Raw genomic sequence first — 144179 nt, forward strand, 5'->3', positions numbered from 1 at the left:
ATTCCTAGCACCGCATTAAAAAAAAAAATCTGTCCCTGGGGTGGACTCAGCAACACATTGAAAGCAATAAATGAAGAAAAAAATTTTTTAAAAAATATATGATACATGATAATAGTGTGGGAGAGTATAATTTTTTCAAAAAGTATATTTGAACAGAAATAGTAGCAATTCCTCTTGTAAGTCACCATTATATTGACCTATATTTAGGAACAGGAAACTGAAATCTAAAAGGAGAAACAGAAGTGATACAGTAGAAATATACTATAAACTGATAGAATAGTGCTAGATCATTTTCAGGGTGTATATTACCCACATTTACTCTTGTTCCATTAGTAGTTTCTCCATTTCCTGCCTTTCTGGCTGGATTGTCATATTAGTAGCCCAGTTTGTGCCTTTCAATTTCTTTCTTCATACTTATGTAATTTTACAAATAACATGTGTATAATATATACATATACAGAGATACATATATCCATCCAGGCTTTTAAATTTTGTTTATTTTACGGTAGAGATAATGCATACTTTTCTGCATCTAGCTTTCTTCACTCAGTACCACCTTTTGGAAATCCCTCCAAATATTCTGAAATAGTTCTCACCAGTTACTCTTTATTTTGTTTTATTTTTGTGGTACTATGGATTCAACCCAAGGCCCCTCACATTCTAGGCAAACATTTTACCACTGAGCTACATCCCCAACCATTCCAATTACTTCTTATAGAATGTAATTTTTCACATTTCCAACAGTATTTTTCCTACATGTTTAGGTTCTAGATTTTAAAATTTTTGCTTTGATAAGTATAAATAATAGCTCATTCTTGCATTTTACATTTTTCTGATTTCTAGTGAATTTGAGCATTTTTTCATAAGCTTATTGGCCATCTCAATTTGCTGTACTGAGTTTCATGTTTCTCTCTTTTTTCTCAGTGATTTATTAAAAGAGTTTCTTATATTTAGATAATTACAGTGTCATTTGTTATTACAAATAATTTTCCCCCAGTGGTTTTCTTATCTACTTAATTTTGTAGGTTTTTTGGTTTTTTTTGTTTTATTTATTTATTTTTTTTTTTGCTACTGGGGATTGAACTCAGGGGCACTCGACCACTGAGCTACATCCCCAGTCCTATTTTGTATTTTATTTAGAGACAGGGTCTCACTGAGTTACTTTGCACCTTGCTTTTGCTGAGGCTGGCTTTGAACTTGCAATCCTCCTGTCTCAGCCTCCTGAGCCACTGTGATTTTTTTTTTTTTTACCCAAATACAATTTAAAAACTTTTGTATGGTCAGATATTTCTTTTTAAAGAGCTACTAGTCTTCCAGCATTAGTTAAGATCTCTTTCTTCACTAGATTCATGTGTTGTCTTGTAGACTTTTGTTTTTTCTTTCTGGTTTCAGAGATTGAACCCAGGGACACATTCGCAGCCCTTTATTTTTTACTTTGAGACAGAGTCTTAGTAAGATGTTAAGGCTGGCCTTGAACTAGAGATCCTTCTGCCTTAGCCTCCCAAATTGCTGGGATTACTGGTATGTGCCTCTGTACCTAGTGTCTTATAGATTTTCTAACCAGATTTTTATTCTTTTATTTTTTCATTCATCTTAAAATAAGCAAATTGATTTTATTAATTAAGTAAATAAAATTGATTAACTTTAAATAAATTCACCAGGAATAAGATGGTGTTTGATGGGGTCCACTTTTTTCTCCATTTGTATTGCCAGTAGTGCCAGAATTAATGATTCGTCCTTTTCTCACTGATTTTTAAAACACTATCTTTGTCGTATTTTCACATACACTGTGATCTAATCCCAGGTTCACTATTCCTCTGACCTATTTCTTGTTGATTTACTTAAATTGGTGTTAAAGTATGTTCTGATTTTTGTTAACATAAAATTCTATTAACTTTGTTTTTCACACTTTCCTTGGCTATTCTGAGACATCTGTCTTTCATTTTAGTTAAAGCTTATAGTTTTTTTTTCTTTTTAAAAGATCTGACAATGTGTGTCTTCCCTGATACCTCACACATTAAAGAAGTCATTTCTTTTCTGAGTAAGTATCTTCAAATAACAGCCAATGTGATGCTTAATTTTAAAAAATCCAAGCCTTCCAATTAAAGAACACTGACTTCACCATTATTACAGTTTTAGGAAGTTAGTCACTGCAACTAGACAGAAGGTTTCATACATTTCTTTATTGTACAAATATTGAGCCTCTACTATGTCTAGGTACATTCTAGTGAAGAGAGACAGATAATAAATGAACAAGCAAATACATGGTATGCCAGGCTATGTCCATGAATACAATGGAAAGAAGAAAGCTCGGAGGGTGTGTCATTTTTTTTCCTACTTATCGATTCTTGGTTTTATTTATTTATTTATTTTTTTATTATTAGTTGTTCAAAACATTACAAAGCTCTTGACATATCATATTTCATACATTTGATTCAAGCAGATTATGAACTCCCATTTTTACCCTGTATACATATTGCAGATTTACATCAGTTTCACATCCATGTTTTTACATACTGCCATACTAGTGTCTGTTGTATTCTGCTGCCCTTCCTATCCTCTACTATCCCCCCTCCCCTCCCCTCCCCTCTCCTCCCATCTTCTCTCTCTACCCCATCTACTGTAATTCATTTCTCTCTCTTTTTTCCCCTTTCCCCTCACTTCCTCTTATATGTAATTTTGTGTAACAATGAGGGTCTCCTTCCTTTACCATGCAATTTCCTTTCTCTCTCTCTTTCCCTCCCCCCTCTCGACCCTGTTTAATGGTGATCTTCTTCTCATGCTCTTACTCCCTATTCTGTTCTTAGTTGCTCTCCTTATATCAAAGATGACATTTGGCATTTGTTTTTTAGGGATTGGCTAGCTTCACTTAGCATAATCTGCTCTAGTGCCATCCATTTCCCTGTAAATTCCATGATTTTGTCATTTTTTAGTGCTGAGTAATACTCCATTGTATATAAATGCCACATTTTTTTTATCCATTCATCTATTGAAGGGCATCTAGGTTGGTTCCACCGTCTAGCTATTGTGAATTGTGCTGCTCTAAACATCGATGCAGCAAGCAGTATCGCTATAGTACGCTCTTTTAAGGTCTTCAGGGAATAGTCTGAGAAGGGCAATAGCTGGGTCAAATGGTGGTTCCATTCCCAGCTTTCCCAGGAATCTCCATACTGCTTTCCAAATTGGCCGCAGTCCCACCAGCAATGTACAAGTGTACCTTTTTCCCCACATCCTCGCCAGCACTTGTTGTTTGACTTCATAATGGCTGCCAATCTTACTGGAGTGAGATAGTATCTTAGGGTGGTTTTGATTTGCATTTCTCTGACTGCTAGAGATGGTGAGCATTTTTTCATTACTTGTTGATTGATTATATGTCCTCCTCTGAGAAGTGTCTGTTCAGGTCCTTGGCCCATTTGTTGATTGGGTTATTTGTTATCTTATTGTTTAATTTTTTGAGTTCTTTGTATACTCTGGATATTAGGGCTCTATCTGAAGTGTGAGGAGTAAAAATTTGTTCCCATGATGTAGACTCCCTATTTACCTTTCTTATTGTTTCTCTTGCTGAGAAAAAAACTTTTTAGTTTGAGTAAGTCCCATTTGTTGATTCTTGTTATTAACTCTTGTGCTATGGGTGTCCTATTAAGGAATTTAGAGCCCGACCCCACAGTATGTAGATCGGAGCCAACTTTTTCTTCTATCAGATGCAGAGTCTCTGTTTTGATATCAAGCTCCTTGATCTATTTTGAGTTAACTTTTTTGCATGGCAAGAGAAAGGGGATTCAGATTCATGTTGTTGCATATGAATTTCCAGTTTTCCCCCGCACCATTTGTTGAAGATGCTTTCCTTCCTCCATTGCATGCTTTTAGCCCCTTAGTCAAAAACAAGAAAGTTGTAGTTTTGTGGATTGGTCTCTGTGTCCTCTATTCTGTACCATTGGTCCACCCTCCTATTTTGGTACCAGTACCATTCTGTTTTTGTTACTATTGGGGTGTGTCATTTTATACAGGGTGGTTGAGAAGCCTTCACTGATGAAGTAAAATTTGGGGGGAATCTTGAAAGAAGTGCAAGAATGAGCCATTTGGCCATTTAAAGGAACAAAAGAAGCAAAGTCCTGGGAAGAGAGCAGGCTTTACTTATGTGAGGGATAGCAGAGAGGACAGAGTGCTGCAGTGGAGCAAGTGAGGGAGACAGTAGTTAAGATGAGGCCAGAGATAGATGTCGGGCAGCAGTTTTATCTATATGTAATTGAGGGAAAGCACTTGTGATGCACGTCACTGACAGAGAATTAGTATCAAAAACATATTTTATAAATAAACAAACGGAATGCAAATAATTTGACATAAACAGGTGAAAATATATGAACACATTCACTGAAGATGAAGCACATAAAGTCATATTCCATTGCTTTATTGATCAGAGAAATGCAGAAGGCCACAAAGAAAAAGTTTATGTCCATTCTATTGGCAATGCTGGGTATCTGAGAGCATGCAAACTCACAGGCTCTCTTGTTTATTGCTGGTGGATGAATTTAAGTTGGTACACCCACTTTGGAAAATAATATTGGCACTCACTCGTAGGTTCAACATTCACATTCAGAGATTACACTTCAACTCAAGAAGAAATGTATATAAACATAGCAACACTGATCTTAATATTAAAAACCTAGAAATTATTCAAGTGCCCATTAATAGGACAGCAAATAAATAAATTGATAAATTGATAGTTGCACAGTAAATTATTATACAGCCATCAACATGAATGTTAGTGATAATTTCCAGATGAATAAAGGGGAAAAAAATAAGTCCCTGGAAACTACACGAAGCATGAGAACCTCTTAATAGTTATAAACAACCAAAATTTTAAAATGGACTTTTCTCCCAGAACACATATAAAGGATATAAATATATATTTTTAAAAAGAAGCTGGGCATGGTGATACTGCCTCTAACTCTAACAACTCTGGAGGCTGAGACAGGAGGATCAGAAGTTCAAGGCCAGCCTGGGCAACTTAATGAGACCCTCTCTTAAAATAAAATTAAAAAATAAAGGGCTGGGATGTAGCTCAGTGGTAGAGTGCTTGCCTAGCATGTGAGAACTCTGGGTTCCATACAAACAGATACACATGAATGATGAACCAATTTCAAGAAAGTAGCTATTTTAGAGGGTCAAGTGAGGAAGATAGGAAAAGGCACAAAGGCAGGTGTTGAAGTTACTAAGGGCTGTAATTTTTTTTTCATTAAAAATAAATAAGCAAGCCGTCCATGGTAGCACACAACTATAATTCCAGCAGCTTGGGAGGCTAAGGCAGGAGGATCACGAGTTCAAAGCCTGCCCCAGCAAAAGTGAGGCACTAAGCAACTCAGTGAGACTCTGTCTCTAAATAAAATACAAAATAGGGCTGGAGACATGGCTCAGTGTTTAAGTGCCCCTGAGTTCAATCCCTGGTATCCCCCTGCCAAAAATATTAAATAAATAAGCAAGATAGGACTAGGGATATGGGTCAGTGGTAGAGCAGTTGCCTAGCATGCAGGAAGTTCTGGGTTCAATCCCCAGCACTGCCTAAATAATAAATAAATAAATAAACAAACAAATAAATAAGTAAGCGTGACAGCAAACAAATAAATGGTATATGGGTTTCTTTTGAACCAATGACAATAAATGCCATGAACCAAGGATTGTTGTTTATCTAATTTTGTGTACCTGCAGTCTGTTAAAAATGTAAGTTTGAAAAAAATTCACAGAAGAGGTGATACAAATAAATTATAAAAGATGCTCAAACTTAGTTTGAGAAATGAGAATAAAATTGAAATATCTTTTAACTGTTTTGCTAATAATAAAATATTTGATATTACTAGTCTAGTACCAAGAATAAATATAACAAAATAAATAAAATATTAATAAAATTTATCCACTGCTGATTAGAAAATGAATGGTACAATTATTAAAGAGTAGTTGAGCAACCTGAATCAACTTTACAATCTATATCCTTTTGACTGATGACTCACCCTAGGAATTTATCCTACAGATAAATTTACACAATGATATAATAAATATACAAGGATATTTGTTGGAATATTACTTATAATAGCCCCCAAATTGCAAACAGTACAAAGTTAACAGGGAATTGGGGAAATAAATTGATATATGACCATAAAATGGAATATTAAATAACCATTAAAAAGAATAAGGTTCTTCCTTGAGTGTTAATACCAAAATCAAGAGTAGCCACTAATGGCATTTTCATGCTAGTTTAAAAGATATTTCTTTACTCTAATAATATCAGGAATGTTAAACAAGGTAGAGTATGACAACTTTCTCATTACTACTCTCAACTGCTTGATTCTTGGTAAATGGACCCTATATTTATATGTAAAAAGCTTTAAAAGCAGAAAATCCTAATGGTACCTCCATTATGTACAATTTGTTGATAGAAAAAAATCCCCTTCTTCAAATTGAGTTACAATTTTGTTAGCAGAATTTTTTGTTCTTACTTAGAATTAAACCATTTTGAGAGCTGAGGTTCTTCTATTTGATCATTCCTAGGTACAAAGAGAAAAGTCAAATTGAGTAATCCTTTCAATAAATATTTGTTGAGTTTCTATAATATGATAGGCACACTCTGGTGCTGGTCCCACAACTATGCACAGGAAGCATACAGAAGAGCAGGAAAGAGTACTGATAGATACTTATGGGCCAGAGGAGAAAGTGCTAATAGAGAAAAAGCAGAGTTTGGTTGATGCATCAGAGTCTGGTGGATGAGTGGGGCATCCAACATGAAAAGCAGAGTCTGGTGGGTGAGTAGGGCATCCAACATGAATTTGAGATTAAGGAAAACCCTTTAGAGAAGGTGTAGGTAAAGTGGGCCTGGAAGGATAAGGGCTAGTCCAAGAAAGAGGAATGTGTTAGAAGTCATGACCAAACTTAGAAAGGTGAGGAGGAGCATGGTTCTTGGGGGTGGGGATGAGTGGGTGGAGACATATTTTTTAAATGAACAGAGTAGATAGAAAGATATAATAGAAAGATAGAAATATAGATTTAATTAATTCATTTTAATCTTTAGTAGCTTACTATGTGGTAGGTACTCTGTTATATGTTGAAATAATTGGGTTGGAATAAAAAACCAGGAAAAGGGCAACTAGCAGGACAGAAAACTTTTAGAGACTGATTATTCTGCTCCAGCCAGATACTGTGGCCTCCATCTCTACAATGCCCTTGTGGGTGGATGTTTCACCAGAAACCATGGAGGCCAAAAGGAAGTGTCATAGTGCTCCAAGAAAGTAACTGTCAACCAAAATGTCCCTGGTGAAACAAACTTTGAAGCATTTATTTGTAGAATCTCACCCAACAATGAAAAAGAGGGAAACGTTAAACACAACAACCTGCTTCGAATTTCAGCCTTATGCTGAGTGAAAAAAGCTCATCTCAATAAGTCATACACTATATGACCTCATTTATAAAATGCTCTCCAAGTGCCCAAATTTCATCATTTGAAAATAAATTAGTTGTAATACCAGAGGGTAAGGAGGGTCTGGAGGAGAGAGTTACACATGAATTCAAATGGGACATTTTGTGGTAATGGGATGCTTTTGTATCTTGATCAACATGGTAGTTACATGAATCTACACATATGATAAGATTATATAGCTATATGTGCACCTGCTTCAATGTTAATTTCCTGATTTTGATGATTTGAGATGTAACATTGGGGGAAACTGGATGAAAGGTATACATGGTCTCTGAAACTGCTTATGAATCTGTCATTATTTTTAAATAAATTTAGGAAAAAACCTTAAAGAATGCTTTTCTTTATATTTTCATAGGTGTCTTCAGCTAAAAATATTTTGTTATGGGATTCCTCAGGAAGCTGATCTTTCAAATTGCAAACATTAAAAATATACAGTGTCAAATATAGGACTTTTTAAAAGTTTATTCTTTTGAAGGTTGGTTTCACTATAAAACACAGTTGATTAAAGGGAGACTATCATAATCTAAAGAAAAATGTTGTACTTACTGGATAGAGACATCTGAACTACAGCAAATGTCAAAACCTTGTCTAGTGTAAGTGGAGTGTGTTAAGTGAGCAAAATTTGGAGGTGTTTACATACACAAGTTTATATAAACTCGTAGATACAGGTATGCTCATGAGCATAGACTATTTCTGAACTGCTATCCAAGAAATTTATCAGTGGTTGCTTCTATGGAATTCAATCTAGTTTTCTGTTTTCTCCACCGTCACTATTAGAACCCATCTAATTGCAACCAATTTGCCCTCAATAGTTGGTAGAGTATTTATAGGACAGATTCTTACCAGCAGATATACATCTTCTGTAAGTGATTCTTTATTCTTTAGATAAACGAAAAAAATTAGTTTTAAATTTAAACAAATGCCTATTATTATTGGAATAACATTACAATATATAGATTTCAATTTCATCCACCCACTCTTTTGTTAGCCATAACAAGCTAAACACTTTTTATATGTTAAGCATAATGCTACAGTTATGGAGTACATGACAAATCCAGGCCTGCAATAAGCTGATGATCTGTTATTTCTATTTTACTAAGCCCTTTATTATCTTCAAAAAGGCGACATTAATATTATATAACTGGCCAGCAGCCTGTTTTCATTAAGGTACAATATCCTTGAAGGATAAATAATGTGTAGAATATAATATCAAAGAAATAGGGTTTATTTAAAAAGTCATTAGCTCTTATATAGCTCTTACAATATAGCTATGATTCAAAACAGCATTCAGTAATATTGCATTACTTATGAAAAAGATCATAAAAGGACAACATGGAGGAGGTCAGAATTTGAATTTTAATTTTTCTATGAGAGAATTTTAGTAGGTTAACAAATTTTTTCTCTGGTATAGCCAGGTTTCTATAGCAAGTTGCTTTTAGTTCTATTCACATTGGATGGAACTTTTAAGTTTAAATTTTCCCCAAACAGCAGTCTGAAACTATCCTATTTCCTTGCCTTATTTCTTTCTGCCTAGAATTATTATATAAAATATAATATCCATGACATTATATTATATACTTCTTTGCTTATTTTCCTTCTCCACATAGAGTGTAAAGCTCCGTAAGAAAAGTTACTTTGAGTCATTGCTGTTTTCCACCACCTAGAACAGGTCCTAGCACCAAGAAGGGGGTCAATAAATATGTATTCAGAGTTAAAAATATGAAAATAATTAATGCATTATTTCCTCAAATAAGAGATAATTCTGATTAATTTAGTTTTTGACTAAAGCTCATTATTTTAGATCAGTTCTATCAATCATTAAAGATAAAGATTCATCAATATTTTATATTTACCTGAAATGATGCTCAATCCATGTCAACAATAAAGCAAATAAAATCAATAGCAGTATTTTTTTTTTAGAATTAATTCTTTTCTAGAAAAGGAAGAGAAAATTTTTTTGGGGAAAGTAAAACTGCTTCTTCACCCTCTTCTAACATATTAATGTATGGAAATTTGGTCACCAATCTTAGTGTCTGATTCTAGATAACTCAGCCTCAGGAAGAAAGCATACTTAAGTAAGGGAAACCACCTCTTCTCCTTGAAGTGCCTGAAAAATTTTTTAGGATGTCAACTGTTGATTTTTGGATTAGGGATGAAGTGTCTATGGAGCTTCCTTTGCATTCCTTTATCAAAGTTCACCCTGACTGCATAAAGGACGTTCAATAAAACCCTCCTATTTCACTTATGCTTTTTTGAGAATAAAAAGGTAATTTTGAAGACACATGTCAGAAGTCGTCCAGGATTGCATGTGGGTCACTGTGCATGAAAGCCTAGTGGTGTCTGGGAATGACCAGTGGACATTTCCTCTGGCCAATTACCCAGGACAATGAGAATCTCTATCCCACTCTACTGAGGTCCACACTGCACCTGAGATCTTCCAAGACGTCAATCAATCTGCTGACTGCAAGACATCAGGAGCAAGACTCCTCCCTTGAAACCTTATCCCTGCCTTTGATGTACCCCTTAAATAAACCACTTTAGCCATTTTCCCTTTGCCTAGTTCCAGAATCCATATGGACTAGATCTGTCAGGGGCTTTGCTTTCTGTAAATATATTTCTGAGTATTTGTGCTTTGTTATTTACAAATTATTTGAGATTGTAAATTTTATGGTTGCTTGGATTATCCTGGGCAGGAAGAAGAACCCCTTAATGAGATCTGGCCATTGTCGCCTGATAGACATGCCCTGGGATCTATACTGTCCCCATGTTGATTTTACATGTTTTCTTAATAAAGATAAAAAGACCAATAATTTATTCAAAGACTATAAGAGTAGTAACCTAAAAATATTTGAGCTCTCACCCAGGTATATCCTTGTAAACAGTAATTAAAAATCTAAATTAAAGGTATTAAACTCTAAAGTGGAATCTTTGGCTCCAGCCATTGCATTGAGCTTGTTTATACTGGAGGTATTAGATGTCCACAAGCATAAGATGGTTTTTGGTAGGCGTCTGCCAACAGTAGGTTTTGCCTTCATATTTTGTATTGGAGTAAAATAGAGGCTTCTGCTATTTAATTTTTGAACACATTTAATGAGCAGATGTTTTAAATCTGTACTTTATAATACAATGGCCATTAGTCAGATATGGCTGGTATATCCTTATAAGAAGATTTACTAGGAGAAAAAGAATTTAAGATGTCTCATAAGTTTTTATATTGACTACTTGCTGAAATAAAATTTCGGATATAGTGAGTAAAATATTAAAAGCAATTTAATCTGTTTCTTCTTACCATTTTTCAGTATAGCTCCAGAATACTTAAAGTAACAAATGTGCTTTATATTTCTATAGCTAATATCACATTGGGCAGGCTTCATTTGGGTATAACTTTAGTGTCTCAGCAATGACGCTAAAGATCATTTGAAACACTATATCAAGACTGTGGCCCATCTAGCCAGACTATTTTCTGTAATTATGACCTCAGTGACTTTTTTTTAAGTCCAGTGATGTTGATGAGTTACATATTATTCTATACAGTGTGCTTTTAAGGCCAAAATTTGGGGATGAGCACTACCTATGATTTTGCCATAATTACCCCAAATTTTACAGTTACTTCCTAAGAGTTACTTTACCTTCAGTCTTGATGATCTAAAGAGAAGTACTAGGATAGATTGTTTTCCAGGCATTATATTTTTAAGTGTATAGAAGAACAGAAAATTGAATTCAATGCCACTCTCGTACTGTTTGAGCCTTCTATTACTGATGATGTCACCAGATTCTTTTGATGATGAAAGTGTTAGAAAGGCACTGTCATAATGAGTCATCTGGTGGCAAGTCGCTATCATTGCTACAAAACAATAGAACTTTGTCTCATTTGAAAACTTAAAGGATTTTAAAATGTTCTACCTTTAGTTACCTTTGTTGTACTTCCTTAGCTTTGTGACTGATCTTTATTCAAATGGTATGTTATGTGTATATGTGTGTGTTTGACAGGGATAAAGTGCAGCAGTCTTTCTTTTTTAGCCTCATTTAGATGTTGTCTAGTTATTCTAGGCAGACCAAATCTTTTCTTTGAGTGTTTTAAAAGTATTTGTTTTATGATTATAGAAATAATACATTTTCCTGTTATAAAATACAAGTACATAAAAACACAAAGGAAAAATGATCACTTTTAATCACACTATTCTGACGTAGTCATGCTTAACCTAATATGCACCATTGTTCTCCCTTGCCATTTAAAACTAAATTTGTTGGGCTGGGCTGTAGTTCAGTGGTTAAGTGCTTGCCTCGCATGTGTGAAGCACTGGGTTTGATCCTCAGCACCACATAAAAATAAATAAAGATATTGTGTGTTCATCTACAACTAAATAAATATTTGGTGGGACTGCAAATTGGTGCAGCCAATTTGGAAAGCAGTATGGAGATTCCTAGGAAAGCTAGGAATGGAACCACCATTTGACCCAGCTATTGCCCTTCTCAGACTATTCCCTGAAGACCTTAAAAGAGCGTACTATAGCGATACTGCTTGCTACATCGATGTTTATAGCAGCACAATTCACAATAGCTAGACTGTGGAACCAACCCAGATGCCCTTCAATAGATGAACGGATAAAAAAATGTGGCATTTGTACACAATGGAGTATTACTCAGCACTAAAAAAATGACAAAATCATGGAATTTGCAGGGAAATGGATGGCATTAGAGCAGATTATGCTAAGTGAAGCTAGCCAATCCCTAAAAAACAAATGCCAAATGTCTTCTTTGATATAATGAGAGCAACTAAGAACAGAGCAGGGAGGAAGAGCAGGAAGAAAAGATTAACATTAAACAGAGACATGAGGTGGGAGGGAAAGGGAGAGAAAAGGGAAATTGCATGGAAATGGAAGGAGACCCTCATTGTTATACAAAATTACATATAAGAGGAAGTGAGGGGAAAGGGGAAAAAACAAGAGAGAGAAATGAATTACAGCAGATGGGGGGTAGAGAGAGAAGATGGGAGGGGAGGGGAGGGGGGATAGTAGAGGATAGGAAAGGTAGCAGAATACAACAGTTACTAATATGGCATTATGTAAAAATGTGGATGTGTAACCAATGTAATTCTGCAATCTGTATTTGGGGTAAAAATGGGAGTTCATAATCCACTTGAATCTAATGTATGAAATATGATATGTCAAGAGCTTTGTAATGTTTTGAACAACCAATAATAAATAAATAAATAAATAAATTTGTTTTTCTTATTTAAAAAGAAGTGCATGTGTGCACATCACAATAAAAGATTCTAAAAGAAAAAAAAAAGAGTGTTATAGTGTACATTGAGACATCTTCTACCCCATCACCTGACTCCTCTTGTCGCTCCATCCCCAATATCGACCACTCTTTTCACAATTTCTTGGGATTTATTCTATAATTATTCTGTGCCAATAGAGACATGTATATTTTTATATAGTTCCCTTTTAATGCAAATGACAGCATACTAAATATATTCTTAGTACTTTCAATTTCTCACTCAACAAAATATTTTGAAGATCATTCCATTACACTTCATACAAATGTGGCTCATTCTTTTTCTGTGGGTGAACTGTTTTTAGTTACATGAATGTATCATTTAAGATGTTTTCCATATTGCTAGACATTTAGATTGTTTACTATTTTTGCTCTTATAAGAAATTCCACAGTGAAGTGCTTGAACATTCTTTATAAGCACTCGTTGAACAAATAGTGAAGGACAAGTTCCTCGTATTTATGTTGCAAGATAAATTCCAAATGAAATTTCTGGGCCATAACTTAAACTCATTTAGGGCTGGGGTTGTGGCTCAGTGGTAGAGTGTTTGCCTGGCATACATGAGGCACTGGGTTTGATCCTCAGCACCACATAAAAATAAAATAAAGGTATTGTGTCCACCTACAATTAAAAATATATATTTAAAGGAAAACTTAAACTCATTTAAAATTTAAGTAAATATCATTACACTGCTTTCTATAGAGGTTGTATAATGAGCTTTCGACATCAGTGTATTGATTTATCCTATTATTACTATTATTGGGCATCTTCTCACTTGTTTAAAGCCATTATTTTCTCTAAACTGCTCATAACCTGTTTCTATTCAATCTTTGTTTACATTTTAAAAGTTATTTTAATTTTGACATAATTTTAGATTTGAAGACATAGTAATCAAGACCACATGGGATAACTGTGTTTATATGGGTATGTCTCTGTGACTTCTATTCTGTTCCATTGGTCTTCATATCTATTTTTGTGCCAATACCATGCCGTTTTTGTTACTATGGCTCTGTAGTATAATTTAAGGTCTTGTGTTGTGATGCCTCCTGCTTCACTTTCCTTGCTAAGGATTGCTTTGGCTATTCTGGGCCTCTTATTTTTCCAAATGAATTTTATGACTGCTTTTTCTATTTCTATGAAGAACATCATTGGAATTTTAATAAGAATTGCATTAAATCTATGATGCAGCCACATCAGTTTAATTCACAATAGCCAAGCTATGGAACCAACCTAGGTGTTCCTCAACAGATGAATGTATAAAGAAAATGTGGTATATATACACACAATGGAATATTTCTCAGCCATAAATAAGAATAAAATTAAGACATATGCCAATAAGTAGATGCAACTGGAGAATATCATGCTAAATGAAATAAGACAGTTTCAAACAACTAAAAGCCAAATGTCCTCTCTAATACATGGATGCTATACCATAACAAGGGAGGGTAGGAAAGGGTGGAATAGAAGTCCATTAGATTAGACAAAGGGGAATGAAGGGAATGGAGGGGGGAGGCAGTAGGAAGGACAGTAGAATTAATTGGACATAACTTTCCTATCCTTGTATTTGAATACACTATTAGGGTAACTCTGCATCAGTCCAACCAAAAGAATAGAATCCTAATTAGAATAAGTTATATTCCATGTATGTATAATATGCTAAAATACACTCTAATATCATGTATATCTAAAAAGAACAACAACAACAACAAAAGACCATATGGTTTTTAATTTAGACAAAGAGGTTATTGGAAAAGAATAGAGTCCATATATAAACCCACATATATATAAACAACTTACTTTTGAAACATAAAAAAGACAATTTATTGGAGAAAGAATAGTTTTTTAAAGTGGCTCTGGAATAATTGAATATCCATAAGCAAAAATAAAACCAAAAAGTCAGTTTGTCATCATACACAAAAATTAATTCTAAATGTATCATTGACCTAAATGTAAAATCTAAAGTCATTAAATATTAAGAAAACATAGTTCTTCCATTTTCCCCACCCACCCCACAGTTATGGATCAGCATTCACTTATCAGAGAGAACATTTGGCCTTTGGTTTAGGAGGAATGGTCTGTTGAGCATGATATTCTCTAACTTCATTCATTTACCTGCAAATGCCATAATTTTATTCTCTTTTTTAATGCTGAGTAATATTCCATTGTGTATATATACTACAGTTTCTTTATATATTCATCTATTGAAGGGCATCTAGGTTGATTCCACAGTTTAGCTGTTGTGAATTGAGCTGCTATAAACATTGATGTGGCTACATTACAATAGTATGCTGACTTTAAGTCCTTTGGGTATACAATAAGGAATGGGATAGCTGGGTCAAATTGTGGTTCTATTCCAAATTTTCCAAGGAATCTCCAAAATAGAGGAACTTTGATTGGACTGAGGGGAGGGGAGGAGACATGGGGCAGGAAAGATGGTGGAATGAGGTGGACATCATTACCTTAGGTACATGCATGACTGCACATATGTTGCAACACTGCATTGTGTACAACCAGAGAAATGAAAATTTGTGCTGCAATTGTGTATAGTGAACCAAAATGCATTCTGCTGTCATATATACCTAATTAGAATAAATAAATATTTTAAAAAATAAAACAGAAAAAAACAATAAAGAAAGCTTCAGATTAGGAGAAATAGTTTTTTAAAAAATAGACAAAAGATTTGAATAACCACATCACCAGAAACACACACACACACATAAATAAGTGTAGTCACTCCTTAGTATTTATGAGGGGTTGGTCCCAGGACCTACAAATGCCAAAGTCTGTGATGTTCAAATTGCTTATATAAAATGGTGTAGTATTGGGGTATAAGTTAACATACACTCTCCAGTATACTTTCAGTCATCTCTGGATTACTTATAATGCCCAATGCAATGTGTAAGTAATTGTTATACTATATTATTTAGGGAATATTGACAAGAAAAATTCTGTGCATGTACAGTACAGGTACAATTTTTTAAAAAATATTTTTGATCCACAGTTGGTTGAATCTAAGGATGTAGAAGGCCAATGTATACATGAGAAGATGGTCAGTGTTGCTAGTCTTCAGGCAAATGCAAATTAAAACCAGAATATCAAATTACTGCACTCCTAAGGGAATGGCTAAAATTAAGAAAACTAAGTGCTGGTGAGAATATAGAGAACTGGATCTCTCATATGCTGTTGGTGGAAATATAATATGATACAGGTGCTTTGGAGAAGAGTTTGCAGTTTCTTAACAAGCTAAGAACACACTTATCATACAATCTGGCAGTTTTACTCTTAAGTATTTATTCGGATAAATGGAAGTATATGTCTATAAAAAGAGCCATATGTGATTGTTCATAGTAGTTTTATTAGTAATGAAAGGTTAATAAAAAAAGTACTTGTCACTCCGTTTCTCTATATGCTTAACAAAACACTGTTGAAATCTTAAGAACTGTTTGCTAATCTTGTTCCCAGAATGTGCTGTCCCCAACTATGGACTGTCTGCTAATCTTGTTCCCAGAAAGAGCTGTCCCCAACTGCCAAACTACAAAATGTAACTTCTCTCCCTGCCCTCTCCAGGGAAAGTATATAAGCTCTGCTCAAGCTGTTCTCAGGGCTCTATCTCTCTTTGCTATAGAGGGAGCCCCAGCATGCTGGTCTCCAAATAAACCCACCCTTCTGCTTTTGCATAAGACAGTCTCTTGTGGTCTCTTACTCCGACGTTTCGCCCGACCCTTACAGTAATAGCCAAAAACTGTAAATAGCTTTCAATAGATGAATGATAAATAGATGAATGATTATCCTACTCCTGGCACGAAGACAAAAAATGATGAATGATTAAATAAACTGTGGCATATCCATTCATTAGAATAGTATTGAATAATAAAGAAGAGTGAAGTATTGATATACACCACAACATATATGAATCTTAAATAATTATACAGTGAAAGAAGTCACGCACACAAAAGAGCTCATACTGTATAAAATTCTTAAACATAAAACATTCATACTACATAATGTACATTTTTATGTTTTAGTTGCCCAGAATCTGAGCATCTTTCTTTTAGAGATAACTCTGAATCTGAGAAGCAGCAGTATTCTTCTTTTCAGTGTGGAAGCTGAAATGAGCAGAAATCTTCTCTTTCTCTTCCCACCCCTTGCAGTTACTGATGATCCTGGTTTTTGGCTTTCCTGTGTCCTTCTGGCTCTAGAGACCGTCATACCTTCTCAGTTTCTTTGTTGTTCCATTTAATTACTTAGCAATTTCATCATCTGTATAACCAATTCTGACATTAAAATATCTCATTTGAAATACCCAGATTTTCTGATTCATCCTTCTTGATATAATTTCTAGTATCAGAAGTGGTCTAGTAATCAGCTTTTATTGTAAAATGAACAACCCAAAACTTTAATGGGTTGAAGCAACAATGCTTTATTTTTTTTCACGAGTCTGACCATTTGTATGCTTCTGTTGATCTGAACCAGGCTCATTTAATCTTATCTAGGGAGCACTCATGGAACTACAATCATCTATTGGTTTCTTGGGGCTTTCTGGCCTGTATTCACATGTCTGACGGTTAACTGGGGGCAGTGCAGAATGTTGTAATGAATTTATTATGTTCAATCCATTCCCCTTTCTCCTATGGCTATGGATACAGAGAGGGAATAATGGTATTTTTGCAACTATTTACCAAAGACTCTTAGAATCAGATTTTCAGAATGAGATTTTAGGATTGGGTTGCTCACCCATTTGAGTTGGACTAACATAAAACCTTTTTACAAGTAGAACAGGGTTGCTACAAACCTTGGGCATACAGTGGCATCACAGTTATTTAGATTACCTTATCATGTATAGAAACTTGGGAAGAAAAATCAGTTGAAGGGAAGACTGAGAACTAAATTGCTGCTGTATTGTATCACCACGTTGTGGTTATACTGAGAACGAGATGTGTGGGAAGGAATGCCGCATCTGATTGTGCAAAAGGAGTTGTGGAAATAAATTTAAGAAATCCATAGAGATTTAAACTCTCAGATCGAGTCATAGACACAGAGCCAGATAAATTTTGGGGGCCATTGTGTGTGTGCGTGTGTGTGTGTGTGTGTAAAGCATATACAACTGAGAATAAGGCCAAAAATATAATTGTGTGATGTTGTGATGTGGTTAATCAGAACTTCTCAAAGTATCTTGTGTTAAAATTAGAGAACTTGGAAAGACTTGGACTACAAGTGGGATGAGAACACTTGGGTGGAGTCAGATGAATTTGGAGTGTCCCTTGTCAGTGGAAACATATTTCTGAGGAGACAAGACTTTTCCTGCTTAAAAATGCTTTGATATTCCTATCCAAAATAATTGGATCTCCAAGGGGCTTTTGTTCTCATTACCTGTAGACCAAATATCTGGAGTCAAATACATGTTAAGGTTTGATCTCTAGGAGACAGCTACTACCATAAAAGAATTTCAAGCTCTTGCTAATGTGTATTAGTATGTAAACCCATAAAAGGATGGATTATAAGGATATTATACCAACATGAACGGAATATAAAATTGGACTGAGTTACAATTATTGAAACAAGTATACTTACTTGAGATTCTGGATTTAATGTTATCTTAGTTAACTGTGACAAGGTCTAAGAATTTTCTTGATTATTAAACTAAGATTTGAATTCAGTGGTAGCCTACAATTAATGAGGTTTAGATGTCATAATTTCACTGGCATAACGTAGAAGAAATCCAAAAGTTTAGGGAGGCAGGAATGTTGGAATGAATTTATTATGTTCAATCCATTTCCCTTCACTGCTCCCCAGTGAGGGTGAGGCTTTGAGGACATTTTCCTTCACTAAGTCATTGAGAAATGAATCAGTGTGGGGAAATTCTGAAATGAGCCTTCAATTTCAATAAGAACAATGGGTACTATATTGCTGAACAAAATCTAGGCCTGGAGATGGAAATCTAACTTGAGTTGTCATGACAAATAGTTATGGGGGAGGCTGAGGCAGGAGGATTGCAAGTTTGACATTAGCCTTGGCAACTCAGAGACACCCTGCCTCAAAATTAAAAATAAAAAGGGCTGAGAATGTAGCTCAGTGGTAGAGCACACCCCTGGGTTCAATCCCCAGAACTGAGTAATGATGATGATAATGATGATAATGATAATAATAATAATAATAATAATAGTAGTAGTAATAAATGGTCTTTTGATATGTTCCTGTAACTAAGTCAGTTTACAGACCATGAGTCCTTTGAATAAAGGGGAGTTGAGATGCTGCATTTAATGTTATCTTAGTTAACTGTGACAGGGTCTAAGAATTTTCCTGCTTATTAAACTTGAGGGAGGACATCAAGTCACTTACTAGAATGACTGTGTACTTGGAGGAAAATAAAGAATGGATGCTAGTTCTGAGTTGAAGCATTATTTCTAGAGTCTGAAAATGCCACTGTGGTCTACTGAACAGAATTGAGACTTAGGGAGATTGGAGGATAAATTAAAATTTGCCCTGAATTATTTTAGAGAAGTCCCAGAATTTATAAAAGTAAAATCTACTGCTGAATTTATGATTGGAATATTATACCTAGCAACTTGTAGAATATTTGCAATAGTGTCTGTCCCAAGGAGTAAGGGCTAAAGTGCTAAGAGTCAAATGAAAACCAGTGGAAAATCTCTCCTACTAAGATAGTAAATAAAAAGTATTGGGCTGGGGATGTGGCTTGCCTGGCATGTGTGGGGCGCTGGATTCAATCCTCAGCACCACATAAAAAATAAAATAAAATAAAGATGTTGTGTCCACCGAAAACTAAAAAATAAATATTAAAAAAACCTCTCTTAAAAAAAAAGTATTAACACTTGTAAAGATTAGTGTTGCCATTTAAAGACTTGAAAATTAACAGGCTGTTAATTCCTACCACATCCTTGTTTAACTTACTTGTGTGGCCATATAGAAGCCAGATGGATTTGGAAAATTCCTGTGAATCCCTGTAAAGTTAATTAAGTGGTGACTCCAATGACAGCTACTTTTCCAGGAGCATCTTTGTTAGAGCAAATCAACTAGCAGTTGGTATTCAGATAAATGTGGTTTCCCCATATCATAGTAAAGACAATCAAAATCAGTTTGCTTTCACCTTAAACCTCAGAACTGAACTCATCTAGACATTTCACAGGATATGATTGTTGACATCAAGCTATTTGGATCATTTGAGTAGAAAATAGCAAGAATTGCAGATGTCATGCTAATACAAATATAGCCCATAAAAACGTAGGAGCCTGACACATCAGTGACATTTCTGAGTAGCAGGTACACATATCTGCTTTAGACAAGATCCTGTACCTTGTGCCACTTTTGACTAAATTCAGAGGCATAGTGCTCTGGGTATTGGAGGCAACATCTACTGCATTTGGGTATGCCACTCTGACCTATATATTGAGCACCTGGTAACCCTGCACATTTTGAATAGAATGAAAGGTTCAGTATACACAGCAAGGTCTGTGAAAGGTTCAGTATACACAGCAAGGTCTGTACCTCTTTGCATGGGCCAGGTATGCTTGATCCATGGGTACTTGCACTATTTCTTCCCCTACCCATTAATAATTCAATGCTCTCTGATCGAACAAACTAAAAGTGTGAATGTATGCATCTGCAATCCATTGAAATATAAGTTTATATGAGATTGAACTTGGACAGATTGGAAAATTGGTGAAAAAATATGAAGTCCTTTAAGGACTTAGGAAATAGGCACACACAGCAATGATTTATGTGTCCCATGAAAATGTTCTCCAAAGAGCAATATCAGTAGAGGAAATTCTCAGTAATCCAGTAAATGAGATAATCAATTCTGCAAGATCAGCCAGCCTCTTTCTGTAGATACCACAGTGCTTCCTCAATGGATCTATGTACAAAGTGGCCTTGGTGGCAGGGATGGAACCTGTTCCTGGGCTCAGTAAGGTAGCTTTCTTTTCATGAACAATGGCCTTGCTATCTCCTCTGCTAAATATCCAACCTGCCAACAGCTGGAATCCTCCATCATCTGGGAATCCTAGACATCTGATATGGTGTGGGACCTTTTGGGGAAGAAAGTGCTTGTTCATTTGTGCAAAAGATGGCAGGATAGGTTTTCAAAAAGAAAGTAAATAGCATATTTTAGTTTTTCTCTATATAAATTTTATTTTCATTTGTTTGTAAAACAATATATATGTATTTTTTTGACTGACTCAAATTTTCTTAAGTAACTATCTGTCCATCTAATAGCTGCTTTAATGTCTTCAAGGTTTTACCTACTGGTCGTATTAGCAAGAATCTTCCTTTCCCCATACCACTAAACAACCCCTTTTCTTAAGCAATATGAGAAATTTACATCTTCTTGGATCAATTAAAATGTTTCAGGTTTTATTTTATATTCTGTTCTTGTGTGATCTAACAAATAATATTTCTTCAACATTCACACAAGGTTTGAAACTACTACATCTCCATCTCATTTTATAATGACTATGTTCCACGTTATGTGACTCAAAATGAATGTGAGGAAAAGAATGTTTGTTGTGTTGGTGGGCCTGCCTTTTTGGTAATTGAACTTTTAATGCTAAAATTCATCCAGTGCTAATTTTCTAAGCAATAAGACAAAATGATGCCCAGAAACATGAAGGAAGGGCTATAAAATTAATCATTCACTCTAAGAAGTTCATAATTCTTAATATCCCAAGAGAGTTTAATGTTTTTAATATCAGAAGTCCTTTTTTGATATAAATCCCAGCAGTATTCTGGTGATAAGATTTTAGTGGGTTTATGGAGAAAGAAATATTTGTTTAAGTGGCTTTCATCATGCCACAATGCTTCAATGTTATTTTTCTTGTCATTCATGATTCCTTTGGAGCATTCCCTGGCAATATTGAGAACCTGGATGGGAGTACCACCAAAAACAGCAGCATGGTAATAAAAATCTCCCTCACCCATAGGTATATAAGCTTCTGATAACTGACTTCTCTCATAAGGCAACACTGTAGAATTTGCCTTATACCAGTAAGTATGTAACTGAGCTACAGACTCTCCCAGAGTCTCCAAACCATATTTTCCTCTGAAGATTTGATCCACATCCATGCAGAAAAGGAAGTCAACTTCATTCTGGATGTGATCCACAATATGTTCACTGATGATCTTCATGCGCATCATACTGATATCTTGCCATCTCTCTTCTCGTTTAATTTTAAAGACTTTGAATGTGTGGAGGCGGCTCAGAGGCATCCAATGAATAGTGGAAAAGTTATCTACCATGACATAAAAGATGACTTTCTGGTCGACCATGAAAAACTTATCAGCAGATGACAAAAAACTGTGCAAATAGAACTGAAGGTATCTGTGAAGTAAATAAGAAGTGAAGTTTGTCTTCTTATATTTTAGTGGAACACATATAATCAAAATACATGAACTGTAACTTATCCAGCCATGCTACTTAGATATGCTTTTTGAATACCATAGAAGATATGGAAATTATCCACGTGTTCTTTTGCTGTTGGAGTTCTACAGATCATACAATAGACATTCCTCATAAGAGAAATGAAACTTAGATCAGACCCTTGCAAAATAACAAAAAAAAAAAAAAAAAAAAAAACAAGAGCCAGAATTTTCAGGGTTATAAGAGCAATGAAACTTGTTTTGGGAGTTGCAGGCAGGAAAGGTCTTGGGTCTCTGCAAGAGGAGTTGTTGCTGTCCACAGCTTGTGTTATGAATAGTTATGCATACAAGATCTGAGATGGTATAGTCAGCAGTGCAGAGAAAAACACTCCACATTGTTTTTTCTTAGTTTGTATTATGACTCTTTCTATGGTGCTAAAATAGCAGGGATGGAAAACAAAATTTCTCATTTTCAGTCTTGCAAGTCAATAAAAGATTTCAGAGTAAATAAAATTTCTTAGTTTAATTCAAAAGAGGAAAGGTGGCTCAACGTCAAATAAAGGTTATATAATCCTTAGAAATAAGTTCTGGATATTGATCTAGATTTTTAAAAATATAGCAGACTACAGGTTGGGAGGAAAGTTTCCAGTTCAACACATCTAAAATTATTAGGGAAACTATGAAAAATATCACTTAAAATATTTGACTGGGCCGGATGCTAGCACATGAATCCAACCAAAAAAGTCCAGCTTATCTGTGTGTGTGTGTGTGTGTGTGTGTGTGTGTGTGTGTGTGTTTTGGTTAGATTTTTTGTGTTTTATTTTAGAAAGCTTTGCCTCCTACTTAAGGTAATGAGAATGTTCTACATTTTCTTATAGTAGCTTTATTGTTTTACCTTTCGCATTTGTCTATTATCCATCTGAATTGATTTTTGTATATAAGAGGATGTAGAGAAAATTTAAATTTTTTCTAGTAAACAAAACTTTCAACTTTGGAATGATATTAAATGTACATAAAAGTTGCAAATATATGATTGATAGCTCCCATATATACTATCTAGCTTCTCCTAACATTAATATCATTATTGATTGTACATTGATCAAAACTAGGAAATTTTGAGTGGTAATATATTATTAACTACAGATTTTATTTTGATTTTTACCATTTTTATCCCTAATAGCCTTTTTCATTTCCATGTTTCAATCTAGAACACACATTGCATTTACTCATTATATCTCCTAGTCTCTTACAATCTGTGACGTTTTCTCTCCTTATTCATGACCCTTGCAGTTTTGAAGAGTCCTGACTGATCAAGTATTTAGTAGACTATCTCTTAATTTGGTTATTCCAAAGGTTTGTCAATTTTGATGACTTTTTTCAAAGAACCAATTATTGGTTTTATTTATTCTATTTTTAGTTTTCTATTTCATTTATCTCTAACATTTCATTTTTAAAATTTTGATCAAGGATAGTGGAGTTTTTAGTAATGTCATGGTTTAGCAATAGAGACACTTAGTGCTGTAACAAATGTATATAAAACAGTGATTTTGACATCCTATTTGATAAGGAATTAAGCAGAAATTGCTTTTTGTTTTTAAATTATTGGATGTGTTTTAGGGCCTTATTTATTTATTTTTTTGCATTGTAACTGGTGAATGGAAAATGTAACATGTAAAATTTCTGGCTTAGTTTGCCCTTTTCTTTTTTATCTAGTTCCTCAAAGTAGAAGGTTATCTTATTAATATGAGATCTTTATTCTTTTCTAATGTAGGCACTTATGGCCTCTTGTACTGTTTTTATTTTATCTCATAAATTTTAATATCTTGTACTTTTGTTCATTCAGTTTTTTGTGATTTCCTTTTTGATCCATTGGCTATTTAAGAGTGTGTTGTTTCCATATATTTGTGAATTTTATAGATTTTCTTCCGTAATTGATTTTTAATTTTATTCCAGTGTGGTCATGGAAGAAACTTGGGTTAATTTTAGTTTTAAAAATGTCTTACAACTTTTGTGTCTAAATATAATCTAACTGGACAATGTTCCATGTGCACTTGAGAAGAATATGTATTCGTTGAGTAGATTGTACTACATGTTTGTTATAATACAAAATGCATACATTCCTCTTTAAAGGAAAAGAGAGTGGTACTACTAAATCATGACATTATTGAAAAATAAACTGACCTTGGTCAAAAATAAATGCTATGAATAGGGTTGTCTCTTCTAAGCAGCACCATCAATGTGGTTTGGGGACACCTAAGTGAATATAATTGTGGTCTATTTAATGCCCCCAGATCTTATTATTGTAGATAAGGAATCATCAATTGTATTTTTTCAGGACTCTATGCTATTTTAAGTAGCCAGTGCACACAATGAGGTTTGTAGATGTGTACATTTAATTTGATGTTTTCCCTATATTTGGTCCCAGATTTTACATTTAGCAAATAATCTTTAAAGTTACATGTTTGATTTGGAATAATTTGCCTACTTTTGTTGATCCTAAAGGCTTCTCTTTTTTTAATTCATATTTGTTGTTCTCCTAGGGGTTCAAAAGATAGGAAATCAGTGCAATGGCTGCATTTTTCCATCTTTAAATGGAAATATTCAATTGTAATTGTAATTTTTTAGTGGTTTTGATTTTCTGTTTGCTTAGAAATTAAGCAAAAATTGAGCTGGGTGTGGTGGCATGTGCTTGTAATCCCAGAGGCTCAGGAGGGGGAAGCAGGAGGATTGCAAGTTAAAATCCATCCTCAACAACTGAGTAGGACCTAAGCAAATCAGTAAGACCCTGTCTCTAATATATATATATATATATATATATATATATATATATATATATATATATATATATATATATATAGAGAGAGAGAGAGAGAGAGAGAGAGAGAGAGATTGATGTGGCTCAGTGGTTAAGTACTCCCAGGTTCAATTCCCAGTACCCCCCCACCAAAAAAAAAAAAAAAATAAGATTGGCAACAGTCTCAGAAAATTAAGTTACTATTGGGAGAAGATTGCAAAATCAATAATGGAAAAGAAACCTAAGGTTGGGATGTCTTTTTTATGTGTGTATGTGTGTGCTGGGGATTGAACCTGGGGCCTTGTGCAAGGCAAGCACTCTACCAACTAAGCTATATCCCCACCCCTGGGATGTCTTTTGAGTGAACCTACTGGGTAATGATATTTAGACTTATAGTAGGAACTGACCTAGAAAGAATAATTATTAAGTGAAGTTATAAAATGCTCAGTAGATTACCTCCCATTGTCTGCAACAAAAACCCTGAATGTAAAGGATATTTGAATCATTACCTACCTTCCCACAGCAAATACAGTCAATCCCACAGTAATTTTACGATTTGCATAATAATTTTTCAAGACTGACTCATTGTAAGTACCATGCCACACAACTGGAGCTGACCATTCAGTAACACTCAAGTTCTTATCTGTGAAGTTCAGTCTATGTCTGTAAGAAAGAGAATTTTTGAATAAGATACATATAATAAAAAAACAGAAGATAAAGCCTTGATAAGCATTGATTATCCTTGATTAAGGAAGTTCTGAGATCAGAATTTCTTTACATCTAACCCAAAGCCTTGACAGTTTTTCTTTTGTCGGGGGTGTACTGGGGATTGAACTCAGGGGCACTCTGCAATTAAGCCACATCCCCAGTCTTATTTTTGTATTTTATTTAGAGATAGAGTCTCTCACTGAGTTGATTAGCACTTCCCTTTTGCTGAGGCTGGCTTTGAACTTGCAATCCTCCTTTCTCTGTATCCTGAGTTCTGGAATTACAGGCTTGTGCCACCACGCCTGGCAACAGTTTTGATAAACTAAAGAAATAGCATATCAGAAATGGCAAGACCATTCCCAAAACACATGTATATTAGTTATATTGTGATTCCAAGGTCTTTGGAGACATAGTTAAAGTGACCACCCAAAATCTAAAGTATTGATTTATTTTATGTCTAGCTAAGATATCCTGGTCATAGTAGTGTTTTGTTTTGCTTTCTGACATTATATTCAAAAGCCATGTTTTTTAAAAAATGCATGTCCTAGTTTTTGCACCCTGAAGTGCTACCAATGCTAATATTGCTGTAATACTGTTGTTATCAACTTTATCAGAACTGTGGAGAATAGTCAAAAGTTTAGAGCAACCAAGTGAAAGGTAGGAATAAGAAGCCTTTATGGTCTTCTAATTTAGCCTATCCCCAACTGCCTCCCCGGTGTGGCAGTGGTATTAAAGACGGGAGATGGTGTCTGCAATGTGGGTATCTGCTTCTGAAGAGAGCAGAGTGGACCTCTTCCCAAGGAGATGCATCTCTTCTGACTTGTCCGAGGGCTCTCTGAAGAACTGACACCAAACTCAGACTTCTCTCAGAGTGGAAAGGTAGCTAAAGGAAGGGTGTTTCTTGAAAACTAAGTCGAAATGCATCCTGCTGTCATGTATAACTAATTAGAACAACAACAACAAAAAATCCTGCCACTCTGCAAAAAAGTTATAGTGTGGCAAACTAGAAACCCTGGAACACCTGGGGAGAGTCACTTTGGACCGTAAGGGTTCTGAGAGTCTCCAGTGTATAACAGGGAATTCAGAAATCCATGCACATGCCAAGGGCAGGATAAATGCTCAGAAAAGACCTGAAAATGCTTTAAGTTTTCACCTCTGGTTGATATTGAGGCCCCGTGAAGCAGGAAGTTAGGACTAAGGCAGAATTGAGAACAGCTGGGCTAAGCATTGAAGGAGTACCCAAACAGGACAGTCTGCAGACTGAGCCATATTTTCCTCTCCTTCCCTCACCTTTCACTCCCTTCTCTCCTTTCCCCTCCCCTCTGCTTACTTCCCCTCCTCTTTTTCTCCTTCCTGCTCCCTTCCTCTCTCAATTTCCTTTCTTCCCCTCTCTTCCTCCTCCCTCCATCTCCCTCCCTTAATCTTTCTTCCTTCTCTCTTTATCTCCACTATCCCCCACTCCCAAATATTTAGTGAAATCTCTATTAGATATTGGCTGACCATAAGCTAAAGGAACAGAGATTTCAGAGACCAAAAATGACAAAGAATATAGGCTTTAAACTGGTTTAGAGCTGGCCATGGAGGCCCACGCACACCAGCAGTTCTGGAGGCTGAGACAGGAGGATCCCGGGTTCAAAGCTAGCCTTAGAAATGGCACTGTGCTGAGCAACTCAGTGAGACCCTGTCTATAAATAAAATACAAAATAGGTCTTGGGATGAGGTTCAGAGTGGTAGAATGCCCCTGGTATCCAAAACAAAACTGGCTTAGAAAACAACCAAACACAACTATAACCCAAAGAACTCTGAGGAGCATAAAGAATAATTTCTAGAGAGACCATAATACAATAATCAAAATGTTCACTTATTATCAAAAATTATGAAGCATTAAAAGAAACAAGAAAATATGGCCCATTCACAAGGAAAAAAATAACAGAAATTGTCTCCAAGGACCTTGTTGCACAATGGTAGCGTGTCTGACTCCAGAAATTGTCTCCAAGGAATCCAGACATTATATATACTAGAGAAAGATGCTAAATCAACTATTTGATATATGTTTCAAGAACTAAAGGGAACTATAGACCAAAAAATTGGGGAAATGATGGCTTAGCAAATAGAAAACATCAATAATGAGAGATTATTAAAAGTAAGCAGTAGAAATTATGGAGCTGAGAAGTCAAATAACTGAAATGAAAAACTCATGATAGGGCTTTAGCAGAAGATTTAGGCAGGCAGAAAAAAATCAAAATATGCACAGAACACTTTACCTAGCAAGAGAGTATACATTCTTCTCAAGTACACAAAGAACTAGGCTCAATTATATGCTGGATTATCACAAATCTCAATAAACTTTAAAAAAAACTAGAAACACACAAAATATCTTCTTCATCAGCAATGGAATGAAATGAGAAATAAATGACAGAAAATCTGGAAAATTTACAGTATGTAGAAATTAAACATTATAGTCTTAAACAACCAATGGGTCAAAGAAGAAAAGACAAGGGAAATTAGAAAATACATCTTATATCTGGCAATGGATTTTTATATGTGAAAACCAAAACACAGGCAACAGCAACACAACAAATAAATTTGGACTTTATTAAAAAAAGCAAAACTTGCTGGGTGTGGTGGTGCATGCCAGCCTGTAATCCCAGGGGCTTTGGAGGCTGAGGCAAGAGGATCGTGAGTTCAAAGCCAGCCTCAGCAAAAGTGAGGCACTAAGCAACTCAGTGAGACCCTGTCTCTAAATAAAAAAAAAAAAAGAAAGCAAAACTCTTTTCATTAAAGAATACAATAAAGAAAGGAAAAGACAGCTCATAGTATGGAAGAGAGTACTTACAAATCGTACATCTGATGAAATCTGATGAATCTAATAACCAAAATATATAAAGTCTTACAACTCTATTGTCTTTTTTACAGTAAAAAGACAAACAATCCAATTTAAAAATAGGCAGAGACATTTTTGTATACAAGAGGCCAATAAGCACATAAAAAGATGTTCAGCATCATTAGTCATTAGTCATCTGGTAGGAACAGAGAGAAAGAGAGATAAAACTGGAGCTTTAGAAAAGTGAATATTTAAGGGGTCAATACTCATATGAGAAGGTGTTCAGTATTAATGTAATCAAGAAAAAATGCAGTGGGAATTTAATTTTATCAGATACTAGCCTATTTGGCATCTATTTAAATGCTTACATAGTTTCTCCTTTATCCATTGCTGTGATGAATCTTCACCTTGAATTAATAGGATTTATCTTGCTGATCTTGTTGATGGGATGCTGTAGCATTTATTAAGCTGTTGTCTTTCGTAACTAAACCCACCATACACTACTCTGCTTTCTTTTTCTGGGGCTAGGACTCTGCAAATCCTTTTTCTCCTCTGCCAGCTGGTACCATTAGGTTCTGCTAATAGAGGCCCACACAAAACAACAAGGCTGAAGGAAGAGGAAACTTGCTCTTTCCTATTTTTTGCAGGTTTCTTGTCTGCTTCCTGTTCCTGCAAGACCTATCCCAGCAAGCCTTTTTGCCACCGTAGCGATTTCTTCCTAGAGCAGCCCTTGAATCCAGTTTAGTGAGCCCCGCACACTTGGGCTCTGCTTCTCTCATTGGTGAAACCAGGAGAATCAATCATGTGGTTTCAAACATATGCTTACACTTTTGGTGTGCCTCTGTTCTCGCACCTTTAAGTTTATGTAATTTAAACTGTCACTCAAGGAGAATATGGGTCCAAATACCCAGCCCCAGTGAGTTGGCCACTGCCTATTTTTTAGAATATTGTAATCAGAGATCTATCCACTCTCCAAAATCTGGAATTCCAGTAGTGGTATTTGTTATCATCTATTACTTTTATGGATTAACCTCACATGTGTAAGATTTGAATTCTTACCTGGGATTAAACCAATCAGATAGTTGCAATTCTGTTTTATTTTTATGAGACCTAAAAGGAAAAATAATGTAAAGAGTCATACTCTATCCTCTAGCTTGAGATAATTGAGTGTCTATGAAATCATGGTCTGTATTATAATAAAATGCAAAATAAGAGTGAAGTAGGAAAAAAACAAAAACACTGATGAACTTTGATGGTGGTAGCATGGGAAAATCATGGATTCCAACCTCAATTTAACTTTGTTCTTTGCTGCCCAGAAGTCTTTGTGCTTTCATAGTTCTCATCCTTATTCATCTCATTCACAGAGAAAACACCATCAGATTAAAGCTTCCTCAACTTTCTGACATGTTATCTTCAAATTTACCCATAGCACTGAACTGTTTTCCTTCTTTAACAATGGATATATCCCCACTTTCCATCTAAGGTTAGCCTTAAATATCTTATTTGTCAGGAGCCTTGATTTGGGATTTTGCAATTATTCTCAGAGGGTTTCTCCTAATCCCTCTATCCAATCATCTGGCACTCTCTTCTGGCACTTTGCTGTGGTTTCAGATTTTTACCTACAGCTAAAACCTCACCCATGAACTAAAGACTTGTGTATCTTGCCGTGTTCTAAAGCTCTGTACTCAGATTCTTCAAACAAATACACAATGAAGATGTTTAATTTTAAAGTCATCATTTCTCCAAAGTACCTCCTTTTTAGTTTTGGCTTCTGTGTCTTACGGTTCATGGCCACAATGTGTGGCATGACCCAGTCTTTACACTATTTCAGCCATATCTCCTTCCAGACCCTTATAATTTGCTTAAACATACTACAACTTTAATTAGCTAATTTCCACATAGCCTTCAGATCCCATTTTAAATAGCCCTTTCTAAGGAAAGTGTTTCTTAATCTGCTAAATGAGATTAGAACCCCTTGATTAATAACACCCATTGAATACTTTCCTAAGTATTATCTAATTTATCCCTACATAGCAGCCCATATGAGATGGGTATTATTACTATTATTATCCCATTTTACCCGATTAGGAATTGAGGTAGAGAGAGCTTTTATTATCTTGCCCAGAGTTACACACGAAGGGAAAGACAGGCAGTTTCACCCGACTCCTTCTATTTCCTCTTTACCATACATTCTAATGGCACCCTGGCTACAGAGCTGGGGCCCCTCTGGAGAGCCGATCCTGGGATGAGTTAAGGAAGTGATCAGGCAGCTATGGAGCTGAGTCATATATCAAGAGACTCTATCCCTAGGTGCGCAGAGAGGAGTAACTTCAATGTCAAGGGAGTGACTAAGACCTGGAGTTCTACTCAAACACCCACTACCATTGCCTTTGGATGATGCATATTAGTATGTTAAGGCCATAGAATTTTGAACTAACATTAATAACAGAGAGACTTGTTGGTAGGTGGTATTGTATTAAATACATTTGCCAGAAAACATTTTAGATCTATTCCTTCTCCCAGGTTCTATGATGCAGACTTCCCTTTAATGTTTCCATCTTTGCCTAGGGGTTTGCCTGTTTTCAGGTCATTAGTCACTGAGTCACTGTTCCCTGTTTGTTTGGGAGATATATATATATATATATATATATATATATATATATATATATATATATATGTCATATTAAGAAGGTATGCTATATATATGTATATATATATAACATATATCTTAATATCTTATTTTCATGCATGGCACAGATTACCTAGTTATCTAGTCATGCTCTTAATAGGGCCCTTGTAAGTCACAGAACCATCAGAGAGACAAGGCCTTGGACACAATAAATATCAAAAAGGAAAGTTAATCTTCATTTTACTGTGGGGTTCCATGACTGCATGAATAATTTGAAGAATCTATACTAGTATTGGATCTTGCACAATCTTTGGGAAAGTTTTCCTCTCTGCATATATTTTTGATGGTATGATTGCAGAGGTGGTGTGTGGTTAATGACACCCCCCCCCCATCTCTCTCTCTCTTTGGTATCAGGGATTGAACTCAGGGGCCATGACCACTGAGCCACATTCCCTGCCCTATTTTGTATTTTATTTAGAGACAGGGTCTCACTGAGTTGCTTGGCATCTCCCTTTTGCTGAGGCTGGCTTAGAACTTGCGATCTTCCTGCCTCAGCCTCCCGAGCTGCTGAGATTAAAGGTGTGGGCCACTGCACCTAACTAGTGACATCTCTTGAGAGTCATTTAGCAAGCTTTTACTCCTGTGTGTTTGCCTAGAGCTTTCAAAACTCAAGGTTACTGGGGGCCAAGTTCTGGCTCCTGGAAATGTGATTCCCGTATCCAGTTCCCACTCCCCATCAGACAACACTTTGCTAGTGTATGCTTTCTTTGGCTTCTGGTATTCTTAGTTTATCTCCAAGATGTGTTTGTAAAATTGCATGGTTTACCATGCCTGCAGGAAGCAAGGACTCACAGATCCTCATGCCCTTCAACAGAGTTTATCTTTGAAGAAGAGGTTGTAGCATGTTTGTAAATAATGACTTACCAGCACTGATACATCATCCATAGTTTCTTTGAGCTTAAGACAAAAGAAAAACATGTTATTTTTAAATGTATAAACAGTGTTTCTGAATATAAGGTGACTGGAGGACTACATCAATCCATTTATTTTATTGCCTAATATTACCAAATCTATTATGTGCCAAGTACATGGTGGTTATAGAGATACAGTATGAACATGATGAAAATCATTACAGGTAGGACCTCACATGCTGTACCTTTAAAAAGAACACATCTACAACCTAATTCTTTGAGACACAAATGAATGAGAAGCCTACTTAATATCATTAGAGCAGTTAATCACTGATAGGTCTATTTGTCTCTAATTATGTAAGGTAAATATAATATATATACCTGAAGTCACCAATATTAGGATTTTTTCTTAAAGATCTTAATAATTTCCTAATTTTTCTCTGACATTACAGACATTAAACTGCCACATAACTTTAGCTTCTTACTGCTTTTCCTCACACAGGAGGGCTTACACATGTAGTGCACCTTTGGGCCCACTAGAAACAAAGGATTTGGATGCTGAAGGCTAGGTTTATGTTTATGTATTTAGGTATATTGTATATGTTCAGGTACTATTGGACTGATCTATCTGGATGCTGATTTGTTTATGGGCTTTTTACCTTTTGACATAACAGATCCTTTCCAAGTATCAGAATAAAACATTCATTAAATTTTTATAGTTACCTGAAATAATACTTTGTGTGCAAGGCCCATAGATACAGTAAAATCAATGATATCATTATTTTCCTTTTGTATTTCATTCTTTCCCTGGGAGGAAAAAAAAACAGATGAAAGTAGATTAAACAGCACAGTATTAAGAGAGTAAGCTCTTGGTGATTTAAACTAGATAACTAGACAATGGACCACAATTAAGGCACTGTTGCTCCTCAGGTGTTATCTACATGAAAATTGAGTTGAGTCAGTGGATGCATTTGGTTTTATTTTGAGCCAGCTGTAGGAAGTCTTAGAACATTATTGGGTTTTAGATGTTCTTGGTTTAAGAGATTTTATAACCTTCGTATTTCCTAGATTTAAAGGCTTTTTCTCTGGCAAATAAATGTGAAAATCCCTTTCCTAGCCTAACTCCAGGGTAGAGTGTCAGTGAAAAGATAATTATGAAAGGACTTACCTGGATCTAAAGATTTGTATGAAGGAAGATAATTACTTTAGTTACGTGGCATTGTGGTGTTGAACACTACAAAAAGGTGATGAGACTGATGGCAACATAAAACATATGCCCCTTTGTAAAAGTTCTTGAAAATAAAATTGATTCAGAGCACTAGCTGGAGACTCAACTGTAATTTTTAGGTTATCTTTGCATTGACCTTGAATTTTTAGTCATGAACGTTATAAAACTCCTTTAGGGTATCTAAACCACCAATATGAAATTGTCTAGGCACAGAAGAGGAATTAGGTGTGGCTAAATTTGGTTTAAATTAAAATCTCTTACCTGTTGTTTTCCTCAGATCCTGGAGGAATTTAGACAGATTCTTTACTGAAGATAACATTTATGGTATAAGATGTGTTTGAAGAGATGTGGAAATTGTATGAGAGCAGACAGTTTTCAAGCAGGACATTTTGAACCCCTTGAAAAATCATGAATCAGATGCCCAGTACTGGTTCTATGTTACTCTCAAGCAGGTGTGTTTAGTATTTTAGTCTTCTGTGAATGATGACATCATCAGGTTCTTTTTTTGATGATGAAAGAATGTGTGATCAAGACAATCCATATTCCAGTAACCTCTTTTTTATTCTAGGGGACTATATTTTTGTCCTGTTCCTAAAAATAACAGATCCTTCAAGCTCCTTTTGTTTTTAGGGGATTTTTAACAGCTTTATAATAAAATTTTAATTGAGTTATAATTTACATAAAGTAGAACATGTAATTTAAGTGTGCATTTCATTGTGTTTATTATATATATACACATGTGACTAACAACCACCTTAGTTAAGATATGGACCATCTCCAGGACCCCAGTTACTTTCCTTGTGCCTCTTTCAGTCAGTACTCTCTCCTTCCTGGCAAGCTGGTGTAATGAAGATATTGAAAGAGATCATCAAGAATTTAAAGGCAGCTATGATGAAAAAATTTAAGGATTTAATAGAAAAATTTGTCAAAATGAATGAACACATAGGTATTCTCAGCCAAGAGATGGAAGCTACAAAAACAATGGGCTTCTAGAACTTTTAAAAATATGTATTTATATTTTATATACTGCTGGTGAGGCTTACTGACAGATTGAACCCTGAAGAGTAAACGGTCAATGAAAGAAAAGATAATTCAATATTAATCATCTTATTAAAAAAGAAAGGAAATGCTTTGTTAAAATAAATAAATAAAACCTCAGTACCTATAACAGAGTTATCAAGTAGTCTAATATGCAAGTATTTGGATTCCCAGAAATGCAGAAAAGAGAAAATGGAGAAGTAAAACTTAAAGAAATTATAGCCCCAAATTTCCAAACTTTGATTTTACAGAAATTATAAACTTACAGATTCAAGAAGTTTAACGAGTCCCAAACAATAAAAATGCAATTTTTCCTCAAGAAAAATTGCAAAAATGTAAAGCAAATGTAGGAATTCAGGGCAAATTGCTGTATTTTGTGCCAGTCATTCTCTAATTTAACTGCATATTTGAATCATATGGGAAACTAAAAAATCCAGCATCCAGGCTTTACCCCATGCCTATTGAACAGGAATCTTTGGGATGAGACCCAGGCATGAATATTAGTGCTCCAGGAAATTCCAGGCCTCAGCCAAGTTTGAAAAACAACACTTTATGTCTCCTACCACTAAGAAAGAAGCACAGCTGGGTTTTGGAGGCATTACCCCACACGTGTGGGTGACCAGGTGTTTCCCATTCACCTGATAGAATAAAAACAGTGAGTTTCTATGTAGAGCTCTGGACAGGCCTTTCAACTGATTCAGATTGCAAGCAAGTTACTCTGCCACTTAAGACCACAGTGAGCCTTGATGGTAAACTTGCTGCAGAGGCCCGCTGAATTCCAGAGCACAGGAATGCTCTTTGTCTTGGCGTGTGCTGTGTTGCTACAGCAAAATATTACTGTCTAGGGGTTCTGGGTTTGTTCAGCAAAGGATTGAAGAACAGGATACAAAGATAGCAAGCAAGAAGTAGGTTTAGTGCAAAAGTGACGGAGATAGACTTCTCCAAAGAGAAGGGGCCTCAGAGCAGGGAATCCAGTGTGGGGGGCTCTTGGCCTATTCTTTTTATGGTCTCTGGAATTTCCTCCTTTCCTTATCTCCTCCCCTGTCCATGCTCTCCTCACTGTTATTGATTGATGCCCTCTCTGTCCACATGTCGATACTGCCGGCTATTGGTGACGAGTCCTGCTTCCCCACATGTTGAAGTTTGAACATTAGAGAAGCACGCCGAGGCAAGCATATAAAGCAGGGTTTATTTTAAAGGGGTAACAGAGTTCTTCAGCGAGGGAGAAGGGGACCAAAGCTGGTATCCTGGTATCCCAAGAAGCGAGGTGTTCTGCCCTTTTTATATGTCCTAGGCTTCCTTTGTTCTCCTGCCTTTCCCCCCTGATCTTTCTCCTCCTGCTTGGCAGGATGGAGTAGACAAGGACACATTAAACCTTATAGCTCCCTGTAGGGAGGGAAAATTCCTGGGACAGGTTACCTGAGTTGGAGCAGGGGCAGGTTCTTGATAAGATCCTTCAGGGGACCATCTCGAACTTCCCAGACTCACTCAAAATTGGCTTCCTAGATCTGACCTGACTCGATTTACCTATCTACACTGACTGACTAATTCTGGCTTCAATGTCTGTTTTAGTTTTTCTCTTGGATCCTCTGTTTAAGAGCATGAGTACGGAAGCATCTGTCTGATTGGGTTCCCTGCTTGTGTCCACAAGCACTTTTGTCAAGCAGTAAGTTGATGTCATTAGAAGACCCTCTCCATGCTCCTTTCTTTTGGTCCTGCCCACAACCTCCTCACTTGCCATCTTGCCCTGGCTGCCTAAGCCCTTTTACCTGTCCCTTAAAAATACCAGACTCTGGGCACTTTATATAGGAAAGAGGTTCAGTTCTGGAAGTTCAAGAGCATGGCATCAGTATTTGCTCAGCTTCCAGTGAGAGCATCAGGACAGTTCAATCCATGATGGAAAATTGCAAAGAGGAAATGGGCTCATGGAGAAGAGTATGTATGTGAGAGAATCAAGGGAAGGTGCCAGGATCACTTGAGGAGAACCCGCTCTCACAGTAACCAGTCTGGTCCCATGAGAACAAGAACTCCTCCTGAGAGAAAAACATTACCCCCTCTTAAAGGCCCCAAGCCTCATCATGTAGTGACAAATTGTATTCAAACCATAGTACACCTTAATCATCATTTCCCTCTTTTAAATAGAAGTTATTGTAATTTACTCTCTTTCTTCCTTCCTTCTGTCATTATTGACTATAGTATGTTTGAGTGTAAGCTAATTTCCCACATATTTTACAAATCTGATAATCTGTCTAAGAAACTGAAAGAAATGAAAGACTCTGAGAAGCTTGGCCCTAAGACACTAACTGGATTCAGTAGTCTGCCATTAGGAAGGGGGTGGGCTGGAGTAGAGCAGAACATTCTAAACCATAGTGGGAGGGAGGGAGTACTTTAGTTGTGTAGGAAGAAATAACTTATGCCCAGAAGTGGTAGATAGATAAATGGAATGCATAGATATTTTAAGAGGGTAAATACCTAGCTTTCAACAATAGATCCTTTGAGAACCCCCACAGTGTGATCACCCTCCAGTGAACATACTCCAGGAGAGAGCTGCTGGGAACAGAAGCAGATGCTGTGCCCTATGTGGATTTTCTTTCCAATGATTTTAGTTTTGAAGGAAGAAACCCTGAGATTGGAGATAGTTGGAGCTGGGTCACATTTATGGCAGACCTCTCGGGAAGTTCATGATTTCCAGCTGATGAGGCCCCTGAGATTCCCTGTCTTTTGCTCATGGCCTGGTTTTAGTGATGTGCTTTTAAATATTAACAACTGACTTTAAAAATAAAGAAGGAAAGTGAAGAAGAAAGAACCCCAGTTCCTAGTGTTTGCTGATTTCTGTTGTGTAAATAATTTCACCATATGTGTTAGTTAGCTTTTCATCATTGTGACCAAAATACCTGACAAGAACAACTTAGAGGAGGAAGTTTGAGATCACAGTTTCAGAGGATCAATTCATGGTCAGCCAAGCACATTGCATAGGCTCAGGATAAGACAAAACACTATGGCAGAAAGACATGGTGGAGAAATGCTGCTTTGCTCATGGTGGACAGGAAGCAGAGAAAGGGAAAGGGAAGGAGGCTACAGGGAATGCCCCCAGTGACCCACCTCCTCCAGCCATGCCCCACCTACTTATACTTCCCACCCAAGCAGTCCATTCAAACTAGGATGGACTGATTAAGTTATAGCTCTCATAATTCAATCATTTTACCTCTGAATATTTCTGCATTAACACAGAAGCATATCCAAACTGTAACACCATGCCTATTTTAAGCCATCACAATGACATCACCAAACAGGCAGTCGGGAAATAATGTATAGAATTGGCTCTCACAAGCCAGTGTGAACTGGTTTCAGGACATCACTATCAACTCAACTCTTGCTTGTCTTTGGTAAGAAACTCTTCAGAGCCTTCAAATATGCTCCTTTAGGAGTTTAGACAGAATACTGGTGCCTCAGTTCCTCGTAACCAAAATATCTTAACCTCTAACCACCTCTTATTCTAAACAGTCAATTCACTGAGAGTGTTATAACTTTGACTGTTTTCACAGCCACATCCTTTAAACATTTTAGCTACTTTCATTTATATGCAGAATTAATATCTATTTCGTCAAATGTGCAGTCTTCACCAGCTGCAAAAAAGAATGTTTTAATCACTGAAGTTGCTTAGGTTAATAGGGTCCTCTTTGGAAATTTCTGCCCTCTGAGGTCTTAGATAGGGAACTACTTTATTTTAGCTGTGAGTTCTATTTTATTTTATTTTTGGAGCATTATAACTATACATAGTAGTGGGATTCTTCCTGCCATATGTGAACATGCACATGACATAATTTGATCAGATTAATTCTCCTGTACCTTCCTTTTCCTTCTTCTTCTCCTTCCCCCGGTCTGCTAGCTCTGCTCTACTAATCTCCCTTCTACTGTTACTATTATTTTAATTAGTGCATTATATTTACATATAAAAGCTGTATTCATTGTGGCTTATTTATATGTAGACATAGCATAATTTTGTAGGTTTAGTTCTCCAGTAGTTCCCTTTATCCTCTCTTTCTCCCTTCCCCTTGATTTCACAAAATCTTTTTATTTTTTTAAATTATTTATTCTTTTCTTTTTCTGCCTTACCTTGTGAGAGGAAACATTTGGTTCTTGACTTTCTGAGTCTAACTGATGTCACTTAGTGTGTTTTTCTCCAGTTCCATCCATTTATCAGTAAATGACTTAATTTCATTCTTATTTATGATCAGGTAGAACTCATTGTATATATATACCACATTTTATTTATTCATTTGTGCCGCAGTCTGGCTGGGCACAATTCACGAGCCACTTATCAAGCAGAAATGAACTTTATTTTTAGAACACACACGCTGCTGCACCACATGAGCTCTTCAGGAATTCCCTCAGAGCCCAACTGCCACCTCAGGCATTCCCTTCGAGCACCTTCCCCAATCCCTTCCCACTCTTGAGGCTGATTGGCTGGGTTGCATGGGCGAAGCCAAAAGAGTCCCCCAGTGAGCAGCTCTGTGTTCTGAAAGGGCGGGGAAACAGCCTAATGAGCATCAACGCAGAGGAGCCAATCAGCTGGTTGCTGGGGCCAAGGTGAGCCAATCAGCTGGAAGTTTGCTGGGGCCACTTTGGCTGTGGATCTCAACATCTCCCCCTCTCTGTTTAATTAAACAACAAGCATATGGCTTAGGGACCGTGCCTGTCTTAGGTTGACCAATACTACATATGGTTCTTACCCGTCTTTGGATGAGCTGACCTCAAGGCGTCAGCCTTCTGTCTTAGGTTGGTACCATTGCAATTGGATCTTACCCGTCATTGACTACAGGTCCATCATACAGCACACCTGTAGATAGGCCTTTGTACCAGTGGGGGGGGGGTGAGATTCTTTGCCTCACCTCTGTTGACCCCCAAATTTTAGCTGAACGACCATCATAAGCAGAAGGGAGGAGGATACACCAAGCCAATTGACGGCTCCTTTTGGAAAAATTGTACCACCGATGACACCATCAGCAAAAATACCCCGGCACTACCACAAGTCGCTGCACCAACAGATAGTTCATAATGCATACAAGTGATACATAGTCGATGCAAGTTCTGCAAACAGTTCAGTGATAACTATTGCAGAAGCTGTAGTTTGGTTTTATCTTTGTCTTCACCGGCACTGAGATGAAGATAGGAATTCTGGCAATAATGGTTAAAGAAAAAAATTATGTAACATTCCAGCAGGCACTAAAAGAAAACAATTTTCTGAACAATTTACATTATCCTGAACAGAATTATTAAATATAATGAAAAAGAAAGGTGAAAGTAAACAAATAGATCTGTTAACCTCCTTTTTTGTTCACATATTGAAACAATCCTCAACAGCTGTTTACCCAATTTAAATTAAACCATTTAAATCACGTGAATAAGAAAAAAATATTTGGATCCATTTTTTCATGAGCACTCATCATATATGATATATGGACATATGCACATATAAACATACAACACAAAACACAAGTGTGCACACATAATATAATACATGCCACACATAACATAATAGTAAAGGCCTTATAACTTTTTACAGGTGAAATCTCCATTGCAATGTTTAAAAACTTTATAGTCAAAAAATAGAACCGATCAGCAAAACATTAACCTAGGTCTGTATGAGCTCAAAAAACAAAATAGAACTTCATGATGTGGGAAAGGGCAATAATAAAATAGATATTGAAAAAATCATTCTGGTTCTGTCGCAGATGTAAGCGTAGCCAAACTGGAGCTCTGGATATCAGCTGTTATGGATTTGAACCAAATCATCTTCTTTTTGGTCTGTAGAAATAGCTTTAGTTAATCTCTCTGGAATCCAATTTGGCTGCTATTCTCCCTGTGGAAAACACACAAACAGACCCCTGACTCCAGACAATCACTGGGTCAGGACCTTTCCATTGTCCTGTTAGAATATCCTTCCAAAGTACCTTGGGCTTATGTACATTTTTTGGACACATATGCCTTTCCACAGCACTAAGCCCTGATGAATCCAAATTTTAAAAGTTTAGAGTAAAAAGGGTTATTTAAAGTTTATCTTTGGGGGATATATACCCCTTCCCAATTTCTTCTTTTTGCTTTCATAAGTACATTTTAATAGTTTGATGAGCTCTTTCAACTATGCCTTGTCCCTGTGAATTGTATGGGATTCCTGTTATATGAGTAATGCCATATGATGAGCAAAATTGTTTAAAAGAGATAGAAGTATAGTCAGGACCATTATCTGTTTTTAACTGTTTTGGAACACCCACAGTGGCAAAATTTTGTAAGCAATGAGCCATAATATCTTTAATTTTTTTCTCCGGTATGAAGAGAGCCCATCAAAAATCTGGAAGAAGTATCAACTGTAACATGCAAATATTTTAATTTTCCAAATTCTGGCAAGTGTGTGACATCCATCTGCCAAATATGGTTAGGTATCAGTCCTCTAGGACTGACTCCAAGATTAACTTGTGGTAAAAAGGTCACACAATTTTGACATTGTTTTATTATTTGTCTAGCTTGTTCCTTAGTTATTTTAGAATGCTTTTATAAAGTATTAGCATTGACATGGAACTTTTAATGGAAATGTGTAGCTTCTTCTAGTGTAGAGAAAATATGTATGTCATGTGTAGTTTTATCTGCTAAATCATTGCCCAAACTAAGGGCTCCAGGCAATCCTGTATGTGCCCTGTTATGTCCTATAAAGAATGGATCTTTTCTGTCCCAGATTAGACTTTTTATAGTGGAAAACAAAGAAAAAACAGTAGAGGAAGGGGATATCCTACCAGCATCTTCAAGGGATACTATAGCATTAACTATATACTGACTATCAGAAAATAAATTAAATACAGAATCTTTAAACATCACAAAAGCTTGTAATACTGCATTAAACTCTACCTTTTGAGCTGATTGTTTGGGTACTAAAATGTAAAAGTTTGATCAGGTGTAACTACTGCTGCTGTACCATTATTTGACCCATCAGTGAATATATTTGGAGCATTCATGATGGATGTTTTTCTTATCATTTTTGGAAAAATTACAGGATGCGATGACCAAAAAGATAACAAAGGATTAGATGGTAAGTGGTTATCAAATGAAACATTAGATTTGCACATGATTATTGCCCAAGTATTTAACTCATTAGCTAACTCATCAATTTGATCCATTGTATAAGAAGTAATAATTTTATTGGGAAAAATTCCAAACACTCCCTTTGCTGCTTTTATTCCTTTGAATATTAATTGTCCTACAGCCTCAGGATACCTAGCAAGAATAGTGTTAGGAGAATAAGATAAATGTATCCATAATAATGGACCTTCTTTCCAAAATACTCCTGTAGGAATATTTTTTATTGGTAGTACAATAAATAATAAAGGCAAACTTATATCAATTCTATCCAAATGCATATTTTCCATATACGTTTCAATGATTTTTAATGTCTTTCTTGCTTCAGGCATTAACATGCGGGGTGAATTTGGATCTGATGGACCTTTTAGGATATCAAATAAAAGTCCCAACTCTCCTGTTGGTATGCCTAGATAAGGCCTTGTCCAATTTATGTCTCCTAATAACTTTTGAAAGTCGTTAAGTGATTTGAGTTGATTTACTCGTATTTGAATTTTTGGTGGACGGACCATGGCTGAGGATAATAGAACTCCTAAATAATTAATTGGAAAATTTAATTGTACTTTAAATTGCTATCTCTAGATTATAATTTTTCAATAAATTTGTAAGTGTGGCATAACATTCTAGCAATGTGTTTTTATCTTTGTGTGCTAATAATACATCATCCATATAGTGAAATATTTGTAGTTCAGGATTTTGATTTCTAAGTGTCTGGATTGCTTTGTTAACATAGATTTGACACATGGTTGGACTGTTAGCCATCCCTTGAGGGAGTACTTTCCATTCATACCTCTGATCAGGACCTTCATGATTCAGTGCAGGGATAGTAAATGTAAAACGTGGACTATCCTTGGGATGAATTGGAATTGAAAAGAAACAATCTTTAATATCTATAACTAAAACATACCAGGTTTTTGGCAAAGCAGACAATTGGGGAATCCCAGACTGAGCAGGTCCCATAATAACCATTTCATTATTAATGGCTCTTAAATCTTGCAATAATCTCCATTCACCAGATTTCTTTTTGATGACAAAAATGCGAGTATTATGGGGAGATATGGAAGGTTGTATATGTCCCTCCGCTAATTGTTGTTTGACCAGGTCATGGGCTGCTTATATCTTTTCTTTAGTCAGGGGCCACTGAGGAACCCATACTGGTCTTTCTGATTTCCAAGTAATTTTTATTATCTCAGTGACCCCTCCTGAAAACCCAATCCATATCTGTCTGTTCCTTGATCTATTTGTATTGGTGCTGCTATACCTTGTTCTTGTTCTCTTCATCTTTTTCCTTTCCTAAAACCTTGTCTACCCATAATAGTGGGCACATTTGAATTGATGTTATTTGTTAATGTTAGTCCTAATTGATCTAGGACATCTCATCCCCATAAATTTATAGGAAGATGATCCAATACATATGGCTGTATAGTTCCCTTACATCTTTCAGGATCCTTCCAATCTAATACCATCACACTTCTATGGGGATTAGTCACCACTCCTAGGCCTCAAAGCGTTTGAGTGGCTTGTTGTAATGGCCAATGTTTTGGCCATTCTTGACGAGAGATGATGCTAAGGTCTGCACCTGTATCCATTAGCCCATTAAATTCATGTCCTTGAATATTTAGTTTTAGCATGGGGCGAGAATCTAAATTTAAAGAAAGCATAGCCCAATCTACACCTGTGGAACCTAATCCCCTGGAACCTCTTTCCACAGTACAACTGGAAAATTTATCATGTAGGCTGGGTATTATTAATAACTGTGCTGTTCTATCTCCTGGTGAAATTACTGATATACCCTTTGTAGAACTGGCTATAATTTTTACTTCACCTTCATAATCAGGATCAATTACCCCAGGACTTATCATAAGTCCTTTTAGAGTAGAAGAACCGTGTCCCAATAATAAGCCTACTGTTCCTTGGGAAAAAGGTCCTTTTACTCCTGTGGGAATGATTTGAAATCTCATCTCTGGAGTTAGTACTGTTCTGGCGGAGGCGCAGATGTCCAATCCTGCACTTCCTCTGGTTTGTCTAGTGAGGGATCTAATGGAAAATGTGTCCTGGGCACTACTCTGATGGTGTTGCTGGGTTCCTCCAGGGTGTTGCTGGGTTCCTCCAGTGCCCTGTATATTCGTGGTCATGGGCCCCAGAGCATTGGGCCCCCCTGTCCGTTTTTTAGCAATGGAGCCTGATGCCTTTCTCCACGATATAATGGGTAAACACCTGGTCCTTGTCTGTTTTTTGATAACAGAGTACCCTCTATGGTGGTTTGAGAATGGCATTCATTAGCCCAATGTCTTCCTCTACTGCATCGTGGGCAAATACCTGGTATTCTACCCCTTTGATACCTAGTATTGTTAAACCCTTCTTCTATGGGGTAATTCCTTTTAAAATGTCCTGTTTCTTCACAATTGCAGCATGTTTTTGGCCTGGCATCTAAAGCCTGTTGTACTGTAGCTGCCAAGACTTGCCCTTGTTCATTAATGTCTCTACATAATTTAATATATGTGTTTAAATCTTCATGTTTCCATGGTCTAATGACCTCTCTGCACCAACGATTTGCTTGCTCATAAGCCAGTTGTTTTATTAATGGCATTGCTTGTTCTGTATCCCCAAAAACTCCGGTAGCTGTTTGAATAAGCCTATCTACAAATTCAGCATAAGGTTCATTAGCTCCTTGTATTACCTTAAATAATTGATCTTGTAAACCTTCATGTCCTTGTAAAGTCTTCCATGCCCTAACCTCATCTACAGCAATTTGTGAGTATATGGCAGGATCATATGCAATTTGTTGCTGCTGACCCTCATAAGGTCCCTTTCCTAACAACATATCTAGATTTCTCTGAGGATAACCGGCTGCTGCACTTTGCCTAGCTGTCTCCGTGCAAAATTCCTCATTGGCAACCTTCCATAGCAGGTATTGTCCTCCATTTAGCACAGCTTTACACATACTAGTCCAATCTGCTGGTGTCATGCTCAAATTAGTAATGGATTCGACCATGTTTACAGTAAAGGGTGCTTGAAGACCTTAGGTTGTTACAGCCTCTTTTAGCTGCTTCACTGTTTTGAAATCTAAAATGTGGTGAATTCGCTGCCCTCCTGCCTGCTCAAATACAGGGCATGCTAATCTTTGAGGTCCTGTCTCAGTATCCCATCTATCAACTACGGGGGTTGGGGGCCTCCCAGCATATGGAGGCAGAGCTGTTGGTTGGACACTTACGCCCTCTGGTGATAGTACGGTGTTAGTAGCAGTCTCCTGTTGTAACTTTTTCCCTGATAGTCCTTCCTCCTTTAAATTTTCTTCCTCTGTCTAACTCGAGAGACTTTCTCTTTTGCTTGATCTAACAGGTTTTCTACCATAGTCTGAACCTCTAACAATTTACTTAACACTCTTTTAGTTTGTTTTTTTACTAATTTCTAATCTACTATAAAGATAATGCAACCCAACAAGATAACACAAAACAAAACCAAAACATAATGAAACAAAAACAGAACAAAAAATCGTATCAATTTTCCTATTTTTTCTTGAAATGTATTTTCATGGTCTATCTTTATCTCTTCCTTTGGGCCAAACAACTTCGAACCCTGAGCCAACCACTTTCCCCAGTTTGCCTGAAAAAGTTCTAGGAACAGGCAACTTAAAATAAAAACAAAATAAATCAAAACAAGAACACATTGTTTTTTTTAAAATGGTCACCCATTCTCTCGCTCTTCCTTAGGGGCGAGCAATTTCACTTACCCCCAAGCTTCAGGCGTTCCCTGTCTGGGCCACCAAATGCCGCAGTCTGGCTGGGCACAATTCACAAGCCACTTATCAAGCAGAAACGAACTTTATTTTTAGAACACACACGCTGCACCACACGAGCTCTTCAGGAATTCCTTCAGAGCCCAACTGCCCACCGCAGGCACTCCCTGCGAGCACCCCCCCCAATCTCTTCCCGCTCTTGAGGCCGATTGGCTGGGTTATGTGGGCAGAGCCAAAAGAGTCCCCCAATGAGCAGCTCTGTGTTCTGAAAGGGCGGGGAAACAGCCCAATGAGCATCACCACAGAGGAGTGAATCAGCTGGTTGCTGGGGCCGAGGTGAGCCAATCAGCTGGAAGTTTGCTGGGGCTGCTTCGGCTGTGGCTCTCAACACATTTGTCTGTTGACTCTTAGGCTAGTTCCATACTTGGCTATCGTGAATTGTGCTACTATAAACATTGGTATGCATGTATCACAATAGAATGCTGATTTTAGTTCTTTTGGATAAATGCCAAAAAATGAGATGGCTGGGTCATAAGATGGTTCCAATCTTAGTCTTTTGAGAGATCCCCACACTGCTTTCCAAAGTGGATGTGGTAATTTGCAGTCCCATCAACAATGTATAAGTATCCTTATCCCCTACATCCTCACCTTAGCTGTGAATTTTAATGGAAAAAAAGGAGGTGAGCTAGAGACTCTTGATGTCTACAAAGGACTGTCCCCAGGGTATGGAGAGGCAAATATTATTACTGGCTCCCCAGTGTTTCTTAATGAAGTCTAAGAGAACTTAATGCCAGGGTTTCTTGATCTCGGTACCAATGACACTTGATTCTTTGTTGTGGGGGCTGTCTTCTGCATTATAAGTTGTTCAGCAGTTTTCCTTGTTTATACCACTAGATGCCCATAGCACTCCTCCAACCAATTGTGACAACCAAAAATGCCTCCAGACATTGCCATTGCCAAATGTCCCAAGGGGCAGGAAGGGAAATGATTCCTAGTTGACAGCCACTGTTCTAGGCTGAGGAAGCAAATGTAACTCCTGCAACTCCTGGTCCCCATATGTGCACCACAGGAGGAAAACTTCCAGGTGCCACATAGAAAACCATCCACCTTTTTAATAACAATTGATAATCAAAATTAAAAATTAAGGAAAAACATTTCTTATGAGGCATGATGCCATCATCCACTTGTTTATTAAATGACCTCATTGTTTAAGCACTGCCTCTGAGCTAGGTGACCTAATAGGTCCTGGGGTTGATGCAAAGACAGATGACAGTCCTGCCTTTAAGGAACTAACAATCTGAGAGTGATTCAATGGGAATATTTTCATTAACAGGTGAGAGAAAGGCCAATTCCAACTGGCTTAAACAATAGTGGGACTTTACTGGTTGCACACTTGAAAAAGCCCACAGGCAGTGTAGATGTGAAGGTTGAATCTGGCCAAGGTTGTCCCGGAGAGTGGGTTCCCTAGCTTCCCTGCTCTTCCTTCTCTATTGTCAGTCCCTCATAGGGCAGCTCCCAGTTCACAGGCTTCCTCATTTCTAGCAAAAGACTTAAAATTCACTTTGTTGGGCTCATTTAGGTCACTTGGCAACCCCTGAATTAGTCATTGTCACCAGGGGAATGTAAAGTGCCAATGGATGTAGCCTAGATCACTTACTCCAATTGTGGCACCTGTTTCCATAGAAATCTCAGGGATTCCCTAAAGGACACCAGACTGCAGGGAAGGGAGAGAGAGCCATACTTCCTGGGTGACTGTCACTAGCCAGCCAGAGCCTTTACATGGTCTTTGCTTCTTTTCACACAGCCTCTTCCAGGTGATCTCACCAGTCCCAAAGCCCTAGCACCATTTTTGTAGATTTCTATGAAAACCTTATGACAACTTTCTGTGCTTCACTCCTGCTGCTTCTCTCATTCCATCCACGCTTCACAGTGGTCCCTTCTCTTCTTTCAAAGCTCAGTTCAGACTCAGCACCTCTGGGGCTACACCTGCCTGACACCCTTTCTTCCTCCATACTTTCCTAGTCCAGTATATATTTACATCACATACCTTGCTCAGGTTTCAAGTTTCCTTGTCTCCAACTATAGACTTAACACCCTGACTTTGAAAAGTTTTTAAGTTTTCTGCTCAATTCTTTATAATGCCCAACAACAACAACAAAACAAAAACAGAATTTTTGATAGTGATTCATTCGGTGTCCCCAAATTTCAAAAATAAGGTGGTTAAAGCATATGCGTAAGAGACAGTGAGGAAGGTAATCTGCAGATGTCAAAAGACCACAGGATCTAGAGTCAGCAGTCCTGGGTTTAAATCCTAGCTCTGCACCTTTTCAGATCTGAGACTTAGACACCAATCAATCCCCACTTAGCCCTATTATCTCTCCTGAAAATTTATACAGAGCGTGTTACACATTCTGTGACTTTTCATGCCTGTGAGTATGCCTTTTTAATTCCTTTACATAGGGCATGTTTGATAAAAAGTACACTTAATAAATGTTTGTATCTAAAAGTATTGCCAGAGCTGAGGTTCCCACATAGTGACTTTGGCTAGGAGAGATCCAAATGTGTCATTCCAAGGACAAAGAAAAGATCTTCATACCCTCCCAGCTGCATGTAGTTCCACAGTTGAGGTGGAGTGGAAGAAGGTATTGAAGCCAAATTTAAAATTAGGTAGTGAGTGTAGTTAGGTAAATCGGGTCTAATATGGAGTAAAATCTAAAGTGGAGGCCATATTGAGAATGAATTTCTTGAAAAGTTGAGCAACTCTCCTGGAATGTTAATGAAGTCCAGGAAACAGCCTCCAACAGATTTGAAGATAGCCCATCCCAAAGAAATGTTAATGAACAGCAAACTTGAAGATGCTGACTCCGAAGTGCCCAGATTACTTCTTTGGCCCACCTGTGTCCCACCCCTAGGGCCTTCCTACCTACATTCCATCACCGAAAACTATAAAATGGAGAGACAACCGCACTTCCACGGATTCCAAGTCTTGGGTCCCCTTCTTCCTCCAGGAGAAATCTTTTCTGCTGTCCTTTAATAAACTTCTATTTTCCACTCTAAACTTACCTCGGCATGCATCTCTGGTGTTATACTTCAACATTGGGGAAGCAAGGACTCCTCACAGGTCAACAGTGGTAACAGTATGATGATGGTCCCATCCACCCACCCTGATTCCTGATGAGGCAGTCCTAGGCAATGCCATAGAGTAACAGCCCAGTGCAAGCATGTGGTGCTTACATAGCTCTTTATGCACAATATAAAGATAAGAATAACAAACTTTTTTTTTTACATGATGCAGTTTAACTTAATGCATTTGGAGCAGGTTTAATGCATTAAAAGTGGGACATAGGGCAGGCCTAGGAAGATATCTAGCTTTTAAGATATTCTTATGACCAAAAATACCCTTTATAAGATTCTTTTACAAGTTGCATTTACACTGATCTGAAACATAGCCCTGTGTATTTACTGTGTCAACACACTGTGACCTTGTGAGCTTCTTGGTTCAAATTTCAGCTCAGTCACTTACTAACTGGGTGGCTTAACTTTTCTGAATCTGATTTTTCTCATTTATATAGTCGACTAATTCTCTACAATGAAGAAATCATACCTTGTGCATCTCACTATGTCAGCCTGGCCACATTTAATTTTCATATTACAAATACTTTTACCCAGACTCGCTAGAAAGCCATCCTTTCCCCCTTGGCCAGCTGTGTTCCCCAGAGGTCAGAACTAATAACTCCCAAATATAGTTCTAGGATTGTTTTCTTCCTCTGCCCTGGCGCCCCACCCTGAGCCTCAGGGTCAAGCCTCTGCCCAATGGTCTTTCCACTGGCAATTAATTATCTCAGTACATCACTTTGAAAAGCTCAATATAAGCATTTGTTATTTTTAAAAGTTGGGGCTGGATCTGCAGCCTGTTCTTTGTATTATCTTTGTAATGCAACACACATTTTCAGAAAGGTGTGAGGGCTTTTCAGAGTCTAAGAACCTAAAGTTCTATATTTGACCATTCTGAACATCTTTGGGAGAAAATGCATAATCCATGACCAGACCAGAATATACTGAGAAAATAATTTATTCAATTATAAATCAGAAATTTGATTAAAAAGTGTTTAAGCATTATCATTAATTAGATCTTGAATTTGTCCATTGAGGATTTAAATTTAAGTGAATTTAAATTTAAAAAAAATTCCCTCAAAATCCCTTTACCCCTTTTCTCTAAACTTTCAGGATAGATTACTTCTTTGGTTCAGGATTTAAACCATTAAACTCTCCCTAGTCTAGACTGGTTCCAACATATCTTGAATAAAAGAGAAGCAAGATTCTTAACTAATGTGCGGTCTCCATTTTCTTTTTTAAAGTCCACTAATTCAGAATTTTTAGTATTTGTGGAATGTATTTTTTTTTTGCAACAATTGAAGGCACAGTGAAATAGTAGAGAAAATGTAGGTTTCATTTCATCAAAGAGGTCCCTTTTGCTGTTTATCAAGCCAAGCAATGGCTCTTCAAATAAATTGCTTAAAAATGGAAATGAATGATCCAAACAGGAACAAAAGCAAAATATAAATATATGTGCATATGTAAATATGGCCTACCAACTTCTTTTACATTGATTTGCTTTAACGTACAATGTGTAGGATGTCACCACTTCTCCTAGAGCAGGGTACTGATGGTCAGCTCTTTAGTCATGATGACTGGGCCTCCTATAGCTATCCCCTCATGCTTTTATTATAAAATCAGTTAACCATTTTGTAAAATACATCTGGTTGTTACACTTCCATAGTGCAGATGGAACAGGGGAAAGTGAGGGGTCACTCAACAGGAGGACTTTTCTCCAGTCCACTCCTTGATGTCATCCCTCCAAGTTAGGATGTGATAGGCTGAGGAACCCTGAGATTTAGAACAGGTGCTTGGACCAGATACTGGCAGATCGTCCTCTGATGAGCCCTGGTCCCCACAGGCCTCTTCAGTCCATTGTGTGCCTTTCCCTTCGCTGAGTCCATCCACTTCCCCTCACCAGCGTGCTGAAGATACAAGTCTGGTAGGCCAAATATGACTTGAGAAACACAAGAAGCACCTTCCATTCAGCTCTTTGGGGTTGAGGAGGCTGAATGCCTCCTGTTTGGTGCCTGCATCTTCAGAGTAATTTAAATGCCAAGGTCATGCCCTGTGTCCCTCCAGAGTGGCATGGCCTCACAGTGGTTAGCCCCTCTCTTTGCTATTTCATGGCAAACTCATTGTTGAGGCTTTGTTTCGTGTAAAAGCTGAGCCCACTGCCTCATCAGATTCCCTGGGACTCTGAACATGCACCACAGTGATATCCATTGGGAATCTCCTCCACTGTTTTCCATGGAAGCCAAACAGCATCCTGATGAGAAAAAATATGGATTACAAATGGCCCAAGGCAATCAGCTTTGAGGCCTTTGAGGATTGCCAAGGTAGGCAGTGTTCTTACTAGGGTTCTTTGGCTACAAATAAACTCTAAGCTGCTTTAGACACACCAAAACCAGGAAGACATTGGAATCAAAGGGACAGACACCCCTCCACACACAACTTATCTTGTTGCCAAACACTTCCCTTGGCACACTTTTCTTCAGTACATTATCTGACACACATAGAATGTTCTGGCTTTCCTTTGCCTATGGCAAATTCTTTTTGATTTAGCTAATAATATTTTCCCTAAACCCAGAAGAGAAGGAATTACTGGGAATTTACATCTGATTACCATAGATTAATTCTTCCATATTACAAGGCTCAAAGTACAAGGAGGAATAGTATGTGTCTGCCATGTTGGTGTTTTGTTAGTATTTTTTTTAAAGTTAACATTAAGTGTTATTTTTCTGAGGAACTAGCCAGAATAATACTCTCTCAAATTCAGAAACCTATTGGCCCAATTTGAAATCAGACATTATTCCTAACCAAATTATACTCTTTCTGCTGCCAAGATATCTTGACAGCTTTAATATCTGGAGGTAAACCTATATGATAATCCCAGCAGAATTCTGGGGATAAGATTTTAGTAGGTTTGTTGTGAAGGAAATACTTGTTTAGATGGCTTTCATCATGCCACTCAGCTTCAATGTGATTTTTCTTGTCCTGGAGGATTCCCTTAAAGCACTCCTGGGTGAGGTTGAGAACCTGAATGGGTGTTCCTCCAAAAATGGCTGCATGGTAATAAAAATCCCCCTCTCCAAATGGAATATATGCTGCTGACTCACTCCGCCTCTCATAGGTAAATTCATCAGGATCTGCTTTGTACCACCAGGCCTGTAGCTGAGCCACTAACTGGCCCAGAGTCTCTACACCAAAATTATCTTGGAAGACCTGGTCCACATCCATGCAAAAGAGGTAATCAACCTCATGCTGGATGTGGGTTAAGATGTGCTCCCCAATAGTCTTCATGCGCATCATACTGATGTCCTGCCATCTCTTCTCAGGCTTGATCTCAAACACTTTGAAGGAACGCAGACGACCCAACTCTATCAAAGGCATCCTGGAGAGATCATCTATCATGATGTAAAATATGACTTTATGGCCAACCATGAAGAACTTATCAGCAGATACTATGAACTCCTTCAAGTAACGCTCAAGGTATCTGAAACAAAGAGGAAAGGATAAATTTAATCTTTGAATTCTTTCAGGAGACCACATGCCACTATGATCCAATTATCTACATTTTACATTTAGAAGGGAATGATATCTCCCCACATAGATGTATACTATCATGTAAAGGGACATCTGATAGTGTAACATTTCTGGCTACTTGCCATCGTTCAGTCACTCAGTATGGGGGAAGTGGAATGACTTATTTGATTGTCAATTTTGGAAGAGCAATTAGGCATGCACAGCCCTGTCCTCTTGCTCTTCTGGAAGCTAGGTAGTCTGAAAGAGCATGTGTTCTTAGTTGCTCTGCCCTGCAGTAGGCTTAGTGGTATGGGTTCTAGTCAAGGCCGGTTGTTTCTAATGCTGCAGGTGCCAGTTTTTCTAATTCTTCAGTCTTGTTTATCAACTGGTTCAGACTTTGGGCAGTCCAAGGGGGGGTGCTAATTCTTGAACCTCCTTCAAAAACCCCCATCTACACCTCAGTATTACTACTGCCAGATCAGATGCAAAGGCAATATGACCCTTGGGTCCATTAGGGATGCATTAACCAGATCATGGCACCATCTCTTCTACCTCTGTGTTTGATTAAGCCTAGCCAACTTCACTGTCTCACTCTCTTCTGTGATACACAGAATGAAGTATGGAATGTGGATCTCCTTCAATGTCCCACAGCCATCTTGTTGGTCATCCAAAACACCAATCCACTGTCTAGACACCACCATCATAAAATCAACCTCTGATTTTACCTTATTTTAACTATGTTTTCTCTTAAAAAATAATTGATTTTACTTTTTAGAGCAAGTTTGAGTTCAGAGCAAAATTTAATTGAAAGTATTGAGAGTTCCCATATACCTCCTACTGCACACATACAGCCTGCCCCACTATGGACATCCTTGCACCAAAGTAGTAGGATGAACCTACACTGATACATCCTCACAACCTCTGATTGTTTATCTGTCTCCATAGTTTTGCCTTTTCCTGAATGTCATAGAATTAGAAGTTACATTATGTAACCATTTCTGACTAGCTTCTTTCACTTAGTCATAAGACATTCCTCCATGTCTTTTCATGGCTTGAGAGCTCATTTCTTTTTAGCACTGAATAACAAATATCCTACTGTCTGGATGTACCACCATATACTTTACCATTTATCTATAAGAAGATAACTTGGTAGCTTCAAAGTTTTAGCAATTTAAATAAAGCTCCTAAAAATATCAGTATGCAGTGTGTGTTTATGTTTGTGTGTGGGTGTGTACATAATTTTCAAATCACTTGGAGCAGAGTCACTAGCTCATATGGTAATAGTATATTTAGTATATTAACTGCTGAACTTTCTTCCAAGGTGGCTGTACCAGTTTTGCTACAGACTGTCTTGTGAAGCTATGCTCTGGAGCTTATAGGGAAGAAGAAAGTCAAATGGCTTAATACAACTCATCCAAATTTAAAACTCAGCCCTGATGAATATGGACTGAATTTAATCTACCGATCACACTACCAGCCAGTCATAATGTTTGGAAGTAACAGTGACTGGCACCTGGCACTTTTTTTTGGGCTGCTTGGATTTCCCTTCTTTGCTACCAAAATAAATTTTATTATTGGTGCTTTTATTCTTGGCATCTGGAAACCCAGGGATTTTTAGTATTGATTCTTTAAAAGTAGAGCATGTATCTGAGCAATACAAAGAGGGAGTTTGACATGGCTCTGAGACTGGTGGCCAGGACATTCTTCCTTATAATGGAATTTTAAGAAAAATCTATTGTACCCCCAAAGCTTGGGAAACAATACCAGGGTGAGCAGGGGAGTCACTGTGAGGTTTAAGATTGCTTAGAGATTAAAGCACTGCAGTTGGCTCCATGCATCATTATTTGAAAAGAAACCAAACTTCACACCTCCTAAAAGTCCAAATCTGCTTCTTGTGGGGATTTATTGCTGCTAGTACAAACAGCCCTCTCTTGCCTGGCAGACATAGTGCTTTTGCCAGAATGTGTGGTTTATGGTTTTGTTTTGAAACGTTGCAATTGGAAGGTTGAAGCCATTGTGGGGCAAGGGGCAATGTTCTATTCTTTTTGGGAACGCCAGGATCAAATCAATCTACAATGTGTTTGGCTTTTGCTCTTTTGTGCCAAATAATTAGGTGAGTTAAGCATTGGCTTCTGTCCCATAATACAGATCGTCTGTTAAAAATGTTAAAATTCCATAATCACCCTTCTCTAGTAGAGACACCCTTAGGCTGCTGGGATTGGCACATTCAGCAACATCAGAACTTGAGTAGTATTGTTCACAACAGTGATTGCAGTGTCTGCTGGGCTTTGGGCTGGGGAAGTTTGTCTTTGGAGAACTGTCAGATCTTTACAGATTTCTCTTTGAGGCCCTACCTTGACAGTGCTCAAGTTCCAGTCAGCTGAACTTTCAATTCTTATTGTACAAGGCTGGGGGATCAATTTACCACATGACTTTTTCCAGAAGGTACAGACGGAAAGGCCCAGAAGGCAGAAAAAAACAGGAAAATTGAACTTTCAGTATTTTAGAAAAAAATATTTTAATTCTCAAAAAGGGTAAAAGAGGCCAGGCATGGTGGCTCATGCCTATAATCCCAGTGGGTTGGGAGACTGAGGCAGGAGGATTTCAAGTTCGAAGCCAGTCTCAGCAACTTAGCAAGGCCCTAAACAACTCCAGTGAGACCCTGTCTCTAAATAAAATATATAATAGGGCTGGGGATGTGGCTCAGGGGTTGAGTTCCCCAGAGTTCAACCCCTAGTACAAAAGAAAAAAAAATAGGTAAAATAGATTATATTTTTAAACTAATATTTTAGCTATAAATTTCAAGTGAGAATGACTACAATTTTTCCTCATCAAGTGTTTTGAACAAGGAAATGGAAGCTGGAACCAGAATCTATCCAACCTCAGAAATAGGAAGTTCTGACCAGTCAGGTCTCCCAGGGCCAAATCCTCCAGGATGATCAGGTGGAAGGCACCTAAGGAATCCATGGGTGGTCAGCAATGCTCCTGCATAGAAAATCATGGTGTGTAGCTCCTGTGTATCTAGAACTTGCTGTAAATCCCTCTGTCCTTGGTCCTGCCCCTTAGAGAAGGAGAAGAAAGATGTAGCTTTAGGCCATCTAGCAGCTGGCACTTTTGAAATTTCCAAAGGAAGCAGTGGAGATTGCGAAGGAGGTGGCTGCAGGTGTGCTGTTGACTCTGGGTTTGGCGGGGTGTTGCAGACATTTTTTTCCTTCAACCAGAGACACTCTCCCTGAGGCAGGAACAGGGGCTCACCTACTATTGTTTTGTTCTCAGTTTTAGGGGCCTTAGCAGAAAGAAGACTGAAACAGTCCCACATAATTCAGAGAAATCCTAAACAACTTCATGAAGCCATGTGTCCCCTCATAACCATTTTGATAGTAGAACAAGAAAGTCAAGGACAATTTTGTCAGCAATACCTACTTTCCAACAGCAAAAACCGTCAGCCCCACAGTGATTTTCTGTTTGGCATAATAATTTTCCAGGACGGCTCTGTTGTAAGTGCCTTCCCATACAACCGGTGCCTTCCATTCTGTCACTGTCAAAACCTCTGGGCGTTTCCTGGTGATAAAACACAGTCACATGAGTCAGAATAGTTTCACTAAGGCAGGACAGACTGTCCAAGGGAAAAAAAAAAAAAAAAAAAAGGGGATGGTCATGATCTTCAGCAATTGTCCCTGAGTCCCAACTGTAGTTTAACCCCAAGCACTTGAATGGGAGGCGTGACATCTACAGGGGCAGCCTCTGGCCCAGGTGCCTCTGGGGACTGTCCTTGGAGGCCTTATAGGATCTTGCCTATACATCCCTGCTCTCTTTGTTCTCCTTCTACTTCTAAAACAATCCCTTTCCCTTTTCCCCAGCTGCTGAGCTGTCAGTGTCATCTTTGAGTTGTTATTTATCCCTGTTGGTGCCATCTGAGTCTAAGAAGACCCTAACCCTTGATCGAGTGGGATGAGAAAGTGACGCTAAAACTGAGAAAAAAGGTTGTTTCAATTTGCCTTTGGCCAAAAAGGGATTTCTGGGTAGAAACCTGGTTATTGGCCAAAAAGGGTCCAGACTAAGGGGATTCTGTTACTATTTATTTTACAGACAAGGAGACAGCAGCATCCAGAAAGAAAAGGACTTGACAGCTTCCCAACATGGCCAAGGACAGGGCATGGCTCTGGCAAAGGCTCGCTCCTTAGACCATATCGCCTCTTCACTAGGAACATCAAGGGGGCCAGAAGGAGATGTGTTTTCTGCACTCAGAAAGCTTGAAAGGGGACTGGGGATATAGCTCAGCTGGCAGAGTGCTTGCCTGGCATGCACAAGGCCCTGGGTTCAATCCTCAGCACCATCAAAAAAAAAAAAAAAAAAAGCTTGAAAGGGACTTGGTAAAGCCAATGAAGACACAGAAAGTGACAAAGTATGATACTGAAGGAAAAATGCAGAAAGGGCAGAGCAGGAGAGGACCTTGCCCTGTGGCAGGGCTAGAGCTCCAGGTAGTAGGGGCAGCAGAGGCTAATATTATAGCTACAAATTTCAAGTGAGAATGACCTGTTAGCTGTTAGCTGACACCTGTTAGCTCAGGAGGCAGCTGCAGTTCCCCTCAGGATGAGGAAACTGGCACACAGTTGCTTAGATGCAACTCCAGTGCGGGCTCAGTCCCTGCTTGGCATTTGCTTCTGGTTCACTTGGGGAGTATCTCAGCAAACCGGAGAAAGTGGCAAACAGTTGGGACAAAGTCCTGCTAGTCCTAGCCTGCTGCGCTGCTGAGGCTGTTGGGAGAGACTGACAGGAACATCCCCTGCTCCTTGCAGCGTTAGGTAGGGCGTTCACTCAACTGTACCTACCTACAGCCAGCCTGATGGACAAGGCTAGGTTACCCCTGCCTCACCCAAGTCTCAGAGGGGCAGAAGAGCCTCCGAAGATTCTCCCCCGTGCCTCCTGTCCCTGTTACAAGCTCTGCACTCTCTAACTCTTCTGCTGACTCTGCCCTCCCACCCAACCTATGTCTGCCTCTGGGCCGACATAACTGGGCCACCTCCAGCATGGTGCAGTGTGGCAGATATGACAGAGTGGGGGGACTTTTAGCCTGTTCTCTTGGCTGCTCAGCTTGTCTGGAGCCTGAGACTCGGCTCAGTCCATAGCACTCCAGGTGTTCCTGCTACACAGAGAACACAGTTACTCTCGGTGAAAGGCGCAAGTACAGACTCTGCACCAACCTGTTTTCCTTTAGTCCTTGCAACAGTCCTGTGATGTATTGTGTGACATTCAGATAAGAAAACCAAGGCTCAGAGAAGCTGAGCAAGGCCACATAACTAGTCACTGATGACAGCAACTAGCATACATTGAGCACTTCCTGTGTGACCAGGCACTGTGCAAAGGGTTCATCCTTCTGAGACAGAGTGACTTTGATTTCCATCTTACCAATGAAGCATCTATAGCACAGAAAGGTTAAGTACTTTCACAGCTATAAAGGGGTAAATCTTAGAGTTGGGTACTCTGAGCCACCACCCTATATTGTTTCTTACCTAAACATTTAATTGCTGTGCTAAAGAAATTAGGGTTTAAACCCAGTTTTGTCCTGGTCTGAAGGTAACACTACGTCCACTCAGCAGCTTTGGTATTTTCACCAGTGAAAACTGGGAAATGCCCCATTTGTATACAATGAGTTGAAATGCATTCTGCTGTCATGGGTGAGACTCGGCATTTGCTTCTGGTTCACTTGGGGAGTATCAACAACAACAACAACAACAAAGACTAGGAAACGATGAGCTCTTGTGTTGTTGATTTTAGAAACTTAACATGACCTAGCCTTGCTCATCAGGCTCAGCGTGGAAAACTCTGCTTTGCTGAAGGGCAGAGCAATTGTGTGAAGACCTGGCCCTCCGCAGGCTATTTGTTGGCCTCTCCCAACAGCCTCAGCAGGGTCACATGAGACCAGCCACACAAGACCCTCAAAACTTTGCTCCAGTGGTGCTTTTAGTCCTGTAAAACCCTAAGCTTTGTCAAATGACAAATTTCAACCTGCCCCCAGATAGAAAAAGACAATGTAAGCATGCACATAGGGCTCATTATTCTCCTGCCTGTGCTTTTGAACCTGAGCTTCCTTGTTCTGTCAGGCATCCACCTCATTTACTGCAGTGTTCGTTTTAGCCTGTGGAAGATCTTTCAGTAATTCTAGCCCAGCCTTCTTGCTAAGGCTTGTTGTATGTGAACCAGACATTTGGTAATCGGGTAATACAACTAGCAAAAACAGAAGAAAAAGAGGAGCAGGCACACTTATTTAATACTTTCTGTGCCCCTGGGGGCCAAGTACTTGGCTCGTGCTCTCTCATTTAATCTCCATGACCACCCTATGAAGTGGGTGCTGTCATCAGCCATTTTACAAATAAAGGGAGTAAGGCTAGGAGAAGGAGAAGGGGACTAAGCTTTTGGTCATTTAATTTATATAAAGGGCCAAACTGGGACTAAGTACTGGGATGAGGGAAATGAGAACAGTCCTGCCTCTTGAGAATCTTGACAGTCCCAATGGGTAGTCAAGTGCATGCTCCTCAACTGCAGGATCACTTTGACCACATCTTCTAAAAAGAAGTCAGAAACCCAGTATCCAGTTTGATTACTTGGATGGGAAGGATACCTTCAGGCAGGAAGAAAAAGTAGCAATATTAAAAAATTAATGTTTAATTTAGAATTAAGGTGTGCTATTTCCCAGCTGTTAATTACTCAAATCCACTGACAATTCCCATATACCGGTGACCTTGACTAACAGCCAGATGACAGCCTGGTAAGGAAGGCAGTGGAGAAGAGGAGGTGCAGGGAGAGAGGGAGGATGAGGTTGGGATCAGTTTCCTGGGCGAAGCTCTGCATTAAGGAGTCTCAATCATGAAAACTCACTCCCCCCACCTGCCTCGCAAAAGAGGCGACTTAGGAAAACCCACACATGTGCAAAAGCTTGTCTTTGACAATGTCAATTGCCAGAAACATCCAAGATAATGAGGATGAATGAGGCTCTAAAAGGAGGGGGAAATGCCAGCAAAGAGCTGCCCAAAGGTCTTCCTTCCAAACAACTGTGTGACCTCTGCGTGTGCAATTCCATCATTTTAGGCCAAAAGCTTCCTGAAATATAATAGGGTTTCTGCAACCAAAACACACATGTTCCTAGGTTATTGGCAGCTTATTAATTGTCTTTATTTATGGATCCATGTATGTGGTACCCAAGGGTTGGTTAGAGAAAATATTAAAATTCAATGAAACATGAAGTAGGTATAAAAGGATGTGGAACACACACCACCTATTAAGCAGCAGTATGGTAAACAGCAAGACAACAAAAGAGCTGATGGCAATGTGAACAGAGATAGCAGCTATGGCGTGCAGAGAAGGGAATGATGTGGGAGGGATTTGGGAGCAATGATCAACAGAACATGCTAATGAGTTAGACTATGGGGTGGACAAAGGAAAACATCTCCTGGCCTCTGACTTGAGCTATTTACTGCTATGGGAAATGAGGAGAAGAACAAGGGTGGGGTGGAATTGAGAAATATATTTGGGTCATGTGAGACATGCAGAGATGCCAGGTGGGCAGGTAGACACAAGTCAGGGCTTAGAGGAAATATCTGCACTAAAGATACAAACGTGAGAGTCATTCTCTCATAGGTGGAGTATGATGCCAGGGAAACGGAAGGGAATATATTGGAACATGGTGCACAAAGAAAAGAGAAGAAGGTACACTTAGCCCCATGACTAATACCTGATAGCTGAGAAGAAGGAGATGGCCCTAGCAAGGAGGCTGAGAAAGGAGAATGGAGAGGAAGAAAATGAGGAGGCAAGGTAGGAGATTATGCCGTGAAAATAGGTTGCACAATACACTGTGATATGTCTGAGATGTTTCACTGAAAAGGATGCACTAATATGAAATTTGCTAATTATTTCATCCAGTCATACAATTATGCTAGAAATAGACTGGTGGCCCAAGAAGGCTTTAATTTGGTGCTGATTCAGACTGATATTGTTTAAATATTTGTTTGACATTCATTTGGAGGTGAGGTCTAGCCATGCATGGCAGAGTGTGGACACAGTAACAGCTGGCAGCCGTGGTCTCTCTCCTTTCTTCCCCTAGCAATTCAGCGTTGGCCCCCACCTTCCAAGTCCCATTCAGCAGAGCAGGAGGCCATAGTAGAACTATCCAATCCTCCTTAGAAGGTGCTTGGTCACCATTTCTGACTCATCCAGTCTGCCTGCCCCTTTGGGGCCTCAGTTTTCTGATCTAAAGGGCTTATCAAAATAGAATGCTTCCATCTTCTCACATTTCTAGTAGTGGTTCAGCATCTCATAGGTGGTTACCCTGTTGTCCAACTCACCAAAAGACAGATGAGAAGTCAAAATTCTCATCTTTTCCAAACTGGCATGAATCTTCTACTCCAAAACAATACACAGACTTGCAACAACATATTCAGTTCCCGGAACCCACAATCCTTCACACAGGAATGGATACTGGTCCCTCCTGACCTCCTCCTGCTCCTACTGGTCTCCCTGCTCCTCCATTTGAACACCTCTTCCTCCTGCAGCTACTTGGATGCCAATGTCAGATGGCCTTTCCCTGGGTGGCCTCATCCAAGCCCACAGATCCCTCTGGCAGGTAGCCTGATGATGCCTCCAATCCACACCCTCCACTGGCTCCTGGAAACCCTGAGACTTTCTGTCTAGATGCCCCATAAGCACATGGATCCACGCACAGCCTTCATGGAGCTCGTCACCTCTCTGAACTTTCAGGCATTCCTTCTTCAATTCCCTTTCCTGGTCAATGACATCATCACCCACCAATCTCTCAGGTCTCATAGTCACATTGAAAAACTTCCGTCTCCTCAGCCCCCAAACCACATCCTGCCATTTACTGATCACATCTCCTTACCAATCTTGGCAAATATTAGTTTCATATCTATCCCACATACAAGACCCAAGTGAAGAATAACAACTTCTTTTTCTTCTTTTTTTTTTTATGTGTGTGTGTGCTGAGACTCGAACCCAAGACCATGATCTTCTTGAATACAACCATATTGGGAGATTTCACCTGTCTTCTGTGCCTAACACAATGTCTGCCACAGTATATTTTTTTTACCATAACTCATAAAATACATTTCATATCACAACCAAATGCACTCTTATATACAGAATCAAAAATTCCACTAAATAATACTTACCCTTTGGTCTTCTATTTTAATTTTTTAAAAAGCTAGTTTTGATCTAATAAGCTAGTTTCTGAATACACAAATGAGTAGTTACTGACCATTTGAGAAGTACCAATAAGCACATCATAAGATTTAGTTTGTTTTGTTTTGATTGGTGGGATGGGTACTAGGGATTGAATCTAGGCCACTTTACCACTGAGCTACATCTTAGTCCTTTTTATTTTTCATTTTGAGAAAGCATCTCATGAAGTTGCTTAGTGTCTAAGTTCCTGAGGTTGGTCTCAAATTTTCAATCCTCCTGCCTCAGCCTCTGTAGTTGCTGGGATTTCGGCTACTACATGGTAGCAATGATGCTACCATGCTCAGCAGCATCATAAATTTTTCTTTTTTTTTTTTTGGTACCAGGGATTATACCCAAGTACCAAACCACTTAACCCCTGAGCCACATCCCCAGCCCTTTTTATTTTTTATTTTGAGATACGGTCTTGCTAAGTTGCTTGGGGTCTTGCTAAGTAGCTAAGGTTGTCTTTGAACGTGTGATCCTCCTGCCTCAGCCTCCTGAGCCCAACTACAGGTGTGCACTACTGCACCCAGCACATTGTAAGTTTTGATAAACATTTTTTGTATGGTTGCTTAATGAATGAATTTATGGTTCTATGACACTTATGTTTTTTTTTTTTCTTTTTAAGTTTCAGATGGACACATCTTTATTTATTTTTATGTGGTGCTGAGGATCGAACCCAGGGCCTCGGGCATGCTAGGCAAGCACTCTACCCCTAAGCCACAACCCCAGCCCTTCCATGACACTTTTTAAAAACAATTTTTTTTAGTTGTAGGGACTAAAATACTTTTGGACACAATACTTTTGTTTTATTTATCTATTTTTATGTGGTGCTGAGGATGGAACCCAGTGCCTCACAAGTGCTAGGTGAGCGCTCTACCACTGAGCCAAAACAGCAGCCCTTCCATGACATTTTTAAAAAATGAGTTAACTTAATCTCAGAATTTCCCCCTAATTCCCAATCCTGTGGCTTTCCACAATATCTTTGGCCTATAAGAAAGACCCATTCTAGCACTAATATTCTGTGACTGGTTGGCTGCCATTGGCCATTTACCGTCAGAATTACTGTGCTGCTCAGTACAGTAGATTCAAAGTAGTTAGGTCCCTGTTTCTTATCCAAAGTCTTATCTAAAGTCTAATGCTAAATGCTAAGACCGTTTCTCCCAAGTCAGGGATGTTCTCAGTGCCGCCTGCACGGCCTGCTCCACTCCTGGTGAGCCCTGGAACCACTGCATGAGGAGCCACACTTCTTACTTCGGATTAAACCAGTCCCACAGTTGAAGCTCTTCATCTTCCTTTCTTTGTTCCTTCGCTTTTCCTTTTTCTATATCTTCCTCTTCATTTCCCTGGTAATTGTGGGTCCTGAGTACAAAGGGGAAGAAAGACAGGTAAGGCAAGGAGGGTGGTGTGTGGTGGCAGGGCAGTGGGGGACAATCTCATGAAACATGTCCCGAGGCAGAGGGTGCATGTACCAAGTGCACTGGTTGGAGATAGGCTCATGATGCTAGGCATTTATTCACAAGAACATACTTGAGATGAAAACACGCAGTATTCGTCTTTCTTATTAGCCTTGCAAGTTAGCAGTTAGCAGTTTAATGACCCAATAACCCTTGGGTTATTTTAGGGGGCAGGGGAGACTTGTTAAAATAGCCCTCCTAAGAACATTTCGGTTTATGATTTTCTTTCCTTCCATTTAAACTTCCACTCACGCCTCATTCTTAAGTTAGCTGGAAATTAAATGTCCTAGCCCACCCACAAAATGGATTCCTTGTATAATTTTGATAAGCAAGAAATATAAGTGACTGGGAAAGTCATGAACATGGAGCCATTTCAACCAAATTCTCCACAAAAGTTGGTTGGATGGACAAACATATCCATAGTCTGATCTCCTTACCTATTTTTTTTTTTTTTTGAGAAAGAGAGAGGATTTTTTAACATTTATTTTTCAGTTTTCGGCAGACACAACATCTTTATTTTATTTAATGTGGTGCTGAGGATCGAACCCAGCGCCCCGCGCATGCCAGGCGAGCACTTTACGGCTTGAGCCACATCCCCAGCCCCTCCTTACCTATTTTTAAACCAGCTTGGAAACCACCAGCCCTTCTGAGTGCTGCCGTCACCAATTGGGTCCCTAAGAAGTGAAAAAGAATGTAAACATTTTTAGAAATGATCAGTCTCCAAACTGGAAGGATCCCAAACTTCTTTTTTTTTTAATAGCAGAGATCATTATTTAAAAAATTAATTTTAAGCTGCTAATTCAGAAAAGGAAAACAAAAGTGAAATCCTTTAGCTGAATGGGGGAAAGAGAGCTGAAGACCCCTCGGCCTGCTGTCCCCAGGGCAGCCTGGCACTCCACTCAACCAGTGAGCCCTAGCAGGACCGGGGAGAAAGAGGGCAAGGGGGGGCCACTGTAAACGCACAAGCCTGAGTTCCGGATCTGCCACTCACCAGCTGTACGACTGTGGTAGGACATTTTCCCTCTCTGAATTTTTACTTTCTATTCTGAAAAGTGTTTTTAATAACAATAATAAACCTGCCATGAAGATAATTTTGAAGACTGAATGAAATACCATATGGATAAGAGCTTGATTAGCTGAGAGTGACTGTCATGAGTTGTAGTGTGAATAAAAAACCAAGCATATTTTCAAGAATCCTCTGATACCTTGACTTAGTCACCCAGGTATGTAATTGCACTTGACCTTGGTCATCCCCAATAAAAGTTTTCCCTTTATTTTCAATTTACAGCTGAGATATTGGCTGAGTGGATTTGAGCAATTCACCAAGGTCTTGTGGAATGTAAGGATAAAAACCAGAAGTAATACCAGGTGCAAACTGCTGAGAACATGCACTCAGAGCTTCCTGGCAACCAAGCCAAAGACAGGAAAGTAAAGATTTAGTTGGTTGTAGTAGTTCATGCTGTGATCCCAGTGATTCGAGAGGCTGAGGCAGGAGGATCCCAAGTTAGAGGCCAGCCTCAGCAACTTAGTGAGGCCCTAAGCAACTTAGTGAGACCCTGTCTCAAATTTTAAATAAATAAATAAAAAGCTCTGGAGGATGTGGCTCAGTGAATGTCTCTGAGTTTAATCTCCAGTACCAAAAAATAATTAATTAATTAATTAATTTTAAAAAATTTGCACACACAGATCTCATTTTCTTTTTAAAAAAGGAAAAAAAAAAAGGGGGGGCCAGGTTGTGGCTCAGTGGTAGAGCGCTTGCCTAGCATGTGTGAGGCACTGGGTTCGATCCTCAGCACCACATAAAAATAAACAAATAAATGTATTTTAAAAAAGTGAAAAAAAATTCTAAAAAGGATACACACTAATTCATCAAGAAACCCAGACTTCCAGGTATGGATCATATGTCAAAATATACCCTACTGTCATATATATCTAAAACAACAAAAAATAAAAAAAACCAAACTTTTTTTCTTGCTCTTACACAGTTCTTCAGACAACGTATATAGAGAAGAACGATGGAGATTATCTCCCAGATTCTTTTTCTCAGTGAAACAGGAATATTCCCCCAAATAACACCACTTAAAGAGGCCCTTGATAAGAACTCAAGGCAAAACACAAGTTGTGCTTCTATAAAGACAAGTCTGGGGGCTGGAGGAATACAATCCAGAGCCCCAGATTCCCAGGACCCTTTCCCCTTTTTGGCCTGAGCGCATCACTGCTGGTGCAAAGAGACTGCGGACGGTGAGAGAGCACATATGGGAGTCAGCCAATGGACACCTAGAATTCAAAGCACTTACTTTGAGTGATAAATCCACAAGAAAGAGCCTTCTGGGCTAAAAGTAAAGGAGAAATAAAAACATCATGTTACTTTTAGTTCCAAGAAAGGCTATTTTGTAACCATTATCACTGAGCCCTGGGCTGAGCAGAGAGCCGGGTTCTAGCTTCTCCCAGTTTCCACCTTCCTCTGAGATATACCCAGTGGAAATAGGAATTTCCACTTGCAGTTGCTTCCAGATTTCCAGGGGAAGAGGGCATCTGGAGAATCTCAAGTTGTGTTTGTTTTTGTTTTTGTTTTTTAACAATCAGTTCTCCATTGCTCAGGGGTGGCTTCACTGAGGGGCAGAAGCTCCACAGAAGGTCCCCTCCTGCAGCCTACTCAGCTGTCTGGCAATGAAGAAGGCCTGGAAGGTGGAAGCACCCTGGCCCAGCCACTCCTCACTGAGGATTTATCTTTACCCAGAAAACAGAGCATCAGTTGCAAGGCCTACTACCACCCCCAGTGCATAGCCTTCCTCAGCGCAGTCCCCAAAGGCATTTCTTCAACTCATGAAAGCAGGGAGGCTGGGATAGGTCATTGGCCAAGACCAGTACAGTCCTCAACCTTGTGGAACATATAATGTAGGAGGGAAGGCAGACCTTGGTCACATAGTCACACGGCTACACAACCTCATACTCCAAGAAGCACCATGAAGAAAAGCATAAGCAATCACAAGTACTCTCTACTTCTGTCATTCTTCTTCTACTTAGTAGCATTGGTTATTTATCCACACATCCTGTTGCCCCATTCAGATCACACCTGGAGGGCAGGAGTTCTAATGGCCCATGTGCCATCCCTCATATCGGCACAGATGAGAAGCTCCGGAAGGAATTGGGGATAAAGGATAAGGAGATCTGAATTCTAGTTACAACAGGGACATAAGTTCACTAAAAAGACACTTCACCTATTTGGTCTCCATTCTGTCACTTGAAAAATGGAGACTCAACTAAATGAAGGCTCTATAGTGGGTAAGTGAATGAGCTGCAGACAGCCTGAGACCTAGCTCTTCCTAAAATGTGATCTTGAACCTTAACTTTTACCATTTGGGAACTTCATGTCCTTATATGGAAACTTGGAAAAGTACCAACTGTGCAGGACTAGTATAAGAACTGGAGATGATGCCACACACACACACTAGAAACTAGTACCTGCTGTCAAAAGATTTAATGAGCCAGCAGTGATGCCATCAGCATCACTATTATTGTAACTTTTAAGTCTAAGATTTTTTTTTTTCCATCCGGCCTCAAATCAAATGCTATCCTGGGTGATATTCTCTCAGAGTGCTTTGTTGACAACAGTGCTTCGATTAACTACTTGGTAGATGTGTTCAATTTATTTGTTTTTAAGATTGTTCCAAACTCAGTGCCACCCATCCTTCTCAGGGTAATGTCCTCAGGTCACCTTAGACTATCTCATGACCAGTTCTTAAATGGCAACCATCTGCTCCCTTGAAGCCTCTTGAGAAAAGTGGATTCTGCACATCAAAGAAAGATGCAGCCAAGGTCCAGGTGCCTGAAGATGGCCCCAAGGAACAGTCAGAACCTGCTATAACCACTGTGCTGAAAGAACATGCCCAGCACTGAAAAATAACCCCCTTTCTGAGAGGCCAAGGCCAATATACACATTTAAGACTTTGGTTCCCAAATATGGAAGTACAAATCTGGCTACAATTCAGAACATCCAGCAAAATTATCCAATCAAGTATTCAGATTCAGAGACAAACTGTCAGCCAAGCAAGTATTCCGGCAAGCACCCCAAAGGGCTCATGTTCTCTTGCTTGTGACTGCTGGAGTCGTCTCTCTCGGTCAAAATCCCCTGTCATGTTTTGCCCTCAGCAGCAAATGATGATGGTTGTGACTGTTATGAAGTGAATGTTCATGTCCCCCAAAATTTATGTGTTGAAGCCCTGTCCCCAGTATGATGGCATTTGGAGGTGGGGCCTTTGGGAGATAATTACATTAAATAAGGATGGGGGCCCCATGATGAAATTAGTGTCCTTATAAGAAGAGGGAGATACTATAACTTGCTTGCTGTCCATCATTGTGGATGTTTTGGGAAAAGGTGACTATCTGCAAGCCAGGAAGAAAGCCCTTATATGAGAACTAAATCAGCTAGTGCCTTGACCTTGGACTCCCCAGCTGTAGAACTTGGAGAAGTAAGTTCCTGTTGTTAAGGCCCCCAATTTATAGCACCTTGTTATAATGGCCTGAGCTGAAGAGGAAGATGCTGGTGATGGCATTTGGCATTATGAAGTCCAGCCACTGGCCCTGGTGCTCTGTACACAATAATATTTAATCACAATGAAGCAGGCACTATTATATTCCCTACCTTTAAGGGTAGAGAAACCAGAGAACAGAGTAGTTGAGTAACTTTCCCAAGGCCACCGAGGAGGTCCCCACACCTAACTTTGAGTCATCTCTTCTTTGAACTCATTTCCTCAATTCAAAAGACCTAGTTTCCAGATGCTTTTAACTTGACCACACTTGAGCTTGTCCTATTTTCCTTAAAATTAGTGATTCAGAATGAAACAAAAGAACATTCTAGAAGTGGCTAGATCTGTCCACATCTGAAGATTTTGTTTCTGCATTTTGGAGATTCCTCCTGCTATTGATGCACCCAAAGTTGCAGTTCTTTTTTTAGTAGCAAAGACAGTCCTGCTGGCTCATTTAATCTTATAATTTGATGTCTAAAAATAATATTCAAATGTTACACCAGGCTGCCATCTTGAACTTGAAGGCCACTGAAACATTTCACCCTGAAAATAATAATGGTGCCGAGACAACTCAGCACAGTGGACTTACTAGAAACTGAAGGCTGAGCTTTATCATTATATCTCAAGTCAAAAGCATCACACATTTCTGTATTTATGTGGAGACTTTTGGTCAGAAGCCTCTCTAGCTAGAATCTCCAAGACAAGGTGGTTTCAAAAGCACAGAGGTAGTTCTTATATTTGAGTAGTCCGCAGATGAATTTGAAAACTCAAAAACATTCTATTCATTCTGCTCTCCAGAGTTAAAGATAGAGAGAGGGAGAGACCCAGAAGTTTCAGCCAGGCACAAATGAATCACCAGCTCAATAACTGGTGAATAAACTCAGTGTGTATTTTTGCAGCAAAAGTCAATAACTCAAATTGCTCTGTTAAACTCTGCATATATCTTAGGATTGCAAAATTCAGGGTGGATTTCTCATGGAATTCCTGTCTGAAATTTCTTAAGATAATTTCTTTATCTAATCATATAAACCATTTCAGATCACATTTGGAGCTTAATTGATTTTCCTCTTTCTAGATCAAGCCTACCAGTATAAATGTCAAAATAATGGGAACACAGCAGGAAGAAGATGATTAATTAGCCAGAAGTTACTTGGGGGCCTGGTGATTTTTAACAATGATCCAGGAAGATAAGAAGGGTGGGCCCCATTATTTATGGTTTCAGTTAATCTCAATCTTAACTTTACTTGATAACTTGGCTGTAACTAGTAAAACAGAATCAAAGCAATATTTCATCATGTTTCATAATTACCTGTTGATATATTCCCAAAACACAACAATCACAGTTGAGACAATCAGCATTGACAACATTAATTTTCCTTTGTCATTCATTATTTTCTCCTGTGGAGAGGGAAGAAGAGAAGAAAAATAGATTAAATATAATGAAATCCAGAGTGATACATGGTTTTGAAGAAATGCTTCTATCCATATCCTAAGAGGATAAATTCATGAATTAATTAACTAGGGCTGAGGAGAGTGTTCTACCTTAAATTACATGAGCCTGCAATGGCAAATTAGGCCAACTCAGTTAACAAGGAGGCTGCCTGTGTGGGAGGGATGCCAAGGCCACATGGGACCACATTGGAGCTTAGGGGGAAAGTATCCTGATCCACCATTGATGTAGGAGAGTGGAGTGGAGGAAAATGGTTCCCAGGAATTCCGATTACCTCCCAAATCAGCTTGACCTTGACATGTGACTGCAGGGAGGTGTACTGACTACATGTCCCCTGCACAGTCCTTTACAATCTAAGCCTCCCCCACCTCCCAGCCCCAGACATTTCGCCTGACCACACTCATAGGCAAGCAGTTGGCACACAGCAGGTTCATGGATTTTTTTGGATTACTGCGTGAACTTGTGATCAAAAGGAAAGGGGTGCTGTGTGGAGAATAATGGATTGGGAAATACCACCTGAATGATCAGGTGGTCAGGGATGGCTCGCTGCTAAAGGGACATGGAAACTGAATCTCAAGAGATAAAGACAAGATGAAAAAAACATGACGTGTGCCATGAGAAGGAAGAGAATCTAATAACAGTGGAGAAGAGAAACAGCTTCTATGGTTAAGGAATGAAAACAAAACAACCAACAAAAGCTGAACAAGAGAAATATACTGATCTCAGATTGGTTGGAACAGGAGGGATGGTGGTGGGCAAGAAGATGGTGAGCAGGGGCAGACCGAACCTTAGAAGGTGTAGGTGGGGCGGAGGACAGGGAGCCACCAGAGCTTTTGAAGGCGGAGAATGACAAGATCCAGAGTCACTCAGGGGGACGTTTCTGCCTGCTGGGCTGTGGAGGATGGATGTCAGGGGAATAGAGTATAGTTGAAGAGGCACAGATTCGTCTAATGGCCAAAGAGAGGGGTGGATGTATTTACATTTAGACATCTTTAAAATTTTTTCTGGGTAGGGACAGACTACCCTTCCCAGAGCTCTCCAGTTCTTAGGGAGAATAAGGGCTTAGCCAGGAGGGAACATGCCTTGGATATACAGATGGTTATGGTTCGGGTCTGGAATGTCCCCAGAAACTCATGGTCCCCAATGCAGCAAGGTGCAGAGGTGGGGCCTTCAGGCAATGATTGGGTCATGAGGCTCTGACCTCATCCATGATAGCTGCATGGACCACTGGGAGTTGGGACCTATTTGAAGGAAGCTGGTCACTGGAGGCCTCTAGCCTCTCTTGAGAGCGCTCTTGCGCTCGCGCTCTCTCTCTCTCTCTCTCTCTCTCTCTCTCTCTCTCTCTCTCTCTCTCTCTCTCTCTCTCTGTTTTCCAGCTGCCATGAGCTGAGCCTATTTCCTCTGCCACACCCTTTTACCATGAAGTTTCTGTCTTGGAGCCAGCTGACCATAGACTTAGTCCTCTGAAACTGTGAGCCAAAATAAATCTTTCCTCCTCTAAGTTGTTCTTGTGGGGTATTTTTGGTCACAGCAATAAAAAACTGACTAACACACACACACACTAGCCAATCTAGAGCAATGCCAGGTAGCAATATGAATAGGCCTTCATCATCCCGGGGCCAAGGACCAGACTATTAGAGACCCCCCCCCCATAACTTAGAGCCTGCCAAAGTTATTGCGACTAACCAGTCCTGAGCTGTTCCCCCTGCCCTCCACTGCCTTTCCACAGAAACCCCAATAAGGGCTCTGGCCTCTTGTTTTCCCTTGTTCCTGACTCCTGCCCACCCTGGTGTCCATGCATGGTGTGCCATGTCTCCTTGCCTAGGTCCTATGAGTATAGCACATTTTGCTTTTTCCTGAGCCTGTTCTCTGTCTCCTTTGGGGTACATACCTGACAATGGAGTAAAAGAACATAGAATGATGCCCTGGGCTAAAAAGGAGGCAGAGAAATGGGCAGAGGGAGATTCAACCACAATGTACTTTGGAGCCAGGCACAGAAAGACGTGCCCGACAGGATCTCATTCATGTAGAATCTGAAAACATTGTAAGTGAATCTAATCATTGTAATTGACTATAGAATGGTGGTTATCAGAGCCTGGGAAAGTGGGGGAGGGGCTGAGGAGAGGCTGGTCAGTGGGTACTAAGTTATAGTCAGAGAGGAGCAAGAAGCTCTGGTGAAGCCAGGTGCAGTCCAGCAACTCTGTAGACTGAGGCAGGAGGATGGCAAGTCTGAGGTCAGCTACTTAGTGAGGCCCTAAGCAATGTGGTAAGACTCTGTCTCAAAATTTAAAAAAAAAATTTAAAAAGGGTTGGGGATGTGGCTCAGTGGTAAAGTCCCTGGATTTAATCCCCAGTACTAGAAGAAGAAAAAAAAGCAGCAGCTCAGGTGTGCAATTGTGACTACAGATAACAATGAGATACTGTATATTTCAAGAAACTAGAAGGACTTTGAAAGTTTCACCATTAAAAAAGTAAACATTTGAGGAGATATATTTACCCCAATGTTTAACATTATGCAATGTATACATATCTTAGTACATTACATGGTAACCAATTAATATGCACAATTTTTATGTTCTTATATATCAATTTAAGCATACTTTGGAGAAAGAGCTGGCAGGAATTGGCTGGTAATTTGGGTATCAGGGCTGAGGGAGGGGAGAGAAGGATTCTGCTTGAGCAGCTGGGTGGACAATTGCAACATTTCCTAAAGCTGTAGGGCAGGTCAGGGAAGGAACTGGTTTGGGGGATAAGAGTCCCGAGTTTCCACTTGAATGTGTTAATTTCAACAAGTGCAAGTGGGTATATTTAAGTTGGGAGTTCAGCTGACCTGTGGGCTGATGTGCCAGGGGAGGAGGTACTCAGGTGTGGAAGGTGTGTGATGTTAAGGAAATGAATGAGGTAACCTAGGGAAGGAGGGTAAAGAGAGAAGCAGGAGAGAAGGTGGCCCAGGCCTGGAGACTGACAATGCCAACAATTGAGGGAGGAAATGCGAAGGAAAGGCCCAGGGGGTCAGAGGGAAATCAGGAGTGTAGCCATCTGGAGGCTAAGGGGAGACAATGGCCAGCCAATGCACCAAGTATCATAGCTCTGTGAAGCCACTCTTACTCCCACCCTGACTCCTAGCCCAGCCCCTTTTCTCCCTGGCTGCCTGGTCACTCCGCTGTGCTGTATAGAAGAGGCACACACGGCTGCATCCTTATATGGCTCTGTCTCCTGTCTGTGGCTGTCAGTCTGGGAGCTTCTGGAGGGCAAGAACCTGGTCGGATCCTGGATTCCCACAGTGCCACCTAGATCAGGAGGACCTCAATAAGTGATCAGTGAGTGAATGAAATGAGATTTGCACTGAGATTGGCCCCTTTGCGGTTATTTTCCAATTTCCAGGTTATTTTCCAATTCTTTTCTAAGAGAGTTCTTAAATTTCATCACCTCATCTTTCTCTCAGGTCTCTCTCACATCACTTTTATCATCAAATCCACTTTGAAAAGGGAGGAACGGGGCTTTCAACTACATTATTCTACTTCGCTTAAACAAAGAGCTATGTTGGAAAGAGAAAAGCCAAGGCTAAATTCAGTGCCATGACACAACTTCCAGCTTTCAGTACCACTGAGATGGGTGGCACCCTGACACCCTGAAAAGATGAGTCTGCTGGGCCACATGTAAACCTCAGCCTGGGGCTTCTTTCCTCCAGGTAAAATGCAAGCTGGCACAGACAGCTCACAGCCCACAGCAAGGTCAAAACTACAGCAGGCCTCATGGAATGCAGCCCCCTCCTAACCTAAGTGGGCCTCAATAGTACTAGCATCGAGTGCTGAAAGAGTCCTGGATTTGGGAGCCCTTAGATCTCCATCTGAGGAAGTACATGGGGATTTGAATCTCAACTTTGACACAAGTAACTGTATATCTCCTCAGGCCTTCATCCACAACTACCAACCACTCTGAAAAGCAAATACCTTTTTATAATCTAATTGGTATTAAGGCGCCAATCAATATGAGGACATTTACAATCTTTATCCCACTGAATGAAACTGTTTAAACATTTGTATGCATAACTGTTGATGTATTATGCGGTGTTGCTGTACCAGAGATGCTACATAATAGACAATTTATAACTCACATCCAAAGACTTCTGAATTCCAACATGTCTACCCCAGGGTTTCTGATAAGGGATTGTGGATCTCTACTGGACCACCTTAAATTGATTCCTTGTCTTTAAAATGGGGATACAATAGTGATTATCACGACAGATAATGCCTATAAAATGCTCAGCACTGTGCCTTGGCATAGGATAAATGCTTAAAAAAAAAAAAAAGCTAGTTCTTATACTGGTGCTCATAAAACAGGCTGTTGGGAGGATTAAGTGAGACAGCAGCACAATGCCTGGTATTAACAAGTGCTCAAAGTGTATTTGAAGGAAAAAGAGCGAGTGTTCCGGAATAAGAGCATACTATACAATGAAGTTCAAATAAATGCAAATAAGAGACTGGAAAAGCTTACCCATCTGTTCTGAGTCTCAGCCTGATTAAAAGCCATTCGGAAGTGAGACTAACTTTTTCCCTGATCAAGCCCCAGGCTCTGCTACAAGACTGCAGGCGTGCTGAGAGGCAAGAGTGCCCCTGGCTGAGTGGCCAGCTTTACCAACCCCACCTGCTGAGGATCAAATGCAAATTGTCTCCCGACTGGAAAGAGCATTAAACAAAGCCACACGAAAACTCTCCTGGTGCAGAACATTGATGCTCATGTCAGAACCCAACTCAGGCACACTCCCTAATCCCGGCCCCAAATGTGCAGGTGTTGATACCTGTTTTCATTTCAGGAATAAACATCAGAGGCAACCCATTTCTTTCTGGCCCTCATAGATGGCTCAAATCTACTTACACTTTTGCTAAGGCCAATCTTTATTCTGGTACGAGACTTATAATTGAAAGCTGTCTGAATGAGCCAATTTTGTATCCTGTAGCAAAGCACTAGAAATGGGTATCGACATGCTTCCTGAAATCGGGAACCCAAGTCTCCAGGAAAAGAAGGGTTGGCAGGGCAGCCAATATGACTTTTTTTTTTTTTTTTGTGGTCAATTAGAGAGAGAGGGGGACAGAGAGAGAGAGAGAGAATTTTAACATTTATTTATTTTTTCTTTGTTCTCGGCGGACACAACATCTTTGTTGGTATGTGGTGCTGCTGAGGATCGAACCCGGGCCGCACGCATGCTAGGCGAGCGCGCTACCGCTTGAGCCACATCCCCAGCCCCGCCAATATGACTTTTTAAACATTTTTTTCCTCTGTGAACAAAACAAGGCATTGGACAGCCAGTATGGTCAAAAAGTCCTTCTTCTATATGTTTGTCTGTCAGAATTTTCAAAACTGTGTAATTCTGCACTTGATCTTAGCCAAAAGGCCGAGAAGCGATAAAACTGTGTAATTCTGAAGCCTGATGGTGGACTGTCACCTAATGGGGGAAAAAAAAAAAAAAACATCAATTTGTTTCTAAATTCTTGTGAAGGGCAGTCCTCAGAATTAAGAGCTGCCCAGTACCAATACCCTGTTTTAAGTGGGAGAGTGGAGCTCTGACATCCTCTGAGCCTGCTGCTGGTGAACTCAGCCAGCCCTGGGTGCACAACCTGTGGGACCTCCTGCCACCTCAGAACTCTGACTTAACACTCATGTTTCCCTCTAAATCCATTCTGTAGCCCCACAGGGGCTGCTCTCAGACCACTCCCAGGACTTAGCCACCCAGAACTCGGTTCCTGTACTTGGCTTCCAAATAGAACCGCTCACATCCTAGAACGTGTGCAGATCAAGCTAAAGATGTGGGGCATTTTGTAAGGCAGAGTCTCACTATAAAGCCAGCATTTTACCACCTCCGCTGCTCTGTGTTCCCCTCCTCCTTTTCTGCTGATATTTCCCTGAAGGGTCAGACAGACCTTTCCATGTGGTCCCTACATTAACTCTCTCCTCCCCACCTCCTTCCTGTCTCACTCAGAACAGCACACACTCCTTCAGAGAACCTCACAGGTCCACCCTGACAGGGTGAAGTGCAAGTATTCCTTCCAAACAGACTTCCTCTCTGGAAGAATCCCAGTAGACAGGGAAAACTCTCAGCTAAATAGTCCTGCACTCAGAGGTCTGAAAACACCATTATCTCTGAGTATAGGAGTCAACAGAGTGAAAATGGTGGCAGAGGAAACCAAACCTTCACTTTGCTGCAGCCCAACCAGCCCAGGTTCTCTTCTCTGCCCATGACCCTCTACTGTGCCCTGGAACCACTCTCATCCCTGAGGGGTTACCACTGCTTTGTGTTTCAAGCAGTTGGGGCTTTTGGAATGGACCCAGGCACAGCCCTTGGCCCCTGATAGGTACATTCTGAGTTCTTGTGAACAAATGAATAAGGAGAACCCGAGGAGTTTCAGTCCTGCTGCCCCATGGATCCAACAACCGACATGGAACTGAGCTACTGTGCACCAGGTGGTTCTTGGACCTGGAGATCTGTGAGTAAAGACCACCATGGAGCTTCTTCCATTCCTGGGACTCAACAGGGTAGAGTGTCAGGTGGTGACAAGTGTAGCAAAGGAAACGAAACAGTTAAGTTGTCCCTGGATGTTGATGACCCTGGACAAGAGTCCATTCCTTTTTGTTTTGTTGCTGTTGTTTGGTGGTGCTGGGGATAGAACTTGGCATCGCACATGCGAGGCAAGCTCTCCACTGAGCTCCAGCCCCAGCCCCAGCCTGAGATTCCATTTTTTGGTCCCCCATGCCATCCATTATAAATGAGGGTGTTTAGATCCAGCATTCTAGGTAAAAGTTAGCTCTAAGTCTAAGACCTACATCAGCAGAATCTTTGAACAAGCCACTTTCACTCTCTGAACCTTTGTCTAATATGCAAAATGCAGATGCAAACACCCTCCTCAGAGAGAGTTCTGGAAAGGACAGAAGTAGACCATGACTATGAAGCACATCATGTCCAGCAGTCAGAAAATTCTCCACAAAAGGAAGCTATAATAATAATGGTGCTTCTGTATTATTATATATAATTATTAGTGCATATTAATTGTACAAAATAATGGGTTTCATTATGACAATTTTATATGTGCATATAAGACATTCTGATTGCAACCACTCTCCCTATTGTCCTCTCTTATCCCCCCGTCCCCAATAATGATGCTTTTTAAGGGAAAAAACTTGAGCCCTGCACGCAGAGCTGTGGGTTTGCCTGGGACAGCATCCTTGGTCCTCCAGAGCAGCAGAGGGCACCAGCAGCCACTGTGTATTGTGATAAAGTCAGCTCTGCTGGCCCTCAGGGAAGGGTGCAGCCTGGCCAGCTGCATGGCTCCTCCTCTTTGCCAGGTACTTGCACTAATTTGGGGCTGGGGAGGAAGCTAGGGCTGCTTCTCACAGGAGACTCGCTGGTTAGCCTAGTGCCTCAGTCTCCTTGTCTATGAAACAAGTCTTTGGACCTTGACTTCCCTCACGGGCTTTCCTGATTGACTCAGGACCCAACAAGAAATTAGCTGCAGGAAAGGAAGCCTCATTTTTTCAAAAGAATAGGTCACTCGGCCACATGAAGAACATCTTGCTGCAGTGCCCATGTGAATTCCTTGATGCGGTGAACAAATAATAGGATTCCTCAACCAATGTGTACAGGTTGCAGAAGCGACTAATCAGGAGCTGATGAAGCTTGGGCATGGGATCCCTCGATGCATGGGTCCCCTTGCAAGATCTGGCCTGATTTCTATTGGGGTGGGGGTAGGGAAGTCCCAAATGTTTCCTAGAGGCAGAGGGTGCTGACTCTGCCTGGAAGAATCACTGCCTAGCTCTGGTGGCCTCTGCCTCTGTACGCAGAGATGAAGGGCTGACCCAGCTTGTATACCCACCTGGGTCCTAGGAACAATCTGCCCAGGCTTGAGCACCCAGGATCCTCCCCTTGGGTCCCAAGGACAGGAATTGCACTATGCATGCTGCCTTCCCTGCTCAGGGGTGGCTGTGGTCCTGGCCCCACAGCCACCGCATGCCTGCCCCATCCAGGAGGTCCAGCTGCCCAGAGAGGATCAAAGGATTGAGTTCTCTGGAGACCTGGCTGGAGCCACCTGAGTGAGAAACTACCTAAAGCTTTACAGATATAGCATCACCAATAACAAACCGTGAAGCCGAAAGAAACTCTTCTAAACTCTCAGTGATGGAAAAAAATAAATAACCACTGATGAGCTATACTAGAGGCAACATTGATTTATCTCGTGTTCAGTCTTCTGTTGAAAATGACACTAGGAAATCCACATCAAGATAATGTTATGGGCCAGGCTATATGGGCAATGACCAAACAGACTCCATTTTACCCTGAGACTCCATATCATGTAAGAAATGCTTCTCCCTTGGGAAAGCCACATCCCTGTACCCATTAATAGTTACCTAGCATACTTGGCAACACAAAACAGCAATTCTTATACAATGAAAATTGTTCTCTTTGGTTTCCATTTTTCTTGGGTAATGCACATTGTCAGAGATTGTCTAGATGTTAGTAACCATTCTCTAACTTGTACTGAAGTAGGGTCATTTTGACCCCCTTCCCTTCTGCTTGCTTGCTGCTATGCCAAGCTGGAAAGTCCTGTGGGAAATACCAGTGTACCCATTGCATTGTCTCACTAACTGCCCAATCCAGCTTCTGTACCTGTTTGCTTGCAGCTACGTCAACCCAGATGTAGTTTTTGCCTTTAAATATCCTAAAATTCTCAGGCTTGGGGCTGTTCCTTGCAGAAACAGTTATGGGTCCTGCGGGGAGCAGCCGCCGGCTGGCCGGCTAAATAAAGACTCTTCAATTTGAACAAAACTGGGACTTGATATGTTTTCTGAGCGACCTGCCCCACAACAATAAGAGGTAGAGAGTATGCAGCCAAAATACGACAGGTGCACCCAGCAGCCAAGAAGGAGGAATCAACTTTGTCTCATTTTTCCAGCATTTTATTATTGTGTTATTTTCTGGGTTTTTGTCATACTTGGGGAATTTGTCCCTTTTGTCATTTGTTGTGATATCCCTTCTCATAGTCTCAATATTCACTCCCATACCTAATACTGTATTTGCCACTGTGCATCTCTTTCCTTAAGGAGGCCCCCAAATGGAATCAGTGCAAGCCCTGCAATGCCTGGAGCTTTCTCGACTGAGCCAGGCCAGGCCAGGCCCTGGGCTCAACTCTTTCCAGCATATTTTACAGATGTGAAACGGAAGCTGAGAAAAGTTAAATAACTTGTCCAGGTCATACAGCATAAAGTGGTGAAGCTGGGGTTCAATTCAGGGAGCCAGCCTCTGTGCCCTCTTTTAATCCCTCAGGTGCTCCCATATCATGAGGGCTTAGCCACAGAGTCACCGTTCATATCTGCTTGGGGCACCCTCTCTTCTTGCCTCTTATGATTACTACTTAGCAGGTGACCCAAAGCTAGCCAAACACCAGCTGGACTCTCTGTAGATCCAGCTTTTCCTTGAACCACCTGGGAACCTGACTGTATCAGGTGTGGGGCATCCTCATACACATCATCTTGTTTATTCCTCATTATGGTGGCTTTCTTTTGGCTGAGCAGACTGAGCTTTAGGGAAAGGGAGTAGCTAGCCTGAGATCACTAGGCACACCCAGAAGTTGTGGATTTTAAAGGCGGACCCTCTGCCTGCAGGCCCCTCTCAGCCCTAGGACCATACCTGGGGGCGGGGGGAGGGAAGGGACAGGGCTATATCATCCTGAAACCACTCCAAACTGTGGTACAGGGAAACCCTCCCCACTGAAGGAAGCTGGTGCGATCGTGGGGGAAAAGTGCAGGGAAGCCTGTTTTCAGGTCTGTTTTTCATTATAAGGGTCAGAGTAAACACAGACACAGGAAAATGAGAGACAGGGCTCAGACTAAATACATGGCTAACCCTCATGCAGCCATCACAAACAGAACAACCTGTTCCCTCAGTTACATCTTGTACTGCCTTTTCTTGAATCCCTTTCAGGAAATCGAAAGCCTGGATCCAGCAGCAGCTTTTACTTGCTGCCTGGCCCAGAAATCACTGTGCGAAGAATTTCCAAAGGGAACCAAAGCAAGAGGAAGGTGCTGCACCATCCTGAGGGGGCTCTACATCCACCCACAAATCCCACCCCCAAGATCCCAAGACTCACACTCTGCCCCTGCATTGTCACCTTGGATCCGTCAGAGAAAAGTCCAGGCCACAGCCACTGCCAGCCACAGCCCTACGAGATCCTGCCAAAGGAAGCAAAATAAAGTAGAACTTACAGCGAAAGACCCTGAGCCAGCATCCCACCAACTACTGCTTCCAGATCCAATCCTGGGGAGAAAGGGACTTGGTTCCCTTCCAAAACTACTGCAGGGACCAGGCAGCGGTTAGGGGAATAGATCCTTCCCCAGGTGGGTCCAGGCGGCAGCCTGCTCAAAGTTCACAGTGACCCAGGCCTGGCAGAAGCAAATCATTTCAACATTTCACATACCTCATTGTCTGCTTCTTTCCTTCCAGAGCAAAAGGCAAAACAACAAAAGTTCTGTCGAGCTCGGTCCTGCAGAAGGAGGGCTCAGAAGAAGGGAAGGTAGCGCATTCCAGCTCCTGCCAAAAGAATAAACATCTGTTTCAGGAAGAGGCCCTAGGAAATGGGCTGTTTGTCAGGTCTAGAAACTAGATATAACCATTAAAGGCTGGGCCACGTGCCTGAGAGCTTTAGCTTCAACGGCTCTCCTTGTACAGGAATCAAAAACACTAACCTTTGGATCTCCTATCACAGTTCACTCTCCTTATCACCTCTGGGAATTCAAAGGCCTCCAAACTCTTCCTCCCTCCAGGATTCTTTCCCATAAAGTTGCCCTTGTAGAGGATTCTACACCGACTTTTCAACCCTGTCCACCGATTAATCTGGCCAGTCTTCTCCCTTCTCCCTCAAAACACTCCCATCCTCTGTTCCACTCCTGTGTAGACCCTAGAAGAGCTTCTACCTCACCCTACCCACATTCGAGAGAGGCCCCTGCCACAGGCCACCTGCACAGTGTTTACTGATGGAAGCTCTTTTTTTTCACGAGGGCACCCGCAGGGCTGGATTCACTGTAGTATCCTTAATGAAATCATTGAGGCCAAGCCTCTACCCGGCAATGCCTCCAACCAACAGGTGGAACTTATCTCACGGGGGGCCTTCGCCCTAGCTCAGGGCTACACCCTTAATGTTTACACCAATGCCAAATATGCTTTGCACATTCTCTTGTCACACTCAGCCATACAGGAGGCGGAGAGGGGACTCCTCACCACCAAGGGGACCTCACTGGTTAATGCTTCCTACATCGTGCCCCTGCTGGAGGCCTCCCACCTCCCCACTGCAAGGAAGACCTCACTGCAGATCCCATCAAACCGACACTTCTCCCATTTCCAAGGGAAACCACGAAGCTGATGAGGCAGCAAGACAGGCAGCCTTAGGTCCCTCCGCAGAGGCCCCTGTCAGGACACTGCCTTCCTCAACTCAGATCCAAACCCCAACCACCACTAACTTACCTACCTCACCTCTTTCACCCCAACCTCTGCCCTGTGAGAATTCATGGAGTTCTATATTCCCCTCTGCCCCAGGACTCAACATTTCTAAAGACCTTCTCTGTCTCTTGCGACACCTGCCAAAGGTCTAATCCCCACTCAAACCTTTGCCTCCCTGCCTTCCGGTCCATCAAACCCAGGGCCATTTGCCCGCATCTGATTGGCAGATGGACTTCACCCATATGCCCACAGTAAAGAGATTTAAGTATCTCCTGGTCCTGGTAGATACCTTCCCCAGCTGGACAGAGGCGTCCCGACTACAAATCAAAGGGCCCAAATGGTAGCTGACACCGTAACAGAAGAAATCATTCCTGCTTTGGGTTGCCTTGGTCACTGCAGACTGACCATGGCCTGGAGTTTACGTCCAAATATCCCAAATCATTTCAAAGACCCTAAATATTCCTTGGCCTTTTCACATTTCCCTACCATCCTCAGTCGTCTGGAAAGGTGGAACGAACCAATCGAACCCTAAAATCAACCTTGGCTAGACTATCACTAGAATTACATTTAGACTGGCTTAAACTTAAATTTAGACTGACCCTATTTAGGGTTAGGGCCCTACCAAGAAAACCCCTAAACATTTCCCCCTTCGAGCTAATGTACAGTCGCCCCATGCTCCTCCTGCATTAGCTCACCTACCCCCCGCCTCGTCTAATGACCCCTCTCACACTGACTCAGAAATTTACTCTGAGCCCACGCTGATCAACTGCTGCCCAATCCTAAGGCCCCATGCTCCTCTGACTCCAGGAGTTCTCTTCTCTCTAGTTCTCTTCTTTCCCTATCACACTTCCCTCCTTCACTAACCTCAAAATGGAAGGGACATTCAGGGTAATCTTAACTACCCCCTCTGCAGCCAAACTCGAGGGCATTCCACACTGGATTCACAATTCCCATCTCAAACTGTTCACACCATCTCACTATACGGCAACCCCCACAGGACCTCTGTCTTTGTACATTTCCAAAACCTTGACTTTCAACCCTCCAAAGCTCCCCGCTGATTCCTAAAGAAGACTCTTCTAGGTCAGAGGAGGCCACTACAAAGACTACCAGCCCCTGACGCCCAAGATGGAGACATACAACTCCTCCAACTCCTCCAACTCCAGAGACTCTGCCCCTACCTAAAACCCTCTGTGACCCCCTTTACAGGAATGAGATTCTTCGCCCCTAACCAACAGGAAGAAGCTACAGAAGAAAGACCATCGTCCCCAGCCCCAGTATCTAAAAACAAAAAGGAGGAATATTGGTATCAGATTTGCCATTTTATCTAGAGGCTCCCAGGTTTCAATTCTGAGGCAGTGCTGCTTAACTTCCCACAAGAACCTGTGCCTGCTAAACGATCAGCCCCACTCCAGCTTATGACACAACTCCTAAGCAGCTTATGGAATTCCTCTTGGGGCTATAAAGCAGCTCTGTGAGGGCCGACAGGCGGCTGCTCTCCTGGGAGCCACAGCCTTGTGGGTTTGCTTCATGCTTCTGACAATAAATCTCTTGCGTGAGATTCCAGTGTGTGGCGTGGTCTTTGAACTTTGCATGGACCCTGTGAGTGACCTTTCAGTAGAGAGGGCCCTTCGCCACTTTCAGAGATGAGGCTCTGAGAGGCTGGGGTGTCTCCCTGGTGACACAGTGCTGTTCTTCCTTCCTAGGGGCCTCCAGGGGACTGAAGGCTAAGGCTCCAGGCTGGTTAAGCCATAGCACTTCGGACCAGTAGGGCAGGATGTGACCCTGCAATTCCTGGAGGATTCAGACCCAGCAGCCTTCCTCCTCCCCTGACCCACTCTCCTCCTCTAGATCTCAAAACAAAGGAGCACACGATTAGGGTCATTCCTCAACTCAGAGGCAGGGGACCATAGGTGCTCTGCCAATCCAAATCCAGGGCTGCCCAGCCACGAACGGAATAAGGAATCTCATCACTCCAGTCCTGGCAGCACACAGATGTGTCCGAGGGCAGCCCACGTTCAGCCCTTGTCCGTCTTCCACTTCCCAAGTCACTGAATCCTGGGGCCTCAGCACTGGGTGGAGGAAGCCACAGCCCTGTGCTGGGAGCCCTGGCTTTGCATCCCTAACTACTTCCTGCTGGGAAACAGGAAGGTCAAGATTTCCACCCTGCTTGCCTCTGTGGCAGGGTGAGGGTTAAGTGTTCTTGGCAAAAAAACATATAGAAATGAAGCTTGAAAGTTGTCATTGTTTGTTTCATCCTAAATATGTTTAGGTGGTCACAGAAGACATGCTTGCTGATGCTTACAAGTGATAAAGCAATTTGGTTGGTTTCCTGCTCCGAAATGGGAATCATCATGGTCCCCACCTCTAAGGGTGACTGAGGTGCTGTAAAACACGCTGATACTAAGGACAGACTGCCTGACTGCCTGACTGTGTATCTGGCTCTGCCCCTTATGCTGTGCGATCCTAGGCATCTTACTTAACTTCTCTGTGCCTCCACTTCTACATCTGTCAAAAGGGAATGATAGCATTTGGAGGGTAGGTGCTATATATGATACCCATCATTACAAGAATTAGGTAGTCCTCAAGGACATGCTGCGTCTCAAAGTGCTCAAGAATTGTTAGCCCCTGATATTCAACTAACCCAATGTTGTCATCCTCTCATTTATACATTTTTGTAAAAAAAAAAAAAAATACATTGTGATCACATCAGTCCTGGAAGAGGCAGTGGAAAGAGAAAAAGAGGTCTTCCATGACCATAAGAGCTAGCTGCAGACTCGGGGATCTAGCTGAAATGATAGTGGCAGCTGACCTGGCAAACCACTGCAGTCAGAAGAGTCTGTGCCCATAGGCTGTGTCCCCACCGAGGCCAGTCCAGGCCGGAGGAACGAAATCATCATGACTCTCTCTAAACAACACACAGCAAGCCGTCTCGAGATCTAGCTCTGTCCCACCCAGTCTGGGACAAACTGCACAACAGCCATGCTGGAGAATTCCTTCTGTGGCCACAAGCCTCCCTCCCCAGCTCTAGTCCTTTGCATAAGGAAGTCCCTGCCTGGGACTAATCCCCTTCTTCATGCTGTAGGTTAGTCTCTTTCTAGATAAGAAGAAGTTGGCATTGTTGACACTTTACAAGAGCTCCCACCCAAGGACAAGGCTCAGAGCACAGATGGCAACCAGTGGAGGATCTCCTCAACCTGCCCTCCTTGGGTTCCTACCAACACTTCCTTGGGCAGATGGCCCTAGGTCGGGGTGGGCCCCTGATGGCTCTGATCATGACCTAATCCTGACCTAATCCAGAAAGCTGTCCTCCCCCTCTAGAAAGGATCAGCCCTCCCCTGGCTTCAGAGAATCTTGACAAGCCATGCAGGCCAGCCCCCTGCCTCAGAACTACATCTTTAACAGATGAGAAGCTCAGCTTCCGTCAAGGGCACGGTCACGTCGGGTTTAGAGCCTCTTGCTAGCAACAAAGCCTCATCTGACTTTCATTCAAACCCAAGATAAAGATTATGATAGTCATGAAAAAGGAAATCCAAGGTCAGGTCAGAACCCTACCCAGTTGTGTGGTTTCTATGGGGTCTTTCCTTGCCTCTACCCCACCTTGACCTCTTCTACCCCTGTCGGTGGGGAAGTCAGACCAAGCCAGGATGCTAATGGGTGTGGTTCAAGGCAGGGTTGTCAACGTCACTCACTAGAACAAAACTCCGATCAGACTGGGACAGTCTTGCCCTTTTGTTCACTGCCGGCTTTTCAAGTTCCTGGAATAGTACCAGGCCCCTGTTCGGGGCTCCTAGACAGCTGTGGAGTGTGAGTGGAAATCTACAGGGGCCCGGGCAGCGAGGACACATGAACTGACCAGGTGCAAGACAACAGGGGAGGAGTGGGCGGGCGTGCGGGCCATTCGGGAACTTCTGCCAAAATCACAGCAGAAGCAGATATTTTTTTTCTTTTACATATTTTTTTCTTTTAAATATTTATTAAGATAAAGATCTGGAGGGAGTGGGAGGAAAAAAATATAAAGATCTGGAAATTAACGAGCTGGAAAGCCTACTTTATTAGAAAAAGAACTGGAGAGTAGACCTAATGGAAGAGGGGAGCATGCCATTGCAGTTCCACAGACGTTCACAAAGGACATCCGTGGCTCATTTCAGCAACCACTATGTCCAGACAAGGGCCGCGTTAGGAAGGGGACCTGCAGGCCATTTTCACTTATGAATATGAAGAAATCAGATTTTCGGAGGAAAGACAGACAAAACAGCTCTGCCCAGTGGCACTTCACCAGCTGCCGAGTGGGGGATGTTGCCCTTGGCGATTCTCCCTTCAGGAGAAAGTTTTGTGCAGGATGCTAGAACTGTCAGGACTGCTTGTGTGACTGAGGCACGTCCCCCTCCTTTGCCAGGGCTTTCCCCTCCATCTGTGAAGTAGGCGTCCCTTCCAACTCCACTGCACTTTGCCTGGCCAGCGCTTGGAGTGCCGCTGAGATCCAGGCTCCCACAGAAGTCTACCTGGGGAATCTCTGGAGGCTCCCCGGAGGAGGTGACGTGGCCGGACCTTTCCAAATGGGCTTTTGGAACCTTCTTCCTTCCAGAGGCCAGGCCACCCAGGCCCTGGGCCCTCTCCCCCTTCCCACATGCTTCCTGACACCAGCGAGGAGGCCGCCCACTCTGCAGGATTTAAAGCCTCCTCCACTCAGGCCTGGCTCCCTGCAATCCTTCCTTATGAACCGGCCAGCTTTAGCTTTCTGTGGGGGACAGAATGCCACAGAATGGCCAGTCCACTCAGAGGCTCCCTGATCCCTCCCCAACGAAGTTCCAGCGAGAGAAAAGAGGAACCAGGAACCAGGGCTCTGGTTCTGACATGGAAATGGAGACCAGCAGCCACGCAAATCGCGGGGAAACCCAGCTTCCTGAGACAGAACTCAAGGTCTGGTAGGGCCTGGAGAGGACTTCCCTCCCACGCAGGTCATAGCAAAGGCCAGGGTGAGGACACGGCAACTCTGGAGATGACGGAGCATGCAGTGGGCCTCCCTCCTACCCAGCCTGCAAATCAAATGGCTTGAATTGAGAAAATGTAAAAAAAAAAAAAAAAGAGTTTAAATCAACGCTAACAATACAACTAGCAAAAAAGAGAATCCAATAGCACATGTAAGAGGCCAATGGCCAGGTTCCTAAGCCACATGACTTTGGGCAAGTCCTTTCCCCTGCTTGACCCCCACAGTTCCTACCCAGACACAATGAGGTGAAACAGCATTCCCGGAATCCCTTGAGGCTCTTTGATTTGTTACTTTTTAGGTGGCAAGGGCTTGGCAGGAAGAGCCCATTCTCACTTGCATAGCAAACCTGGCTGGGAAACGTGCAGGCTCACAACCCAATGCCACCTCCTCACAGGTCTGTTTTCTGCCAGAGCAAATAGTCCCCTGGGTCCCCGTGGTCCATGTGTGGCTGCTCCTTCCAGGTTCTTGTAGCACAGGGGGCTGGGCCTGCCTCCATCTTCCCTCAAGGTTCTCAAGGACAGAGTGATGTGCCTTCTACCTTGAGGTGGTCCTTGCACAGGGCCTGGAACTGAGGAGGTGGGGGGAATGGAGGACAGGTGGACGGGCAGTGCATTGGCTTTCTGGAGCTGCAGTGACAGGTTACCCCAGCCTGGGCAGCTGAACAACAGACATCTGTTCTTTTACAGTTCTGGAGGTCACAGGTCTCAAATCAAGCTGTTGGCAAAGCTAGTTTTTTGGGAGGCTCAGAGGGAGAATCTGTTCCATGCCCCCTGGCTTCTGGTAGTCTTGGGCAATCCTTGGGGTGCCTCGTGACCACCAACCTTTAAACTGCCTCTGTTGTCACGAGGTATCCTACCCATATGTGTCTTCTGTGTCCCAATTTCCCTCTCTTAGGGGGCTGCTAGCCATGGATGGCACTCACCACAATCCATTGTGATTTAATTTTAACTTGAGGACACCTATAAAGGCCCTCTTTCCAAAAAGGGTCACATACACAGGTACCAGGGGTTGGGACTTGAACATATGTATTTTGGGAGACAATTGTAGCCTCCAGAGGAAGTTGCCAAATAGCTATTGCCTTTAACCTCTGGCATCAGGAAACTCAATGCAAGTGCACAGCTCAATGCTGCGTTTCAGTGGGCCCCTAAGTGAAAGTCAGGTGAGGTCACTTTAGGGACCTCTTTCAAGATGCTTGTCTGAGAAGGGTTGGAGATAGGGTGTCAGCTAGAAGAGACTGGAGAAAAAAGGGAAGTCTTTCCAGAGTACAAAGCAGATGTGGAAGCCATCTGAGAAGTCAAAGCCAGGGGGAGAAGGAGCTGGAAGGTTCAGAGGGAGAAGACAGAGTTGAAGGCATTCCTGCGGGGCCAAGTGGGGTTGCCCCAGGCACAGGAAGAGGGCAGAAGGCTTCTCCTTCATGCAGAAGGAAGGAGATAAGGATGGGTGGTTGCTGGTAAGTTCAGGGTACATATAGGGAACAGGAAGTTGAGAAGTTCTGGTCCAGAGCAGCTGAAGTATGAGGATATACTGGGTGGGCAGCGGGGAGGTGGGAGCTGGGAGGAGATGGAGGACCTTGCAGAATCTCATCATGAAGCTGCATTTCATCCTAATAGACTGGGGGATCCTTCTGTAGCATTAGGCAAAGCGTCCTACACTATTTCCTTTTTAGCTGTAGGGTGAGGATGAGTGGGAGAAGGAAAATCTCCAGCCTGGAAGACTAGCCAGGAGGCACTGTCAATGTCCAGGGGAAAGACGACGAAACCAACAGAAGTGGCTGGAAGATAAGGAAGCAGCAGTGGTTTGGGAGAAGTGAAGAAAGTGGCATCATATGAACTTCTGTCACATGAAATGAATTCTCTTTCAAATTTTGCTTAAATGTCACCTTCTTGGTGATACCTTCCTTGATTTAGAGTTGCTTTCTTTTGGCAGTTTTCTTTTCTTTTTCTTTTTTTAGTTGTAGATGAACCCAATATCTTTATTTCATTTATTTATTTTTATGTGGTGCTGAGGATCGAACCCAGTGTCTCACATGTGTGGGGTAAGCGCTCTACCACTGAGCCACAGCCACAGCCCTGGTAGTTTTCTTAATTGTCTTTTAAATTTCTTTCTTTCTCTACCAGAATGTAAAATTCGGGGGCAGATATTTTTTGCACTAATGCGGAAGCTCGCAGCAGTCAATAAGCATTTGTAGGTTGAAAGTCAGGCCTCCTATAGGGCTTGGCACCCAAGCGTTCCATAAATTATATTATTATCATAATAATGATAACAGTAAGCAGTGGGATGGAGGAAAGGAGACAGGAGGAAAGAGCCCAGCGTTGCTCAGTATGGAACACCAGCAGTACCCACTGGCCTGGAGCCTGATAGAAAGGCAGCTCCCTGGGACCTACCCAGGGCCACCAAACCTGAATGTCAGGCCTGGGAATCTGCATTTCAGATTCAGGTGGTCTCAGATGACCTTCCCCCCCACTTCCCACTATAGTTTGCAAAGCTCTGCTCCCAGCCGATGCCCAGCCTTCTGGTTGCAGTCGGTGGTGAGTGGTGTTGCCATTGGCTGAGAAACAGAATAAGAGGTTGAGAATGGAGGAAGCAGTGGGTTCTTTTAGATGCACTGAGTTTGAGGAACCAACTGAAGACAGCCCTGCAATGGAAGAGCCTTCTGGAGCCAGATTTGGCAGTTCCAGTGTGCTGGCAAAAGATAAGCCGAGATGGGCGCAGTGCTGCACACCTGTAAGCCCAGTGGCTTGGGACAAACCTCTGAGATAAGAGGATTGCAAATTCAAGCCCAGCCTCAGAAACTTTGTGAAGCCCTAAGCAACTTGGTGAGACCCTATCTCAAAACAACAAAAAGGGCTAGGGAGGTGGCTCAGTGGTAAAGTGTCCTTGGATTCAATTCCCAGTACCAAAAAAAAGGGGGGAACGGGGAGAGGTGGGCAAGTCTGATGTGGTCAAAGACAGAGAAATGGAGTGGGGAAGCGGGGAGGGTGGTCCTTAAAGGGCACCATCCTGAAACGAGAAGGGCACAGTCAAGTGGCAGGACATCCGGGAACAAAAGCATCCTGAAGGCCAGGGGAGGACCCCAAGTGCTGCCAGCAGCCATTTGGTGGGAGAGAAGTAAAAAGTTTCAGGCTGGCTCTGTGCCAGGGCTATTCCCCAACTGGCAGACAGCACAGGGACAAGTAAGCCACTCCAGCCCACCTGGGCTCAAGTCTGTCGGGTTCTTATGCCAGTAGTCATTTCTCAATTCTCCCCAGTGTCCTGCTCGCCCAGCCTCCCTCCCGGGAGTCACCCCATGTACAGCACTCTGCCAGACAGCCTCTGCCTGAAGCCTACTAGTGACGGGACTCACCATCACCCCAGGCAGCGTTTCGTCTCTAGACTCTTCTGATCCTAAACCAGTGTGGCCTGAGCTGGCCTCCCAGGATGTTATTAATAATGATAAAGGCTACAGTTTGTTTCCATCCATGGTTTCATTTAATCCTTACTACCTGTCTGCTTCCCAGACAGGGAAACTGACGCCCTGGTTCAGGAACAAGAGCGCAGAGCGGATAGTCCCACCTGTAGTGTGAGCTCTGCCCTCCCCGGGGGACATAACAGCGCCTTGGAGATCAGGCTCCCTGACTCCTCTCCCAGTGTAGCCCCTTCCCCACACACTTCAGGAACACCTTGCCGCCAGCTCTGGTCTCCTCCAGATGTTTGGTGGGCATTCCTCATTCTGAGGACGGTGCACGGGAGCAGGGCAGGCTCAGAATGGAATCAGACCTACTCTCTGCACAAACAGGAACAGGTGTGCACCAAGATGCCCAGGGTACCTGTGGACCCTGACTCCCAGTGACCCGCTGCCAGGCCTGGTATGTGTGTAGCAGGGTCCCCGCTGCCAGCTGATGGAAGCCCTGCTGCTGTCTCCTGGGGCCCCACGCCCTGCTGTCCTGTGGTTTAGCTAGTGTCCTAATTTTGCTTTGGCGCGTGCCTCTTTACTCCTGGCGCAGGCATTTTCTTCCCTTTACAGATGTAGAAGTGAGGTTGGGGAAACCCCTGTAAAATCAGGGTGGCGGGGCTCTGGTTTGTTCCTGCCCTGAATCAGTTGACAGGTAATTTTAGTTCTCCCTTTGATTCTCGGACAGGCATCCGTCTGGAGGATAAATCACAGGGTCATCCCATGTAAAAATGAAACCATAAAGCAATTCAATGAAGTCTTCTTCGAGCACCTTCCAGCTTGAACCCTCTGGGATTCAGGGCTTTTTTTTTTTTTTTTTAAGAGAGAGAGAGAGAATTTTAATATTTTTTTTTTTTTTTTTTTTAGTTTTCGGCGGACACAACATTCTTGTTTGTATGTGGTGCTGAGGATCCAACCCGGGCCGCACGCGTGCCAGGCGAGTACGCTACCGCTTGAGCCACATCCCCAGCCCACAGGGCTTGTTTTTAATGCCTACTGGTCCCTTAGGATGCAGGGTACTTCCTGTGGCTGCTCGGAGGTGGTGCAATCCCAGCCCTTGTGTGAGTCTCCCTAACCTTATTTCTCCTTCTACCTGTGTCCCTGAAGCCAGGAGAGCTCGGCTGTGCCCGCTTCCTGCAGGACCCCCTCAGGCTCCCCCTCACTCCTGTGTGCTCACAGCCTCTCTAAATTGGTTCCCCGCCAGCTCTGTTGCTCACCAAGTGAGGTAAACTCAAAGAAGTGGCTGCGTGGCCAGGGGTATTCAAAGTCTAAGAATTCACTAAAAATCCTGAGGTGGTTTTCTCTTAGATTTATTTTTCCTCTATTAGATTTTCCTGGGTCTCTTGTCCTAAACTGTCTCAGCATAAAAAACATTTCAAGAATTAGTCTCTAATGAAGAAGTTGCAGGAACCCTAGCAGGAATCTAAAAGCAAACCAAAACAATCTTTCCAAACAAACAAATGACATAAACAAGTCTTCATTCAGGCCACCATGAGAACGGCTTTTCTTCCTACCCGTTCTTAGCATGAGACAGCCTCAGCTTCAAATCCCAGGTTGCTATGTGAACCTGGGTTAAATCATTTCATCTTCTCTGAGCCTCAGTTTACTCATCTATAAAATAGGGACAGTTCCTTACTCGTGGGTTGCCAGTGTAGCTCAGTGGTAGAGCATTTGCCTAGCATGCAATCCCAGTGCTGCAAAAAAAAAAAAGAAAAAAAACACAAAAAGTAGCAGGGCTCAAGTGGTTCATGCTTACAGTCCCAGCTACTCAGGAGGCTGAGGCGGTACCACCCCTGGTGCCTAAGGGTCTCCACCTCCTCATGGGCCAGCATTTGAGAAGGCTCTGGCTGTTGACTAAGGGCATTTGGGCCAGTGACTTGAGCTTTCTGAGACGTGGTTTCTCTCATCTGTAAAATGAGTATAAGGATATCTCTCTTAGACCAGAGACAAGATGTGCCCATAAAGTACGTGGGGCAGGGTCTGGTATTAGCAAGTGCCCAATAAATAATAGCTCCTCAATTCCTGCTGATGATTATTCCAGAACTCTCTGCCACACAGGCTCTGGCAGGCACAAGCTACTCTGTGTATCCAAGGAGTCCACTGTGTGCCCATGTCCTCAAATGGGACTTGGCAGTTCCAGAGCATTTTTTAATCCTCCTTCCTGCTGGGTCTCCACCACAGCTGGAGGACAGGGCCATGCTGCTTGGTGCCCTGTGCAGGCAGCCAAGGAGCCTGGGACTTGCCCAAGGTGACTCAGTTGGGATTGGAGCTGGGTTTAGGTAGAGTCAAGGACTCCCTGACCTCATCTTACCCCGTAGAAAGTCTGCAAGCCCTTGATTCAGTCCCAGGGACCTATGTGTTCATCTGTTTATTCACTCAAATGTTTATTTAGCACCAATATTAGCATCCACCATGTGCCAGGCACTGTTGGGATGTTGGGTTTACAATGACATGGCCTCTGTTTGCTGGAGCTCACTGTCCAGTGGGAAGCTGGGCCCAGCAGCCAAACATATGCTTCTAGACATGTTCTTCCACCCAGGGAGTGCCCTGTGACAACCAGGACGAAGGCCTCCTCACCACCACATCCAGTCACCCCCTTAATCTAAGCTCCATGAACTTCTGGATGACTCCGACAATCTCACATGCCACTATGCTGGGCTGTTCTCCTCCCGAGCATGTCCCTGGCCTTCTGAGCTGCACCACTTTACACATGAGGCCCCAAGGGAGGGATGTGACTTATCCAAGTCCACTCAGCCTTGAAGTGAGGAGGCCGGGAGGGATTGGCACCTGGGAATCCAACATAGCTCTGCTGTAAAGTGTCTCTTAACCACAGCACAGGAAACCACTGAGACCAGGGAAGCAGCTGGGTGTTGCTGTCCATCATCTCCTTCCCGAGTTTCCTCATCTGTGCCCTAGAAAGCCTCAGAAACCTCTGTGAGAGATGGCCACCTCTCTGTCCTTTCTTCCTCACTGCTCATGATTGGTCATGGGATGCCCTGCCGGTAAGAGCATAGGGTGTCATGGGAAGAAGTATGCATGGGCTGGGGGTAAGCAAGGTATAACATTCAGAAAGAACATCATCACTTAAGCAAACCACAAGACAGAACCAGCAAGAATACATATTCTCAGAGGCACTCCACTCATGAGATGGCGCAGGGGCCCTTCTGCAGAGCCCCGTTCCAAAATAGATCCTACCTCATCACTTCTGCCCCCTGCAGGGATTGTACCCCCTGAAGGAGCCTGGAACCCGGCAGGTACTGTCTGCCCCCTTGCTGTTACCTCCTTCCTTGCTGAGCTTCTGCCTCTTGTTTCTGCAGAGCTGAGGGCAGCCACGGGCACCCTTTGGTTCCTCTGCTTAGTGCTACAGACTGAGAAGCAGCTTTGGGGTTTTTCTTGTCTAGGTGTGGTTTCCTAGCACTCACAATGGAAAGCCCACAGGCTGCTCTGTCTGTGGGACCCAGGCCAATACCTTGGCTGACTGAACTGACATCAGCAAGCTGGGCTCAATGGGGAACATCCAACCTAGGTACTTTTTAGTGCTGTTCTCCAGATATTTCCAGTTCCCTACCTTCACAGGATTTCGTTTCCTGGCTGCCTTGTGGTTGGTTGGGTAGGGCCAAGCAGCTAGTCTGACCAAAAACATGGGAGTGGGCCTAAGCATTTAACTACCTGTGCAAGACCTTCTAGGGCTCTCTTAGTGCCATGGAACATTCAAGAAGACGGGTATTCCATCAGCCTAGTTCCTTGAACATAAAGTATAGCCTCAGCTGGCCCAAGATACTCATATTAACTGAACACACACACACACACACACACACACACACACTGGGGCCTGAAGACGTAGGGGTTGTTTGTTACTGCAGCCTAACCTACCTCATCCTGACTGATAACATTAACCATCTCAGAGAGTAAGAGTATGTCTAGATATTAGTGACTCTTTCCTAGAACACTTTTCTTTTTAATAAGAATAATGTGTGATTAAGGAGAACAGAGTGGAGGCAAGAACATTTCTCCAATGCACTGTGGAAATCCCCTTCTCCTTTTGTCCCCAGAGTGGAGAACATTGAGCTGAATTGTAAAGGAGTTACAAGGAAATTCAGCATGTTCTCTCTGGCCTCCCTTTCCTATGAAATAGGAAGGTCGATCTTTTGGTCAGAGCAGGTAGGTGGAGAGCAGCTGCCATAAGCCCTGGGGCAAGACACTAACCAGGGATGGAAACACAGGTGCCACGCAGCACAGCAACCTACTAGGGTCACCACAGAACCAGCCACATGGTCCCACTCACCAGCCCAGTGAATAGTGGCAGACGTGGTAACTGAGGGATCCATCCCAGTTAGGGACTGACTGGTCATGTGAGAGTGCCAGAAAGGCAAGGAGTGGGTGATGCCTAAAACCTGGGATGGGCATGTGATCTAGCCAGTTGTTCACAGGAGGGGCGGTGCTCACAGCATTCCTGGGAGCAGATTCTATTATCTCCATTGAGACAGAAGGAAATGCAGTCTCAGAGAGGTTCCGCCCCTTACCCATGCTCAGAAGGCCAAGGGTCAAAGCCAGGACTGCTCCCAGGCTGCCTGGCATAAGAGCTTAACCGCTAATGCTCTTCTCCATTGGGAGCAAGTTCAGTCTTTCTGAATTTCCTTGCTCTTTATTGGGCTTCTTTTCTGCATCCTTTACCTCATTCATTAATTACTACCACATCTATGTCTTCTCTCCCGTTCCAGCTTGTAAACTCCTTATAAGCAGGGATCTGTATCTTACCTAATCATATTAATAATAATAACAATTGTAATAATAGCATTAGGAGCAACAGCAAAAGCCGCTATTAATCATGGGCTCACACACCAAGCCGGGTTCTAAGCACATTCCGCTCATTATTTCATTCCAGTCTCGCTAACTCTATGAGATCAGTACTGGAATCCTCCCCATTTTCAGATGAGGACACAGCTCAGTTCAGCCAACCTGAGATTCAACCCCTCGTGTCAATAATAACTACTGTTTAACATGACTCATTTCTGTGCTCATCCTATTTATTTCAAATTTACATGTAAAACCATTCTCAAAAGAGGTTTCCAGGATGCTGAAGGGGCCCAAGGCACAAGACAGGTCCTCCATCCATCCCAATGGAATCCAGAGGTCCTGGATGAGACAGAGTGGAAGAATCCTCTGTCATGTTTGCCCAAGGGTGAGGAGTGACTAATCACTACTGCAGGACATCCACACATCATACCTTCTTTGAATTTCCGCAGTGTGACACATCTGTAACATTCATCATGATAATTAACAAGTTCTACTTTTTTTTAAAAAGCACTCTTCTTTTTTTTTAACATTTATTTTATTTATTTTTATGTGGTGCTGAGGATCAACCCCAGTGCCTCATATGTGTTAGGCAAGCACCACAACCCCAGCCCCACGAGTTTCACATTTTATCCCCAATAAAAAAATCAATTTTTAACCCCCAGTGTGCTAACTGGAAAAGCACCAGTTGTTGATCCAAAGACAGGGTTCAGGAGGGCTTGTAGCAGCCACCCCTGGAGGTAACACGGGCATCCTGGAGGGCAGGTTTGCTGACCACCCCAAGGGGACCTGCTTTCTTGGCCTCTCACACTGAAGTGGGCCTCACATGCTATCCCATAATGTTTACTCTGAGGTGTTAGAAAGGAAATTGCAGGTATCAAAACAGGTATGCCAGGTCACAAACCATGCAGAGCTCCCTGGGGTTCAGAAACCCCTGAGCCGGAGACTGGCTTCTGCAGGACTCAGGTGGATGGGTTCTGGAGACAATGGTCCCTGACCACACCAGATGGCTGCCCTCCTTGTCGGATGGTTAATGCTGGGAGCTGGGCCCTCGACCCCTGAGCATCTGATGGGCTGCGTGACTTCCATGCTGCCCATATTTGGACCTTGGTTTTCGAATCCTCCAAATATGGGGTTATACTAATTCCAGTCAATAAACAATGACTAAGTACCTACTGTGTGCTTGGCACTGTGGGGAACACAAGGATGAGACAAACCCCTAAGGTCTCCTCCTAAGAAGCTTACATTCTAACAGGGAGCTAGGCCTGGAAATTATGAACTGTTACCCAGGACTGAAGGAAAGAAGAGTGGGTGAAGACAGAAGTTCCATGTTCCGGGGCCACAGAGGAAGAAGTAAGTCATCCCACATGGGGCTGTGCAGGTGGGTTTCAAAGAGGAAAGGGCAATTTTGAACTAGCTTCAAGGGTTAAGGGCATCCTCAGGTTGAAGGACAAGCATCTGCAAATATAGGCAGCTGAAATGGGGAGCAGCACACGAAGTCCAGGATGGACAGCAGAGGTAGGAGCTCCATCCTGGTCTCTCTCCACACCTACTTCTAGAAAGAAGAGTTCTGAGAAAGAAAGAGTTCCCAAAATAAGAGCTCTGAGTGGTTCTGACATGCAGGCACTGAGTAATGACTGAATGAATGAAGAAATGAACCTGACCTCAGGCAAGTCTCCACCTCTCTTGTAGTGTCCAGCTCATCTTTAAATGAAGGCACTGGACTAGCCTGGTGGGCTTTACACTATGTTCCAAAGAACCTGAAGTCCTTCAGAGACCATGGAGAAGAGACAGGGTCTCAGGGAGTAGACCCCCCAACCCCCCATCTCTCCTTCACACTATTCCTCTGATCATCTGTCTGCTACCATTCATCGTGCCTCCGTGGGCTGGCTTGTTTGAGTAAGAGTTCCTTGGCTTAAAACAAAGCAAAACAAAAAAAACCTTTAAAAACCACTAAGTTGGATGAGCCCCAAGAATCATCCAGGAGAAATGGAAAGAACTCCTTGAAGGCATCAACCTGCATTGTTACATATTTCTCAAACAAGTAATGTACTGTTAGGCTATTTACCAGAAACAACTTATTTATCACCACCATTTAAAATCTTTTGCTGAGGCCTAAAAGTCGAAGAGTGGAGAGAAAAACTGTGACCTAGCAATGAAGTGCAATATTACGCAACCTTTCATATATGACGTTTTTTTAAGAATAGTGAATCAAGAGAAAAAAGTGAGTAAGAAAGTCATGTATTAAACTATACTAGATCTCAACCATGGAACTGATACACCAAAAATGCTGGACAAATATGGCAGCACCTCAAAATATCAAACATGGAAATACCAGATGATTCAATAATCCTGTTCTAGTTATAGCACCACCCGCCCCCCACGTTGAAAGCAGGGGCTCAAAATTGATAATTGAATATCCATGTTTAAGCAGCATTACTAACAAGAGCCCAAAAGGTCAAGCCAGCTCAGCTATCCAGATGGATAAATGGATAAATATGGTGTAGTATGCACACACAATGGCACGTTTTATTCAGCCTCTGAAGGAATGAAATTCTGACACATGCTACAAGATGGGTACAGTCGTTAGGCTGGTGTGGTCGTTAGGCTAAGAGAGATAAGCCAGAAACAAAAGGAAAAATAGCGTATGATTCAACCCATGTGATGTACCAAGTCAAATTCATAGTCAGAAAGTAGAATGGTGGTTACCAGTGGCTGGGGACACAGAGAATAGGAAACTATTGCTTCATTGGTACAGTTTCTGCTTGGGATGATGGAAAACAGCAGCGATGGTTATACAACATTGTGAATATACTTGATGCTACTGAATTGTCCACTCAGAAAGGGTTAAAGTGGTAAACTGTATTACTCTGTATATATTCCAAGAATGCACTGCTGCTTGGATATGAATGTGAGCTTCACTTTCTGTATTTAACGAATTCAAGGGGTCAGGTTCAGGGACACCAACGAAAGTATACTCCAAGCTGCTCAGTCCAAATAAGGCTCATTGTTCTCATCTATATTTAAATAAATTTGAAATAAAAACAAAACCAAAATAAATCCTGTAATAAGCCTCCCCAGAAGCTGTCTGGCTTGGAAATATTCAACCACAAACCGAAGAGAAAAGGAGAAGTGCAGAAATTGGGCAGTGGAGAGTGTTTTTTCGGGACGTCAACTCACTGCAGCTGGGAAAGTGACTTTGTCAGGGAATTTCTGTCCTTTCTGCTTGACAAAAGGTTCCTGTGTAGGGCAGAATCCAGAATCCAGGAGAGGCCCACCGCTCTTACGCATTGAAAATCCATTTCCTCCAACACTCCCCACTCCAGATAAATGTTGAACAAATATTTAAAGAATATTGGTTTGAAAGGCAGCCAGCATCTCTGCCTATCGGGGTGCCCTAGGTCCTCGCCACAAGTCCACCTTTCCTGGTTCCTGGGCCTTCTGCTCAGGGTAGAGCCTAGGCAGACAGAGCAGAATCAGCCTCCAGGAAGGGTTTGGGGGGTTGAAACACACCCCCTGAGTCGCTCTGCCCCACCTGACTAGGTGACAGTGTCCTTAGGTGGTGTCCCTCAGAGCTCTGGGGTTGCGGAGTCATGCATGCAGTTCAAGTTCCTTTGAAATACACATCTTAAAGGGGCCACTAGGAGGAGAGGAAGTTGCCAAGTAGCCAGCTGGGGGAGGGGCAGGTTAGGGGATTTCAGTAAGACAAGGGGGTAGAGGCAAGACTCCACAGACCCAGCCCAGGAGGGGCGCCCTGCAGCACCCTGCCCTGCCCTGCCCCAGCATCTGCACAACTGGACACAAACACCCCCACCAAGGCTGTGCAAGACCAGCCAGGCTCCAATCCCCAGATGAAGACAAGGACATTACTAAGGTTCCCATTCAAGGTCACGGTTAGCAGACAACCAGTTTGAGGGTTTTCTAAAATTCCCTTGGCCTGAGGGAGGAGCAAGGTCCTGCCACCAGCTCCTTGTTGTGCTCATTACCTCCGCCTCTTTCCTTAAAAATAAATTTAAAAAATAAATTAAAAAGGGAGGCAGTCTTCAGCTTCCTCACCCGTGATGAGCTGGGGCTGAAGGACTGGCCCTCCTCACCACTCAGGTGCTAGGGGGGAGGACCGTCCCAGAGGAGGTCTCCCACGTCTCTCTCCCTCACAGGGCCCTCTTCTCCTTTGGGGCGCTGGCCACTATTTGGACATGCATGATTACCTGATTGATGTTTTGATTTATATTTGCCCCCCTGGACACAGTCCTCCTTAGTCAGCAGCCACGAGCTCTCCGTGGCATTTGTTACATGCTCATTGGAAGCGTGTTCTTCTCTGGGCTGTGCCAGCAGCCAGCTCTGGAATCTGCAGAAAGTCCCTTCCCCACCCCGCTCAGATTCTCCTCGAAGGCACATGGACTGGGGAACCTCCGAGTTTTCTGCCAGCTCCCACATTCATGGCTTTATCATTTCAAAATTTAACCAAATAAGTAAAAAAGAGAGAGAGAGAGAGAGAAAACTCGTGATTCTGGCACACGTGTGAATTAAGTCAGGTTCTCACATTCTTCGAGGCTCAGTTTCCCCATCTACAAAATGAAGGTTTAGGCCGAGTCTTCTAGGCCTTTTCCACATCTGACCATTGTGATTCCGCAAAGGAAGTTCCGCCCTCCCCCACCCTCCTAGCCCTTCACCTAAAACTCCACTTAGGTCCCTATGCACAAACAGGAAATGTGCCCCAACAGCGGATGGAGCAGCTCTCGCTGTCGCAAGCACCAGCTGAAAGGGAAATAAAGAGGTTCTGAGCTTTCCAGCTAAAGCCAGACTCCAGGTCCCAGGACCTCTCCCGGCCTGTGTGGAGGATTGTGTGAGCCTTGGCTTCTCAGCATGTAATGGGCAGATTAGCAGCTGGAGTGCTACCCAGCCCCCAAAGCAGATGAGACAGGACTCCTGGGCTCCAGTCTGGTTTTCTCTGGGCTGGGCTGGGCTTCCCTCACTCCCTGCCACCTGAGAGGTTTTCTTTCTGCAGGTGGTATGGTACCATGCTACTGCATGCATCTTAATCCCAAATCTCTTGTCCTGTGTGACCCTAGGACATTTCGGAATCTCTCTGGGCCTCTGTTTCCTTATTTCCAAAACTGGAACAATAACAATCCTCACCATCGTGGTTCTTGAATGGAAGGTAGGCCTCTAAACAGTGTCTGCAGAGTGAAAAACGCCCCCTACCCCACACACACATCCCATAGGCAGGATCTATCATTTATTTTAACTGGTTCCTGGATCACTTCTCCTTCCCCATTTGTCCATCTGTAAAAAGGGCAAGCAGAGCTCTGACAGCCCTGTTAGCTCTGCAGACCACAGCCCCTCCCCCCTCAGAGAAGGTAAACATGGGCTCAGGTGGATCCCAGCATGCAGAAGGAAACTGTAGGCCGAGGCAGGAAATCCTATAATGCTGCTTCAAAGCAGATGGCTTTGGGGACTGGCTGTTGCCCTGGTTGCCTGAGAGGCTCCAGCTGCACCCAGACTCAGAGGTACCGGGAGAGTTCCTGGCCCAAGCCCAGTCCATCCCACAGAACACAGCAATTGGAGGTGGCAGAAGATGCTGGCTCTGGGTTGGTCTCTGCTCCTACTCCTTCCCTGAACCTCATGGGTGCACAAGAAGGCTGGACTCCTTCATCTCAGCTTCCAGAAGAATGGCAAAGGGTGTGGTGCCTCTGTCTGGTGGGCTGCTGTCTCTCATTTCTGGGGCATAGAAGGGGTGGGTGGGGCTGCGTCCTCCTGCTCCTAGTGGGGAGTGCCTGGAAGCCTGCAAGGCCTCCCTGTTCTCACCTGCCAAGTACAGAGACTCAAATAGAGATGCCCCCCGACTGTGATGGTTTGACTTAACAATTTTTTGACTTTATGGTGATACAAAAGTGATATGCATAGAAACTGTAAGTTGAATTTTGACCATTCCTCAGGGTAGTGGTCCGTGGTAAGATACCCTGCTGGGATGCTGGGCAGACACAGCGCTGCGATCACAAGGGTAAACAACTGGCACTCATAGTGGCCCGTGCTGCTGTGCTAGGATGTTCAGCAGGTGGGTGAATGAAATGCATTTTCAATTTGTGATTTTTTTTTTTTTTTTTACTTAAAATGGGTTTATCTGGATGTAACCCCATTGTAAGTTGAGGAGCTTCTGTTTTGGCTTTGCCAGTGGCTAGGAGAGTGAAAGCCAGAGGCAGCTCTTGTCTCCCAGGATGGTGGCTCTCAAAGTGTGGACCCTGGACAGAGAGGCTGTTTGTTCCTCCATGAGGAAGCACAGAAACCAAATCACTCATTTTTATTGGATTTTATCAAAATCCCAGTCCCCCAAATTTTGGAAATAAAGGAAGAACTGTGCTAAGATGGAAAGCAGACCACCCTGCCTCCAACAGCTGCCCATTTGGCTCCACTGGGCTCTGTGCTCAAGATGGACCTGTGGGTCCCTAAGTCCCTGGACCCTCTCACCCCGGCAGACTGAACTCCTTGATCCTGGAACAGCTTATCCAGGGGCAAAGGCCATGGGCCTCACAGTATCCACTGAGAAACAGGGACTTTGTCATCTTAAGAGGGCTGGCCCCCTCTCAGCAAAGCCCAGAATGCTGGGCTGGGCCAATCATGATGGCCAAAGGAAGCCATTTTGAAATCAGTGTTAAATAACTGCCCTCAGAGGAGAGGACAAAACAGATGCTCTAAGAACCAGCGCCCTGGCTCCCACCCTTGAAAGTGCTCAGTTGAGGATGTGCATTGGGCTAGGCTATGTGGAGAGATGTCTCCATCAGGACAGAGACTTTTATAGCTAAAGGCAATCTTAGGAGTCTCCATTCTAACCCAAAAGATGCCCATTCAGAGAAGCAGGGTGCGAACGAACCCTTGCAGTCTCCTTGGCCTGTCTCCATTCATTCAAACAACCCATGTTTTTGGAGGGCCTATTACACGCAGGCCAGTGCTGTAGTACTGTAAGCACTGGGGATTCTGCAGTGAACCCAACAGGCAAGCAGACATTCCAAACAGGCAGACTGACTGGTAAATGTGCCAGTCAGTTTTCCATCTCTATGACAAATACCTGAGATAATCAACTCATAAGGAGAAAAGGTTTATTTGGGCTCACAGTTTTAGTCTGTGACTAGTTGGCCCAACTGCTTTGGGGGTCTGTGGCCAAGCAGCAAATCAAATCAGGAAGTCCCTGGCAGAGTAAAGCCACTCAACGCACGGCTGGGAAGCAAAGGAGAGGAAGAGAACGGGACTGGGGTCCCATTATCCCCTTCAAGGGTACGAACCCAATAACCTGAAGGTCTCCCACCACCAGGCCCCACCTCTCATGGCGTCTACTACCTCCCAACGGCACCACCCTGGGGACCACTCCCTTAACATGTGGGCCTTTGGGGAAACTAAGGCTCCAAACTGCAGCAGTAAACAAATAAATACAGGAAACAATTGCAGGCGTCAAAGATGGTGCTAAAGCTGGGCTGGGTGATGTAGCTCGGTGGAGGAGTGCTTGCCCAGCATGCATGAGGCCCTGGGTCCCATCCCCCCACCGCAAAACAAAAGGTTACAGGAAATAAAAGATGTTGACCTGACTCAAGATGTGAGGAGGCCCTGTGTTCAGGGACGGCCTCTTTGTGCTGGCTCCTCTGTAGGATCACTGACGCCAGTAGTGTGACAAAGCAGATTCACAATGGCTTGCATGAGCCACATGTTAAAGTTGTTGTTTTTCTAATTCACACACAACCATTTATACACATTCATGATGTGTAGTGTGATTTTTTTTTTTTCAACTCACATATACAACATTCAGTGATCCGATTGTTAGAATTTTCAGGAAGTTGGCAAGCCAGCTGTTAAACACAGCCTATACCAAAAACTTCAGTTAGATACATTTAAAGGAGTTACACTAAGAACAAAGAAAATAAGAACTCTTCACTTCCTAATCATCTTATTACATTGTACCCTATGGAGGTTACTTATCTATCATATCCAGGCAGAGTGGAAGATACCAAACCACAGGGCAGGGCTGCACACCTTCTCTCAGCTCCTCAGCAGCAAGTGAGAAAGGGCTGGGGTGGACATATTTACACCATGGAAACTGGCCTGGCCTTTGGGTATTGAAGAGCTGGCCACCAAACATCTGCAGGCACCACACTGCCCCCCAGTCCTCTGTGTCTGAGGGAGGCTGCGTTTCCCAGTGGGCAGCAGGGGGCTAAACTCTCCTGGGGACAAGGTGGGTGCCCCCTCCCTCTTCAGGCCTCTGCACTGAGGAAGCAGGTCTGGGATGCTAAGCAGATCATCTGCCCTGCAAGACAATGGCCCTCTGCAACTGCCCGGATCAAAGATGTGTAAGAGGTGACTTCCTGTTATTTGTTTCTTTATTTTTGACAAATCAAATCCTGTTTTTATGAATCCTGGGGAGATGAAGATTTAGAGGAGCCTTGCTGAGAATCTCCTTGTAAGAAACGCCTATGGCCGCTCCTGAATTCCTCTAGGTTTTCATACATTGGTTTTCTTTCCTTTGAGGACACGACTATGGTCATAATAGTTGAATGAGGTCACTCAGCTGTTCTACAGCCAATAATGACAACAGCAGCTGCTACTTCATAGCGACATATGGCTCTAAAATCAACCCAACCCATTTCACACATGAGAACGCTGAGGTTTCAGAAGTTCAGTGAATTGAGTGAGGTCAGGCTGCCCCTCTGTAAGTTCCCCTCAGGGTTCTGTGCCCCCCTCTTAGACCTGTCGAATTCTGAAGCACTATGAAGTCCCCATCTCTGGTGGCACTGATGGACTTGGTGGCTGCCCAATTAGTGTCAGGAACCTCCCCATCCACTACCAGGGAAAAACAAGATGGAGCCTCCCCTGCTCATCCATCTGCACCTGGAATGCAGGAGCAGGACCTAGGCCTTGACCAGTCAGCATCCCAAGGAGGTGGCAGGGAAGCTGATATGGAGACGCGTTATGTACAGCAGCCCTGGTGGCCGCTCCTCCACAGGCCCTGCGGTGTGTATTGCCCAGCCTTTGTCGGTTCTGCTGGCCTGGTTTTCCAGGGAGCTGTGAAGGAAATCTTGCCCAGGGTGCCTCTTCTGTCTCTGGGAGCTACAGGCTCCTTCGGTTGCTTACAGCCCCAATGTCTGACGGCTCCACCTTCTCAGGAGCTACTAAATCTTCTCAGTCCCAATCACTGAGCACTTCCCATGTGGAATTTACATGACGGCCACAGAATGAATTCCACTCAATTTGCATTAGAAACACCATTTCTCCCTTCCTTTACACGGCTCTGGCTGACATACGAGAACCGAGTTTGTTACACAAGATATCAATCTAGAGACGGCCATCAGCAAACCCAAACCCTACTCCCGTTTTCAAGGACCCAAGTCCACCTTAAAAGGAACCCTGCCCCTCATTTTGGAAGAGTCCTGGCTTTCCCTCAGATGCCAGGGACAGCTGGCCTGCCACTTGAGGACTCGGGATGTCCCTGAGACAGGAGGAAGGCAGGCAGCTGCTCTTCTCACATTGCCAACCCCGGCGTCACCACTCTGGGCAGCTGTTTGTCATCCTGGACTTGCTTCTTCCTCTGTGTTCCTCTGTGCCCTCCCTCTGGGTTCTGGAGAACCAGAGGGACAGCAGGATGGTTGGTTCTCACTGCCTCTTCCTCTGCCTGAGACACAATTCCCTCTGCACCCCCAATGTAAAGGTGATGTCCTCAGGGAAACCTGCCCTGGCCACCTCCCCACAGAGGATCAGGCCCCTGTGACAACATTCTTCACCTCTCTCTGTACAATTATCTCTTCACCACTGTCTCCCAAGCTGAATTCCAGCCTCCATACGGGCAGGGATGGTGTATCTCATTCACCACTACATCTCACTTCTTGCCCAACACTTCGTAGGTGCTCAGTAAATCCTGGGTGACTACTAATAGTGAAGGAAAGGACGGAAGGCAGCTCAGTGGATGTTGAACAAGCACAAGTCCCCAGAACAGGTGCATCTCCTAAAGCCTTAGTTCCTGGTGCCCAAACTCCCAAGAGGAAGCTGAAAACTTGGGGTCCCTCTGGGGATAACAGCTGCTTCTTCCTTGTAGATTTGGGTTTAAGCATCCATTTCCTGTGGGTTTGGACTTCCTTTTCCTGCATTTTTTTCAACTGCAGAGAGAAGTTTGCTGGGTCTGTGCTTTGTGCCATCTGGCTAACAGGGACACTGAGGCAGCACCAGCACTGAATGGCTACGACCACCTCACCTTCAGCCCAGAGCATCTCATCCCTAGGGAGAGCCCCACCCAGGGTGGTTAAAGCAAGACTCCCAAGGATGGGAGCACCCAGGCTGAAATGGGTAAAAACTGGTCTCAGAGTCTGGCCTCTTACCCCAGCCCCTTCCACCTAGAGCTTTCTCTCTGGCTGACTTCTGTCTGAGCAGCACCAACCAGGAACCCTCTTCTGTGCCCCAGTGAAAGTCACTACAGCTCCCCCCAGCATCCCTCTACCTTCTGGGAGCCACCAAGGGCTCCAGCCACACTAGAGGCAAATCTGGCTCTCAGGCCTCAGTTCTACCTGTGTGGGGGGCGGGGGGAGGTGGGTACTGGGGATCGACCCAGGGCCCTCCACCACTGAGCTACGTCTCAAGCCCTTTTTCTTCCTTATTTTGACACAGGGTCTTGCTAAATTCCCCAGGTTGGCCCTTGTGATCTTCCTGCCTCCACCTCTCCAAGTCTCTGGGATTATAGGCGCGTGTCACCTTGCCAGGCTTCTACCATTAATTCTTTGAGAGTCTTTGTCCAAGGCCTTAAAACTGGAAGCCTCAGTTTACTCATGTGTAGAATCAGGAAATAATGTCAGCTCTTCGAACCTCACAGGGCTTTTTTTGTGAGACCCAGGTGAGATAAGTGTGTGGTCTCTCACTTCTCAAATTGTCAAGCAGTATAGAGAACAGTCATTATAATGATTCTGAAGTGAATTTTCTGTTTTCCCCACAGTCTTACTGTCATCCAACTAAGTCGACCTCTTCTGGGCCCTTCTTTCCACCCACCGTCTCTATACCACTCAGCTCTCTTGGCCACATTTCCCAGAAGCCCTCTCTCTGAGCTGGGCCTTGCTCCAAGTGGCAGTTCTATATCTTTTCCTGTCATTCACATCTGCCAACCACACACAGCTTTGTAAAAGAGCCACAGGAAGCACGTGCCTCCCACCCAGGTCCCTTGTGAATGCTGCTGAGGGGTTCCCCCAGGGCACAAAACTGAGCGTGAGGCACTGGCTCTCCACTCCCTGCTACCCGTGCCTCTGCTTTATGAGACTCTGTTTGGCAATAAAAGTTAACATAAAGGTTGCTAAAGCCCTAGTCCAGGAAACTCCCAGGGCCTGTCTGGACTGCATGCCCCTGGGTTCTGAGGCCTCTGCATTGCGTTAGGACAAGCTGAGCAGATCAGCTCTTTGGCTGGAGATTAACACAATATAGTTTAACTTCCTCTTTTTTTTTTTTTTTCTTAACTGGAAGGATTTTCAGAAATAGTTCTGGGTTAAACATACTGACCTTTTGCCTGCAACCCATGCACTAAATCTACATAGCTCTTTGACTTCCGAAGGGAACTCCACCAGCCTGATGCTCCCATCAGCAGACTCAGGGCACAGGCAGAGGGGTGACACACCTTGCCCCAGGTCTCACAGTCATTAAAGATGCAGCTCAGGCAGCAGGTCCCCCAGGCCATACTGACCACCAGAGTGTGTCAGGTACAGAGCTCTGTGGTCATGTGAGTAGTGTACTCTTTGAAGGGAAGAAAGAATGACATGTGGCAAAACTGTAGCTGAGGCTGTGTGTGGCAGGATGCCCAGGTGCTGGGGCATGGGGCGGGGGGAGGAGGGGATGCTTCATTCATGGGGTGGGCGCAAGCGCAGGATGAAGGCATTGGCCTCCCAGAGAACGAGCTGATGAAGCTACATCTTGAAAGACGAGTGGGAATCTGCAGGTGGGTTTGTGGAGGGTACAGCAAGAGCGCTTTAAGCAGGAGCCGCAGCATGGAGGAAAGGCTGCAGGCATAAGTCAGGAGAGGGTTCCAGGAACGGCAGTAATTCCTGAGGCCAGAGAAGATGTTCTGAGGAGCGGGGCGAGGAGGCCAGAAGTTCAGAGTGTAACTCGTGCAGGATCTTGGATGTCATGCAAAGGAATATGTGCTTTATCCTGAAGACAGAGGGAGCCTTGGAAACAGCAAATCACCCAATGAACTGGTGCCTGGCAGGAAGACTTTGATGCAGTGTTGAAGTGTACCGGGAGAGACCGGCAGGAGACAACAGCCACCCCGGCTGAAGGGGGTGCATCTGAACTAAGTGGGAGCAGTGGGGCTGGGCTTCGGAGGACTCTCTGGGGAGCTGGTAGAGATGAGCCACTACAGCAGGCCAGAGATTTGGTGGTGGGGGTTGGGCGCTGTAGTTGGAATAAATTTCCTCCCAAGGCCCTTGTGAAAGCCTTGATCCCTAGCTTCTGGCACTGCTGGGAGTGGCAGAAGCTCTAGGAGGTGGAGCCTGCAGAAGTTAGGTCATTGGGGATGTGCCTTTGGAGGGCATATTGGGACCCTGATTCTTTCTTTTCCTCTCTCCCTTTGCTTCTCAGCTGTTGCGAGGTGAACAGGCTTCCTCTGTCATGTGCTCCTGCCATGATGCACTCTGCCTCCACAGGTCCAAAGCTTCAGGTCCAAAACCACAGGACCAGTGACCATGGACTGAAACCCCTGAAACTGTGAGCCTAAACAAACCTTTCCTCTTTTTAGGTTGATCCTCTCAGTTATTTTGTCACAGTAATGGAAAGTAATGGGGGATGACACCTAGACAGAGAGATTCTATTCCCAAAGATATAGACTTGAGAGGACATCACCGTATTTGAGCAATTGTCTCAAATAGTAGGCTGTGCGAAGGGGATGAAGTTGGAGAGCAAGAGTTAGGTGGACACCTGTATCATTGAGTTTTAATAGTAAACTCTTATGGGTGGTTTTGCTTTTCGGGGTTTTAATTACTTATGATCAGCTATTCTGAAAGCATTAAATTGAAAATTCCAGAAATAAGCAAGTCATAAGTTTTCAATTGTGTACCACTGAAATGTGCATGCTAGTACAAGAAGAAATCTACCGCCATCCCACTCTGTCCATCCCAGGAAGTGAAGCATCCTCCATCCAGTATATCCCCCACTGTATATATGTCTGACTTTAGTTACTAAGTAGCTAGAGGAAAAAACAGTGTCCATAGGGTTTGGTACTATCCAAGATTTCAGGCATCCACTGGGGGTCTTGGACTCTATCCCCCACTGATTAGGGATCACTAGTATATTAGCAAACACATGGTCGATTGGATTATTGTTTCCAAATATTCATTCCCTGCCAATAGGCAAAGTATACATCTCTATCGAGTTGACTTTGGATCTGGTTATATGACTGACTATGACCAGTAGAAAGTGGGAAATGGCAGAATGGAAGCTTTAAGAGGTATCATATCATCTCTTTCTTATTCCAGCTTTTACCATAAAACAATATTTACCAGACAGAAGCATCTCCCTCAGCTTGGGCTCCAGAATGAGAAGCCACTTGGAGCAAATCTTTTATCTCTCTGGCACCTAGAGCAAAGCCACAAAACCATGCCCTACAATTGTTCCGCAGCTAATGCCTTATGTAAATAATAAATAAACAGCTCAGAAGCTAAGCTTGGGGTTGTTTGTTTTGCAGCATGATCGCATCAAAAGCTAAATGATACATGAATGAGAAGTACACAATATAAAAATCCACACGTGCCATGACAAGGAGTTGTGAGCTGTGGGGAATCAACAAAGAATGTTCTCATTGGTGAGTCTTTGCATCTTACGCACAACCGGTTTCACAGAAGGAGACAATCCATTCTGTTTCAAAGTCATCTCTCCCCATTGCCTCCAGCTCCTCCTAGCACCTGGTTTTATCCACCAGCCCTTCCCTCTCCTGGACTGAATCCTTTCCCTGAACCTATTCTTCACCGGTCTTTTCCATTTTAAAAATCCTTTCCTTTACCCTATCTCCCTACAGCTCCCTACAGTTAAGTCTCTCTCCTGACCTTCTCAAATAAACTTCTTAAAAGAATTGACTGCACTGTCTCCATATCTTACCTTCTCACCTATCAGCCATCTAGCTTGCTAGTGCTTCACCAAACCAGAACTGCTCCTAATCTCCTTATTGCCCAATCCAACTTCCAGGCTTTACTTGCCTGGACTGCTTTCCATCATTTGGCGTGGAACTCAGTTCATTATCATCCCCCACCTTAATTGCTCAGCTTCTGAGCATGCATCAGTGATCCATGATAGAAAGCCACCGTGAGATTAATGAATTCTTTCCTGGTCTTGCTGAGTTTGCAGAGCCTTGCGACATACAAGAAGAAATACTCCAGGGGCAGTTAAACATGGATTGGGAGCCCAATATGTGAGGTGAGATGAATGCTGCAGAAGTCGCATCTAAAACTATGAACATTCCTCAACTTGTCCAGTTTGTAGAATATGTAAAGTACCAAGTCTGTAAATCCCCACTGATATACAGAGACCTCTCCGGAGCCCAGAAATCCCTATTCCTGTGGTCACCGTGCAACCACCACTTGGTTCCTTCTCTGCTAAATCATGGTGCACAGTGGCTCTCCCATCACCATCTCATATTTCACCCCTGCTCATTCTGTCTTCTCCAAAAATTAAAATTTGATTAGAAAAACAGAAAGTAAAAATCACCAACCAGTTCATCAAAATAGCTAAAATCAAAAAGACCATCAACACCAAATACTGTCGAGAAAAACATTCCTAGTTGTCACATATTGCAGGTGTCCCAGCAACTCCACTCCCAGACTTGCACAAGAATGATCACATAATAGTGTCAAACTGGAAATAAGCAAGATACTCATTAGCAGAAGAGACAAACTGAGGTATATCCACACCTCGGAATACAATTGAGCATTAACAAAGTGCAGTTTGTTTCACATACAAAACATTACACCCAGTGATGTGATTTGAGACCTGAAAGAGTACATTCCAACAACAGGCAAAATTAATCAGTAATAAAATCAGAAAATGGGGGCCTCACAGGGTAGAAGAAAAATTAACTGGAAATAAGAATTTTCTAGACTGACGCAGATAAATATTTATGTCTCATTTGGGGCGGCTACACAGATGGAAACAACTTCAAAACTCATGGAACAAAACTCTTCAGATTGGTGGATTTTAGCATATGTAAATTATACTTTAGTTAAAAATTTAAAAATAAGCATCTATAAACAATCACCAAAATAAAAAGAAAGCTCAGGGCAGAAAACATTCATATTCAAACAAAATTCTATTTCTGCTGTGAATGCACCTGTATAAATGCCTAGTTAATACATTTCCCCGTTCAGCCATTGTCCCCCACCCCTACCCTGATCTGGGTGACATCTGTCCCTTAGCCATTTTATAGTCATCCTGAGAGATGCTGAAATGGAAGAACTCAAGCCTTAGAGTCAGGCGGAAATGTATTCAAATCCCAGCTGCGATTTAATAGCTGAGGGGCCGATAGTGAGTTACTGGCTCTCTGTTGAATCTTCATCTCCTCTACTATAAACCGGTTAGTGGTGCCTAGCACCCCCTGTTAGGCTGGGAAACCTGTGAGACCAACCCACATTTTAAAGTCCCACTAAAGGCCTGGAAGTACAGAGATCGAGAGTCATTTCTGCTCTCAGAAGGTTAGGAAGGCAGCCCAGGAGCCCTGGAGTTTAAATATAGGTGAGCTGGTGCCAAGAGCTGGGGGAAGCACTGCCAGAATCACCTCGGCCAGGGAAGGCCAGTCCTGGCCTAGGACTCCGGAGACAGGTTTCCCAGCAAGGTTCACCCACTGGAAGCCCTTCCCCTAATTGCTTTGCAGACCTTTGACCTCAGACCCTTGATCTCCACATAAAATGACCAGAGAAGAAGGTATAAGGACACCTTCCCAAACACCCTCTGGAACTCACCATAAAGAAGAAGAGATAAAGGTGGACCTGAACTGGTTTTGTCAGAAATGAGAATGGGGGTGGGGTGGGGCAGAGCCCTGCCTTCCAGGTTCCCCTCCCCCAGGCTGATGCTAGGCCTTCTGGGACACAATTTGAAATCTCTTGGAGCAGGAAATCCCTAGGGAGTCTTTCAGCTCTGCCTTATTCAGCCATTGAACATCTGTTACCTGTAACAGGGATAACTTAGACCTGCCTCCTGCCCCATCTGGTAAAGAGAGGCAAGGTACTTCCCCCCAAGAAGGTAGAAAAAATGCTTAGTATAGCCAGAAAAGCAGAGAAGTTAATCACGTCCTTTACCTCAGTCCCTTTCAGGTCCTGGTCTCTGGCAATACACTTTGCATTTTGCTTCCTGGGAACAAGGTCTCCAGCATAATCTATTTCTCAGTGGAGGAACCTGCGGGTCTGCCTGGGAAATCGTCTGCCTGCAAAAAGCAGCAAGGCCAGGCCTCCACCCAGCATCTCCTGTCTCCTGAGACACACCTATTCCCAGGTACAATGAAGGAGGCAGCCAGGCCTGCTCAGGAGCCAGAAGGAGTGGGCGCAATCAGCAAGCAAAGCCACAAAGCCTGGGTCTCAGTTCCTTCCTGGGGGGAGGAGCAGCACTGACACTCTCTGCCCCGCCCCCACCCACCAGAGGGAAAATCGGAGAATCTCAAGTTGCTCTGCTTTCTCTCTCTGCGCGCTAACATTTTCCCCCCTTTACTGTTTCTTGGATGCTTTTCAAGAGTTTGTGCAATCATTCTGTTTAGCTGTTTTCCTGCCATTTCCAAAAGCGGGGTGGTGTCCTTCTTGAGTGGGAACGAGGTAGTTTGAAAAGTTGAAGGGACCCTTTGCCTCCCATCACCCCCAACCCCTCCCCCCCCCCCCCCCCCGCACCAAGCACTTTGGCTGCCCAAGTTATATAGTGTCCGAAACTTTCCGAAGGCTGGGTTTGGGTTTGGCCCTTGGCTCTGCGAAACCCTGCTCTCCGGGTTGAGGCACCGCTCATTTTACGCCCACCTCAGCTCCCTTTTCCCAGAGGTACCCCCTTCCCATCGTGTCTCGGGCAAGAACCAGTCTCTGTCCTGCCAGGACAGACACCTCCTGCCTTTCAGGACTTCATGGGTGGGTCATAACCTGTGCTCCCCGCGACCCCCCTCTCGTGCCATCCCTACCCTACGAACTCCAGGAAGGGCAGACCTGGGTCCTCAGTCTTGCAGGTCGTAATCTCCAAGGCTGGACAGAGGCAGAGACAGGCACAGTCTGGCGACAGACCGGATCAGTTCTGGGCACCAGAGCAAACCACCAGAACAAAAGCTAGGGCCAGAGGCAGGGCAGGCACCGGGCAGGGCTGGAGCCGCGGCCCGCCCTGCTCCCCCACCCCGCCACCTCCGCCACCCACGCGCGGAACCGGGAGCCTGGCCACTCAGCGCCAGGCTCTCCACGCGCGGCTCTCAGCTTCGGGGCTGGACCGGCGCCCGGGGACCCACCTGATCCTCAGAACCTGAGCGCCAGGGCCCGCGCGCGGCCGTGGGCGCTCGGGGCAGGAACGCGCCTCGGCGGGTGGTCCCGGCGGCGCCCTCCGCTGACCGAAATGTCGCCGCGCCGCCAGGGCCGGAGGCGGCCGGGCGTGCCAGGGCGGGGTGCGCACCCGCCCTCCCGAGTGGGCCGGTGGCGGGCCGGCGCCTCCTCCTGGCCGCGGGCAGCAGGCAGCAGGCAGCAGGCAGCCGGCAGGGGCGCGAGGAGCCGGCGTGCGCTGGACAGCGAGCGAGCTCCCCGTCCCGCCGGCCCCCGACGGCCGTGCCAAGCCAGTCCCCGCCCCGGACACCGGCAGCTAGGAGGCCGGCCGCCGGAGCGCGCGAGGGCGAGGGCGTGTGTGTCGCCTGCTGGGGAGGGGGTGGTGTTTGTTTCATTTTCACTCAGGCAGAAAAAAGCCTGAAACCAGCAAAAAAGAAAATAAAGTCCCCGGTGAGGGTTGCTGAGCCTCTTTTGCCTTTGCAGGTTGCACGTGGTGATGATGGTGGTGGCCGAGAAGGGACCCGGCGGGGTGTGAGGGGGGCCGTTGAGGGGTGATCATCGGAGCGTGGGGTGGGATCTGTCACCCTGTACTGCCGGGAGGGACTCACGGGGGGGGGGGGGGGGGGGCCTGGAGCACAGCCAAATGCTGGGAAAACTGACAGCCTGGGAGGTCGGGTCCACCGTGTGCTTCCCAGGGAAGGAAAAGGGCAGATAAAGACAGCAACAGGCTGGGAGGGCTGCTCTGGTGCCTCTGCTGGGGACGGGGTGGGGAGTCCCCCAAGTCCTGAGCTCCGGAAGTGAGCGGCTGGTCATCGGGCACTTAGCGCAGGGCCTGCCTCTGTTCATCCACAGACTCCATGGTCTTTGAGCCCGGAGTTCCTCAAACAGGGCACCACACAGCCTCAGGGATTCTCTTCTAGAATTATTTAGAAGACAAGCAAAGAAATTTCTATTTCAGAGTTTGAGTTTCTGTGGTTCACTTCCAGTGAGTTGATGGAGGCACTTCAGGCTGCCTTCATTTAACTTGTCCCATACTGCTAAGGACAGTGGCCACCCTTGAGCTCATATAGATTTACTTTATTGGTAGAAAACTCAAAATTTTCTTTGCCAGGATTATTTGCCATTGAACATCATTTTCATAGGCTAAGAAATTAGCTTCTTAAATAATTGAATATGTTGGAACTGTAACTTGACCCCATGTGAATGGCACAGAACATGGGATGACCTATAATGTCAGTTGTCTCAGGAACAGAGGCCTGGTTGAATACTTGAGAGACAGGGCACACAGAACCAGGACAGGACAGGTGATGTCACGGAACTTCAGAGAATGGAGTTTCCCGGTGGGCCCACAGAGTACAGTGGTGGGAGAATCTAACCACCAGCCCCACACAGCCTCTCCGGAATGAGGAGCTCACGCTGCCAGCACAATGGGCCCTTTGCTAGAGGATAAATTGCGCCATTATTGTCTTTTGTGAACATACTTGCCATAGTTCATTAGCAGTGAGTGCCGCAGTAAACACAGTGAGTGACGTGAGGCTAAGTGCATCATTTCCCACTTTCCATTACTGCATTTGAGAGAGCATTGTTCAAATTGCTGGACCCATCTAATTGGATCATAAACATAAAAAAAAAAATAAGAGTGTGAGAGTAGCTCAAATGATAGTCCATTGTGATCAAAATCAAAAGATGACACAGAAAATATGACAGCTCCCCAAATACTCTACTCCCGTTGAAGCCAGTGTCAGAAGCTTACCTGGTCTCTTAATATGGTGATGATTGGAATTTTTTAAATTGGCTTGTGATTCTGTTTGTGTTTGCTTTGAAGACATGTGTTGGTTTTTTTTTTTTTTTTAAGAGAGAGTGAGAGAGGAGAGAGAGAGAGAATTTTTAATATTTATTTTTTAGTTCTCGGCGGACACAACATCTTTGTTGGTATGTGGTGCTGAGGATCGAATCCGGGCCGCACGCATGCCAGGCGAGCGTGCTACCGCTTGAGCCACATCCCCAGCCCCTTGTGTTGGTTTTATGTTGGTTGATAGAACCATGAGCATAAGAAAGTCAAGTTTAATTTTAGATTTATATCTACTTTAGTAAAAATGAAAAATAATGTGAATCAATACTGGTCAGTTTGTTGTTGTTGTTGTTTCATTTTTTGAGAGGAACCATATAGTTCTCAAACTAGCAATTCTACTGACCAAATGTCTGATCTGGAAAATACCACAAAGTTTATCCGTGTTGGGTTTGGGGTCAGGAGCTCTGGCTTCAAGGTCTCTGATGAGTCATTCCGCCTCTCCGAGACTCCTTCGCCTCATATGAAAATTTGGAGTAAGATGTCTAGGTTGTGGGAGAAATTAAACAAAAATGAGATGGTTTCAGGGAACAGACTTTGTAGCCTCCCAGCATCACACAGTTGACAGCCTGAGACATTCCTGGAGGAGAAGAGTGGGCCAGGCAAAGGCTTTGGTAGCTCTGACCACTTAATAGACATGGCTCTAGGACCTTTACATCAAGACTGGTTTACTCCCTGGCCCAAGCTATAAGGTGGACACTAATCACATCACATCCCCTTTCGCAGGGGAAAAAGGAGAGACACGGGAAGTTTTTACTTTGCCATCTCTAGGCATGGCAAACATCCTAGGGCCTGAAGACTGTCCTCTCTCATTTCCTTTATTCTTTTTTTTTTTTTTTTTTTTTTTTTTTTTGAGAGAGAGAGAGAGAGAGGAGAATTTCTTAATATTTTTATTTTTTAGTTTTTGGTGGACACAACATCTTTGTTTTATTTGTATGTGGTGCTGAGGATGGAACCCAGGGCCCTGTGCATGCCAGGCGAGCGCGCTACCGCTTGAGCCACATCCCCAGCCCCCTTTATTCTTTCAACAGATATTTAGTGGTTCCCTATATCTGTCAGCATGGAGGTCACAGGGCCATAGTTCAGGAGGAACTTGCAGCCTCCCAAGAGGCAAATAGCAAACCAGGAACCACCCAACTCATTGTGTCAGGACAGGGACTCCTGGGGCTCAGAGGGGGATCCAGGCTACAGAGATCTCTCCAGAAACAGATAACCGAGACCTGAGGAGGGAGTTGGCCAGAGGGACAGTGGGGGACAATTAACCCCAGCAGAATGGTGTGTGGAAGTCTCAGGCTGGGAAGAAAATGATTTATGAATTTTCTGGGAAGTTTCAACATTACAAAGATGGAAATTCTCCTCAAGCCACTGAAAACCCAAACCAAAGCCCAGTCGAGCTTTTGTGAAGTTTGATGAGCTTCTCCTCAAATTCATATCAAAGGTAAAGGCCCCGAGTTAAATAAGACAGAGAGGGGAGGGAGGGCAGTTGCTTGACCAGTTATCAAGATGCACCGTGCAGCTGTAACGGTTTAGGCGGCACACCCAAGGGGAGGATGTTCCAAGGCACCCAGGGGATGCCTCACTTAATTTTTTGACTTTACAGTAGTGCAAAAGTACGTCTGTACAATCTTTCTGTTTTTCGCTTTCAGTGTAATTCAGGAAATTACAGAGGTATGTAATACTTTATGATAAAATAGGCTGTTGCATGATTTTGCCCAGCTACTGGCTAACGTAAGTGTTCTGAGCACATTTAGGGTACGCTAGGCTAAGTTCTTGTGCTTCACAAACAAAGTGTATTAAATGCATTTTCAACCTACATGGGACATACTCCCAATAAGTCCAGAAGCGTCTTATATAGAGTACTACAGTTTTTCCTGTCCCTATGTAGCTCTGCTGTGATAAACTTATAACTTAGGTCCAATAAGAGTTTCACAACAATGATTACAACATATTATAATAAAATTATTTAAAACTTATGAATCGTTTATTTCTGGGATTTTCCATTTAATATTTTCAGTCCAAAGTTGACCCTGGGTAATTAAAACCCCAGAAACTACAGTGTTAATACTTGGATGGATAATTAGACCAATGGATCAGGATCAGAAGCCTTGAAAGAGAGACTCACACATGTGTGGAGGCTGGGCCTGCTACAGAGGTGGAACTGCAGATCTGTGAGGGGAAGAACAGATTGTGCAAAATGTGTAGTTAGCAACTAAGATCCTTGGAAGCTGGCGTGCAAACAAAACATTCGTACAGAAATGTTCGCGGCATAGCCACTCACAACAGCCAAAGAGTGGAATCAGCCCATGTCCATCAACAGTACTCTGGATAAACAGAATGGGTCCTGTCCTTGCCCTGGAATATTACACAGCTTCAGAAGGAATGGAGGGCTGCGACCTAGTGCAACAGGGGCGAACTTTGAAAACAAGGTGCTGCGTGAAGGAAGCCAGACTCAGAACACCATGTATTGTATACCTTCGTTTATCTGAAATGTCCAAAGTAGGTGAATTCATAGAGACAGGAAGCCGGTAAGTGGTTGCTGGGGCTTGGGGTTGGGGAGGGGCAGAGCCTCCCTAATGGGAACTAGGTTTCCTTTTGAGTTGATGGCTAAGATGGCTAATGCTCTGAAACTAGATAGTGGTTACAGTTACACAACGTTCTAAATGCTGCTGACTTAGGCACTCGAAAATGATTTAACGTGCGGCCCTGCACGTTTGTAATCCCAGCTACTTGGGAGCCTGAGGCAGAAGGGCCTCAAGCTTGAGGCCAGCCTGGGTGGCTTAGAAAGATCCCAGTCTAAGGGCTGGGGATGTGGCTCAAGTGGTAGCGCGCTCGCCTGGCATGCGTGCGGCCCGGGTTCGATCCTCAGCATCACATACAAACAAAGATGTTGTGACCGCCGAGAACTAAAAAATAAATATTAAAAAATTCTCTCTCTCTCTCTCTCTCTCTCTCTCTCTCTCTCTCTCTCTCTCTCTCTCTCTCTGTCTCTGTCTTTAAAAAAAAAAAAAAAAAAAAAAAGATCCCAGTCTCAAAATAAAATAGAAAGGGCTGGGGATGTAGCTCAGTGGTAGAAGAGTCCTCAGTTCAATTCACGGTACCTCAAAAATAAATAAATAAAATGACTTACCATTTAAAATATGATTTTACGTTACATGAATTAAACCACAATTTTAAAAAGTGTTAGCTATCCATACAAAAAATTAAAATAAGATCCCTTGCGCGCGCGCGCGCGCGCACACACACACACACACACACACACACACACACTCCCTCTCCCCTACCCCCTGTCTCCATGTACCATGTGGCTAAAAAGACCAGAAAGAAGGAAATTGAAAGGTTTGAGAAGAAAATAGTCTTAGTGCCTTCAGAATAGATAAGCATTTATTTAAATGTGCACATACACACACACACACACACACACACACACACACACACGAGCACTGCCTGTGGAAAAAATATAGATCAAATTTTCTACGTTAAAATGCTGAGCATACAGAAAAGATACCTCAGCAAATTAAGAACCAGACTCAGAGATCAAGAGAGAGACTCGCAGCCGATGATTGGCACGACATAAAGAACTCCAGCCCACCATCAGGGAAAGACAGTCTTCCTCCATTTTCCCATCAGACTGAAGTTCTGGATGACGTGTCCCCTGGTCAGGCACTCTGTCACAATGCAACAGACACAACTTTTTCTTTAGCAGCACACCCACTAGTCAGTGGCCCCATCTCAGCCTGGGGCCGCAGCCCCAGGACACACTCCCAGGCACGCAGAGAAACTAAACAGGTGCTGCTGATGGGGGACAGAGATGCCTGAGAGAAGGCAGAGCATGCGGGGGAGATTCCTAACGCTCTGGCAGGGCCTGGATGGCGGGCTGCTTGAGGGCAGGGTCACCTTGGGCTCATTCTTTTGACCTGTGACTTGGTAAACATCTTGTCCACTCCTACAGGGTGTCCTCTTCCCGGGCCACTTGGCCTCCAGCCTCCACCTCTCGGTCTGCCTTTCTCTCTATCAAAGTGCTTTGCTTCCCCAGCTTCTCCATGTCAGGAGCACTGAGGTGAGGTGGCCTCTGGCAGCAGGGTTTGGAATGCACAGCCAGAAGGTTCTTGGCAGGGAAAACTGCCTCCTAGGGACCTTGGCAAGAACCGTCCAGAAGCATGGGCAGAATCAATGTCCCTGAAGTTCGATGGATCCTTCTCACAGAAACACTGAATGAAGAGCATCCCCAACTTTCCTAGAACCAGTAAAACACACAGCCCTGGCCCCCAGAGATGGCTTGTCTGGCCTCATTTACAGATGAAATGAGATCCAGATGGGGGAGTGACTTCTCAAAGCCATAGACAAGGAATTTGCAGAGCCAGGATTCTTTCCTAAGGCACTTGCTTACCCAGAGGCAGGTGGGGAGACGCCCAGGTGCACAGGGGAGGGACCTTTCAAGAAGCTACCAGAGGGTGGAGATAGCCAGGAAAAGCCAGGTGAGGAGAGACAGGCTCTGGGAGGAGGTGGGCAAGCAGAGCTTTGGGGAGAGGACTCCAGGCAGAGAGGACTCCCTGGGGCCTGGTGCAAGGAAAGCAGCTCCAGGAGGTGCTGGGGAGCTGCATGGCCAGCCAGGAGGACACAGTCCAGGGGTCACCACAGCCAGGCTTAAGGAGAAGACCGGGGGTGCACATTTTATCCCATCATTAGAGAGGAGGCTCTAGAAGATTCCCCAAGAAGGAGGGTAAGCTGTGTTCAGTGGTGCACACTTGTGATTCCTGCGATCCAGAGGCCGAGGCAGGATTGCAAGTTCAAGGCCAGCCTTATCAACTTAGACCCTGTGTCAAAACAAACAAACAAACAAAAAATTAAAAAGGGCTGGGGACTTAGCTCCTAGCTCCGTGATAGAGCTTCCCTGGGTTCAATCAGAAGAGGAAGGAGGTGGGGATTAAGTTGGAAGGGAAGTCTCCTGCCCTGGCCAAGCAAGAGTCACTGCTGGGAAGTTAAGTTATAGGGAAGGAAAGAAACAAGGGAAGAGAGGAGAGAGAGAGAGACTAAAATAAAGAGAGGATGGACAGGGGTCGGGAGGAAAGAGGGAAGAAAGGGAAAGCAAGAAGGCAAGCAAGAGAGGTTTTCTGGCTCAGGACTGGCCACAAACCATAGCTTTTCTTCTGGTTTGACCATAAATAAGATGAGCTGCCCATCAACATCTCTGTCCCTTGTTGACTGCCCCAAAGAAAGTGCTGCTAAAACCATTATTTCCAGGGGAGGGAATGTTCTCTGTCTTTACCTAGTTGTGTACTTGGAAGTCTTCCGTTTTCTAAGGTTATTAAATTCCACCGCTGGCATTTACATATCTAATTTTAAAAGGCAGAAACAAGGAGAGAGCCAAGTATTTTTATACCCTTGGGTTCATTTTTTAAAAACTGTCTGTGTTCCAGGGCCAAAGAATTCGACCAGTTGAAAAAAAAAAAATTTACCTGCGTAACCAAAATTTATAAACTCACATTCCATCAGTTTTAAAAGTCTCCTCTTCCCAAGTCTTACAAGTAAGGTCATAGAAGTAATTAATTCACTTGAGTGAGAGGAACTTTTTGCAGTAAACCATTTTATATTTTATATTTCTGGATTATTTCTCCATGACAATGTATCACCTGTTTTTAAAATTAAGTACATAAACAATATGTGAAAGCACAAATATAAAACGTTAATGTATTGGATCTTCTCAAGATTTTGAAGAGTGTCTTCTGTAGAAGTAAAAGGTGAATCTAGTAGGACGAGCCTAGGATCAGTCTGGGTTCTAATTCCATCACCACAGTTCCATAAGCTGTACAACTTTCAGAGGAAGAAACCTCTCTGGGCCTCAAAGCTCTTATCTATACAATTGGAATAATCATCTTCCTTCCCCGGGGATTTGTAAAGATAAAAAAAAAAATGACACAATGTATGTGTATGTTCCTGCAAAAGGGACTCTAAATACAACAAGTCACCAAAAAAATGTGAGCTCCTCTTATTCATTATCTAAACAGATTTTTAAAACAAGTTCTTTGGCCACCAAACCCTGTGGGAACGGGGTTCCCCATCCTGCTGTTCTCTCTTTGCCAAGTTAACCTCTCACGCAGGTCTCAGCTCAGATACCACCCCGCTGTCTGGTGGTCCCCTGCTACCACTCTTCCCTACTGGGAATGCTGGCCACACGTTCCTTGGCGTCATCTCTCCAACAGGTCAAGCCCAGCCACACCTGGCCCTTGCGCCTGCCCCTCCTCCGCCTGGGACCCCCTGCCCCCTCATCCTGGGCTTTCCCGCTCCCTGTGTTCAGATCCCCGCAGAAGCCACGTTAGAGCACTTGGCCTCCTCTGCCACCCCTATAAGTGACATGCCACCCCCGCCACACTCCCCGTCCCCCCCGTAACCCACCCTGCTTTCTCCTTCCCTGTGGCACTTAGGGTCACGACATTCTGCTTAGATGGAGGTGGCTGGGAGGGGCTCCTCAGGAGGACAGCGATTCCTCAGCTCCTGGCTCTCAACCTGTCTTAGTTAAGGTGATGGTTGATACACAAGCCACCCGCTCCCTGCGCAGCCAGGCCTGGGGCAATCTCCTGTTAGGCACCTTGGAGCATCCGTGAACAAAGGAGTGAATGAAGGAAAAGGTAAGGCCCTCCTGTGACAGTGAGGATGACGGACAGAAAGACAAACCCCTGGGCCCTGGGTGAGATTTCCAGCCACAGAATAGCCACCTGTGCCGCAGCCCACCTACGGACGTGCCTAAGTCATTTTGAAACAGGACTTTGATTCCTTGAAGCTGTCGAGCTCCTAATAGACACCTTTGATCTGGTCGGAAACATGGCCCCTGTCTGGCCGCCTTGGACCTGAGTTCCGGTGGCTGATGCTGTTTGCCCGGCCCTGGGCTCTGCTTCCTTAGGAACAAGCTCCCATTATCCAAGCACTCACTTGGAGCTGGCTCCTGGTAATTCACCTCTGAGGTTAGCCAGTTTCTGAAGGGCCCTCAGGTCACTGCCATAATAGAAGTCGCTGAATACCACTCCTCCCACACTGGGCTCTTACTTTTGTTTTCAAAAGCCTGACTCTGCCAAAGGCAATTATGCCAGGAGGTGACAGGCTGTTACTTTGGAGCCAGGGTGAAGAAGTGGGAAGGGGTGGAGAAGAGGCCATTTTATTTGAGGTCCTGGGGATTAAACCCAGAGCCTCCCACAGGGTAGGCAGGTGTTCTAACACTGAGCCACATCCCTGGTCCTTTTAATTTTATTTGGAGGGAGGGTCTTGCTAAATGTTGAGGTTGGCCTCAAATAAACTTGCAATCTTCCTGCCTTAGCCTCCTGAGTTAACTGGGATTACAGGTGTGTGCCACCATGCCAGGCCAGTCTCACGTATCCTTGACAACAGGATGACGAAAAGTCAGAAAGTTCTTCGGGTGGGCTAGCCGAGCCAATGGGATCTAAGCTGGCCACCAGACTGACCACCAGACAACCTCTGACTTCATAGAGTTCCATCTGTATGGTAAATGACACACTCCGGTGCCATGACAGTGGCCAATTGCCATTTGAGGATCAGAAAGAATCATAAAAGCAGCATAAACGGGGTGCCTGAATTCAATCCCCAAATCTCTGCCCATTCCCAGAAAATACATGAACGTGCCTCCCCTTTATTAACTAATCCCTCCCCCTTTTCTTTTAATTTTTTTGGTACCAGGGATTATACTCAGGGGCACTTGGCCACTGAGCCACATCCCCAGCCCTATTTTGTATTTTATTTAGGGACAGGATTCACTGACTTGCTTAGCACCTCACTTTTGCTGAGGCTGGCTTTGAACTCACGATCCTCCTGCCTCAGCCTCCTGGGCCACCTGGGATTACAGGCGTGTGCCACTATGCCGGGCTCCCCCTCATTTCTTTTTCCATATATATATGACCTCTTGACCCCCCAAGGATGGAGAAGTTGATTTGTGAGTTTATCCCCCCACTTTCCTGTTCTTGCCCCCAAACAAACCTTCCTTCATTGTTCAGTGAGCACTTGGTCTTGTTATTAGTTCCATAATTTCAGGAGGGATAAAGGACCTGGTTTGGGTTTAAAAAATAACTGGTAACAGAGGTCCCCAGTCTCAGCCCAGCAACCACTGCCCCAACTTCATCCAATAACAGCTGAGAGTTACCATCAGCCTTAGGGAAAGCTGGGTGATGTGCCTGGGTGGCAGAGGACGCAGCCACCACGGGCATGAATCTCCCCCGTTTTACAGGTAGACATGGGGCCTTGGCAGGGGGAAGCCCAGGTCCCACGGCTCCTGAATGTCGTGGCTGGAACTCAAAGCCAGGGCTCTGTAACACAATCCTCACGACAGACAACAATGTCAGGAGGTCACTGTTATTGTCTTCATTTTATCCCCATAACGAAGCGGAGGCTCAGGTCAACGTGCCCTGGGTGTGTGCACTCCTGACAGTGAGGGTTGGGACTTGAACTGAGCTCTGTCTGACTCGAAAGTGGCCCATTACGTTAGGTTCATCTGTTTGGGTCTTTTTTCCTCTTTGGCACACAATGTGCTGGGCTCCTTCCTCATGTCGGGTTTCCCCTTTCATGTTCAAATGGAGGAAAATCAAGTTTCTTGCTCCTGAGAGCAAATTCGTACCCACCACACGTACGTTAGAGTTCTCAGGACCCGCCCTGGGAGCAGGGTGAAATTCTTCTCATCTTGCGGAACAGGAAACTTAAGCCTCAGAGGAGTGATTACCAAACCGTAGCCCTAAGTGCCAGTGCAGGCTTCGCTCAGGTCGGGAGGATCCCAGAGCCACACAAGGATGAAAGCTTCAATCTGCCACCAGGAAGCAGGTGGTAGCTGGCCTCATGCCGTGGCCCACTCTGCCAGGCCCCTCAGGTCAGGGGCAGGTGTGTTGGAGACTCCTCTCTGGGTGGTCACGGGAGCCGTGGTGGTCTGGGCCCAGGCTGGGGCTACTTTTCATCTGAACACACTCCCTGATATCCTCCAGCCCTGCTGGTTAGGTGAGGGTGCAGCCTGGGCAAAGTGGATGCCAACAGATTTGGGTTGATGTTGGTGACCTTAGTATATCACCTCTGCTCTCCCCGATTTGACAAGTCATATGCCATATAATGATATTTTGGTCAACAAAGGACAGAATGGTGCTGGTGGCCATCCACACAGCCTGGGCTCAAAGTAGGCTATGCCACTGAGTTGGGGCAAGTGCCCTCTGTCAGTCCTCCCTATGACATTCCCAGAAAGTGGCACCTATAACCATTTACGCAGCGAACACACTTACCACCACCCCTCAGAGGGTCTGTCCATCCCAGGCAGCTCCGACTCATTGCAAGCCCTTCCTTAGTCTCACACGTTCTTAGTAACTCGATCAAATATTGTTGGAAGTACAATCGGGCGGCCTCTGTTAAAATTGCAAGTGCTCATGGTCTTTGTCTCCACCCCTCCACTTGAACTGCTCTGTCCGGTGGTTCCATCCATGCACATGGACATATCTACAAAGACGCTCATTGCTTCCGTGTTTGAAATATCTGGACACAACCTCAAGGTCAGTCAGGAAGGGACCAAACAGGTGTTGCCACATCTATTTAATAGAATATAATGCAATCAGTGGAAAGAATGAGGATGATTTACATGACTGAGGGGAAAAGCCTTTTGTGATGTGCTATTAAGTGAAAAGAGGGAAGATACCCAGGAAGAGGCAGAGAGTCTCATTTTTAAATTAGATTCCTAGAGAAAGGCAGAAAATAATTGGTAGGGAAACCGTTTCACTTTAACCATTTCTCTACGTGTTAGCAGGTACTTCTTAAATGCTATTTATTGAAAACAAAACAAAAAGCTCTGTCTCCAGCTGGGTGCGGTAGCCCACACCTGTAATCCTAGCATCTTGGGAGGCTGAGGCAGGAGGGTCGTGAGTTCAAAGCCAGCCTCGGCAAAAGCGAGGCACTAAGCAACTCAGTGAGACCCTGTCCCTAAATAAAATACAAAATAGGGCTGAGGATGTGGCTCAGTGGTTGAGTGTCCCTGAGTTCAATCCCTGGTACCAAAAACAAACAAATAAACTCTGTCCCCATTGATGCTGGTTTTTGATCTCTGGGGCTGTGGTAAAGCCCCAGGCCTGGAGCCCTGGTTGGTTTTCTGCTTTGTAACGTTGTTAGGAGGTCCCTGAGCAGAGGCCCTGTGCCCAGGTCTGTATCCCGCATGGGGCGACCCCATGGCTCCCCACATTCTGTGCCTTCTATCTCTCCATCTATGTCCCCAGGTTTACACCTGGCTCCTAGAGGTCATCTCATTTCCAGAGCAGAAGTCGCTGCAGCCCTGAGAACCCCGGAGCTGTCAGTGGAAGCCCCCGCAGAGATGCTCCCACCCCGCCTGTCTCTCCCAGCTGCTCAGTGTCTTTACTTGTAAAGCAAGGAATCCTGCCTCTCAGGATTCAATGGCTGGGACACATGACAGTATGTGACTCCTGTGATGATATGTCAGGGCACTGAGGAGTGAACCATAAGAGGTGGAATGTCAGGAACTGTAACGGGCAACCAGGAAGGTACAGGGCGCGGGGTGGGGGGTGCACTTTTGGACCATCTCATTTCACAGCTGTGGGCCACAGCCATCTTCTCAAACCCAAGAATCCAGCCTGTCTCTCTTTGCAAAGAAAGGTGTGGGGCGGAGATGATCTCTATTTCGAATGCTTGCCGCATGGCTGGTTTCCCTCCATCCCACGCATGGTGCATGCTGGGGGTCCTGGACAAAACTGAATAGTTGCCTTAATCATGGATCATTTCTGGAGATGTCATTATTTTTATCTGCCTTGCAGTTGACTATAACTGTGGCTCCTTTCCTTTGTAAAGTGAGTGCGATTCATGTAAGATATTTATTGAGTGTCAACTATGTGCCAAACTGTCACAAGCCATTCATGGGTTGCATGTGGGTCACTGTGCATGGAAGCCTTGTGGATAGAGACATCTGGTGTCCGGGAATAACCAGTGGACATTTCCTCTGGCCAATTGTCCAGGGACAATGTGAATCTCTTTCCCGCTCTGCTGTGGCCCACACTGTACCTAAGATCTTCCAAGACGTCAATCAACCTGCTGACTGCAAGACATCAGGAGCAAGACTCTGCCCTTGAAACCTTATCCCTGCCTTTGAGGTACCCTTTAAATAAACCACTGTAGCCATTTTCCCTTTGTCTAGCTCCAGAACCCATGTGGATTAGATCTATTAGGAGCTTCCCATTATGTAAACATATTCCTGAGTATCTGTGTTTTGTTACTTATTAATTACCCGAGTTTGTAAGTTTTAGGATGGCTTGGATTACTGGGTAGAAAGAAGGACCCCTTATTGAGACGCTGGCCATCATTTCCCTCCCCTGAAAACAAATCCAAGACCTGTGATAGAAGTTCAATCTGCATGATGACAGCATTTTGACCCTTTTCTGTGGACCCTCGGCCCTGCCTCTTTTCAGGGACAGGAGGGGGACAGCTGAGTGCCCACCTTTGTTTCTACAAGCTTGACAAATGACATTTATGTCAGGCGCTGACTGACTCTACTTAGCCCAACCACAGCAAGACTCCTTCTGCCCTGTTCCTGGCTGGAGTCCCAGCTCTCCTGAGAAGATGCTCCACCATCGTCTTGCTTTGTAGACCAAGTACCCTTCCATGGGCCCCAGACGCCCCATTTGTACAAAGACCCAGTGGGGGGGAGAGTCTCTGCTGGCCCATGGGCATCTCTATCAGCACAGTGTTCTCTGGGTTTAGCAGAATATTACTACTTATGTGACAGTGACCAAGTGACTTCACCTTTCTTTGCCTTCTTGGCAAAATGAGTGTGATAATTTACTAGAGCTGAGAACAACCTTATAGTGCCTGGAGTGAAGTAGGCACTATATGTGAGGCGCTTATCCTCATTTCCACCACCATCATCATCACCACCGTTATTATCACTGTCACCATTATCACAACCATCATCATCACCACTACCACCATCATTATCCATACCATCATTACCACCACCATCAGCAACGACAGCAGCAGCATGACCACCACAGTCATTATTACCATATCATCATCACTACCACCACCGTCATCACCATCACCATGATTAGCATCACCACCACCATCACCACCATAATCTCAGTCAGCACCACCACCATCATCACCATCACCATTATCACCACTACCATAACCACCATCCCACCATCATCATAGTCATTGCCCATCATCATCACTACCACCAGCATCATTATAATCATGACCACCATCATAATCACCACCATCATCAACACCATCATTACAGTCATGACCACCATCACCACCACAACCATAGTTACCACCATCCTCATCATCTAACCCCGTTAGGTTGCTGGTGGGTGACACTGGTGTGGGAAAATCTGCCCAGAACACCACAGCTTGACACCCGGGTACAAGCCCTTGCTTAAGCCAGTTCCTGCCTCTTCCCCAACCTTAATAGTCCTCATTCCAAACATGGAGGGATCTGTCCTGATGGTTGGTGCAAGGGATGTATCTCGTGGTCAGAGACTAGACCCTTCTCTGGGTACAGATGGAACCTTTGGTTCTGTGGATTTTCAAACATATTCTTCAAATGTTGGACTCCAGGTCAGATTTCACTCTTTTCTTCCATGAGGTCATGTCCTCAGTCAAAGGCAGTCTGGTTGATCTGAATCAAAAAAGAAGGTTCAAAACAAGGAAGGGCAAGAGAGAAATCTGGACCACAAGGCTCTCAGGTTGAATTTCTTACCAGTGTAGCCCAACTTTATAACCACCCATCCCCCGAGGTAGACAGGAGACACACTGGGGCAAGGAAAGGAGGGGAGGGGAGGACAGAGGAGGGAGGAGGAGGAAGGCGAGGCCAGAGCAGGAAAGGCAGAGAGGATATGGAGAAGGTAAAGGGAAGAGGTCCCTAAGGTTTGCCTCTCTTACTAGAGAAGCATTGTCTCTGGTTACTGAGAAATCAGATAAGTGTGTACCTTCAGGACACTCTTCCCTACCCACTTGTCATCTGTGTTTGTATATATCTGAGTGCTTGTGACTGTGTGGGCTTGAGTATGCGTCTTCCTGTGTGGGGGCGTGTTGAATGTGTCCCTGTGTACCATGTTTCCCACATTCGTGGATGGTGGCTGGCTAGATGCTCAATCAATGTTTGGTAACCCCGTGAATGTGTGCCGGAGTGTAGGTGTGTACTTGTGGGAATTTGCATATTGATGCACATACGTGGCTGTGTGCATTTCTGTGTGTTCACCTGGATGTACCTGTCTGTGCTCTGTGGGGGTGGTGTGTGGACTGTGTGTCCCTGGGTATGTGTCCCTGTGCAGCAGGCGGGCTGGTGCATTTGGAATGTGAATGTGGGTCTCCACTGTGCCCTGAATGGCTGAGTGAGGGAGCAGGCCCTTGGGTGATGGCAGGTGTGGCTGTGTGCATGTGTGTGCATGCATGTGTGCTAGGTGGGGGGTGCCTGAGCACCTGCATGTGCAGGGAGCTGGTGATCTTGGGTTGGTTTTCCCTGCCCTGAGTCAGCAACTGCCTGTGGTTTATCTAGATGGTCAGTTCCCACTTCACTACGTGGGAGGAGTAAGGGTTTCTGGCAGCCTTTACTGGTTCTCACCCACTCTGGTTATTTCTGTTTCCTTTGTGGGAAGGAAAGGGCACATATTTGCATGAGCTGGTCTGTGTTCCCTGACTCTGGGCCTGGAGGCAAAGACCACGACTCTGGTTCCAAGGAGGGAGTCCCCGTTGTGTCCCCTCTTTCTGCACTCCTAGTTCTCCTGGTGTGCAGTGGGGAAGGGTCCATGCCCCAGGCAGGTGAGCTGCAGTACCTGCAGGAGGAATGGATGGGGCAAGAGACAAGGAGGCACCACCTGAGTCCAGGTACTGCTTCCACCCTGGGGTGACTACTAGGCTTTGGACAAGTTGCTAAATGAATGAGACTCTTGATACCAAGGTTTCGGTGAGCCTGACCCATATCCTTGAAGGCATGTAACAGGTGCTGCCAGGGCCCTCTCCTGTAGTCCTCTCTGCCTGGGCACCTGGTGCCAGACTCTAGGAGATCTGGCTTCCAAGGTCACAGCTGCCCTGTTCTTTAGGGAATTGTTCTGGGTTGACTGGAAGTTGCTTTGCCTTAGAGGTCAAGTCTGCCTCAGGACACTGAGTACCTCTCATCTCAAGATAAAATTCACACTTTAGAGAGCTCACCGTGGTGTCCGGACTGATAACAGCAACCAAGATCCCAGCCTTCCCTAGGTCTTTCCCTGCCTCTGCCCTGCATCCTCGGTCCCCTGATCAGGAGAGCACGCCCTCCCTCCAGGGAACCCCAGAGTCAACAGCAAGCACTTCCCTGGCCTTGTCTCCTCTTATTTATACACACAGAACCCCAGGAGCTTGCTATGAGTCAGCTGTTATCATTCCATTTCATGATGAAAAATGGAGGTCAGAGGAGGATTAAATGAACTAATGGAGAAGAAAGTGCTTAGAATGCATTGAGAAGCCCAAGAACTGGGCCTGGCAGGCCACAAATAGCCCATCAGCAATTTCTTATGTTCCCCAGCCCTCCGGGTTCCTGAGATTGAAGGGAAACCTGAAGCTCATCAGGCACACCCACCAATGCCAGTCTCCCCTCTAGACACCGCCCACTTCAGACAAGGGTTCAGTCTGTATTTCAATGCTTCTCGGGGATGGGAGCCTCACTCTCTTCAAAGAAGCATCTTCTACTTGTAGGCAGCTTAACTCTGCCTTTCATTCATTCATTCAGCAAGTGTTTTTTAAGCACCTACCATGTGCCAGCCCTTATACAAAGCTCAGAGGGTGCAGGGCTGGTGAAGAGAGAGGACCAATGAGAAACAGGCACAGAAATAAAAATGTGACCTTGAGTCAAGTTGAAGGAGGGGGACAGGTGCCTGGAGGGCTTCTGATGCTGAAAATCTAGCCTCACTTAAGGAGGTCAGGAGGCTTTGCTGAGGACCTGATGGCTGAGCTGGTATCTGAGGATGAGGGGGAAGTAATGAGGGGGTGAGAGAAGGAAAACTGTCCAAGAGAGCAGGAATGGCATGTGCCAAGGGCTGTGGCAGGCAGGCCCAGAGAGTGACCTGAATGTAGCACTTAAGGAACCAGAGAGAGGGCTCAGAGCACGGGCTGGAGGGGGGTGGCTGGGAAGAGGGCATGCCCCAAACCAGCTACCACCTGAGCGCAGCAGAGGCCCTCCTCCTCCCAGATCCTCAGGGCCTCGTCTTCCAACTGTTCTCAGGACAAAATGACCACTCTGCCTGTTCTCAGCATTCCCATTCCCACCAGGATTCCTGTGCAGGCTCCAGCAGGTCCCCTCTGCACACTGCTCACCCCAGGTGACTCAGAATGCAGGCATCTGAGGATCTCAGACACACCTAGAAGTGACTGCTGCCACCTCAAGCTGTATCAGTAATAAGTATCAACAGCGTGAAGGTGACGAGGTGGCACCAGGAACAGAAAGGCACGTTTCTGGAAGTCAGAAGAACCCCTGGGGTTCTCCTCTGGGGCCCCCTCACTGTCTCCGTGGGTCCCCCACCCCACCCCCGGCCACACACGTGCACTTCAGGCCTGAGTGGAAACCCACGGCCGTGGGGCGCTCTGTGGTTCTGGTTTGTCTGAGCAGGAGGAGGAAGGGGAGGATGTAGCTCTGGAGGCAGAGGAAGAAGAAGGCCCCTTGGAAACAGATGGGTCTGTAGAGCGCTGACCAGGAAACCTCTGCCTCAGCTCCCCCGAACCCAGCCTTTTCCCCAGTCCCCACTTCCTCTCCTGGGCCCCTGAGCTCCCAGCATGCCTTGCAGCAAAACCTGCTGAATAATGAGGTTTTGGACTGATGACTAAGGGTGTTTTAACATAGGTGATTGTAAGTTCTATTTCAAACATTTTATATGTGCACACACCTCTAGATGCCCACCCAGAGACACCAGCTGTGTGCATATTCAAATGTGCCACAAACACCCAGGCATGCACGCATGATGCCAACCCAAGCCTGATCAAACATAATCGTCAGGATTATCAGAGGAGCCTGTCCCTGGCCACAAATATCAGTTCAGCTCATGTCCTCAGGGAGGCCCAGGAACCTGCCCCGTAACAAGGTGTGGAAGGAGATTAATGGCTGTCCAAAGAGGTTCACACCTTAATCCCCAGAACCCATCAAAATGTAACATTACATGCCAAAGGGCCATTGAAGGAGTGGATGGAATTGAGGCTGCTTGTTGGCTGACTTTTAAACAAAATGTTGAAATGCTGGATTGTCTGGGTACAATGGACTGAATGTCTGGGTCCCTATAATATTTATACAATAAAACCTTAAGCCCCAGTGTGATGGTATGAGGAGGTGGGGGCTTTGAAAATAATTAGGTCATGAGGGTGGAACCCTTTATAAATGGGAGTAGTACCTTTATAAAAGTGACCCCAGAGTCAGGGGTGGTGGTGCACCCCTGTAACCCAGAGACTTGAGAGGCTGAGGAAGAAGGATCGTAAGTTTAAGACCAGTCTCAGCAACTTAGCAAGACCCTGTCTCAAAATAAAAATATAAAAAGAGCTGGGGATGTGGCTCAATGGTTAAGTACCACTGAGTTCAATCTCTAATACCAAAAAAAGGCCCCCCCCAGGTTCAATTCTCAGTAAAATAAGACTTCTTCTTCTTCTCAGTAAAAGAAGAAGAGGAGGAGGAGGAGGAGGAGGAACAACTACAGAGAGCTCTCAAATCTATCCATTGTGTGAGGATAGCATGGGCAGATGGCAGTCTGTAACCTGGAAGAGGACCCTCACCAGAACCCACCAAGCTGGTACCCTGACCTTGGAATTGTAGCATCCAGAACTGGAAGAAATACATTTCTGTTGCTTATAAGCCCACCCATCCATGGTACATTGCTGTAGCAGCCCTGATGTGCTAAGGTACTGGGTGAGCCCAAGACAAGTGTCTAAATGCAAAAGAAGGAGGCAGAAGGAGTTTGAGTCTGAGCAGGCAGCAGAGGCTGGAGTGGGGCCAGGCCAGGACTTGGCCTTGGTTACTGACTTTGAAGATGGAAGGAGTCCACACACCAAGGGAGGCTGGCAGCCTTCAGAAGTTGAGAAAAGCAAGGAAACAGTTTCTCCGCTGGAGCCCTGGAAGGAACACAGCCCTGGGACACCCTGATGTTAGCCCAGAGAGACCCGAGTCCAACTTCTGACCTCAGAACCACGAGGTCATGAATGAGTGTGTTTGAAGCACCCCGTGGCGACTGTCATGGCAGTGGTAAGAGACAGGCACACAGCCCCAGTCATGCTGGTGCAGAGGCCTGGGCTCCTCCAGCCAGCCAGTCTCTGCTGTGGGAATGTGCCTCCCTTGCCAAATGTAGGCAGGCACTGGGAACAGAGCCTCTGGCTTTAAAACAGCTTTTGGGGGCCCTGGGTGGACACAGACTCTTCCTAGGACTGCTTGCCTTCCATTAGGGCACTGTCCATACCAGCTACTACTGGAGACACCGATCAAGGAGTTGCCCTGAAGATTGGAGAAATACCGTGGCAACCAAGCCCAAGTCCCAGCTTCTGGGAAGCTTATGGGCAGAAGGAGAAACAGGCCTGGGAACAAGTGGAATCAAAAGCCATTAAGACTCAGAATAATTAAGCCATTAAGACTCAGAGTAATTAAGTCCCAATGACGGAGTATTGGGAAGTGGCACGAATGGCGCAGGAGCCTCCCCTGGCTTCGTCCCAAGCTACACAGCCTGCCTTGGAACAAGATGACCCGGCACCTGTCCCCGGCCCTAGGAAGCTATGTGACCCAGCAGCTGCTTCCTTCCTGGGGCCCAGGCTCCTGCTGGGGAACACGGCACCTTCCTCTTTTCAGTCTTTCTCCTTCTGATGCTGAGCCGGAGAAGGGAAGAGGGATGGGCCTGCGGTCAGTCAGTTGTCCTCAGAGGCCTCTGGCCGCCTACACTTGCCGGCCTCAGCTGGAGGGTCACACACGGATTTTTTTTCGTGATTCCTTAAAACACTCTAAAGCAATTCAGTGAAAGAAGCCAGACATGGAGAACAGCTGTCTTATGATTTCCTTTACGAGGAGTACTTGGAAGAGGAGAATTCATAGAAACGGGCACAGTAGGCGCCAGGGGGTGGGTGGGAGGGGGGGACTGGGGAATTAGTGTCCTATGGGTGCAGATTTCATTTAGGGATGATGAAAAGGTTCTGCTGGTGATGGTTGGTCACATAAGAATCTAAATTTACGGGATGTTGCTACACCGTATAATTAAAAAGAGTGAGAATGGTAAATTTTGTGTTAGTTATATTTTACCATAATTTTTAAAAAATGCTTTAAAGCAGAAATGATTCATCCATTTTATAGATGAAGAAACGGAGGCTTAAAGAAGAGATACACTGACTTGCCCAACAGCTTATAGCAGAGAATAGAGGAGTTGGCATTTGAACCTATGTTTGGCTCTAAATCCAGGGTACCTCCCCCGCCCCGACCCCATTCTCATGCATAGTGAAGGGACACAGGAGGGCCTCAGAGATCCTTCCACAGATGAGGAACAGGCTTGACTCTGAGGTCATGAGCAGGACTAGAGGAGGAGTCTGGGGCCCAGCCCTCTTACCCCTAGGATTTAGTTTCCCTTGACAACCTTTGTTTTCCCCAGTGACATTGGGTGCAGCTGGCCTCGGAGAGCAGCAACCCAAAGCCCCTTTGCAGGAAGAAGTTTATAGACACACCTGAATCCTCTCTGTAGCAATGGTCACTGGAGAGAACTCTGGTAATCCTGCCACCCAGAGGGAGGGAACACGAGGGAGGTGGGTGTCCACCCAGAGTTGCCCAGCAAACCTGCAGAAGTTTTTAAAATCAGGACCCAAGTCCAGCTCGGTGGTTAGCCTCTACTCAGGTGGGATGCTCTAGACTCAGAGTTTGACACAGAGAGAGGCTGGGCCATCTCATGGGACAGACAGGTTCTACCCTTGCACCAGAATATTCCAGAACACAGAGGGGCAGGTGGCTGGAGAACATGCCTATTGGCAAATAGGAAACAGGAGCCCAGGGAGGGCAGGGCTACTCCCAGGGACCTTCCGAGTTGGTGAAAGAAATAACAGAGCCATTGTTGGTTACCCCCCTCCTCTGTATCAAGTTACTCCAAAGCTTAATGGCTTGATACAACAAACATTAATGACCTTAGTTTCTGGGGTCAGAAATCTGGTTCCATTTAGCTGGGTGCCTCTAGCTCAGCGTCACTCAGGTGTTGGCCGGGGCTGTCATCTCAGCAGAAGACGTTCCTGGGGTGGAGTGGTGGTGGGGGGGGCTGTTAGGGTTTAAACATTGGGTGTCCCCCAAAGCTCGTGTGAGACAGGTTTAGAGGAGAAATGAGCCTTCATCCAATCAGTGAATTTATTCCCTGAGAGGGATTAACTGAGTGGTGACTGAGGGTGGGTAGGGTGTGGCTGGAGAAGGCCCTGGGGGCCTGCTTTTGTATCTGGAAAGTGGAGACTCATCCTGCTTCCTGGGGTGATGTCCTGAGCCCCACTCCTATACTACACTCTTCTGCCGTGATGTCCTGCCTCACCTCGGGTCCCAAAGAGTGGAATTGGCTCTCTATGGACTAAGACCTCTGAAGCCACAAGCCCCCAAATAAACTTTTCCTCTTCTAATTGTTCTTGTCAGGTCTTTGTGTCACAGCAACAACAGCAACAACAACAACAACAACTGACTAAAACAGGGGCATTCCCTTCTTGGTTCATTCACCTGTGGGATTTGCTTCCTTGTGGGCTCCTGGACTGCAGGTTTTCCTTGGCCAGACTTCTCGCTTAATTTCTCAATATGGCACTGGCTTCCCTCAGTGGAAACAAGTGAGACAGAGCAAGGGATTGAAGACAGTCTCTGTAACCTAATGGCAAAAGCGACATCCATCACTCATTCAGGATACTACTGTTAGAAACCGGCCACCAGTTCCAGTTCACTTTCAGGAAAAGATGACCCTAGGACAGGGATATTCATGGGACTGGCTGGGCGCCACCATAGAGGCTGCCTCCACTGCCATCCAGTAGTTACTCCCGAAACAGTCCTTTGGGATGGAGCTGGGACGGTGGTAACGAGGGCCACCACTTAGCTTGATGGGTGCCGCCATCTTGAAAGAGGACTGAAAGACCCAGAGTGAGGAAATACATGCTGCATGTATGAAGTCACGAGACATTATAATGTGAAAAACACCTGCCTTCTGTGCTGGGACACGGTTAATACTGTCAAAGCCATCTATGTATCCTCCACCCTGTCCCCTGTTCCCCAGCTGTCACCATGACCTAAGTTGTGCTCTTGATTTGCCTTGCTTTTCTGAGATGGTTACACTCAGATGTGGCCACTCCTAAACACCATTATTTGGTTTTGCGTCATCTTGAAGCTTTTACACCCAGAGCACCATGTTGCATATCTCCTGGGATTTCTCTTTTCCCCTCGACACTCTGTGTCTCAGGTTAACAGCGCTCTGTTCCTGGTTTCAGTTCCTTCATTATTGCGGCTATATCATAGTCACTTGTGTGAAGCGGAACTGGGAACTTAGATTGTGATTTTTGGGGGGTTTGCTTTTTTCCCCTTGGCATATAATTGACAAATTCTTCCTGGGCAATTCTGTGAGTATATTCTTCTTTGGTTTGGTGTTGAACTTGTGTCGATACCCAGAATAACTTGTTTGTTTTTAGTTGGTGAGACCCAGAGCCTGGAGTCCCCCGCAGGTGTTCAGCAATCCTACCAGTTAGCCCCCCACCTCTGCCAGCTCTCCATTCTCCTCCAGCTATTCCGTGGGGCCGGGTGCTCACTCTTTCCTGCAAGGGTCTGACTATCTTGAGTTGAGGGAGAACTTCCTTTGGGAGAAGATAGTGGGTCCCTCCTGCTCCTAACACACAGAGCGGCCTCCTCTCCCCACCACCTCCCCAGATCCTGCACCCCACCCCCACCCCACGGGCAAGACAAGATTTCCAGCTCTCCAGCCTGCGGATGGCCCTGCTTCCCTGCTCCACCCACGTGGATGTAACTCAGTGTCCCCATGGCGGGTCTGGATAACGTAACACTAACAGGTAACCCTCAGTCCCACAAGTCGGAAGCCTTCCGAAAGGATCCCTCCCAGCTCAGTCCTGGTTGCTGCTCCATGTTGCAGCTGGGGCTGGGGCTCTTGGAGGTGGAAGGTGACCCGTGCTGCTGACTCTGCTGCTAGCTGAGCGGGAGACACGTCATCGGATACAGCCATCCTCGGTGCCTCTCCAAGGTCTGTCACCAAGATTCAGCCTGTGGCGCTGCCACCTACACTCACAGATGCCACCGTGCTGGGCTACATGTTCTCTGTCCCCCAGCCCAACTGCCAAGCCCTCCTGGGTTAGAGTTTAGTGAGACAGCTCCTATGGTTTCCACAGGGTTAGGAGGATGAGGCCGGTTCCCACAGCAGCTTCTGGTGTCCCCTGTATCCCTCTCCCCTGCCCGCAGCTGAGCCTGCTCCACCAGATGGAATCCCTGTCCCCTGGAAGAAGCCCTTGAGTGCCTTGCCAGCTGACTTGGTCCCCACTCTGCCATTCAGAGTGTGTCTCCCTGGTGGGATCCTCAGCCTCCAAGCAGATCAATAGGTGTAACGAGCATGGAACTGAGGATAGGATCGCCTCACTGAACACGCGTCCGAAGGTGTCTCATCCCACCTCTGACAAGCCAGGACCCACGGGCTGCAGAGAGGATGGCCTCCCTGGCCGCCTCCTACTGACAACCACACCCACCTGCACTTTTGTGTAAATAAAGGCAAGAGAAGAAAAGACGGGTTTTGAAACTTCTACCTGCTTAGTTCTAAGCCTCCTGGAGATTTGTATCCTCTAGGGGAGGGATGCAGCATATTGGGGTCCACTCAGTGAGAAACTGCTATGGCTTAGCCCTGGGGAGGTACAGAAAGTTCTCATCTAGCTGAGAAAATGCACAGTGTTGCTAGCTCTCCTTCTGTGGCTGAGACCACCCTCTGCCTTGAATTTCTTTGTGTAAGAGCCCACTGGGACAGAATCCATGCCTGAACCTTGACGGAACTCTCCTAGGACCCAGATTAGTGCTTGGCTCACACCGAATCCATGATCACAGGAACCAAGAATGTTAGAGGGGAAGAAATATCTGGGACCCTATCATGTGGCTCCCTGCTCCCAAACCGTCAACGGCTCTTAGCTGTAGGATAAATCGCAAGCCCCGACATCAGACGCTCATGACATTTTGGGCCCCAGGCCAGTCCCATGTCTCTATCGTCATTCCCATCAAGCTCCCCCATGTCCTCAGTGCATAAGCCGGGGTTCACTGGGAGAGGCAGAACTACTTGTGAGATCAGGAACAGAGAAGTATTGGAAGGAGCCAACTCCATGCAGTTCTAGGAACTTGCACATACTTGCCGCATTCTCGGTCTGTGACAGCTGTGGCTTCTGCATCCAGTGCTCTGTATGAGGCCAGCAGGGAAGGTGACTGGGAGAAAAAACGCACAAGTCGTGAGAGCAAGGACAAGCTGGGACCCTCTCTGGAGTCCCATTGTGCCTGAGCCTAACCTCCTATGGCGGGGTTGACCTGCAGGAGAAATTAGAGTTGTTATCAAAGAAGTCGACCCCAAAGATGAAGACACTAAAGGAGAGGGCCCAGTGAGGTCAGATCACATGGAGACCCCGCTGCTACATCAGCCCAGAATGGAGCCTGGCAGGTTGGTGGCAGCGCGTGCAAGCGGCCTCGCTGGCTCTGCGCTGACCTTCCGAATAGCAACGCAGCAGCTCGATCTGAGCTTCACTTCTACTTTCCAGACCTCATGCAGAGTTTCTTAGGGCCAACCCTAACTCAGAGGAAATTCCAGGAAGCATACTCACCGCTCAGCCAAATTTGCCCAGACACACACTTCCCCAGCCGTTTCCCTTGCCCAGAATAATCTTCCCCATTCTCTTCCTGAATGACTCCCACTCTTCCATCACCCCCCCACACACACACACACACAGCCTCTCCTGTCCTCCCTGACCCCCTCCATGTGTCCCTAGGACACTCAGCACCCACCTGCCATATTACCGGATCACGTGTTCCAGATAACTGTCTAACGTCTGTGTTCGGTTCTCAAATATGGGGGCTGGGTCTGTGCCTCTGTGTGACCTCAGGACCAGATACTACTAAACAGCACTGTAGTCAGTCTTCATCTAGAAGCAAAACGGTTTTATCTTCCTCATTTTACAGTCAAAGAAATGAAGGCTCCAGTACTTGCCCAGCTGATAAGGCCTCTCTGACTCTAGAACGCAAATTCTGTTTTGTTTTGTTTTGTTTTTGGTAGTAGGGATTGAACCTAGGAGCGCTTTACCACTGAGCCACATCCCCAAGCCTTTTTTTTTTTTTTTTTTTTTTGAGACCGGGTCTCACTAAGTTGCTTAGGGCCTTGCTAAATTGCTGAGGCTGGCCTTGAACTTGAGATCCTCCAGCCTTAGCCTTGAGCCACGGGGATTACAGGCATGTGCACCACACCCAGCCCAAGCCCAAATTCTTAATCGCCAAACAATTCTTCAGGAAGAAAATATTAGAAGTGTGTTGGAAGTGGAGTCACTCCCTGCCCCCCCCCCCAATTGCTGAGGTCTGAGGGTGTTCTTGGAAGGTGAGATCTTCAGTTTTATATTGGACAAGTGGATCACTCTAAGAGCAAGTGCTGTGAGTGCTCAAAGGCAGGAAGGGGAGCTGGGAGCCAGGGAGGGTCCAGGGCTCAACCCGTCTTGAGGAATTGGACTTGTGCAATTGGTGTGAGAAGGGAGTTTTGTAACTGGCTTATTTGTTCTGCAATTTCTTCTCTCTCAGGCACCAGCCCTGTTGGTGTCTAAGAAAGCAATCCTGGGCAAGCACAGTTATATGGTTACTGGCTGCTACAGAAACTGGGGAAAGAAGATGGAGCAGCAGCTAAAATCCAGGTCTCGAGGCTCTGGGCAGACTGGAGTCCCCAGGCAGGAGAGAGTGCCCGCACCCTGCCAACTTCAGGCAACCTGCTTCTCGATTTGTGTTGTACGCTTTCTTGGTCTGCAAAATGAGAACCTCAGGGTAAAAATAAAACATGTGAAGCTCTGGTAGCATGCAGGTCACCTAAGAAAGCCAGTATCCATCCCTAGTCACAGCCCAGCCTTGTGTTCCAAGGCCAGGCCAACTCCATCCTTGAGCAGCTGTTTCATCAAATGAGTTCTTTGCTCCCCACTTCCACCTGCAATTAAGTACTGAGAATTGAACCCAGGAAAGCTCCACCCCTGAGCTGTGTTCCCAGCCCTTTTAAAAAACATTTATTTTGAGGCAGGGTCTCAGGATGTAGGTCAGCCTGGCAATTCCGCTTCAGCCTCCCAAATAGCTGGGATTAGACCTGTGCCAGTCCTTCCTACCTAGTGTCAGTTTTCTCCCAAGTAAAGTGAGGTGCCAGTGCCTTGTCCTGGGGTCCCTGGGAATGTGAACAAAGGCACAGATAAAGTCATCTTCACAGCTGGCATCTTTCACCACAGCAGCAATGAACTGCTTTTATTTGGGGACAACACTCTGCTCAGCTTCTTGGTGAGACACCCCCCCGCCCCGCCCCAGGTTGGATGTGGACAGGCCAGCAGGGCAGAGAGAAGGCTTTTCTGGGAGCAGAGGCCTCTTGAGAAGGAGCGTTAGGGACAAAGTGGGGAGGCAGAGGAAGGGCCAAGAAGAGCCAGTGAGACGAGGGAGGGGAGAGGGCCCAGCCCTAGATCGGAGGACAGTCCCAGTCAAGCAGTGGGGTGGCTGAAGGAAAATTCTAGAATGATAAGGATAATGTCACTTTTCTCCAGAAGTTGTTTGTAACAGCCCCTCTGTTCTCTGACTGCTCCCAAATCATCAATAGCAGCTGCCAGTCCTTCCTAGAACTTTATGCAAGTGAAAAGTATGAGTGTGTGTCTGTGTGTGTCTGTGTCTGTGTGTGTGTGTGTGTGTGTGTGCGCACACCTCACTCAAAGATAGCTACCTTGCCCATTCGGCTGAGGCAGTATAAAACAGAGATCCCATGTGAGGAAGAAGATGCCAGGGACCTGAGAAAGCTTGGCTTGGCCCAGACTGTCATTCTCTCGCTCTTCCTGGGCCCACAGCTTGGCTCCACTCTCCAGCCTCCCTTGCCATGAGGTGTGGCCAAGTGACAGGGTTGGAGCCAGTAGAATGTGTAATGAGGGCTGCCTTGGGCCTGACCAGGAAATGTCCCACACCAGCCTCTCCCTGCGCCTGGGATGGATGGCCTTGACAGTCCTGCGCTGACAACTGCAAATTACTGCCAGCCTGGGTGCCCCCATACCCACCCACCCGGAACCCCTCGGACCTTACCACAAGGGAAAATGGTCAGCCCTATATTCCGAGTCTAATGTTGAAGAAGCTTAGCCCACAAATGATGCACTTGGGGATGGCTTGGGACTTTGAGGGACTATGAAATCAGGGGGGTAAAGGGGCCGGGGGGTGTTGGATGCCCATCAGCAGACCCCCAGGATGGGAAGCATCATCTAACGTGGGGCTCGGCCTGGGGAGTGTTTTGCTAGCACTCAGCAAGAAATAACCACTGTGATGACGTCGATTCCCTGGGAAGAGCTCATCAGCCTCTGAAAAGGATTCTTAGCTCACGAGCCCCACAGCTGTGGATGCTGTCATTGGCCAGAGAGCCACCCCTTAGGCAGCTCGACTTCAATCCTGTTTCTTGCTGCTTGGGAAAGAGGCCTCCTTTGCTGAGCTGAGCTTTGTACAGTGCAGGGAAGGGAGATTACTTAGCTCAGGAAGGAAAGGAAGACACTGTCACCCTGGGGGAGGCCGGAGGACTCCTTCACCAAGGAGAGAATCTGAGCCTTTTGTGTTTAAGTCCCAGGCTTCCTGATAAATCCCGAAGCCTGCATCAGAACAGGGTAGAACATGCCTTGAGTGTCTCTGAAGGTTGGAAAGGACAATGTCCTGCTTCTGTGGGTGGGTGGGTGGGGTGTCTGGGGACCAGGGCCTGGGTAGTGGGTGCTAAAGCCTCATGGGGTGTGGACACTGCCAAGCCTCAGGGTACCAGTGGCCAAGCTCAGCAAAGTGGAGATGAAATTTCTAGTTGAGGCCCCTCCTCGGAAGGGTCATGGTGGCCTGATCCAGAAACTGGGCCATGAGGCAGCTGCAGGGGACAGACATCGAGGACTGTCACCAGAGCAGCGCCATCCAGCAGCGAGCAGCACGGCACTGGCAGAGGGACCATGGCTGCAGCCTCCCTCTAGGCCGTCTGCTCCAGGCCTTTCCCAGCCCGAGAGCCTGATGCAGGACTTCGGTGACAGCTGGTTTTCATTTAGCCTGAAGGACAGGGATGGGATCTGCTGCCGGCAGGAGTGAATGAGTCTGCCTGTGTCTGTGCGACTTAAAGAGAGGGCTACTGGTTTCCGGTGACACCTGGGAGACCAGGGGCAGGTTGTGCCCGCCAACCCAAGCCCAGGTCCCTTTTCCTGCTAGCTCTCGCTGGCTCTTGTCATCGCAGGCTCCTCCAGGGGCAAACCAGAGTGGGGTTAGTGGTAGGCCAGAGACCAGGGCACAGCTTCCCTGAAGTGTGTGTCCTGGTTCCAGAGCAGGGGAGGCCGAGGGACGGGAGCCAGGAGGGAGGAAGGACGCCGGCTGCTGGCATTCTGCGGGGCCGAGATGGCTGTTCAGGGAAGCCGTGGTGGGGGCAGGGTGGGAGAGTGGGCAGCATCGCCAAGGCTCCCAGAGACTCGGATGTCCAAATTCCACGCGTCGGGTAGACAACCTGTTTCTCCCCACATTGGAGATGAGCAACAGCAAGCGAGGGCTTCAGGGAGCCAACTAGCGTTCTGTACAGAGAAGTTTAAAGGGGAAAACCATCCCTTTTGGTTCATGGTCCCCCACCTTCCAGAAGCCACACCTGCATTTAAGGTGAGCTCAGCTCTCAGGCCCACAGGTTTCCTGTCTGGGAAGGACAGGGGAGCTGGAGTCTGCCAGCCAGGCTTTGCATCCCTGCTCCATCACTTGCTAGTACTGTTTGGACAAATTACTTGAGGTTTCTGAGCCTCCGTTTTCCCATCTGTAAAATGGGGATTGTAATAGTTGCCAGGAAGGGTTGTTGTGGGGAATCAAAAGAAATAAAGCAATCATTTATTACAAACTACCTCGTTATGACTCAGAGAGTGAGTCTGTGATCTGTGCAGCCCTTTTCCTGTATAATCTCATTTAGTCTTCATGGGGATCCTGTTTGACAGATGAGGGAGCTGAGGCCCAGAGAGGCAGCCGAAAAGTGGCACAGCCTGACCTGAAACCCGGCAGTTGGACCGAAGCATTGGGCTCCGGGTCTCCCCCTGTGCTTCTCAGCCAGGGCAGGTTGGGATCCATGCTCCAAGTGAGGTTGAAATCCACAGTAGCCATGTACGGAAAGGAAGCATCATTTTGAGAAAGGTTCTCGGAGGGGCCAGAGTTTGAGCTGAATCTTTCCAAGGAGAGAGAGGGAGGGGAGGTAGCAGCTGCAGTTGGAGTGAAGTCTGGGAAGTAAACACACGTGAGGCAGGTTGGGGAGCAGCTGGTGCTACAGCCAAGGCCTCCACAGTAGCTGACGGAGCAGGGCCTTCGCATGTGGATCTACTTCTTTACAAAAAGGAATTGTCGCCTTGGGAGGTTGAGGCAGGAGGATCACAAGTTTGAGGCCAGCCTCAGCAACTTAGCCGGGCTCTAAGCACCTTGGTGAGACCCTATCTCAAAATAAAAAATGAAAAGGGCTGGGATTGGCTCAGTGGTTAAGCTGGTCTGAGTTTAATCCCTAGTTCCCAAAACACAAAAACAAACAAAACCAAAAAGGAGCTATCATTTTCTCCCAGGTCCTTTGAAGAATCCATCAGACTGCAAGTTCCGTGAAGGCAAGGACTGCCCAGCCCAGTGCCTGGACCACAGGGGACACAGACAAGCTTTTGCTGAATGAATGGAGCTGGAGGGCATGTATCACAGTCTCAGCCATCTCTTATTTTTGCCAGGTTTACAACTGTGTTATCCTACAACCACCTTCCCCCTTGAAAAGGGGGCAGTCTGTGTCAGGAGTTGGGTTAAGCCTTAGGGGAGGGATATGAGAGAAACTCAAGGTCTTTGGCAAGCATCTATCTAAGGACACAAACACCCCCGCTTCCCCATATACGTGCACTGGGGTGATATTGGGAGACGTCAAGGGCTCCCAAGTCTTGCAAGCAGATCCACTGACTTCCCTTTGTTCTGAACTATTGTTTCAAGCAGACTATATAGCAAACAACCTTGGAAAACAGACTGTCATTCTCTGAAGCAAAGGGCAGACAAGCTTATAGCTCATAATAAAAGAGTAGCAATGTACAGAGTTGAGTTCTCTAAGCTCAAGGTTCATCTCCAATAATACAACCAACTATGAACAGTCATTCAGCTGCACCTAGGATGCTGCCCCTGTGCAGGTTTGACTGTTAAAATACTAGATACCCAGTTAAACTTGAATTTCAGATAAACAATGAATGCTTTTTCAGTATAGGAATGTATCATGCAATATTTGAGACGTACTAAAAAATCTACTTGTGAATCTGAAATTCAAGTGGAGCTTGATGCCTCATATTTTTTATTTTCTAAGTATGATGACCCTACCCCCATTGGATCTGGGAGCAAGAGGAACCAATGCTGATGTTTGTGCTATTTGTTATGCTGTGAGTAATGACGTTCTTTGTGTCTTACCCAGAAGGCTCAAGTCTTCTGCCATCATCCAAGTTAGCGCCTAAGTAGGGTCAAATTTCATACCCTTTTAAGTTCTTAGTTCTCTCTCTCTCTCTTCCTATCTTTATCTCTATTTCTCTTCTTTGTGGTACTGGGGATTGAACCAGGGTCTTGAGCATGCTAGGCAAGTGCTCTACCACTGAACTGCTGCTTCCCCTGTCCCCCTTTCCAGTTCTTGATTGATTGCCCCCAGCCTAAGCTTATACCCTGGCCTAGAGTTGGCAGCCAAAAACATTTATGAGATGAATGGCTGTCAATCCATAAGAACTGCTGCCCGCACAAAGAATTCCTCCGGGATTTGGAATGTGCTACTGGTGGTTGGTACAGCAACTTCACATCTCATTCGTGCCTCGCTGTTGCCATGGTTACTATAACTACATAGTGCTTCCTAGCGTCCAAAGAACATTTTCATGCATTATCTCCTTCAATGTCCCAATGACTTGCTGAAATAAAGACATGATTATCCTTACTTTAGGGATTAGAAATGGAAGTTCAGGGTCAAGAAGTACATTGCATAAGGACGTAGAGCCAGTATGTGGCACAGCTGAGAGTCACTGAACCACAGAGGACTTACTGGAATCTACTATGTGCCTATTGCTTGGTTAAGCACATTATACCCTTTATCTAGTGAAAGCCTTATAGCTTCCTTATGATAGGGCCATAACCAGCCCCAAATGAGTCATCATAACACACAGATTCACATTGCTGGGGAGAGTGGCAGAGTGGGAATGAGAATTCACTTTCACTGGATGTTAGACCCTGAGCAATAATGGTCATAGGCATTGCGGGTGGGGAAGCTCAGGGCCCTGCAGAGAACTGCATTCCTGGTGGCCGCACCCTTTATAGCACTTCCCCCAATCAATAGGCAGGGGCAGGAGGCAGAATCCAGGTCCCAGAGGTCACGACTAACAGTGAATAAGAGGGTCAAATATGCTGAAGTTTGCAAAAACTGCCCAATCCCTGCCAGGACATGCAGCACTGGGTGGGGACCTGGGGCAGCTTGGCTACTCAGACGAGCTCAGCCCTACAATCCTACATCCTGGGACTTTAGAAACTCAAGGCCTTGGCAAGCATCTATCTGAGGACAAGTCATTCCAGGGCCCATGGGTTGCTGGGCTGGGCTGCCTCAGGGTCCCCACAGTCTGAGGGATAGCCCAATGACTCAAGCTGGGAGGAACAGTCAGGGGAAAATGGTGTTTTCTATACGTCCTCGGAGAAAGTCGACTTTTTCAGGAAAATGTTCATCTATGCCTGCTGAGAGCCATTGCCAAGTAGGAATGACGCATCGAAATTTCCTTGCCAGCGTACCCCATGTTGCTTAGAGGAAGGACTCTCCATTGTGGAAATGGGCTTGTCTTAGACTCAGGTCATTTGCAGTGACATTGCATGTATGCTTGAGTAAGGTGACCTTGCTCAAGGACCAGGGCGGATCCTGGTTTAGGGCGGATCAGGTTTTAGGGAGTATCCCGCTCCTTGGGTTTAGGATGGTTCCAGGTTTAAGGTGTACCCTGCCGGGAATAGGGTGTATCCTGCTGATTAGAGTCTGATGGAGTACATGGATTTTGCCCAGAACGTGAATTTCCCCAGAACGTGTTTGTAGAGGGCTGGTGCGAGTTCGGGAATAAAGAATTGCTGTTTGAATCTACAAGGCTGTGAGTGGCTCGTGATTTTGTGCCCAGCCAGACTGCGGCATATGCCAGAGATCCCTAAAGTATTTTTCCTGAAACATTGGTTTCCAAAAGTGGGGGGAAGGAAATTATACAGTTAAATAAGTTTGAGAAATACCATCGCCCATCTCGCCCTTGATTGACATAGAGTCTTCAGTACATTGACAAGTCGCAGAGCAGAAAAAATGGCTACATTCTATTTAACCTGAAAGTTAAATTATCTGGCCGTGACCTTCTCTCTCATCCAGTGATTTTAGTTTATTTTGAGGGTAGTAAATCTCATTAAGATGTTCTGGAAAATGCTGGAATCCCAAGAATTTAGAGGCATACTGTTTATGGAAATTCTCCCTTTTCCCTATTTTTGGCAGAATGAAACCATGATTTAGGGTCAGCACATGAAGAAGGACCACCCCACTTCTCAGTTCCAGGGGACACCACTAGCAGGGACCCAGAGAGATACTTTATAGGAACAGTGCCACCTGAAGCTGTTTGAGGTGGCAGCCCTCGGCACTAGTCATCACCAGACAGAGTGCTCTGACAGGCCTGCTTATCTCCGGGGCCTTTTCCATACTTCCTATTAAGCCCTACAGGTGGCACTTTATTATTATTATTATTATTATTATTATTATTATTATTATTATGACAATTGTACATCTGAGCTACATCCGCAGTCCTTTATTTATTTATTTATTTTTTATTTTCAAACAGGTCTCGCTAAGTTGCCAAGGTTGGCCTTGAACTTGTGATCCTCCTGCCTCAGCCTCCCAAGTCGCTGGGATTACAGGTGCAGTGATGCCCAGTGCAGGTGACATTTTTTAATATAGGGAGCAGTGAAACCATATTTAGCAAGTTGCCTCTTGAGACGGAGGAAATACAGCTGAGGCTAACCTCCCTCCCTACGTAAAAGGGGAAAGAGCATCATGTTGCTTCTAGAACTGTCCTCAGGAAGCAGAGGAAGCAGCTGCTGGCTGAGTTTGATATTCAGTGGTGCCTGATCCTTGCCAGCTCTTCCAGGTCCTGTTTTGGCCTGTGGACGGTTTCCAGGCTGCAAGTCCTCCTAGGAAAATTACAACCCCAGAAAGCAGGCCTTCTTGGATCACATCATCCCTGAAAGCCCAAGGGTGACATTAGTTAAGGTATGGCCCCCAAAAACTAATGCACGGGCTGTTGGCAAGTGTTACAAGAAAAAAATGGCTCCATGCTTGCGTAAATTCAGGCAGCTCTGCATCCTGCAGGCCCTCCGTGGAGAGTCACAGTGCGCCAAAGGGCTGAGAGGCCCAGAGGGATAGAATCTTTGACTTACTTACGCATAGAACAGCTATTTATATCCACCAAGCATGGGAAATGCTGGGTATAGGACATTCAGTC

At 44.1% G+C, this 144179-nt stretch overlaps 2 protein-coding genes across 4 annotated transcripts; both read right to left on the reverse strand.

Moving 5' to 3' along the window:
• Positions 1–21215: 21215 nt before the first annotated feature.
• LOC101975573 (N-acetyllactosaminide alpha-1,3-galactosyltransferase) lies at positions 21216–32778 on the reverse strand. Its single transcript, XM_078045177.1, has 5 exons — positions 32702–32778; positions 31992–32024; positions 29498–29548; positions 25420–25563; positions 21216–22074 (listed from the first exon to the last, which is right to left on the reverse strand). The coding sequence occupies exons 1-5, from the start codon at positions 32776–32778 to the stop codon at positions 21381–21383; spliced, it is 999 nt and encodes a 332-aa protein (XP_077901303.1). The 3' UTR covers positions 21216–21380.
• A 16392-nt stretch (positions 32779–49170) lies between these two features.
• Positions 49171–110796, reverse strand: Ggta1 (glycoprotein alpha-galactosyltransferase 1 (inactive)). Of its 3 annotated transcripts, none has more exons than XM_078048117.1 (9): positions 110566–110796; positions 78869–78981; positions 78563–78623; positions 68262–68350; positions 64721–64756; positions 63035–63097; positions 62221–62328; positions 55159–55296; positions 49171–51706 (listed from the first exon to the last, which is right to left on the reverse strand). In XM_078048117.1, exons 4-9 carry the CDS (start codon positions 68339–68341, stop codon positions 51013–51015), a joined length of 1119 nt encoding a protein of 372 aa, XP_077904243.1. In that variant the 5' UTR covers positions 68342–68350; positions 78563–78623; positions 78869–78981; positions 110566–110796; the 3' UTR covers positions 49171–51012. The 3 variants fall into 3 exon arrangements, with proteins under 3 accessions (XP_077904243.1, XP_077904242.1, XP_013212207.1); XM_078048116.1 differs by having other exon boundaries at positions 78542–78623; positions 110566–110795; XM_013356753.4 differs by lacking the exon at positions 110566–110796 and adding an exon at positions 110276–110423 and having other exon boundaries at positions 78542–78623.
• Positions 110797–144179: the final 33383 nt, after the last annotated feature.

The sequence above is a fragment of the Ictidomys tridecemlineatus genome, chromosome 4, assembly GCF_052094955.1.
Source record: "Ictidomys tridecemlineatus isolate mIctTri1 chromosome 4, mIctTri1.hap1, whole genome shotgun sequence".
Lineage (NCBI taxonomy): Eukaryota > Metazoa > Chordata > Mammalia > Rodentia > Sciuridae > Ictidomys > Ictidomys tridecemlineatus.

Bases quoted from the DNA above. Each gene is read 5' to 3' on its own strand.
- LOC101975573 (XM_078045177.1), bottom strand. From the start codon at position 32,778: ATGAAATACAAAAGGAAAATAATGATATCATTGATTTTACTGTATCTA. The intron at 32,025-32,701 runs GTAACTATAAAA...TTTTGTCTTAAG, and splicing joins CACACAAAGTATTATTTCAG to CTCAAAGAAACTATGGATGA. The intron at 22,075-25,419 runs GTAGGTAATGAT...TTTACTTCACAG, and splicing joins ACTGTATTTGCTGTGGGAAG to ATACCTTCAGTTCTATTTGC.
- Ggta1 (XM_078048116.1), bottom strand. The intron at 64,757-68,261 runs GTAATTATGAAA...CTTTACTTTTAG, and splicing joins TTTTGGGAATATATCAACAG to CCCAGAAGGCTCTTTCTTGT. The intron at 55,297-62,220 runs GTAAGAAGTGTG...TTTTATCACCAG, and splicing joins TGGGACTGGTTTAATCCGAA to GAAACGCCCAGAGGTTTTGA.